The sequence below is a fragment of the Vanellus vanellus genome (assembly GCF_965231255.1).
Source record: "Vanellus vanellus genome assembly, chromosome: 1".
In the NCBI taxonomy this organism is placed as follows: domain Eukaryota; kingdom Metazoa; phylum Chordata; class Aves; order Charadriiformes; family Charadriidae; genus Vanellus; species Vanellus vanellus.
This window is the reverse complement of record NC_138905.1, coordinates 18869001-19013179: the sequence shown is the minus strand read 5'-3', so window position 1 is coordinate 19013179 and position 144179 is coordinate 18869001.

Here is a 144179-nt window from a genome sequence, read left to right as displayed (position 1 = left end):
CTGATGTTTATAATTTATACCAAGGAATGGTATGCAGAAAGGCTCTTGCTTATACTTATTGCTCTAACACCCGAGGGCAGCTAACTTTGTTATTTGCCCCGTTGGAGGCTCAGAAGCAGAAAAGCGTAGAGGGGTCCCGCTCATCCCCCACCTGTGGGGATGAGCGGACAGGACAGTTAACCCAAAACTGACCAACAGGGTATTCCATCCCACCTGCCTTATGCTCAGTATAAAAGCTGAGAGATCAAAGAGTCAGCTTCTTTCTTCAATGGCTGGTGTCCAAGGACTCTGTCTATTCATCTGCCTTTGGTCCTGATCTGTGTGTTCTTGAATCCAGTTCCTGAGTTCAGTTCCCATCTGTCACTAAGTCCAGTCTGGGAATTTCCTAGTGCCTGCTGGTGACATCACCATCATCCTGGGAGCTTGATAAAGTTTTGTATATATTGTATATATTTCATTATTTTCTTATTAATATTATTATATTTTCTTTTTATTATTATATGATTAATATTTCATTAAAGTAGTTGAGTTTCTTTTAAACTCATAACTCTCTCTTTTTCTCATTCTTTTCTCACTTGGGAGAGAAGTTAGAGAGCATCTGTCATTCATTTTAGTGGCCAGCCTAACCCAAACAAGGACAGACACTCAAAACTTGACACTGCTCAAGAAAAATTTCTTTTTTTTTCTTATGTCAGTAACACAATAACAGTAGCCACTGCTATGGTTGAAGGAGCTGCTCTAAACTCCTGAAATGAAGCCTGAGTGGGCGGGTGAGATAAAACTTTATTTCATTTATTTCATTTTTTACTTACAGCTTTGGTTTAGATTACTTCTGTGTTTTATTACTTAAGTTGCAATGCAAGTAATTTTGCATTTCACATAAGTCTTCATTAAATAAATAACAATTTACTTTTACTCCTACTTTGACTTCTATGGATCACAATCTACTGTATCTGTTAATGGCATTTGCCCATTCCACCATTTTCCAGCTTCTCATCCTTCTTCTTTTGATGTCCACTAAAGCAGTGCCTTTGGCCACATTCCATCTCCATTCTTCATGCATAACTAAACAAGATTTCTTTTTCTTACTACTGTTATGAATAGGTTTTTTTTTGTTCCATGTTTTCATTCAGCTCCTGACCACATTGTTAAAAGAATTGCAATAAATTCCTCTGTTTTCTAATTCAAAATATAATCTGTGATTATTTTGGTTTATAGATGCAATTCAACAGTGTTGAAAAGACCTTGAATAACCTCCTTTTGTTGCCGTTACCGTTGTTGCCAAAATAATCTTCTGAACTACCAAATAGTATTCAGGAAGTTTTCAATGTCCAAAGGAAGGTGAAAAAACTGCTATCACAGTTTCAATAGTTTTGCCTCAAAATGATGACTTTTTTTTTACAGAAAGTCATGCCAGTCTAGAGCACAGTGATAGTGATATGATCTGTCTTGGCATGGTGTTTAGAGATTGCTCATGCTAAAATGAAAAATCTCTTTTTGCTAGTTTATTTTGTCTCATCTTGATCTATATTATTGTCTGAATTTGCAAGTAAAAGAGGATTAAGTAGTCTTCTATCCTAGTTTCAGCTGGGATAGAGTTAATTTTCTCCCTAGCAGCAGGTATAGTGCTGTGTTTTGGATTTTGTATGAGAATAATGCTGATAACACACCTATGTTTTAGTAGTTGCTGAGCAGTACTTATACAAAGTCAAGGACTTTTCAGCTTTTCATGCCCTGCCAATGAGGAGGCTGGAGGTGCACAAGAAGCTGGGAAGGGACACAGCCAGGACAGCCGACCCAAACTGTCCAAAGCGATATTCCATACTGTATGATATCATGCTCAGTATATAAACTGGGGGGAGTTGGCCGGAGAGCAGCCCCTGCTCGGGGACTGGGTGAGCATCGGTCAGCAGGTGGTGAGCAATTACACTGTGCGTAATTTGTTTCGCAGTTGTGGTTTTGTTGATGATGATGATGATGATTATTATTAACCTGGACTTTAGCAAAGCCTATGACACTGTTTCCCACAGCATTCTTCTGGAGAAAATGGCTGCTCATGGCTTGGATGAGCATGTGCTTTGCTGGGTAAAAATCTGGCTGGAAGGCCAGGCCCAAAGAGTGGTGGTGAATGGAGTCCGATCCAGTTGGTGGCCAGTCACAAGTGGTGTTCCCCAGGGCTCAGTACTGGGGCCAGTTCTGTTTAATATCTTTATCAACAACCTGGATGAGGGTATCGAATGCACCCTTAGTAAGTTTGCAGACACCACCAAGCTGGACAGGAGTGTTGATCTGCTTGAGGGTAGGAAGGCTCTACAGAGGGAACTGGACAGGCTGGATTCATGGGCCGAGGCCAATGATATGAGATTCAACAAGGCCAAGTACCGGGTCCTGCACTTGGGTCACAACAACCCCATGCAGTGCTACAGGCTTGAGGCAGAGTGGCCAGAAAGCTGCCTGGTGGAAAAGGCCCTGGGGCTGTTGGTTGACAGCCCGATGAATATGAGCCAGCAGTGTGCCCAGGTGGCCAAGACGGCCAATAACATCCTGGCCTGTATCAGGAATAGTGTGGTGAGCAGGACGAGGGAAGTGATTGTCCCACTGTACTCAGCACGGGTGAGGCCCCACCTTGAGTATTGTGTTCTGTTTTGTGCCCCTCACTACAAAAAAGACATTGAGACATTGAGGTGCTGGAGCATGTCCAGAGAAGGGCACCGAAGGACAAGTCTTATGAGGAACAGCTGAGGGAACTGGGGTTGTTTAGCCTGGAGAAAAGGAGGCTGAGGGGTGACCTTATCACTCTCTACAGCTACCTGAAAGGAGGGTGTAGCCAGGTGGGGGTCAGTCTCTTCTCCCAAATAAAAAGTGATGGGACAAGAGGAAACAGCCTCAAGTTGTGCCAAGGGAGGTTTAGATCGGACATTAAGAAAAATTTTTCACCAAAAGGGTTATCAAGCATTGGAAGAGTCTGCCCAGGGAAGCGGCAGATTCACTGTCCCTGGAGGTATTTAAAAGATGTGTAGAAGTGGTGCTGAGGGACATGGTTTAAGTGGTGGTCTTGGCAGTGTTAGGTTAATGGTTGGGCTTGATGATCTTAAAGGTCCCTTCCAACCAAGATGATTCTATGATAATTATAGTCATCATTATCATTATTTTCCCTTCCTTTTCTGTCCCAATAAATTGTTTTTATCGCAGCCCACGAGTTTTACCTTTTTTTTTTTTTTCCAATTCTCTCCGCCATCGCACTTGGGGGGAGAATTGAGTGAGCGGCTTTATGGTATTTAGCTGCCTGACAGGTTAAACCACAGCACTTCCCATCAAACCCTGGGCTGCTGTACTGTGTGGCATTCATATTTCCAGGAAAGCCACTTCTGTTTTTAACTCATTACTGAAGCAGTTCAGCAACATGGTGATAAACTACTTTTCGTAGTGGAGTTCTTTTCTTACAGAAAAAGGATAAAGCCAGGCTTCAGATTACCCAAGAGCCCTGAGAGGTACATCAAAAAATATAGCCTCCATGAACCAAATGTTTTATCTGATGGGAATTTTTTAAAGTTTAGCGTAAGCAATTGTACACAATGCTAAAATTTACACTGACAGCATTCATTTGAATATGTAAATTTAGAGTTGATATAAGCTATATTTCAGGTGTAGTATGTCAGAAAAACAATAATTTCTGTAGAAACCAGACTGTAGATATAGAAAGTCACCAAACCCTGAGCTGCATATTTCTACAGCAAGCTTCTCAAGTCAGTGGAAATAACTGCCACTGTGGAGCTCTTGTTGACTTTATTGCTTCTATGTCCCAGTAAAGAGGTGATTGCCTTAATATAATTCAAATTAGCTAAAGGCAGTGTGTAATCTATTAAAACTACACCCTGCATTTAACCAACTGGCACTAGTCTAAATAAACACAAGCCTTAGCTTTCATTATATTACCCTATCCATTTTATTTCTAATCAAAAAGTATTGGCTTTCCTACTTTACTTTCCCTATAGCACTATGATTTCTAATTGGAAACTAACCATAGTACTTCAGGGTTTTTTCCCCTTTCTCTCTTTTCTTTTAAATGCCCGTTATGGGTCTAATTTCGGCTGAATATTTGACACTGCTTGCAGAAATGTGCTTACATATGACATTATCAACATGGGTGTCCTGCCATTGCATTTGTAGATATACTTTTTCTTCGCTACAGGTTTGACTGATCTTAACTGGATTGTTAACTCCAGATTTCAAGGAAGAAACTCCCTGAAACCTGACACAAACAGAAGGATGAAGTGCAGCTTTTTATTTCCATCTCAGCGAGTACTATCATTCTGTACAGACAATTCAATAACGATCCTCTGTTGTCCTAGCAAGAATTGTCCAGGGATAATTTTTTACTGTAAATTCTGTTGTGATCGTGTGTAAACATCAGGCTTCAAGCCCACCCCAAAATCTTTGCAAAGCTTGATTGATTATATTTCTTTTGTGGTTTGTTTTTTTTTTTTTTTTCCTCTTTTAGCTTTTTATTATTTGTATTATTTACTTTTTATTACTGAAAACTTTATGTCCTTGATAGAGCTTCTTTGAAAATTGCTGTTCTTATAAAATGTTTCCTGACAAACAATTTCTGACTCATAATTCTATGGAGGCCTAAGAATAAGATCTTGGAGTCTCTAGAAGAACCAAACGAACAAGAAATATGTGTAAACTTCTTCAATAGAAGTCTAAAACTGGAAGATGAATACCCAGGATGGCACCTGGCCCTAAGAGCACAGAAGTATTTCTCTTATCGGGTATTTAACTATAAACTAAGTGGAAAAGCCACAGATGCTAAGGGCAGTTTCATGCATTGTCAATTCCTACTTTGAAACCAAACACACTTTCTAAATGATAAACACACAGATCATAGAGTATATTTCAAAACTAATCCTTATGTAATCATGAGCTTAAACCCTTGAGGGAAGGGTCAAATAGACCAAAGATTAGACAGGTAAAAAAGCCCTCTTCATTCAATTTCTAAAACTGATTCTGGAAGAATAAACCAGAATAAAGTGAAAAGTAAAAACGCTTTTTTTCATCACTGATACATAATATAGGTAATAGAATTGCCTGTACGTTGGTTTGTACATTGGTTTTAAATTACTTAACATCCTTACAATATAACCTGGTAGGAGGACTGTAAAGGAAACAGATCTCTGAGACAGCATGAAGCCCATTCTCACAGTATCTCAAGAGCTGGAGTCCACACGGGCTGTAGAGGCAACATAAAGTCCTTGGGGGCATTGGTAGAGGACATTTTATCTTCTGGCTTCCACTCAGTCTCATGTTCAAGCTACGCTATAATGTCAAGACATTGACAGTTATATTTCTATTGATTTTTGAGTGACTGTTTTTTGGGTTATTTTTCTACCAAGGTCTACCCCTCCCATCAATATAAATCCTTCATTTCTTCAGCCACAACCAGATATTCTGTAAGAATTGTCACTCACGTTTCCTGACTCCAGGCAGTATGGCAATTAGCAAAATGGAGTAAAATTGCATATTACCAGCCAAACTGCAGCCAAGAGCTGTAATAACTGTCCAGGTTCTAAAATCTGAATTTGACTAACTTCCTTCTTATATAATTGCATTGTTACACATTGCTCAATTTGCTAATTGACTACATAATTTGTCTGACATACATATACACATTAATCAGTAGTCTTGCTATGCTTTTGTCGTGGGCATACCTGCAATATTTGGTAACATCCTGACTTGAAAGGATATTTTGAACTGCAATTGTGTGTATGTATTTGAGTGTGTGTGTATATATATATGTATGGTTTTCATCAAGTACAGGTAATTTCTTTGAACTGCAGGCCTTTTGTTTTCACTAACTTGTTAGTGTTAGCATGACCCAACATTATTCAGCACGCCTCAACACAGAAAAAATGCCAGCAATTTCCCTGCTTGTTCTCATATATCATTTTTATGATCGTCTGGACCCACATCTACAGCACAAGATATGGCCCAGAAAAACAGGAAAGTAAAATAATAAAAGCCCTTTGCATTTTAGCTTTCTCCAGGTGCAGACTGACAGCTTTCAGAATTTGAATCAGGCACTTAAATTCCATCTAAACCCCATTTTCGTACATATTTCTTTTACTGGCTCAAGCTCATAGTAAGTTTGGCCTGAGATCTGGTCAGTGAATTAGAATATTAATAAATATTCCTAAAAGGATTGTTGAGGGCAAGAAAGGAAGCAGAGAAGGAAAAAGCAGAAGACAAGAGATATGATTAAAAGCAAGGAATTTGGTATGCTGAGATTACATGACAAATAGTCCACAGGGAATGGGTGAGCACGGAGACAAAGGGTGAAGGGAGGCAAGACCGGAAAGGAGACACGACAGAAGAGTGGCAAGTGGAGAGGGGAGACTGTTGCCTATACAGACTCATGCTTCATTTGTTCCAACAGCTGAAATACATGAAGGTTAATGTTACATTTACAGGAGCCGAATGGTTGTTTGGAAACCAGAGTCTGTCTATGCCTCTGCCATTGAGTTTCACTGTATTTGATATATCACTTCAACTATACTTTCTAAAGGTGCGTATTCATAATAGTCTGAATATGTTGCACCTCACTTACAGCAATATTGACTGTTCACAGATGTAATTAAACTTGATTTGCTGTGCTGTGAATATATGAAGATCCATTAATGCTAATACTATGAAAAATGAGGTCATAGGTATTCCAACCAGAGATTTTTTTATCTCAGTCCCTTGGTGTCTCAGTTCCCTCATCTCTAAAATGATGAAAGTACCTATATGTGAAATTGAATTTATTAATGTTTATGAAGCAGTAACACACTCTAGTCATAAGTGTTGTAGAAACGCTTATGGGGAAATGAAGAATTCCTTCTCCAGACAAGGCTTTCAATTTTACGGAGAAAGTAAGGGAGAGGGCCGGGGGGTGGGGTGGGGGCAGGCAGTGGACAATGAGGAGAATGCAAAATATTGAAAAGATGTGTGAAATACACAGTGATCTTTTGGAGACAGGGATCCTAAGGAGAATAGAGGTAGTTGGATAATACATCACAAGGCATACATACAACAGGACTGAATTAAGATTACAGTGGATACATTTATTCTAGTCAAAATTTTTCCAGTTGGAAAGGAATTTATCACTATGGAACAGAATGGAACGGAACAGAACAGAATAGAACAGAATAAAATAGAGTAGAATAGAATAGTTCCAGTTGGAAGGGACCTACAGTGATCATTTAGTCCAACTGCCTGACCACTTCAGGGCTGATGAAAAGTTAAAGCTTATTACTAAGGGCATTGTCCAAATACCTCTTAAATACTGACAGGCTTAGGGCATCAACCACCTCTCTAGGAAGCCTGTTCTGATGTTTGATTACCCTCTTGGTAAAGAAATGCTTCCTAATGTCCACTCTAAACCCTTCATGGCACAGCTTTGAACCATTCCCATGAGTCTTACTGCTGGATACCAGGAGGAAGAGATCAGCACATCCCTCTCCACTTCGCCTCCTCAGGAAGCTGTGGAGAGCAATGGGCTTCAGCCTCCTCAGCCTCCTTTTGTCCAAACTAGACAAACCCAAAGTCCTCAGCTGCGCCTCATAGGACATTCCTTCCAGCCCTTTCACCAGCTTTGTTGCCCTCCTCTGGACTCATTCAAGGACTTTCACATCCTTCTTAAATTGTGGGGCCCAGAACTGCACATGGTACTCAAGATGAGACCGCAGCTATGCTAAAGGCAGAGGGATACCCCATCCCAGGTGGAGAATCCAGCACTTGCTCTTGTTACTTTTCAGATGGTTGGTGATTGCCCAGGTCTCCAGTCTATCCAGATCTCTCTGTAAGGCCTCTGTACCCTCAAGGGTGTCCACAGCTCCTCCTAGTTCAGTATCATCGGCAATCTTACTTAATGTACGTTTGATCCCTGTGTCCAAATCATTTATAAAAACAAAGACCACTGGCCCTAACATTGAGCCCTGGGGAACCCCACTAGTCACTGTCCACCAGCCTGTTGTAATCCCATTTACTATAATTCTTTGAGCCCTACCTGTGAGCTGATTGTTCACCCAATGTATTATGGACTTATCTAGCTCTCTGTTGGACAGTTTATCCAGAAGGACACTGTGAGAGACAGTGTCAAAAGCTTTGCTAAAATCCAAACCCACCTCATCTACTGGTCAACGAGATGGGTGACCATGTCATAAAAGGAAATTAAGTTGGTTAAGCAGGACTTTCCCCTCACAAACCCATGCTGGCTATGACCAATGACTGTATTGTTTCTCAAGTTTTTTCCAATAACTCCCAGAACCTTCTCCATAATTTTACCAGGCACTGAAGTGAGATTGACAGGCCTGTAATTACCAGGGTCTTCCTTCTTATCCTTCTTGAAAACTGGGACATTTGCCAGCTTCCAGTCGACTGGGACCTCTCCAGACTCACAAGGGTCTTGAAAAATAATGGAGAGAGGTCCGATGATGACATTGGCTGCCTCTTTCAGTACCCTGGGATGAACCCCATAAGGCCCTATAGATTTTTATGCATCCAGCTGGAGCAGCACATCTCAAACTAGTTCAGGATCGGCTGGGGGTTTCTCATGCCCCCAGTCATGGTCTTCCAATACAGGGCTCCAGGGGTCCCAGGGGCCATCATCGGTGTTGAAGACAGAGGCAAAGAAGGCATTAAATGTCTCCGCTTTGTCTATGTCCCTATTTGTGAGTTGACTGACCTCGTTAAGCAACAGGTGTGAGTTGACTGACCTTGTTAAGCAACAGGCCAATGTTATCTTTTGTCCTCCTTTTGTTGTTAACATATTTTAAAAAGCCCTTTTTTTTTTTTCCTTCACAGTGTTGTCCAGCTTGAACTCTAATTGAGCTTTGGCCATGTGAATTTTCTCCCTACAGTGGTGAACAGCATGCCTGTGGTCTTCCCATGTCACTTGTCCTTGCTTCCAATGTCCTTACACTTTCCTTTTCTGCTTAGGTTCTAGAAGAAGATCCCTGCTCAGCCAAGCTGGCCTTCTGCCCCACTTGCTTGACTTCCAGCACTTTGGAATTGCCTGCTTCTGCACTCTTAAGTCATGGTTCTCCAACTCAGAGGTTTGGACAGCCCAAGGTCTATCATTAATATTAAAGATTGAGGCAAAAAAGCACATTAAATGCCTCCACCTTTTCTTCATCCCTATTTGTCAGGTGACCATCTTCATCAAGTATCAGTCCAATATTTTTCTTAGACCTCCTCTTGCTATTAGCATACTTTAGAAAGCCTCTCGTTGTCTGACATGACACTGGCCAGTTTCAACTCTACTTGAGCTTTTTCAATATTACTAATTTAGCATAAATGTCTCAGTTAAAAAAAAAATAAAATAAATCCTTCTTCTCTTTCCTGTGTAGTCTGTATTCAGGACAATATCAGATATGTGGGGAGTTGGGGACACATGGACTTTGATTATGTTTACTAACATAATGATAGCTGAAACAAGTGGTTAAGTTGATGAGCTGATAAGTGGTAACATTTATATTTATATTCTGTTACTAGTTTCATTGCTGGGTAACTGATTTTTAGTAAATCTCTGGTGATCATTTTGCCTCAATTGTCCTGTCTGATAGTTGGATAAATATCATGACTTTCTTTGTAAAATATTATGAGAAAAACTACACGAGAGCAGACTGTTAACTAGTATCTTATTAAATACAGTTTGTTTCCTCAAGTCATACTGGAATTAAATGTTCATTCGCTTATACTTTTATGAAAAGCATGAAAAGCTTTAAGTACCTCATCTCCTAGTTTCAGCTTCCTTTGTTCTTGCCACAGGTTACACTCAGGCCCACACTGCTCCTTTGGGGAGATGATGGGTAGCACAGAAAATTGGGATCAGTGTCTCTCTGCTCCCGGCTTCTTGTTCTCCTTTGTTACAGCATGCGTTGCCCATGGCTGCAGAACCTCAGGCCTGTCTCTGCCCTAGAGTGGGTCACCCATAGACCCTCAGGATTGTCCCTGATGTGGCATGAAGTGCCTCCTTCCAAGAGTGTGTCCCTATCCATGTCCTCAGTGATGTCTCCTTCCGCCTATCTCCTCCATGTCTCTTTCATGTCTCCTCTGTTTCATTTATCCTCCCAGCAACTGCCACTCTTAATATGTTTGGGAGATGATGGGTTGTTTAGGTCCATTTCAGATCAGCTCCTGGTGCTTTCCACATGGGTGACTCTCCAGCACCCTGCCACCAAGACCCTGCCAGGTATGACCACAAGACGGGCACTCATATAAATGTGTCAGTTTTGAACAATACAGCTACAGAACTTAAAACCAAAGGAGATTGTGGGAATAGTTTTCCTCACCTCACTGGCCCACTTTGTGATGCCTTTTTTGAGGAATTGGATTATTTCTATTTGACCACAGTCTGACAGGTTGGACAGCTTGTCCACACCTTCATAAAGTACGATTATTAGATGTCTGAATGAATTGTCTCTTTGTGCCAAGTTTCATCTCGCTTCTTGCTAACATTGCTGTGTTTTTCTCACTTACGATTATTGGAAATGAAATTGAAAATATAAGGTTGAAAGGGGAAATAGTAAATTGCACATACAATAAACATCAGGGAAGTGAGCAGAGGCAATAAATTAAATATAAACACATGATACGAGTAATCTGGTGGATTAATATGTACAACTGTGCTTCTCTAAAGATGTCCAATATATTCTGGAATGGAAAATCAATCATCTATAAAAATAATACAGTATAAAATGTCTACAATTATGATGACTACTAGACCATTTTTTTTTTCCTGAAAATTGGTGCAGAATTAAAAAAATATCATTTGTACAAATTCCAGATGGATGTGTGTTATTGGCCAGGAAATGAAAACCAATTCATTAGGGAATAAGAAGGACAATCAAGAAGCAATTCCTTGTTCTCACAAATGGAGCCACTTTGCCCACGGTAGGGAAACACTTGTTTTGTTGTTTTCACAAGACAAAACCGTGAAGCACTTTACCGATGTGCCACAAGAACTACCTTGTTAGGACTCTGTAGCAATGTTTTGGTCTTCTGTTATCAAATGTGTACTTCACAGAAATCTTTCCCAAAGCTTCAGCCCCTAGCAAACTAGAGTTTCCCGATGGCCTCGCAGTGCCCTGTTAGATTTAGGGCTCAAACATGACTACTTCTATCATAAAGCCTGGTCTCTGTGCCTCACTCACATCGATCTCATCCGACTTTAACCCCTATGACCAAACTACTTGATGAAGTTTTTATTCAAATGATAATGAAGAGCAATTATGATCCTAATGTTGGAGCGTGAGTTCGGTACCTAAAACTTACACAGAATTAATCCAGGCCTTTCCTTTACAGTCATGTGACATCCTCCCAACCAGACTTGTTGATGGCATAGTGGCATAACAGGCTGCAACAATTCTCTCCGAGTGTTTTTCAGCTTTAAATAAATTCCTAAATATTTCTTTTAAGAGAGAAATCTTACTTGTGCTAGCATTTTCTAGTAAGTAAAGCACAATTTCAAGCTGATAGCTACAGACTATTTTCTGATAATATTTATTCATAGTTTAATAATTTGATATAAAAATCCATAATCTGTTGATTTTATCACATTAACAGATTTTAAAAGAATATCAGTGCTCCAAAAGATGATGTCAAATTAATATGTATGTGATGTGAGATCATTAGCAGAAGAATCAGTCTGAGTGATGAATTATTGATTTGGACATGTAATTAAGAAATAAATGAAGTTATTTACTGTAATTTGTTTTTTAAGGTTTCCATATTCAAAAGGAAAATCTGTAATACAAATTACCAGGTTTTAAACCTGAAATATTCTTACATGCATGGTTTGCCTGTATGCTGGCATTCTGTATTTCCTGAAATATCTGGGTAACTTGGCTATTATTCAGATAAGTAAGTATTTGTACAAACCAAATAAAAATCTATAAAAATATTTGCAGGAAGACAGAAGTGATAAAAATGTATTATTTTTTCTGTGCTATTATGCTTTAAAATTGATAAAACTAGATACGGGTGGCAAAAAAGATGAAGAAAATATGTTTTTTGAAACATAAATTTTAAAGTCATATAATAGTATAATTAATATTCATGGAGGGACAATAGAAGATTGTTAGCCAGGTTCTGCAATTTCTCTTAGATTGAGCATTCAGACATCGTCCCAGTCATTCTGTCTGCTTTCCGTGTACAAAATTAATTTTTCAGAAATTTTGTAACTGGTGATTAATCCTGATGTAATTAATAAATGTTGAATCATTCATAAATAATGAGCAAATTAGATCAAGCTCTCCCACTGACTGTTACTTAATTCCCTCATTTTAGTGCATTTCGATCTCCTTACAACCGAGTGTCTAGGGGAATTTCAAGTTATGATCGTCTGTGTTTCTGCAAAGACTGACGGTCTCAGTCATGTCTGTGTTATATGCCATGACATCAGAAGGTGCAAATTAAAGTAGGATAAAGTTAACCATCCTGATTTTCAGTTTCAATCTTTTAAGTCATCAAATTGACCATCATGTTGAGAATGAGATGAAAAGCAGTTTTTCTGCCAAGACAGTTCGAGTAACAGCTATGTTCAGCTAAACTGACATTACATGAAGGAAAAAGTAATAACAAGAAGAAACTAAAAGCACATGTCACAACAGTACTTAAACATTATTGGATTTTATTTTTTTTTAAAGAACAACAAGCACTGGGAGCACAGATCAGAGCCCATGTCTCTTCTTTCCACAGCAAGGGCTATAACTAGTGGGCTATAGAGTAAAACTCTCTTTTTCAAGTCCAATAAATCTTAAATTGTTTTCTGCAAAGAAACTGCCTTCAGCAGACTAGCTTGATAATGCCACAATAACAAAGCAACTCAAGATAACATTTTTAGGAGTTGGGAGGTGTGGATGTTGATCCTTACAAAGAAGAAAACGGTACCTTGGAATCTGTAGTGCTAGACTGGTATGTTATCAGGAAACGATCCTGCTTCTCCTTTTGTTTTGAATATTTATGTAGTTGTTACTGCTCCTAAAGGTCTAAGTGGCTCATGCAAAACTCTGATATCCTGGCAACTTGGTATTCTGTCTTATAGCTGCTGTCATGTCAGTTCATGGATTCAGTTCAGTTTCTGTGGAAGCGTATGATGCACTGCCTGATGTATATCACGTTATAGAATGCACATATATAGAATCCATAGATTTGATGATTCCTTGTGTGGAGTAGTTGAGTAACTTCATATAGAGTAAAAATGAAAACGTCTTGTACAAAAGATTTACAAATCCATACAGCATGAGGTTTTAAAAATACTACATGTCAGCATCCTGCCCTTCAAAACAGAACTCTAATGTATTGGGTTGAATGGAGTATCTGCAATTTTTTCTACTGCAATCACTAGAACGAATATGTGAATGCAACCGGTTAAGTACTGTGAAACTTGCAAGCAATTAACAAATTGACAAATGAACAAATTAAGAAACAAAACCTGACAAATAAACCAATTGGTAAACTGGAAAACTGACAAATTGGCAAATAGCTTGGTAAGAAGGGAGACATGCTTGAAGTTTATTAGAAAGGGCAGCTTAAGTACCATATGTTGGGAAAATTGATTCAAGATCCTTTCCAGCTCTGGGTAGTAGTCTTTCACTGAGATGTTGTGAATGAGAAAATGACTAACATGCAAAACTAGGAATAGGGGCTTGGACGTTCTATAATCAAATTATGTGAGAATTAAATATTAGCCAAGAACTTGGTAATCTTCAGAGCAAAAGCTACTACTTTACTGCACATATCATTTTGATAAAGATAAATAACTATTGCATGCTGCATTATGTGATAGCTAAATAATAAACTGTATATCATGAGTAGCTCCTATGTGAAGTATGCAATGGTGTTTAGTAAAAGACTGCTTTACAACAAAAGCTTGCCCACTACCAGCAACCCTTGGGCACACATGACAGTTTGGAGATAGTGTGATCCACATCACCTTTTATTTTAGGTTGCAAGTTTTAAATTGTTTGATTATTTGCCCATGTAGTGCATTGACCTTGACTGGCTGCCAGACACCAGCCAGCTGCTCTCTGACTCCCCCTCCTCAACAGGACGAGGAGAGAAAATAAGATGGACAAGCTCATAGATTGAGATAACGACAGGGAGACCACTTACCTATTACATTCACTGGCAAAACAGACTTGACTTGGGGAAAATTAATTTAATTTGTTAAAAAAATAAGAAGAGTAGGATGACGCGAAATAAAGACAAAACAAAAGCCACCTTCCTTCTACCCACCCCTTTTCCCAGGCTCAACTTCACTCATTAATTACTGACTCCTCCACCTCTCCTGCCCCTGCCCCAAACAGCACAGTGGGGATGGGGAATGGAGGTTGCCATCAGATGATAGCAGTTCCTCTCTGCTGCTCCTTCCTTCCTCCCTCCATATACTTCCTCTGCTCCAGCATGGACTCCTTCCCATGCGATACAGTCCTCAAACTTCTCCAAAATGGGCCCTTGCCATGGGCTGCAGTCCTTCAAGAAGTGCTCCAGCGTGGGTCCTTTTCGTATGGTATGGTCGCTCAGGAACAGACTGCTCCAGTGTGGGTCCCCTACAGGCCACATTTCCTGTCAGAAACTCTGCTTCTACATGGGCTCCTCTCAAGGGCCACAACTCCTGCTAGGAGTCTGCTCCAGCGTGGGCTGTCCATGGGCTGCGGCTTCCTTCAGGGCATCGCCACCTGCTGTGGCATGGGGTTCTCCACAGACTGCAGTGTGAATTAGCCTGCTTCAGTCTAATTCTCCACGGGCTGCAAGGGGCCAACCTGTGTCATCACTGTCTTTTCCAAAGGCTGCAGGGGAATCTCTACTCTGGTGCATGGAGCATGTTCTTCTCCTTCTTCACTGAACTTGGTGTCTGCAGGATTGTTTCTCTCATATTCTTCTTGCTTCCCTCTCTCACAGCTGCTGCACATATTGTTTTTTTTACCCTTTATTAAATATGCTGTCACAGAGACACCACCAGCATTGCTGATAAGCTCAGCCTTGGCCAGTGGCAGGTCCATTTTGGAGCTGGCTGGAACTGGCACTGTCTGTCACGGGGGCAGCCCCTGGCCTCTTCTCACAGAAGCCATCCCTGCAGCTTCTCCACTACCAAAATCTTGCCATGAAAACCCAATACAGCCTAAAGTCACCCAACAAACCCTCCATAGATGGGAAAACACCGCATGACTCTCAAGGCAGGTGTTTGCTCCAGGTACTATATCACAACATGGGATCTGGGCTTTAACAGCAGTACTTATCCTGGCTTGATTGACTTCAAAAACCGTATAACACCATAAACAAAGTGAGAAATGTGTCTTGAAAAAAAGATATACTCCCTAAGGGAAAGGTAAGATTTGCAGTTAGTGCAGATGACCGGGTTCAGTTTAGTAAGAGAGTGAGATTGTTTATATAATGGAATGGGCATTATCTAAAAAAGGCCAAAATTATCTACAATCATCAACCCATATATTTTTTTTCCTTTTTAAAAAATTAATTTCTATTATGCCCTGTCAGAAAAAAAGTAATCATCAAGTTTAAAAAGGAAAATTAAAATGTAAAATGTGTAGTGAAAAAAAAAGTCACGAGAAGGTATTTGATAAAAAAGGAATGATAGGTATTTAGAGGAAGAAACTACATCTAAAACTTTTCCTTTCTCTGCCACAACCTTCTTAGAACAGTAAACTAGAAAAAAAAAGAAACATCAGAAGGATATACCTCATTTCTTTGGAAAGAAAAATTTTCCTTTGTTCATGAAATAAGGTAAGAGACTCCTGTTATCACCTTCTGCTGGTGGCACAGTGGCACAAAAGCAAGCAAAAGTAAGAACTGTGTAATCCAACATTAGCTGACCTGCAGGGCAGTACCAGCCTCACACTTACTAATGTCTGAGCTATGTTTGGGTGATTGTGGTAGTTCTTGAGAAGAACACAAATATTCAGTAAAAAATCATGTGGCAAAACACAGAAATATTATAAAATAGCAAATACACTGAGAAATAAAAGACATTGATATAAAAAAAATGTCTGAAAAACACTACTTCCAGTTTCATGGCTCTTTCATGTCTTGATGATAATTACCTAAATTAGATGGAAATGGAGATACCCACAGTCATACACAGTGATACAATACCTTACTTTCAGGGGCCGAACTCCTATTCTCTAGCCCTTCTAGCACTGGGAGAATAAGATGCTTCCAAAAGCAGAAGCAAAAAGGCTAAATGGGGAGAAGTTTTAGCTCGCCAGTAAGAAAAGCTGAACATGAAGGATAATCTAGTTGACTCGGCAAGGCAAGCTCTGTGAATGCTCTTCCTTCATTGTCTCTGTGAGGGAACTTGTATCAAGGTCCTGAGGGCACTCATGGGCTTTAATGGTCCTGAGCAGCCTCAACTTAGAACCCCCACACTCACATCCATGGATCTGGGAGCCCCATTTCAGCTCAGCCTGGGTCCATTGGTCCCTGTTGGAGGTAGGCTGTAGATTTACCAGCCTTCAGCTCCAGGTGCGTTGAAGCCATCCCTGGGCCTGGCCGTGGGCACTGCTGATCCCGACCCCAACTCATGAGCAGATTTCTGAGCCTGGCTGTCTCAGGACTATGTCTGACACTGAGTACCCTCACCGGGCTGGATCCTAACTCCCACTCGTGGGATAATATATCCCAGCTTGGCCTCTGCACATCCCTGTGCCCAGGGAGGTGCCTGATACCCGGGGCTGGGGCTGCCCTGCTCCTGGCTGGGGGCTGGGACAGACCCTGGTTGCCACCTGGCCGGTTGCCTTGTCTTCTCCACCTTGGCTGCTGTCTCCCTGCCCCAAGGGAGCAGCTGGCCTGTGCTATGTCCTGACAGTTTGACATGCTCAGATTCTAAATCCTGACTAAGCTGAGGTTTTCCCTAAGCTGTTTAGTCAGGGCAGAGCTGGGCATGCACAAAAGTAGGATTTCAGTAAACTGGACAATGTTAATTTTTTTTTTTTTTTTAAGGGTGTTTGTGGAGTCTAGTTACCCTCTGGGTTGGTAGCAAATAACCAAAGATAACTGGAAAATACTTTTAGATCATGTCCCTCAGTTTCTCTTGAACCTTTGTTTAGGTGGTTAAGTCCTTGACTGGGTCTAAGCACTATCATATTGCTATTTTTCAATTTTACTTTTTATGAAACTTAAAACCCTTGCGGGGGTTAAAGAAAAAAAGTCTGGTAAATAAGAAGACAAGAATCAGATGTGACAACTGGTTTCTTTTTTATCAAAAATCACACAAGTATCAGGACGTGTATGATATTTGAGAATTGAATCAACTGATTTCAAAGTTTTATGATTTTGACTTTACTGTTGCTCAGGACCAGGTGTTTAGAAGTGGGAGTTTGAACTGTTCTCTGTTGGGCCATGCTGCCATATAGATTATATGCTCTGAGTCTACCACGCTGTGTCTAAACTGTGAGAAACCTTTAAGTGCTTTACCGCTCTTAAGACTATGTGCATGACAAGCCTGCGACAAGTATGTATAGTGTCATGACCTGTGCATGCATCAGCCTTCTTATAGCATAGTTTTCATAGGACAAAAATGAGTGCAGAAGTCAAAAGGACATATGATGAACTTCAACTATTTTCCATTTTGGTACCTGTCTTTCAATAAATGCATAGTAACGCAGAGCCAGATTCCTGGCTTTTCTGGTCAACAAAATCGTAGCAGATATTAAATGATCAGGAAGCTCTATGCAGTGAAACACCAGGGATTAACTCTATTTAATAGTATATAGTTGCCTTCAACGCTGATAAAAGTTTCAGCAGCATTGCTACAACATATAACACTAGTGTGAGTTAAAGAAGAATCACACCTATAAAACAGTCTGGGATAAGACTGTTTCAAGTTTGCTTTAATGAGTTCTGTCTGTATCAATTCTGAGCTCTGATTTGGCATTGCTATCCAATATCTCTCCTCAAAAGCATACATATTTGAAATAAATTTAGACTAGAGTAGAATACACTGTGTTCCTGTCAAGCACTTTATCTCCCAATAAGAAAATAACCTAATCATGAAGTATAAATGTTCAGCTACTCAAAAAGTATGACAGTTGAGACAGGGAGGGAAACAATATGATTATTGTTTCATTAGTGCACAATAGAGTGATGAAAACTGGGATTTTGTCTCTATATGGGTGCCTGACTGGAATATTTAAATATTTTAGAATAATGTTTGTTGGCAACCTATCATCCTATATAAATGTCTATCCTGAGAGTCAGAACCTTTTTTCTATTGCTCCAGTAGGTACTTGAATTAATTATATTGAACTAAATGAAAGCATTTTAGTTATTCCTTGTCTAATTGAAGTAACAGTCTTCCCTAAGAAACAAGGCAAAAATGTGAAGAAATTCTATTATATGAAAAAGACAAACAAATCTAAGTTCCCCAAGGGTTTTAGTCTACAGTTGCCCTTCTATGATACTTTCTACTCCCACATAAGCCTCAAAAAAATTATAAAGGGCATTTTATTATTAAAGACGTCTAGAGAAAAAGCTTTTAGTTTATGTGCATAAACGCTTATCATAGCACTGTCATAGCATTAACCGTGAGTATGAACTCTTCTCAGCTTGAGCAGGAGAGAAACCACAGCCAAATTGAAAAATTAAACACCAGCTTATACACTTATCTGAACAGAGATATCCTCCTTTCCTTTTTTTCAGTATCATATCACTCAGTGGGGAAAAAGCCATCCAATTTACTGAGATAGCAAAAGTGCAAACAAGAGCATGTTGACAGAATAGTAACCTGCATTTTGCCTTGGTAGAGAGTCTTTATACTTCTCTAACAAATCTTTAATGCAAATTACAAAAAAAACTATTACAGTAAAATTCTGGAATCTAACATTGTTTTCAGCTGCACAATAACCATTCTGCTTTTCAGAAACTCATAATCTTTGCTGAACTGTGACAGAGGTTCAACAAAGCTACTCTTCCTGCATATTTTAAGAGAAGTTCACCACTCTGAAACAACAGATTCCTTGCACTTATACTGAAAAAAGTATCAGAGGGACAGAGATGCACAACTCTACAGCCTTGTAGGATAATAACCAGGCCTAAGAAAAGGATGGCTCTTCAGAAACACTCTGAACTTCATATTTTCTACTGGTAAGTGGTTAACAATACACTGAAATTTACTGCATTAATCGCTGATGCTACGCGGTTCAGATTCCATAGTGTAGTACAGATGCCTAATACAGCATTCTGGGTTCTGTTCCAGGGTCCTGTTGTCTACAAGTTTCAGCATCTAACTGTTGGGTGAACAAGTTCCTTTTTGGATCTAAGTAATCTAGTATAGAAAGAATCTTTCTGTCTTTTTTTAAAAAAGGCATACCCTATTCTTCATACTTCACTCTTCATCAACTTTATCAACATGTCTGCAACAACTGAAGCCATCGGAATTTTTGCCTTCAACTTCAGTGGGAGAAGGAGGATGGTTTTGGTTGCAGTGATATCCAGAATTAAGTAGAACACTTTGTCTTTTGGCCAAATTGTTTCTCTGGGAGATGTCCCAAACAAAGAAATACTCCAATGAAGTGTGTCCCATTTAAATGGAGGTGGCAGTACTTCATCCTTCATACAGGGCAAGAGTAAAAAATGAAATACAGAAATAATGTCAAATAAACTGTTTAGTCTTCTACATGAGTACAATAGTTTTTTCCTCTTAGTCAATTATCTTGTATTAGGTTAACTGGTTCGGAGCTGAATATGCATTCCTGGTAGAAGCTTGCACATTTTCCAGTGTTTCCTTGACTGTAGGACCATGTTATTTGCCCTCCCTGCTACGTCTTTTGTGTTAACTGCCAAGCAGTTATTGATGACTTTTTTGAAGCTGCCATTGCAAGAACTGTAATGAATTGCTCTTTTGCAAGGTCGTATATCAACTCAAAGATCTCCAGTTATAAAGACAGTTTAAATCTATCATTAACATACTAGGTTGCCTAAGAGTCATGCCCTCTGTGCATTCTTACCCTCTGTCCTTTAACTTATGAGTTTTCGTTATTGTCAAAAACCATAGGAAAACACATTTTGAAAAATCAGCCTTGATAACTCCTGGTGATAAAAAAAGACGAACAGGTCACAGAAGAAAAGTATGTGGAAACCTCAATTTGCATTATCGACTGCCACTATCTCAGAAGACTCACTTTAAAGCAACCAACAGCTTTTTTCCTGGTGGCAGTGTGTAAATGCAGAGTGTATTGAGGTTATGCACTTGTTTCACCTCACACAAAGTCAAATGTCATTGTACTGGATGTCAGGAAGAGCAGACAGGTACAAGTTGTCCTTTTCACCTATGTACGGTACTTGAAGATTGTAATTAAACTGACTTTAGAGCTTGCCAATGGCTACTAGTGTATCCACAAGATTTTCCTTGTGATAGGCTTCATCAACAGGAAAAGTGCTAGATTTGATTATTACTTTCTTCCAGGGCTTCTCTGATTTACTAAATAAAAATGAAAACCAAAACCAAAAAAGACCTCCCAAAATTTTATCTATCATAAAAGGCAAATGAAAACTCTTTAAGAAATTGCCAATATTCTTGCTTCAGCAGTGACTTAAGGAACAAACTATAGAATAATCTTGGTAGTATAAAGCCTTTCTATTTTCCCACATTACTGTTGACTACTCTGGAAGACAAAAGGAATGTCAAGATGAAAGAGGCTGTGGGAGGGAAACGAACAGAATAAGCAGGATCTTTTTAAGGACGAGGGGAAGGAAGACTGAACTGTTAGATTTCTGTTTTGAACGAACAGCAAACTGTCATTCATATTGGCAGAAGCTGGTTATTATAATGTTGATCCCATCCCTGGTGGCCTATGGACAGTAGCCTCTCCTTTGTTACTCAAAAATTTTGTTTTCTTTTTGCTCTCATAAAATAATATTATTCACATGTCTGTGAATGATGGATGAAAGAAGAGGGAAGAATGGTGGGAATATAACAGGAGAAAAGGTGTTTTGTATAGCTACAAATGTCCTGGCTCTTGAGACACTGTAGGACCAGATATTCTAACTGGGCACACTGTCTAGCCACAGGCACACCGTTAGAAAATACCATTTCCATACATTAGCAGTTAAATCATACATGTTTCTGGCCCTTATAATTAATCCTGTCCATTCAGACCTGACATACCTCAATCCCAGTTTGCCAGAACCTGTTCTAGAAGCCAAGGTCTTCATGCCAGCCAAATATCCCCAAAGAACATTTTTCTTCAAAGATTTGTCAACAGATTAAGAACATTCAGGCACTAATTTACACTATGACTATACTACTTTAAGATGAATAGCTCTTGCAGTCTACTTTTTTCCCTACCACTCAACTTTGACTAACAGCGAGTATGTGCTCAATTGATGCACCATAATGGCAGCTGACTTCTTTTCCTTTCTGACCATGGTACACACATATTTGAAGGCCAGTTTGTGGATTAACTTTTTATTCCTGTGCACAAAGTGACTATATTTGCAGAGGACCAACCTCTGATAAAGGTGGGCACTCTTGGCCAATGTAATTGCTTAGACTGGAGTGAAAATATCTGCCCAGAAGAAAAGCAACAGGGTGATCTAATAGCGGCCTGAAACTACTTGAAGGGCAGTTACATGGATGGTTCACCCAAGCCCTTTCTAGCAGAAGCAGGCAATATAATAAGGAGCAATGGGCAGAAGCTGCAGCTTAGGAAGCTCATCTTGGTCACTGGGGAAAACTTTTTCACTAGGAGCAAAGTGCGGTGTTAGAACAGGTTGCCCAGAACATTGCCCAGAGACGTTTTGTAGTCTCTACTGTTGAAGATTTTCAAGGACACTGCTGGACAAATCTGTGGCTGACCTGACATAGTGTTGGTGACAGTCCTGCTTCTACTAGGGGGCTGGACTAGATATCTTCCAGAGGTCCCTTCAGTGAATACTTCTATGATTTAGCAAGTGTTGTTAAGGCACAGTTTGGAAAACAACTCACATCAGGCAATATTCTTAATTGACAGTTCCGCTGCAGCCACTCTCTTTGGTGGCCTGTTTTGTCTGTATTTTCTTTTCATTTATGACTTGTTTTTTTTGAGACAAAGAGAGTTTGTGCATGTGTATATGAGTCAGGTCACGCCTTTAGGGTAGGGTTATACCATATGACTTTAGAAACAGAGGACTTTTCCTGTCATATTTGTTTTATTTGCTAATAAATGTGTAACCTGTTGAGGTCTTCATCTTTTGCCTACCTTAACAGAAGCTTTCTAATGAAGATATATCACTATAGCTGTTAAGGAAGGGCAAAGAAAGTCCTTTATAAAGTAGTTCATGCAAAAAGTGTTCTGAGGGAGGTACAGCAAATGCTGTTACGATAAATGTTTTCATTAATGTGCACTACATGGATCTGTGGTGCTCTAGAGATATCCTAGAACGTGAAACGGAGAGGGATATAAGCATTCCAGCCAAAGGCAGTGTTCAGGTGCCATAAAGTATGTTCAGTGTAAATTATAAGATCAAGATTTCTTCTCTTCCATTGCAGTATCTTAACAGTGAAAAAACCCCAAACAAACTGAATTCCTTGTCCAGTTAATGTCAAGAACAGATATGAATTTTTGGGTTTTAAGTAGCCAAAATAAAATAGCAGGGTTCTCTTTATGTAAATAAAATTTATTAATTGTAATTTATTCTACATACTTTCTATAAGTAGAAAGTAAATACTAAGTTAACATGTAATTGTAAATGTGGTCTCTTGAAGTCTCATAAAAAGCTAAACAAGCATGGGCTAATTTTAACACCTAGGTAGGGAAGCTTCAGAAAATTTATAGGTGTCACAGCAAATGAAGTTGGCCATTTAGTGTGATTTCTCTCCAGTGTATACTCTCCAGTGAGCTGGATGGCACAGAGAGATAACATTATTTCTGATTTAAAAAAAAAAATTGTCTAAACATTTTCAGATTACTAAAGCTCCCAAGACTCATTTCATAAAACTATTAACTATTAACTTGCATACATTGGCTAAAATCCAATATAACTAATTATAGCTTTTTTATATAAATACTTCCCATAATTTCACTGGATGAGGTATACCTCATTATCTGCTCTGGAATTCCAGACAATGTTGACATACCCTGTTTTAGAATTCTTCTAAGGACAAGAAAACATTGATTTTCTGAGGCAGAATTAAACTTTCTGGTAGCTGAGATTAAGTATTGTATTTTAGAATTATGCCACAGACTGAAGTGCTAATCTATTTTGGTCCTATTTTCAAAAAATATACATCAAAGAACTATAAAAATGTCAAACAATGTTAAAAAAACACATACAAGCAGAAAATGCTTCTGAACTTTTGTATTTGGAGTGCTGAAGAAGTTGTATAACTGAGATGATATCCAATTTTTAAATTTTTTTTAAAGCAAGATAACCATCCTGACAACAATTATGTGAAAAACAATGGATTGGCTGACATGAGATTATTTTCATTAAGAACTAAGGAACAGTACAAGTAATTTGTCAACAATGTTTTTTAAAAAACAGATTTTGTCATATTAACCTGAAGAGATAAAAATCTTGGTTAAAATGTTACAATGTCATGGGTTAATCATTTTATATCGGTTGGAGATCTGAACTAGTTTAACACTGAAAGTAATTTGAATTTTGTAATATAGCTAATTAAATGCATTATGCTATTTTTTCTATTATTATAGAAGGGCAAATAACTTTTGCCTGAAATTTGTCATACACATTTAGGATAAGAATATATAATAACAAGAACAAAGGTTTATTTCAAAGGTATTTGAGTGAGAAAAAGTAGTGACAATGGAAATGAATACTTTTCTGTAGTAATTTAAAATTCAAAGTGAATTAATGGTACAAATAAGAACACTAAGATCTCCATCACTACAGGACTTGCATTTTCCTGTTCCTTACCATTCACGAGATCTTGAACGGATTAGATACCTCAAAGCTTATGTTTACAGAGGGGCAGAGAATCAGGTTTCTCCTGTCCTGTAAGCCTGTGGGACATGAACCATCTCCAGCTCTGAATCTTTATGGCCATGTTGTCATACCACTTGTCTCACTTGAGGAGCAGGACTAGCTGTTGCAAACAGTAAGCCCTGTAAGGTTATATTTACATTAAAAAGTAGTACAGAACCGTAGGAGCATTTTTGTAGAGTAAAACAGCATTATGGACCCAATGTCCATTCTATCTGGCTTTTGGTGAGTTTTACTTCAGCTCTAGTTTTGTCCTATGGATTTAGTGTCCACAGGAGTTGGAGTGCACTAGTTGCACTCCAGTAGTCCATCTTCTAGTTCTGTTTACTCTGAAAAAAACCCTGCTTGTATCCTTTGAAGTTGTTTCTTGTTGCAAAAGTGGTAAATGGTGGTGAACAGGAAATTCACTTCAAAAATGCACCTAAACCATTAAACGCTAACAAATTAAACACTAATGAATGAAAACAGAAGTTATAGTTAGTATTTTAAGTTATACAGCTTTAAGACAAGTACTTGCCAGACTGGAAAATTGAACAGCTGCAGAACTGTCTGCATCTCATCATGTAGGTCTGCAGTGAGTAGGGGTAGGATTTATTCTAGCTGAGCTGCCCATACTAAAAACAGATCCTCTGGGTATTTGAATCTTGTTTGAACTGCCTTCTTGTCCTCCACTGGATAATGCTTATCAAGAGAGCTGTCTTTATACCTAACAGTTGATACAGCCAGATCCCCAACTGCAAAATGATGTGAAACAAATACGGCTTCCTGAGACACCCAAACAGGTACCTGATTGCACACATCTCATGTGAACCTCCAACAACATTTGATTTAAATTCATGTTTTTTTCTGAACAGATGCTGTGTCTTATTCTCTCCAAAGTATCCTGCGTTATCACATGGAGCACCAGCTGAATTTACAGAAGAAAAGTAGTCTATTCCAGTACAGGGTTATTTTTTTACTACAAAATCAGAATTCCTCTTGCCATAAGGAATAATGAAGCCCTACAGTTCCTCTTTACTTGGTCCAATGACTTAACTATCTTTGAGGGGAATTGCTCTTTTCTGTCCCAGTAAGACTAGCTCACCAATGGGGGCTTGCCTTTCCAAGGGCAAATCTTCCCTTCCTCTGTGTTTAAGATAGCTTCACAGAATCTTTTGCTTACCTGCTTTTATTTTTAACCCAATTAATTCCATTAAAATGTAAAAGATAGGGCATTTTGTCTCCTAGAGGGCTTCTTTCACACATGATCCTGTTATTTATGTGTTTAGTTTAGTACATTCTTCTGAGCCTAAATGGCCTTCTTGCCAGTCACAATTTCAAGAGTGTCACAGCGTTTTATAAATTGAATATCATAGAGAAAGTATTTATTGTGCATACATCTGATAAAGCTAGCAGGCTGTGGCGTGACATGACACTTTTTGGCAGCAGGACAGTCTTTCCATTCGCCCCTTCCCTCACCACTGCCCTTATCGGTTCATTAGTTTTTCTATTGTGTTTGCTGTAAAGTAAAAGAAAATGAACCCCCCCAAAACCAACAACAACCTAAAACCACACAATATCCGTGTATCAAACTATGACAAAGTGATTTTTCTGTTCATCTAAATTTTCCACAGACCGCTATGTCTACCCCTTTTCTGAACAACAATTTTAAAAAATATTTTTCTGCATTTTTTCCTACCCCCTCTCCAAATCAAGAGAGTTGTCAGGTCTACTGTGATTTGTGCACTGTGACTCAGCTCTGCAAAAAACAAACTCTGTAAAAAAAATTAAAAACATTATCAATATAAAGTACATTGAATAAAAATATGATTTTTCAATTAATCAATAAAAAAGGAGTTAAATTATATAGAAACTAAGTGTGGAAATAGAGGCTTCAAGTGCCCTGTATAGGGTCCATAAAGATTCATTAGTTTAAAGATAATATATGAATAACTGATGTATTCTGTCACTTCATTAAAATCTGGTGATGTACTTAAATGAAAACACCCCCTATACTCATGAGTATATGAATAAATATATACTTAGTTTTCTTCTCATTCCAAAACACTCATATTTCTATTAAGCAGAGTAGAAATAACTGCTGACTGTACGAGATGTAGCAAGTTCTCCAGTTGTTAAACTTTTAATGAAACCAAACCATGATCATTCCTTGAGATTTCCTGTAGTCACTTATCTTTTGAGTGAATAAAGTGCTATTAATTGCATTTATATGCTTTAAATGAAGTACATCTGGTGCTTTTTACTGATGGTTTGCCAGCCAATTTGCATTATAATGAATAAAATCCCAAGGATCTTACATATGGTGAATTAATGTGGTCAATATGCAAATATACATATGAAGTTCTTGCATCTGAGATATTGCATAATTACAGTTTAAAACACAGACGATGAAGAAAACTGTAGAACTTAATTAAAATTAGCATTTTATTAACCTGAATTCTAGTAAATTTAATGTCAATCAGTGTATTCCACACAACAGAAGGTTTACTTGTATTTGGCTTTATTTGACCATTTGAACCGGGGGATCACCAAATAAGCAAATTGAAATCACTTTGAAAAACGGGCAAAAATTTTCAGACAGTTACATTTTGCCATAGCATAACTTGGTCCTTGTTATAAAATTTTGTTACATAACTTGTAACACAGGTTTTGTGACAAACTTAACATCTAAGTCGACTCAACTGTATGCTACGGTACCCAAAATGGTGCAGCTTCAAGGCTGTTATATAAATGCTGCTACATTCAAAATGGATGGTATTGTAAACTGTCGGACGTCTTAGATAATATTTGCTATGTAAAGGAAAACGTTGTTTAAACACCACTTCCCTGTGAAGAAAAGCAATGCTGTGTTGCAAAATGTCTGAATTCCATGTTTGCTATGAACAGATGTTAACAGGAACAGTCATTATATAAAGCTGCATTAATTAAATATTGACAGAACAACCTTAGTAGATGAATTTATTAAAACAGCGTGGGGTCTGATTAGCAATTAGTAGATTGATGTATTCATGATTATTTGCATGTGACAGCAAACAATCAGACTGTAGAGAGAATATTTCCCACATTATAATTCATGTTATCCTTTCTTACCATTTGAACCAGGAAATTTCCCACTGGATTAGCAAACTGAGTTAATGACTGCCTTAAATTGTTCAAAAATTTGTGTTAATTCTTACAACATTCTGTTACCACTGATTCTGTTAACACCTTTCCTGACAAACAAAAAATCCCAACTTGTAATGCAATTAGAGGTAACAGCCCCAAAATGATACACTGGGAAGAACTGAAAACAACATTTTGGAGAGTGCTTTTCCCTCTACAAAGCAGCTAGATAAGTTAGTCAAAGCAAAATAAGATTCCTTTATTACAGGAAGACATTATTCTCTTACTGTAAGAAAATTAGCACATCCATGCAGTTCTCTTTCTTTTTAATAACTTTAACCTTTCACAAGAAGGTTGTGAGATTTCTGAATGGTGCTAGCTGTGATTCTAATCAAAATAATTGGATACTAGCTGTTTCATTGATTTAAAGAAAGTAGGTAGTCTTAACATTGTTTTTTTGAAATAAAATGTTTCTTACATTTAGAATGTCTCTGGGAGGTGAATAATTATCTACCGTTAGTTTAAATTTTCACGACTTCTAAATGTAATAGATTGAATTATTACAATTAGGTCATAGAAAAGTATGGTATAAGGCTGTGATTATATTGTTAAGCAAAACTTTTGAGTACCCTTCTTTATTGCTGCATTCATGCATATGAGGAGTTACGCTCACGTCTTTGTTATCTTCCACAAGCGCCTGTTCAATGGAAGTAAAGCAGGCAACACCTACTGGCAACGTGCACCCAAATTGCCAATCCACAATCTAGTGCTGTCTACTACAGACGTTCGTATCGTGGCTGATAAAGTCAAAAGAAAAGTTGACATGATACAGAGTCTTAGTCTATGGCTGATTGCGTCTGAAGAACAAAGTGTGAAGAGTAGAGCTGATAGAGATAAAGCACATCCATCTTCACAGTGCACTGTTCCCAGTTCCCAAACCCAGTATTTGTTTAACCAAAGACCCTGGTCTATGATGATATTTTTGTAGGACTTCAAATCCAAGAATTTAAATGGCTATAAGTTTGTTTCTAGGACAAGGCAGAGAATCAATACTTTAAAACAGTTGGTGCTGAAGCCCCTGCAGATACACTATATGAATTTCAAGGGTTTACTTCAGATCAATCTGAGTTTATTCTGGTCCCCTATACTGAGTGTCCCCACGGTGCACATGGCTCAAATATAACCAAAGGACCAATGGATGCCTGTTCCCTATGTTCCCTTTAGATGCTAAAGAGCATTTGGTGTTAACCCAGAGAAAAAGTTGTGGTTGAGACTTAGAGAAATTTAGCTTGAGTACACCAAAACTTCTACTGAACTGAAATGCTATGTAAGTGGGGACAGCCAGGGGACTTGCTAAAAACTTGGGCCATTGCTCCAAACTGAATTGTTAATGTAGTTGTAGTATTATTACCACAAACGAGCTACTCTGGAGAAGCTCCTTTCCCATACTCTATTAATCACTATTCAAAACAGCTACTTAAGGAGGATTTATGAGAGTCAGGAATAATCAAACGTTTCCCTGTACACTATGCAGTAGTGCAGTGGGATAAGAGTGGAAGTGGGACATAATTATTCTATCACAAGGCCTTGGAGAGACCCTTTTTAATTTGAATAGTTTTTCTGATTATTTTTTTTTCTAGTTTTCCTGCTGCTTAAATGTGATGAGAATTGTCATGGCTTTGATTCATCTTTGCTGAGGTGCCCTTTGGAGAAAACATTCTGAAACTTGTTCTATGAAACCAAACAAGTGAAAAGGTTAGCCATGAATAGGTCTTTAAACATCATCTTTAAAGCGTGTGTGTCTTCATTGAATCATAGAATAGTTTGGGTTGGAAGGGACCTTTAAAGGTCATCTAGTCAAACCCCTCCGCAATGTGCAGGGACATCTTCAACTAGATCAGGTTGCTCAGGACCCTGTCCAACCTGACCTTCAATGTTTCCAGGGATGGGGGCATCTACCACCTCACGGGGTAACCCTCCAGGGTTTCATCACCATATTTTTAAAAAAATTTCTTCCTTATATCTAGTCTGAATATACCCTCTTTTAGCTTAAAACCATTACCCCTTGTCCAAGAGGCCCTGCTAAAATGTTTGTTCCCATCTTACTAATAAGCCCCCTTTAAATGCTGAAAGGCCACAATAAGGTCTCCCTGGAGCCTTCTCTTCTCCAGGCTGAACAACCCCAACTCTCTCAGCCTGTCCTCATAGGAGAGGTGCTCCAGCCCTCGGATCATTTTTGTAGCCCTCCTCTTGACCTGCTCCAACAAGTCCATGTCTTTCCTGTGCTGACAGTTCCAGAGCTGGACACAGCACTCCAGGTGGGGTCTCACCAGAGCACTTCCCTCAACTTGCTGGCCACACTTCTTTTGATGCAGCCCAGGATACATCTGGAAGTGATGACTTCATAATTTAATAGTTATACTAGAAGATCCTAAGATTTAGACGATGACCACTGATTGGAATCTAAACATCTTTTTAAAATGTCATCAGCAACAAGGACTTCCATGTCTCCTTTGAGACATATGAATTCTTAAGAGTTGGTACCTAAAGCTGGCACACCAGATTTAGCCAGAATCGAAACACTGAAGGTAAAAACAATCTCTAATATACTCCCAGGGGTCTTCTTCAGGCTGCTGCAGGGCATCTCCATCTATTTGGGATCTACAACCTAGGCAGCTTTCAAGGACTGGAGAAGAATTCAATGTTTTCTGGTAGAATAAAGTAAAAGGAGGAGGCTTTCTGCTTGTATAATGTCATCTTTTTTTGTATACACACATTGAGACAGAAGTAATTTCATTTCAGGTGGTTCATTGCTGAAGTAAATTCAAATCCACTTCTCAAACCCCAGCAGTGCCTGCCTGCCTGCATGGGCAGTAGGATGCTCTCCATTTCTCATATTTATGCCCTGCCCAGTTAGACAAGAATTCAAGACATACTGGTTTTGAAAGCTATTTCAAGGCTGAACATGCCTCTGTCACCAGAACGGCCACCTGCTTGCTTTGAGAAGACAGAGACCTGGCACCTGTGCTCCAGTGTCTTAATATTAATCAGTCATCGGGAGAACTTGATTACATCTAAATTATACTGCAATCACAAAACAGATACACTTTATTTAAGTGAACATTAGCAATACACGTTGCTTAGCTCTTTGAATGGCAGAGCTATACTGATACTTGGCTAAAGATGAACGTCATATGTCATATTTTTTCTGTAAATCTTTGCGGCAAAGTCTTTGTTCTGTTACATCAGAACCAGCATCTCTATTCCATCTCTGTCTGAAATGATGTTCTGAAAGTCTTTACTCCATCCCTGGGAAACTGATGGAACAGCTTATCCTTGGTGCCCTCTCACGGCATATCAAGGATATCAAGGATAAGAGGGTTATTAGGGGCAGTCAGCATGGCTTTTCCAAGGGGAAGTCATGCTTGACCAACCTCATAGCCTTTTATGAGGAAATAACGAGGTGGATGGATGATGGCAGAGCGGTAGATGTGGTCTACCTTGACTTCAGTAAAGCATTTGACACGGTCTCCCACAGCATCCTCATGGCTAAACTGAGGAAGTGTGGACCGGATGATCGGATAATTAGGTGGACTGCGAACTGGCTGAAGGAGAGAAGCCAGAGAGTCGTAGTCAATGGGGCAGAGTTCAGTTGGAGGCCGGTAACCAGTGGAGTGCCTCAAGGGTCGGTACTGGGGCCCATATTATTCAATATATTCATCAATGATTTAGATGAGGGAATTGAGTGTACTATCAGCAAGTTTGCTGATGACACTAAGCTAGGAGGAGTGGCTGACACGCCAGAGGGCTGTGCTGCCATCCAGAGAGACTTGGACAGGTTGGAGATTTGGGCAGGGAATAACTTAATGAAATACAACAAGGGAAAGTGTAGGGTCCTACATCTGGGCAGAAACAACCCCAGGTTCCAGTATAGGATGGGGAGCTACCTGTTAGAGAGCAGTGTAGAGGAAAGGGACCTGGGGGTCCTGGTGGACAGCAGGATGACCATGAGCCAGCACTGTGCCCTTGTGGCCAAGAAGGCCAATGGCATCCTGGGCTGTATTAGAAGGGGGGTGGTTAGCAGATCGAGAGAGGTCCTCCTTCCCCTCTACTCTGCCCTGGTGAGACCGCATCTGGAATATTGTGTCCAGTTCTGGGCCCCTCAGTTCAAGAGGGACAGAGAGCTGCTGGAGAGAGTCCAGCGTAGGGCAACTAAGATGATTAAGGGAGTGGAGCATCTCCCTTATGAGGAAAGACTGAGGGAGCTGGGTCTCTTTAGTTTGGAGAAGAGGAGACTGAGGGGTGATCTTATTAGCGTTTATAAATATATAAAGGGGGAATGTCATGAGGATGGAGCCAGGCTCTTCTCAGTAGCAACCAATGATAGGACAAGGGGTAATGGATTCAAGCTGGAACACAAGAGGTTCCACTTAAATTTGAGAAGAAACTTCTTCTCAGTGAGGGTGACAGAGCACTGGAACAGGCTGCCCAGGGAGGTTGTGGAGTCTCCTTCTCTGGAGACATTCAAAACTTGCCTGGACACCTTCCTGTGCATCCTCATCTATGTGTTCCTGCTCCAACAGGGGGATTGGACTAGATGATCTTTTGAGGTCCCTTCCAATCCCTAGCATACTGTGATACTGTGATACTGTGATACTTGATCTGTGAGATTATATTATACTTTTAACTAATGACAAAAGAACTATGAAAGCCATAGGCATATTCATAAGTCAGCAAAATTTCAAGGGGTGGAGCTCTTGGTCAGTGTCAAAATCTGTATCTATAGAAACCATACCATCATCTTTTGGAAACTATATATTCTATTTGTACTCATAGGTTAAAGTACCATTAAAATGCAAAATTCTGCAGAAATTAGTCTAAAAATCCTTCCAAGATTAGAAAAAAAAAAAAATTCCTTTTAAACTATCCCTTACAACTTGACTAAGGAGTCTATTTTTCATACATAAGTGTGGAAAATGATGGAAGAAAACGACTATGAATTTCTACTACTTTCTGCAAGTGTTTTCTGTAAGGTAAAAATATCACCCATCCCATAAAGTCAGTTTTCAGAAGCACACACCAAAACCCAACCTGAACAAGCATGAATAAGCATTGCTGGAATTGTTTAATGTGCACTTACTTGTAACAGAGTGAAGGCACATTATGCCATTCCAAAACAGGAATGGAAACGATGAGAATTTAATAAGGTATGGGTTTTTTTCAAAACCTTTTTTTTACCATATCAGTAGAAAATAGTTTACGCATGAAATGTATTTTTACATTACTGAAGCAGTTATGCAGTTGGGTCTGAGGTGCAACTCATAGGAGCAGTTTAGAGAAAGCATAACTAAAAAGAGAAAGCTTTCTGGCAAATTAGTTTGCTAAAGGTGAAAGCATCAATATTACATACTTTTATAAACTGCTTAGGAACACTGTCAGATGTGGTCTGCTACATCACAGACTCAAGTTCTTTGCTTTAACTGGCACACTACTTATAATTTTCGCACTGATAAAACTATATCTTAAGTATAGTTAGGGGATTTTTTTGTGTCTTAATACTCTATTTGGTGAACTATTTCAGAATTCATCTTGTGTTAGAAATCTGTTTCTACTTTCTGTCCCAGCTTAATCAACTGTTTATATCAATTTTTTTCTAGCGCTGTATTATTCTTTGGAGTCATCAGTTTTTCCTCTCTGTTTATCACCTGCTATATTTAAAGGGTGAAATCAAAGGTGAAGGCAAAAGCCTTCTCTCGTTTTATGGAGCTAATCTGAGTACTTGAGCTCTCAAATTTCTTCATATGTATATGCTTATGGTTTCATTCATGCTAGTGGTTTTCCACTGAAGCTGTTCCAGTTTGAACTCATTTTCATTGCAGAACAGCAGCCAGAATTGTCCAAACACTTTCCAAGTGACTTCTACAATGACACTAAGACTTTTACAGTTCCACCAGACTTGATGTGGCTTGATTGTTTCTTTAAAACAAAGAACAATAGAAAGTCAGCATGATACTATTCAACTGGACTAATAAATGGTCAAGTGACTGGAGTCTAAGTATGACCCTTAATGGAATCCTTGACAGACAAATATATTTTCAACATTGATTGCAAGAGATCAATTATAAACTATATACTATTTAGTATGTATCATTGACATGCACAAATTTTAGACAAGACAGAGTAGAAAATGCCATCATAATGAAACAACAGGGAAAAGATACAGAATGATATGATTTATTTAATGTCGGACTCCAAGCAAAACAGAATATTTAGCAATGGCCAGGTAAAACTGGATATCCAGGACCAAATAGGTTCAGCCATACATTCAGAATGGTAATGTTATTCTAAGAAATAATGAATCTTACATGTCTAATCGTTGTATAATACCTCAAATGACAATCCAGTGAGAGGCAGAGGTTCAAAGGGTTGATAAATGTTGCAGGTGCATCAGCCACCTGTGATGAGCTCATCCCATTCAAGAGCAATAGTCATTACTAAGTTCCACAGCCTGTGAAATCTGTAATATAAGAGAGCCACTACTGCTGGGGTAGCTTCTAGGAATTTGGCAACTGATATGTTAAATATTCTGTTGGAATAAATTTAAAACTAGTTCAGGAAAAATGTTTTAAAAAAGAAAGCCAGGATTTAAAAAAAAGTAGAAAGCTGAAGTTGATATAGTAATATCTAGCTAGAAGTGCTTTTCAGCAGGTAAAAATAGCTACTGGCACTTACACGGTATATCACTACACTCGCACAGCTGTGCATTGCAGTCTGGCATTTTATGACATCAAAATTCATTATGTGAAGAATTTCCACTACTGTAATAATTAACTACCATATTGAAAGCATCTTAGAAGTAATGAAGTCTTACAAGAACTTTGTGTTTTTATTATTTCTGCTGGTAAAATAGTGGCCATCTGAAATGAGACTACAAATTAGCAGTAGGACAGCTCGAACATAAAAGCTGACCACCTATTTTTGTAAATAAAATGTAGCAGAGACCTGCACATGTTAGGTAATGTGTCAAAATCTGCAAAGGTCAGATGCCGCACAGTGTAAACTCAGTATCTTTTGAAGTTATAATTAACTTCAGTGTATGCAATCAGATGAAAACTGCAAGTTACTCTTGGAGTAAATTCACCAGAAGAATGCATGTAGGTCAGGAAACACTCAAGCTGCCAAGAAAAACTTCCCCCCAGAATTAAATGGAACAGGCAAATATAACTATTCATATTTGAACAACAGCATTATATGTGCATTTTTAGTCTGAAATTACTGATTGTCCAGTATTTAATTTTGAACATAGAGACTGCAAAGCTATTTATGCATTTTTGCATAAATATTATTGAATAATATATTTTAAAGATATAAAAGAATGTCTGCATTCTTGCTCATTCACTGAACAATGATTCTGGTGGAAATTGTTGTTTGTAATTATCTTAGTGCTCCACCTTGTCTTTAAATCATTGCTCCCAGTGCAGCAATCATGTCTCAGCTAATGACTGATTTCAGGTCTACTTAAGTACAAACTGAAGGATTTAAGCAAAATCTGTGGAGACTACTGACTGTAATTTTACTTTTTTTTTAAATACGCAGATTTTTCACTTTATCAAGTAAAGGTGTTTCAAACTCAGAGTTTCTTTCACTTGTTTGTGAAATCTATACAACATTATCTGAAGTTCTTTATAAGTTTGAAAATTCATCATTGATTGTCCAGACATCAGCCAATTACTTTAAAACTCTTACATCAAACTTATCCAGATTTATTGTTTGAAAGATGTCCAGCTTCAATAGTTGCTGTTTACTTTAGTTACTGCCCTGATGCAAAGTAATCCAAAATCCTTATAATATATATGTACATATATGTGTATAATCTGTCTTTTCCTCAGCTACAAAGCAAAAATACTTATTGAATAATATTACTATAATTTTTTCTATTTCTATCTGGCAATTAGCCATCGTTAATGATTTATTAAAATTTCTAACTTTTCTCTCTAGCTCTACTGGCCATACGTTTGTCTATGTTTTTCATTATGAGCTTTCTTCAAATTTTAGCTTAAAGTTTATGCTAAGTATTATCCTCTTTCTCTTTATTGATTTTTTTATTGTTGCTTTCTCTTTGCCTTTTAGGCAAAGCTGTTTTTTAACAAAGACTGAGGCTTTTGGGGAATCTAGTAAAATCTTTTTAAGCAGCTCCCAAATATTGATTGTATTGTGGTGTTTATCTTCTCCCTCAGTGCAACCAGCTTATATTTTTTTTCCACTTTGTGAAATTGGCACCTCTAGAGTATAAACCAGGCATACATTACTGCTTGGGATTTCAGTCTTTTTGCAAAGGTAGACAAGTTACAACCACTTGGAACGAATCAGTGACTAACTTTCAGTTCTGTGATCTGCTCCCCTCTATTTCTTGGAATGAAGTTTGTGGTAAAATTCAAGTCACAGAGTATGTGGATTCTTGATAGTCTTTAGATGTGACAATTGCTTGATGTAAGTGTTTACAAATTGCAAAAAACAGCTTTGTACCAGTAATCCCAGGCTTTTAGCACAAACTGAAGTTCCTCATGGCTTTTTTATGTATGTTATTGAAAGTACTTAATGAGCACACCTCTTTCCTAATGGGGTGTTGTGGTGTTTAGCACACACCTTCTTTAATACAGATTGACTTTTATCCATTAGGATACCAGTTGTAAGTATCCAAGCATATTTGGAACTTAGTTTTCAATGAGGTGGAGATAAGGCTTTCCGCTTCTTTTGTTTCTTATTTTGCCTGTATAAGCTTTCCTAACCAGACTGTAATTTGTGATTTTGACATTCTAATCAAGTGATTCTACCTACTAGGTTTCAGTGATACTAACAAGATTGAACTTATGCTCATAAATGAAAAATTTATGAGACAAAATTCTCCCTGTTTAGAAGCCAGTCTCTGGGCAGACATATAGGAAATTAAATACTGTATTGTTTTCACGTATAATAGTGACTTAGTGAATTTTCTTCTTAACATCTTGATTTGCTACTAAATGAGTGATTATTTTTTCTTTCTCCTTTTTTTGCTTGTTTAATGCCATCTTGACGCAATCAACTAAGTGGTCAGCTGGAATTTTTTTCCCCCTTTCACTGCAATAAAACCTATTCAGAATTATATGCCACTCTCTTAAAATAAAACATGGCCAATTTACCAAAGATTTCTATCTTATTCTATTCATTGATAGATATTTGCTATCAGAATCTTCACTTTCAGGAGTGAAGATTCCAGGACACTATGTTTCCAAGTGAAGAGGAAAACTCATTAGTTTATTTCAAATAAATCTCCATTTCTTGTGCTTGCATCTGTAGAGAAGAGAAGTCCTCACTGCATCTTCACATGTTCCTTTATGGTATTATAAAGAGCTAAAGATAGGATGGAGCTTGCAAAAGCAGAACATTTTGAAGGTTTTCATGCTCAGCTCCAGATTTTAAATAACAGAAATGTAAGATTAATTTATGCTCTGCTTCCTTGATCAGAGTTTTAGTTTAGAGTGGAGTTGCCAGCAAAGATGGAGACATTTATTATCTATTCTGGGATTGCTTACATTGTGCAGAAGCAATCTCAGTGATATTCATTACTTAGTCTGTAACTACCATGAACTTTGTTGTTTACACGTACAGTTTGGATGTGAATCAATATAATCACCCTAGTTATTACTGAAATCTAGGGTACATTCTTCTCAAGCCATTGCTTTTTACATTTGGACCAATATCAAGTTCTATAAGACTAAATCCAGGAGGCTGCATGACCCCCCATACTAATCTGTGGGAGCTAGACTGTGAGTCTGACCAGACATACTTCTGAGAAGACCTTTCTGTGTGATATGCAGCTTTGAACAAGTATGATGCATCAGTGAAACACTTCCACTTAAGAGGAAGAGATTAGTTGTCCCTTCCTGTTCTGTTTATGATGTATTTCTAATATCTCAAAACTGAGTGAAACGGAGATTTAGTGTTGTAGCTGTATGGTTTTATTTTCACTTGGTTTTTCCTTTGTTTTTTCCCCTGGGTTTTACTCTCACGTCGCTTGAGAAGTTAGAAAACTGAAATAGAATCATAGAGTGGTTTAGGTTGGAAAGGACCTTGAAGACCATCAAGTTCCAACCCCCCTGCCATAGACAGGGACACCTCCCACTAGACCAGGTTGCCCAAGGCCACGTCCAGCCTGGCCTTGAACACCTCCACGGATGGGGCCTCAACAATCTCTCTGGGCAACCTGTTCCAGTGCCTTACCTCCCTCAGAGTGAAAAACTTCTTCCTAATGTTCAATCTGAATGTGCCCTCTTCCAGTTTAAAGCCATTCCCCCTCGTCCTGTCGCTACATGCCCTAGTAAAAAGTCCTTCCCCAGCTCTCCTGTAGACCCCCTTTAGGTACTGGAAGGCCCCAATAAGATCTCCCCGGAGCCTTCTCTTCTCCAGGCTGAACAGCCCCAACTCTTTCAGCCTCTCATCATAGGAGAGGTGCTCCAGCCCTCGGATCATCCTTGTGGCTCTCCTCTGGACACACTCCAGCAGGTCTGTGTCCTTATGCTGGGGACTCCAGAGCTGGATGCAGTACTCCAGGTGGGGTCTCACGAGAGTGGAGTAGATGGGCAGAATCATCTCCTTTGGCCTGCTGGCCACACTTCTTCTGATGCAGCCCAGGATACGGTTGGCCTTCTGGGTTGCGATCACACACTGCTGGCTCATGTTGAGCTTCTCCGTCGATCAGCACCCCCAGGTCCTTCTCCTCAGGGCTCCTCAGGGCTCAGCCATTCCCTGCTGAGCCTGTATTTGTGCTTGGGATTGCTCTGACCCGGATGTAGGACCTTGCACTTGGCCTTGCTGAACTGCATGAGGTTAGCTTGGGCCCACCTCTCCAGCCTGTCCAGGTCCCTCTGGATGGCATCCCTCCCCTCCAGCATCTCTACCTTGCCAAAGAGCTTGGTATCATTGGCAAACCTGCTGAGGGTGCACTCGACCACACTGTCCATGTCGCCGACAAAGATGTTGAACAGTACAGGTCCCAGTACCAACCCCTGAGGAACGTCACTCATCGCTGCTCTCCACTTGGACATCAAGCCTCCTTGTAGGTAAAGCTCCTTTATTAACTTCAATATCAAAAAATAAAATCTTTGGTCCAAACCATAAATGAACTTGGACAACTTGTTTCAAACTGGTATCTGAAAATTCTATTCTAGATTCTAAGGCAGAATGTCACTAAAATTTTGTAGGCATTGCTCAGTTTTTACTTTATGTTTCTGTAAGCGTACAAAGTCACAACTTTCTCACATCCAGAAGTAACCTAATCTTGAGTATCCTGAAGAGTCCTACACTCAGTTCATGCCCAAGAAACATAAAAAATTCTTCCTCAGTCCCTAAAAGGACTTGTTACACATAGGATACTGTGTGAACACCTAAAACGCCTGTGCGCGTTGGTAGTGGACTCAAAATGCGGTGGGAGATCCTCCCTTGAAAAACATAACTATACATATTGTTTTATTATAGGTAACACCCCGTTTTATGGAAAGGTCTATTTGTCAGAACATTCATGGGTGTGAGACCCAGAGTCAGTTGCTTCCTTTTCTTGACGGAGACTTATTTCCCACTGACCAGGAAGGAGTTCTTTCCAGAAAACAAACTTACAAGCTTTTCCTGGAAAGGGGAATCTCAAGTCTCTACCATCAAACAGGAGAAAAAGAAATTATTGGCAAAAACACCAATTCAAGAAGTGCTTTAGGGTGCTGTGATAGTCAGGTGGCTGAAGATGTGGGTAATCCACTTTAGAGAACAAATTTAAGAATTTCCATTCCTAATTATATCTGTCTAGTTACCTTTATTTAGCAGCATCTTGAATATGCTGATTTCAGATGTCTCTCAACTTAGGCTGTTGTTCTCTTGTTAACTTTCCTTGCCAACTATGGGGAAACTAAGGAAATAACATAATGTTTTGGGACTTATTAAGGTGTTACATTGCCTAAACCTTATATTAAATCTGACACTTAGAAGTCAGCAGTGTTATTAATTGTGTTTTGAAGGCCTTTCAGATTGTAAAAAGACTAAATGTATGGCAAGTTGAAAGAGGGGGTCTTAGGTTTGAAGAAAACTCAAATGAGAATAGAATTATATTTTTCTGAAAGAGCTAGGTTTAAGTTGCGTTATTTTCTCTACTTTATTTCTGTTGTACCACTTAAGCTGTTTAAGCCAACACATTACTTATTTACAATGCATCACTACAATATTTATCGTCCTAATCAAATCTGCAGCTGGTTTTCTTAACTGGAGATTCAGTACTGGTTCCTTCATAAACAGCGCTGAATCTTCTTAAATTTAAATATAGTGCTCAAGACAATATGCTCATCAAAAAAAAAAAAAAAAAGCCCATTCTGTTTCCATTTTAAGGGATGTGTTTGCTGCATGTTAATGTTGAGTTCTGTAATGTTTTCCCTTGAAATATCATATAGACTGTATTTTGCTAGAAAATATGTCATAATGTTTTCTGATATTTTTAGATGAGCTAAAGCATATATCTGTTCTTAATCTATTCTCTCTGCTGAGGCAATGTACATCCTCAGCAGCATATTTAACCAAATGGATTTTTTTCCTTAGCAGATCAAACTGAGTTCTGCTGCAGGCACAGAACTTCCTATTTAAATGACAAATGTCTCTGCTTGCAGATTTGAAAACTCACTTATTGACTCTTTCATCTTGTGTAAACAAATAAACAGCCCATCACCACTATGGTGGGGAAAGTGGAAGAATAAAAGGGAAAAGGAATTTTTGGGAATACCGCCAAATGTTGCATTACTTGGAATGAAAAACGACTTGTTTGCTGTTAATGTTGCCATTATACACAGATAATAGACAGCAATGCTAAAAAAGAACAAAGAAAAATCTACAAAGCCTCTGTAATACCAAATATTTCTTCACACTTAGAAGGCAGTGAGTTTTTCTTTGTTTTTCTCCAAATGACAGCAGAGAAGTCCTGATTTTTAACAATGTATTTCAAGTTGCTTTCACAATTAAATTCTGAGAGTTGTTTATTTAAGAAATTTTCAATTTGATCTTCAAGTGTCCAGAGAGTTTAAAAATAATATAATTTAGTTATCCTATGAAAGGTCTAAAATTAACCTGTTTCTAAATGTTTTTTTTTGTTTTGTTTTTTTTTTTTTTTTTAGATAAAGCATATATATATATATAGGCAATGGATGTGAGACATTCTATATGTTTTGTTGCTCCTGTTGTTTTGCGTGCTTTTGTAGTGAAATGTTATGAGGAAAATGAAAAATCAATGGGATCTAAAGAAAACGATGCCTGAGTGGCCTTTTATCATATAACGGGGCTTTGAAAATGTGTTATTGCTGAACAACCTTTACAGGGTAAATGAAAGCAGTGGAATTGCTCAAGGAATAAGGTGCTAATAAGTATATGTGAAAGTAATCTTGGGGTGAGGTATGTCTATAAGGAAGAAAACACATACTGCAGGTTTTAGGCCTAATCTTCAGCTGCTATCATTACAAAAATTGCCTGTCTATGCTGAAGAAAACACATTTCTATGTTAGATCTGTGGAACTGCATTGGTAAATGTCGGTTTGGGATCTGGGCAAGTAAGATGCTCCTCCTAAAAGTAAGTTTTGTTCTTTTTTTAAGAAATGTTTTGTGGCTCCTCTAAATTAAAAAAAGACACTTCATGAAAACAGATGGAAGTTACATGTTACACCAAAGTCTCTGAGATCCAGATTCAGTGAAATTGCCGTGTTCTACATTCAGCTGTAGTCAGAGTTGCTCAAAGCAGGAGAGCCCCACAGATTTGCAATTACAGATGAACTTTGCTCCCATCTAAGATTAAAATCTGTATTTTTTAGAATTAAAGTTTACATCTACAAATGTAAAGTTTTACAAAGGTAAGTCTTCTTTCACAACTAGACTGTATTGCAATGGAGAGATGTAGGGTAATAGAATGGATGTTTGCCATAAAATAACTAAATTTTAGTGAATAGAAGTCATAGCTATGAAGTAGCAATTTATTTACAATGTGCAGGAAAACAAACCTGACGAAAGTAAACAATATCTTTGCTCTAAATCTTATAGTAAATAAGAAGTTTACAAGCTAAGAGGCAGCAATTTGTTAATCTTAGATTATTGGTCTATCTGTATTTGAGATTAATTTTTCATTTCTATGTATGAATCACTTAGGCTAAGTCACCTGCATTTTTAAACATTATACATACATCCAAACTCATACTGAAGGAAAGTAATATCAAGCAGATTGTTAACTCACGCTGCAAAAACTGCACATTCAACATGAAAAATTAACATTTCTGAATCCATATGAAGGATGAAAATGTATGTACATACAAGACCTGCAAGCACGTATCTAGAGAGTGGTTAAATGAGTGCTGTCAGAATACTCTGTGTTACTCTTTTTGAATATCTTCATCTAAATGCAGATTTTCACGGAATCACAGAATTCTCAGAGTTGGAAGGGACCTCTAGAGATCATCTAGCCCAACTCCCCTGCTAAAGCAGGATTGCCCAGAGCACATTACTCAGGACTGCATCCAGGCGGGTCTTGAAATCTCCAGAGAAGGGGACTCCACAACCTCCCTGGGCAGCCTGTGCCAGTGCTCTGTCACCCTCACCGTAAAGAACTGTTTCTGTGTATTTGAACGGAACTTCCTGTGTTCTAACTTGTGCCCGTTACCCCTCGTCCTGTCACTGGGAACCACTGAAAAGAGCCTGGCTCCATCCTCCTTCAACCCACCCTTTAGATACTTGTACGCCATAATAAGGTCTCCCCTCAGCCTTCTCTTCTCCGGGCTAAAGAGTCCCAGCTCTCTCAGCCTTTCCTCATAAGGCAGATGCTCCAAGCCCTTAATCATCTTACTTGCTCTTCGCTGGACTCGCTCCAGCAGTTCCCTGTCCCTCTTGAACTGGGGAGCCCAAAACTGGACACAGTATTCCAGTTGCGGCCTCACCAGTGCAGAGTAGAGGAGGAGAATGACCTCCTTCGACCTACTGGCCACACTCTTCCCTATGCAGCCCAGGATTCCATTGGCCTTTTTGGCAACCAGGTCACATTGCTGGGCCGTGGATAATTTACTGTCTACCACAACCCCCAGATCCTTCTCCTCCAAGCTACTTCCCAGCAGGTCTGCCCCTAACCTATACTGGTGCCTAGCATTCTTCCTCCCCAGGTGCAGGACCTTGCACTTGCTTTTGTTGAACCTCATTAGGTTCTTCTCTGCCCATCTCTCCAGCCTGTCCAGGTCACGTTGGATGGCAGCGCAGCCCTCTGGGGTGTCAGCCACCCCACCCAGTTTGGTATCATCAGCAAACTTGCTGAGGATACACTCTGTCCCCTCATCCAGGTCATTAATGAATATATTAAACAAAATTGGTCCGAGTATTGACCCCTGGGGGACACCACTGGTTACAAGCTGAGCTTTGAGTTTGACTTCATCACTAGACAAGTATACTAATTACAGTAAGTGTTAGAATAATCTTAAACAGACATTTCTGACAGGGACATTTTCTAGTTGAAAAAAGGCTTCACCTATTCCCCCCCTTTAACTTTTCTGTTCATTAAAGAAACCTCTTAAATCCTCAACATTAATTGTCTTTTGCATTTTCTTTCCTAAGTCCACTAGTGATTTTTCTGCCTATTAAAAAATCTATTAGTATTCCTACTGGAATTTTGTGTGGACTGATACGGTGACTAAGAGAAGAAGAAAAATTGGGAAAAGTTATTTATTTACTTATTGTAATTAGAAAGAAGTGTAAGGTCATAACAAATGAAATTCACTGAATAAAGTCATGTTTCTTTAAAAGGTATCAAATAATGTTATACTTGTGTCTTCAGAATCAACAGGGATTTTTTTTCCTCTTTCAATGAGAAAGGAGTAAGTTAATTCAAAGGAAAAAACAAATAAAATAAATGATAAATTAATGATAAAATTTAAACCAGAGGGCAACTTTTTCTGTCAGATGTACTGATATAAAATCAATGTCATCTCATTAGCTTCTTTCTTTACGCTGTATTTATCTTGGAATAGTTAGAGTAATATTTAGCCCATAAGACCTGCTACAGCAATATAGCTCAATTGATTGAAATGGGAATGATCTATCACGCTAACAAAAGTTAGATCTGGAATATAGTCTTTGTTTTCAGTCTTCTGTAGATATTTCTTACAAGGCTAAAGAGGCTAGAAAGAAAGCTATTTTGGTGTGTTTTGTAGTCTCTGCAGAAAGCCAGTTCAACTAACCAAAAGAGTTTTACACGCAGTCATCCACAGCAATTATTACCATATCAGGGAGACACCGCCTCAGTTTAAAATTCATTCATTATTTATAAAACTGTTAACGTGCTTTCTCGTGTTTGCTGAGTGAAGCCAATAAAAATCTCACAGCTTTTGCTGTCACTCAAGGACTCCTGGATTGAAAGTAATCTGTAGTTTGGGAATGCTGGAATCCAAAAGTTGGATGGTTTACGTAATGATTCACAGCTCAGGCATCTTATTTCACTAAGGCTGGAACCTATCTCCCTCTGCTATAGCCAAATCACATGGGAGATTATCTATCGTGAACCAAATCTTCAGCTTATTCAGGCAACCACCCCACTACTGTGGAAGTTCAAAAAAGCAAAAGCATGAGCTAGTATCAAGAAGCATTTTGCTTCAAGATGACCTTCAACACCATGTGCCTCTAATGGCTGTGAATACACTTCAATCAGGAAAGCTTTCCCAATAAATCTCAGTTAGACAGCTGGTATGACTGAGGACTACTCATGCAAGTAGCTACAAGACTCCAAAGCATGGGGTGGAATTTGAAGTGCAGAATAAATAAATATATCTTCTTAACTAAATGTCCAGTATTAGTATTCTAACTGTTTGTGCTTGATCTTGGTTTTAAATAAATAAAATTTAAACTTGGAGAAGGAACTTTAATTTTCAATCCTGGACTAGTCAGTCATCAGTCACTAGGTACAATTTGCATATTATATGCCTGCTTGAATAAGCTGTGTATTAGTCATGCTAATTTTCCATAGGCATTTTGGTCATCGGAAAGAATGGCAAGCTACAGTGAAAACAAAAAGGAAAAGAGAGCTGAAAGTGAAGGTTTTTGTTTACCATTTCCTTGACTGCAGAAGTGAAAGTGTCGTGTATGAATAAAAAATACCCAATACACTGAGATGCCAAAAGCATGTATGGTAATCCATGGAATAGAAAGAAAATTTTGTGTGGGATCTTAAAACCAGTTAAAGTTTAAAAGTATCCCAAAATGACTGAAATTCAGGAAGAATGATGTGCCTAACTGCCCTACACTACTTTGCAAATAATTTGCCTTGGGATAGATAATTAGCTTGAAATCATATTGAGGAGTTAAGTTTACAGCTTCCTCAGCAGCAATCTGCAATGCAAAAGGTAGACTGAGAGGGCTGCACGAGATGTATATGGATCAAAATGTTACTGATACCAATACTATATATTTTCAGTTCAGAGAAATTACTTCATATCATGCTGTTAAATATTTTTGGCCATTAGTTATTATTCCAACATGCTGGCAGTAGTATTAATGTTACTGTAATATTAGTATAACACCTCTTAATGGATCTTCTGTCTTGATAAGCTAGATATGTCTAGGTATACAATCAAATTGAAATGTAGAAATTTAGTAATTCATACAGTATGCTGTGGTCACAGAATGTTACGGAGGGTATTGTTGCACTTTGGTGATAGAAAAGAAATAATGGAAAACCTCTGAATGATAGCTCTGTAGTCATAATATATAACTGAATATTTAAACTGAAATTCAGGCCAAAATAGGGTGGTTGCTCTACATAAATTACCCAATCCCAAAGAGACAAGAAAAGAACAACTAGTCCATCTTTCTGAAAACACCACCAAGACAGAACCTTCAAGAAAGGTTTCCCTCTAAGAACGCCAAGGATCTGTAAGCAGAAGCATAGCTCTTTGGTAGATACTGCTGAGTATTAGAAACATCCAACTCTGTTGCTAACAATTCTAAAGATGAGTTTATCTATAGTCAAAAGCCACATCACTGTTGCAGTTTTCTCTGAAGGATCTTTTAGTATTAGTTAGTACTCTATGTTTTGACTAAAATGGTTACTGCTCCTTTATTTGATTATTTGTATATTTATTTATTATCGTCCTTGAGTGTCTTTTCTCTCAGTAAACATATATTTAATGGCATAGTTTTTGAATGCAGAACTGTACATATCATGAGGAACCTGCAAGCTGAGTCTGATCATTTCCAAGGGAATCCTTTAAGTATATAATTATCACCTGTTGCTGTGAACTGACCAGGTACATTTAAATTTTCTTAAAAATATACGTGGTAAGTGAGGCACTGGCATGTCTTTTGTTAGCCGAGTATTTGGTTTTCTGCTGTCAGTTCTATCAATGGTCATCATATCAGTATGTCTGGCAGCATTGCAGTTAGAGACAGTTTTCTCCTGAGTGCTCACATTGTGCTTCCTGAGTCACAATGTCTTCCACGCAGACATATGTTATTTATGCTACCTGGTATCCCGTTCTTTCCATTTTGTTTTCTTTCTGCCTCTTTGACTGTCTTTCTTTGGAGTTGTTTCTACATGTTCATGATGTTCATGACCTTTACTAACATTAATGAATTTTTGTTTACTGAAAGACTTTGCTGAGCATAGTGAGTCACGTAATGTCATATTGGTAAGGGGAGAAGGAGGAAAAGCGGTTATGTATATCCTGAAGATGACCGACTGAAGCAGGGACAGATTGAATTCTGGTATAACGAATGTTCCTTATGTTTCTGTATGCTTGGAGTTCACGTCTATGTGTTGAATAGCTGGGGGGTTTCAAAAACCTCAGTTTTTTTGACAGACCCTGTTTTGGTTGCATTTGTTTGTTTGTTTGTTTTCCAGGAGTGTATTACAGTTTCCCTTTTCCTTATTTTTAACCAGAAATGTCTTACACTAATCATTTTGCAACACACACAGTTTACTGTGATGGGTAGTAGTTCTCACAGCTCTGTGTAAGACCTGTGAGATTCAGAACAGCTGTTTTCTTTACACACCTTTCCTTTTATTACTGACGATTTTTCCAACAAAAATATGAACTTCTTTCAAAATAAAACTCTCCTATTTTATTTTCTGGCTGCAAAAGACAGCTTTAAAGACATACCCTGAAAACAAAGATGTAGAATTGTTTGAAATGTCAGACTTATAGGGTGCATATAAGAAAGTTTGTTTTGTTTGGGTTTTTTTGTGCTTTTAAGTCTCAGATGGGAGTAAAGCAACCCAAATCTTCTGGAGGAGGACTGAAGGCAACACACAGAGAAAAAGTGCAGATTATATTGCAGTGTTATTGTTTCCTACCCTTCTGTGATTGCTCTGAGGGAGCTAGAGGCTTGAATTTTGAAGTCTTAGGTAAATCTCATATTATGTTCTCAGCATAATATTAGCTCTCTTGTCAGTGACTAATATTCATCCAGAAAGGGTTAGCAGTACACATAGGTTGTGAGAACAGATTAGGAGTAATAAGAGTTACCATTATTTGTGAGCCAGTGGAATATAATTTTTCTGTATGCATTTTATGAGCCTTCTTTGTGTTTAATTATTTTCTATACAGTTATGTGCTTAAATTTTAAGATTGCCACTTGTGGTAATAGACTTAACCAAAGAAACTTGAATAACAAAGAATGGCATCCTTTAGGATGCCCTGACATATTAGAATAATTTTGCTGCTTGTAAAATCATAGAATAGTTTGGTTTGGAAGGGACCTTCAAAGTTCATATAGTCCAACCTCCCCTACAATGAGCAGGGACACCTTTGACTAGATCAGGTTACTCAGAGCCCCATCCAACCTGACCTTGAAATAGTCTGATGTCCAGAAGCCAATTTCTTCAGAGTATCACATTTTGTTGTAGAAGTTAATTATTGCCATTTGTTTACTTATTGGCAAATTAATTTTAGGGAGCAAATGTTGCATAACAGGAAATTAAAACAGTGCATATCCTAAAACACTAACACTTAATTGAATAAGGGGTTTGTATAACTTCGAGAAACAATTTCAACATCTAATCTGGGTTAGTAATTGTTGTGTTTTTAGAGAAATGGAAGATATGGTCAAGCTACCAGCAGATTTCACATGTTATTAGGGGAGATGATCAGGTACTTTTTCTCTAATCCCTCTTTGTGTTGGTTTTGGAAGTAAACATTCTTTTTTTGACCTGTCAGATGCAACTGATATAGCTTCAACTGATATAGCACTCTCACCTGTCTGTTTTGAACTTACATGGAAACACTGTGCAGCAATATCCATCATAAGAGCAGAAACAGAGATCAGTGATAGAAAGAAAGTGTTTCACTGTACCCAATTCCCAGGATTCAGAATGTTCAAAAATCACAATCCCTGCCCACCTGAAATTCAGTGGGATATTGGATTCATAGGAAATTCAGGAGGAAGAGGACAAAGAGAGACAATAAATAAGCCTAACAAAATCCCCGCTAAGTGGTACTGCTTGGGAAAATTTTTATGTATGTTCTGTGTGTTGTGTTGTCCACACTGGTGCAAAATTGCCTGTGCGACTATTCTCCAGTGGAAGTTGCTATTCCAAAGTGCACAGAAATAGGTAAATGTAGCCCAGAAAGTTACAAAGTCCTTGACCAGGTAATGGCCAGTTTTCTGTTTTCCAATAAGCAACACGTGCATATTTTTCTCCTGTTAGTGCTATTTTGACAATGAATGACCCATATTGTTCCTATTTTGTATGATATTGTTCACTTAAACATCACTGCATTATGCTGCCCTTTCATGTCACTACAAAAACAGGACAGGGATTTTAGTGGGACTTATAAAATTCGAGTGGGAGTGTCCCCTCATTCTTCCTAGGGTAAGAGATTCTCCTGGATTTGTCTTAAACACACACATCAAGATAGCTCTGTTCACGGGTGGGAGAAGCAGAGTGAAGAACACTATTTTGGCAGAAGTATTTGCACTGTACCAAAAAGAGACAGCCAGCGGCCAGCTGAGTTCAGGCTTAGGGACTTGCTCATCCAGCAAGAATGATGCAATGGTTTGGCTTTGATACAGCACTAAGATCAGCAGCTACTTAAGTGGAAGAGAGTGTAGAACATCTCCAGTCAGCAAGCAAGTATTCAGAATTAATACCTTTAACTTCAATGCACTATAAAATTACCAGGTGTGTTTTCCCTTCACTTTTCTTCAGTATCCTCTTTCAATGATGATAGGTTCATTTTTTGGAATTCATATAATAGGTTTCTTTGTTACCTACCTATAGTTTGAATATCCTTTCTTCATTATTAGCAGCGTTATAGGAAAAGCTCTTAAATGGGTATGCACTGTATTTATAAAAATATGTAAAGTCATGAGTTTAGGCATGCTCAAATATACATTTGAAAGATTACTTCTTTCATACAACAATAATGACTTTGCTGCAATACTGATGTGCTCTGCATTTTAAATGTTGTGATCCTAGCTTCAGGGATATGCTGCATATCTTAAAAAAAAAAAAAAAAAAAAAAGAATCCACAAATTCCTGAGATGCCTGCCAAAAATCAATTTGGTAAGAGAAAAGAAGGAAACTTTCCAACAGGTTTCTACAAAAATTCCTTATATGCTTAGTTGATATGATCTCTGAAGGAGTAAAGGGATGAGAAAGATCCACACTAGTAGTTGGGGTAACTTAGGGTTATTGTTTGAGCAATATCTTACTCCCTGTTAGAATGTGACGATACAGATAATGCTCTGTATCTTATCTCTTAAACTGCTGTTGTGGCATCAACAGCAAAGACTAAATTGTTATTTGGTGAAATTGAACGTTACAGGAATTCTATGTGCACAAACATTACAGATATTCTTTCTTCCAGGATGTACTGAAGGAATCTGAAATCCCAGAATTTCCAAGGATAAAAGTCCTCTTTCTTATCCTTTAAAAATCCCCAATCTCATAGTTTTTGAAATATGCAGCATTTTAAGTAGAACAACTAATAGACCACTGGATACAAATGTTACACTACTAAGAACAGTAAAATGAATATTAATTCAATATTCAGTGACGTTAGTGAAATGGAAAAGTACATCATCACTTTTCATATCCATGGGAAATGATCTACTAATAAGCCACAGGTTAGCCCTGAGAAATCTATTAGTCATTAACAAAGATCAAATATTTAAACAGTTGTTTGTTTGTTTGTTTGTTTGTTTTTTTCCCGGAGAACTAATTTTTCATTAATTATTCTTTTTTAAAAAATACTCTTTTTTAAAAATATAAATATTTTGGTATTTTAATATATTCTAGTAATGAATTATATGAGTACTCACAAGTCAATTATTTTCTAGAAAACTGTTTTCTGAGAACTCTATAAGTTTATCTGATAAGTGAAAGAAAACTACAATCAGTTTTTTAAAAAAATAGAAGTATCCTGTTCTTTAGGACATGAAATTAAAATATGCTGCTTAAAGATAGGCCTATACTATATTTTTCCATGGAGAAAAACATATGCACTAATGAAAGGTATTAAGGAACCTGCTCAAAGTTTTCTGTGATGAAGACTATGTTTTAAAAGTCATTGTCTCTAATATAATTCATCCACTTCCTTCTTCCAATAAGATGTACTGCCATGTTTTGTATTTCTGGATGAATAAAATAGCCATGAAACCCGTTGGAAGAAAAAAAAAAAAATCTTTAAAAAGAAACTCTTTTAATATAACCAAGAAGAAAATGGAAATCCAACAATCATTATGATATACTCTCAGTAGATCATTAGCCACATTTTGAGAAATAATGATATAGTGAAGAATAAACTATGGTTAATATTTCAGAAAATATTTGCTTCTATTAAACCTGAAAATATTTAATAGCTATGCTGCGTCTTCCACCTATATCTTCCAACTAAAACAAAAAGCAGCATGCAACTGCACAGTTGCGTGTGAAAAAGGAAAATAACTTTTTTAGTATTTTGTGAGCAGACCGTATATTTACAATAATTTGTGAACACTGTGGCTTATAACTACTGCTTAATCTCCCTCACTCTGTCATTGAAAGGTGGGAATAAAATTCTCCTTAAAACTTCTTTGTTTAACTGAACCTTAATTATGTAAATGTTAATATAAAACTTATAGATCAAGACTGAGAAAGCCCAGAGGTGATATGAATGGGTAGATACAGGGTAGATACACTACTTACATTCCTTTGGTATCACAGAATCACAGAATCACAGAATTTTCAGAGTTGGAAGGGACCTCTAGAGATCATCTATCCCAACTCCCCTGCTAAAACAGGAGTGCCCAGAGCACATTACTCAGGACTGCATCCAGGCGGGTCTTGAAAACCTCCAGAGAAGGGGACTCCACAACCTCCCTGGGCAGCCTGTGCCAGTGCTCTGTCACCCTCACCGTAAAGAAGTGTTTCCGTGTATTTGAACGGAACTTCCTGTGTTCTAACTTGTGCCCGTTACCCCTCATCCTGTCACTGGGAACCATTGAAAACTTCAACCTACCCTTTAGATACTTGTACGCCATAATAAGGTCTCCCCTCAGCCTTCTCTTCTCCAGGCTAAAGAGTCCCAGCTCTCTCAGCTATGTATAGAATTTTCTACCTACCTTTTTTTAAAAAAAGGAGCTACAACATTATTCTGCACAGCAGAAATAAACATTTCAGCTCAAGATGAGAGACATGCAGAACCTGGCAGTTTATGTTCACTGACGCTTCACATGACTTTTATTACTTTTACCTGCATGGACTCCATTTGTACCTCTTTCCTCATATTTCACTTTGTATTTAGGTCATAATCAAAGAAAAATACAGTGGAACCCATAGAGGTGGTTTCTCCACCCTGATGAGTTGAATTTATGCTAGTGTAATTTTATAGACTTTGTTATGGCAGCACAGGGAGTCAGGTTCACTGAGTTCTGTTTGGTTTCCATTAGAAACCATAAATCTTTCTCCAGCGCTAGAAAATCAGCCCAGGTATCTCCACATTCAGTTCCAATTCACTATCACATTTGCAAGTCAGAAAAGCTCTCTGAAATGAATGAATCATTTTCTGTCAATCACATGATAAGCTAGCTGTGAAAGCCCAATGTGTATGTATTTATATCTCAGACCTTCACAGCTAACTGCCATAAAATGCAAGAGAAATAAAGAAACCACAGATAGTTGATAATGTATGTGATGACCAAAGGAGGGAAATCATTATAAAATGTTTTTATTTTAAAAAATCCAGCTATTTAAGAGGGTAATCATAGTCCTAGCTTCAATACTGCAGAAGCCTTTTGCAATAGAACCCCAGTGATTTCACAGCAGAGTGGGGACAGTCGTGGGAACAGAGCACTGCTCCCACATGTAACCTTCCTCTCAGGAGTTCAGCTCTCTGTGCTCCAAAACCGATTTTGTTAAAGCAGGGTCCCTGGCTCAGTTTAATTGGGAAAATTATTTATTGGGAAAATTGTTTATTGGGAGAAAAAAGATACAAGAGAGTACATAAGCTAAGCCATGCGATATAAGAAAAGTAAAAACACAGAAGTGCAATTGCTAAGTTGGGAATTGTTAGCAGATGAAGGATTCACAAAGAAAATACTGAAATGAGAAGATGCAAATCCCTAAGAAGAAAAACCGTGAATCAGAAAAGAGTGAGTCGGTAACATGAAGGATCGACCCACTCCAAGAAGCAAAGGAAACAAACCCTTCCTATCCTGACGGACCACAGCCTGCCCAGCTCAGCCTCATCGCCTATCTCGCTGGGTAAGGTGAGCTCTTTAATGCCTACGAGCATGCTTAAGTCCCAGCTAGCTACTGTGTTAACCAACAAATAACTGCTGGGTACTCATGATCTGTTTAGATCCTGCTTGCAGAATCTCTTTGCAAATGGCAGAAGATCCAGTAACTAAAATGACCAGTAAGGGTGGGCCACGAGGGGCTAAGAATTCCCCTGAGTACGTGTTCCCTAGGGGAAAGAGTGAATAAGGGAGGATGTGGGCAAATTTATTACATGCTTTGAAGCCTGGCTTGGGAAGCTGACATAAATAAACCTCTAGAAGCTGACTGTAAAATGTCCTGCTGCCACATATTTTGGGTCTTCCCGCAGCTTCCCCTTCTGTATTGACTGGATGGATAGCAAAAGAATACACTGCTTTAAATATCTCTTGTTATCTTTTGATACCTCATCAGTTCAATTTTTTATCTAAGTCTTTTTGCTGATCTTTTCCTCCAGGCATTTTTCATTTTTGTGCCTTTGTTCGTGAATAGCTTTTTACTTTCTCTGAACATGGTAAGTATTCGATGCTTGCTGGACCCTTTACAGCTATTCAGCAACCACATGTTTCATAGCCTTACCATGAAAGCTGGAAAAACATGATCTCCAGCTTTCCGTCTCACTCCTCTCCCTTCTGTCATGTAATCAAACATTCTTTGAATGGCTTTGTTCATGGCAGGTTTTCACAGAATGATTCAAAGCTGATGATAGTTTTTAGGATGCTTGAATACACTCTACATTTAGTTTCCTTTGTCTGTTTGATGCCTTGCACAAGTATTATCACTTCCTTTTATCACTTCATCAGAAATATATTCAGTGTAATGTAAAATGTTCTCCATTAAGAATACCACATGATTTTTTTTGCTTTATTTCATTCTTGGAGATTATAGTTTACATCATCCGGATTCTTTTTGGTTGAATATTTCAAATACTTTCTTTTTAATTTGTCTTATTTTTTTTCAAGCAAAAATATTAATTTCCTTAGATTTCTTGATTTACTCTACAGTTAACACTAGCACCGCAATTACCTTTTTAATTTCAGTAGGTGTCATGCAGTGCTAATAAAGAAACAGAAAGCCACACACTTCTGAAATGTCACAGGTTTTTTTTTACAAACAAAAGGCATAGTCATTGAATCACATCCAGCAGCAATTCATTTTTTTTTTCCTAATCCCTAATCAGATGAATCTACAATCTACCACTTGTAAAATTTTACATTTTTTCTTTCTATAAAGGTTTGAAAACTAATACATTATTCTGTCAAATGGCTTTTCTAATCTATTCCTTCAGATTTTATCACCTCAGATATTTTATACCTGACTCTTTGGTTCTCTGTCTAAGAGTTAACATCTATAAACAATCAATTTTATGATTTATTTTGAAATTTCAATATGAAATTCAAACTTACATTCTTACACCTAACCATATTCACTTAGCTTCTGTCTTAAATTTTACATCATTCAACTAGCATAAGAAAAATTTACAGGAAATTTCACTCATGATCCTGCTGCCTGTCATTTGATAAAATCTAGATTCTGTGAAGTAGACCTGCAAATTCAATGCGCTTGAACAGTGAAAATCAAGGCTAAGTTTTAAGTGTATGCATTTCCTTTGTAAATTTTATGTCATGCACCTTTAAGAGCATGCTCAGTCCAGATAACTTGAAAGAACTTTGATATCTTCTGCTTAGCAGGAGGGGGTTTTAAAGTAAAAAAAAAAAAAAATCTATAAAAACAGAGCCTATGATTTACCCACATCACAAATGTCTCACGTTTATAATCTTCCCAGTCATAGCTGTGAGAAAAGGACCCAACACGCCATTTTTCATGGTATGAGAAAGTATCTTTTTTGGGGGGTGGTTCACAGCTTATTGCATAGGTGTACCATTTTTCTAGCACAGATGTGCTTGGAGAGTGCAATGGGAAAGCAGCACAATGGCGACCACAGCCCAGCCAACATGGAGCCCCAAATCCCCTGGAACGGTATGCTTTTTTTAAAAGAACTATGCTTCCTCTGTATAGGGGTCATTTTCCTGCAGCTTTAGAGATTGGAAATGCTTTGGCAGTGTTTTTTTTAGTATGTCTACTGTAAGGATACGATAGGATTGTTCCCCTTCAAAACTATGACCTGTTTTCCATCCAATCCCTAAATACAAGTGATAGTGTATTTCATATAACTGTGCCTCTTGAAGTAAATTGTGTATTCATTGCTCACGTCTGTAGATCCATTATTAGTTACAAGTTTTGATGGGATTTTTTTTTTCTCAAAATGCTTTAATAATTATATTGTCAAATTACAGAGAAATGCTACTGCAACTTGAAATCTATCACCTGAGAAGTGGGAATTTGGGCACACCAACATTTTAGAAAAAGTAATAACTTTTTTATAGCTTAAGTGTTGACAGAAATCAAATGCCAGAGAGGCCCAACCATGGATTAAAAGAACTTGTTAAAAATAAACGTAATTATTATTTTCATTAGGTAACTATTATAAAAGTTCACAAGAAAAAAAAGAGCAATTTACCTGAATTGTTGTTATTTTAGGTGGAGTAGTGAACACAGCAGACTAGAAATAACTTTACAAAGAATATATACAAAGCCATAACTAGTCAAACCCACAAATTATGTTCTCGATGACCCTCAAGAGGGATGTCTACACTTTTTCTAGTTTGGAGTAAGATCTTATTTTCCACATATATGTCGATACTTACATATCCACAGTTCACTTTGCTTTGGTTTGTAGAACAAACTCAAAGGGTGAAAACTAGGTTAAGTCTGAATAGAACTAAACTATGGTCCACTAGTGCTCCATAATGAAACTCAACTGAATAGCTGAAAAAAAGCCAATTATCACTAATATATTTCAGATCACAGTAATAAAGCCAGTGTTTGCTTGTCTCTTATCTTTTCTTCCCATCCCCCTGATGGGAAATGCCACTAGGAGGAAAAATGAAAGGTGCTCTGAAACTCGTCATTGCCACTCTGCCTTTCAGAGAAATTTGTTAAGGCATATATTATAGCCATCCCAAAAATATTTTTTAGCCAGCTATTAAAAGTATTTGTTTCTACTTTCCCTATGGCTGCCTATAAGTATATTTTGTTATCTTGACCTAGGAAACAAGTAAAAGTGAACTTGGTAACGGCTGATTCATTTCTTCTCTTCCCTTTTTTCTTCTTTATTTTTATTTTTTCTGGTGAGAGACAATATATGTTGAGGAGTTTAAAAATTTTTCTTTACAACTATTTAAAATAGCATCTGCTATTATAACAAAATAAATAAAAAGAACCCAAAACAAACAAAGAAAACCCTTACGTTTTTACTGATCTCAACTTTCGGTGTCATTCTTTTCAGTGCTTACAGGTAATATGGAAAATTTTTGCTGTTGGATAATACTCATTTAATGGGTTATACACTTAAGTAAAGGTTAACATGCAAAGCATTTTGAAGCCTGAAGGTTGTGCAAATGAGTAAATGATGACCTGTCAAGTTGCTCAGGAGCTAACTGTCTTTGCCCATACCGTATTCCTCCAGCCTGTCTGCTTCTGCTGTATGATTTAATTGATCTTGCCTACAAACCCTTTTGCAGCCCTGTAAATATTGATTTTTTTTAAAATAGTAATTCACAGATAAGGCTCAACAGCAACATACCTGTTGGATGCAAACAAGAAACAAAACTCGGTGATTTTTGATATTATCTAGAATCTTAAGGAAAACTAATATCTGCATTGATTACAAACAGTAAAACCTCATTGCTCCGTTATGACAATAAGCTTCTCAAAAATTCCCATAAAGAAACTGCATAAAAAAATAAGGAAACAAGAAACAAAACAACAACAAAAAAGAAGGCTAATTAACCAAATTGCATCTTTTAGGAAACAATGGGGAAGTCATGAGTTATAAGCTAGGTTGTAATTACTAGGAGTGTGTATTTTTTACTCATAGAACAATTCTGTGGCCTTCCAAATGGCATCATGTAAATCCTCCTCAATTACCAAGTAGATGATGATTTGACCCTATTAATACAGAAGTGTTTCATATTTTATTAAGCAGAAACAAAGAAAAGACAGCGTTATACAAAAATTTTAAAATGTTTGGCCTTCTTTCTAATATACTATTTCAGACTCAAAGCCATAATCTTATGCTTCAAGGTAGATGCATCCATATTAGAAATTCATAGATTTCAAATTCATAGATTTTATTATTTGATGAGCAGTACAAGTGTTGTTGAAGGGTAAAAAAGAGGTAGGTCCCTTAAGTACCTGTCAAATTGGTACAATCCAAGCGGGGCTGACATTGTCTTATTTCAATGTGACAGCCAAGTAATTCATGGTCCCTTTTATGATGTATTTTGACTGCTAGTTGTAAGATAAAGCATCTACAAATTGCAGCCACATGGAGCGTAGGAAAAAAATATGTTCCTATCCTATGTGACTTACCAAATTCAGAAGTTTTCCTGTTGCAGAGGGGAACAAAGCTGAAGATTTTGAAAGTTGGAGGGTTTTTTAATTTGATTTTATAAAAACAAATGCAAGACAGAGCACACATCACTTGACAACTGCTAGCTGCCAGGTAACTCTTCAATTCAGTTACAATACAGGAGGGCAGTAGAAAAATAAGTATTATGAATGTGTTGGTGCAAGCTTCAAATATCTGGCAAAATTGTAGCGAACAGATGGGGACACTAAAACCCAAGTGAGTTGTCTTCATTATTTTTATATTTTCTGTGATTTCTATGAAAAGACACAAATATATTTATATGGAATTTTCATTATTATCAAAATTAAGTGTTTATGAAGCTACGAGAACACTCACAATCATTTGATAAGAGACTGACATCACGAGAAAGAATCCAAATCACAGAATAGTAAGTGTTGGAAGGGACTTTTGGAGATCATCTAGCCCACCCCCCCCTGCCAAAGCAGGTTTACCTAGAGCAGGTTGGACAGGAATGCACCCAGAGGGGTTTTGAATATCTCCAGAGAAGCAGACTCCACAACCTCTCTGGGCAGCCTTTTCCAGTGCTCTGGCACCCTCAAAGTTTTTCCTCATGTTGAGATGGAATTTCCCGTGTTCCAATTTGTGCCCGTTGCCGCTTGTCCTGTCACTAGGCAGCACTGAAAAGAGTTTGGCCCCATCCTCTTGACACCCACACTTAAGATATTTATAAGAATTGATGAGATCCCCTCTCAGTCTTCTTTTCTCCAGGCTAAACAGACCCAGGTCTCTCAGCCTTTCCTCATAACAGAGGTGCTCCCTTCCCTTGATCATCTTTTGCTGGCTACCTTGCTGCTGGCACGGGGATGGGGCTGGGCTAAGAGCTGCCTCTGAGGTCTGTGAGGAGGCTGTGATGAATTCTCATCTTATTTTAAAGCACTGTATCCTATTACTGCATGTTGAGTTCCGGTCTGCTGTACTCTCTTCAGCAGTTCCTTGTCTTGAACTGGGGAGCCCAGAATTGGACACAGTACTCCAGATGTGGCCTCACCAGGGCAGAGTAGAGGGGGAGGATGACCTCCCTCACCCTGCTGGCCACACTCTTTTTAATGCGCCCCAGGAGACCATTGGCCTTCTTGGCCACAATGACACATTGCTGGCTCACGGTCAACTTGTTGTCCACCAGGACTACCAGGTGCAGAGCTGCTTTACAAGAGGTCAACCCCTAACTTGTACCGGTGTATGGGATTATTTCTCCCTAGGTGCAGGACCCTACACTTGCCCTTGTTGAACTTCATTCAGTTCTTCTCTGCCCAACACTCTGTCCTATCCAGGTCTTTCTGTATGGTGGCACAGCCTTCTGGTGTGTCAGCCACTCCTTCCAGTTTTGTGTCATCAACAAACTTGCTGAGGGTACACTGTCTCCTCATTCGGGTCATTGATGAATATGTTGAACAAGACCGGACCCAGTAGTGACCCCTGGGGAATGCCATTAGTTACAGGCCTCCAACTAGATTCTGTGCCACTGATCACAACCCTCTGAGCTCTGCCATTCAGCCAGTTCTCAATCCACCTCACTGTCTGCTCTTCTAACCCACACTTCCTAAGCGTATTTATGAGGATGTTATGGGAGACAGTGTCAAAAGCCTTGCTGAAGTCAAAGTAGACAACGTCCACTGCTCTCCCCTCATCCACTCAGCCAGTCATGCCATCATAGAAGGTTTTCAAGGCAGTCAAGTATGATTTCCCCTTGGTGAATCCATGCTGACCTCTCCCAATAACCTTCTTTTCCTCTACATGCTTAGAGATGAGATCCAGGATGAACTGTTCCATCACCTTTCCGGGATGGAAGTGAGGCTGACTGGCCTGTAGTTTCTTGGGTCCTCCTTCTTGCCCTTTTTGAAGACTGAAGTGACACTAGCTTTCCTCCAGTCCTCAGGAACCTCTCTTGTCCTCCATGACCTTTCAAAGATGATGGAGAGTGGCTTAGCAATAACATTTGCCAGCTTCCTCAGCACTCGTGGATGTTTCCCATTGGGGCCCATGGTTTGCTGGGTGTCAAGTTTGCCTAAATGATTTCTAACTCAATTGTCCATGACCAAGGGAAAGTCTTCCTTTCTTCAGACTCTCTTACCTCCAGGGCCTGGGATTCCTGAGGGCCGGGCTTAGTCGTCAAGACCCAAGCAAAGAAGGCATTCAGTAACTCTGCCTTCTCTGTATCTTCTGTCCCCAGGGCACCCACCTCATTCAGCAGCAGGCCTACATTTTCCCTAGTATTCCTTTTACTACTGATGCACTTGAAGAAACCCTTCTTATTGTCCTTAACATTCCTTGTCAGGTTAAATTCTAAGTGGGCTTTAGCCTTCCTCGTTGCATCCCTGCATACTCTGACAACGTTGCTGTACTCCTCCCAAGTGGGCAGTCCCTTTTTCCACATTCTGTAAACTTCCTTCTTCCATTTGAGTTTTTTCAGAAGCTCCTTGCTCATCCATGCAGGTGTCCTGCCTCCTTTGCTTTATTTTTTACTCATAGGTATGCACTGATCTCGAGCTTGGAGGAAGTGGTGCTTGAATATTAACCAGCCCTCTTGGACCTCCGTTTCCTTCTAGAGCTTTCTTTTTTTTTACATTCTTACAAAAATCCAGATGCAATCCAAATTGCATGCTGCTCCCCCTTCTAAATTTCTGAATAAGTAAAAGAAAGTGGTAGCCCCACAAACTTTGAAGATTTACTTGCACACAAGATACCCAAGCAAAGCGGTGACAAACCACTTCCTTTTAGCTTTTAGAGCTGCAGAACACTCAGAGAAGATGGAAGTTAAGAGAAAGTCATTGGGTTTCTCAAAGAGATGTTCGGGAGAAGTCAGTGTGCAGAGCCCGCTAAATTGCAAACATGACTTTGGGGGCTGGTATCATCAAATGCCAGGTAAAAGGTAGAAGTCTCCCTGGGCTGGCAAAATTCATTGCATGAAAAGGTGTTATCAGGTTGGAAAATCACCTACTGTCATAAAATATTCTTTCTGCCACTGCCTGTTGTCTGGGCTCAATCACCAATTTTTCTTCACATCTCATTCATGGAAACTGTCATTATTTAGATTTCCCTATCTAATTATTTAGATTTAGGTTTGAGTATGGTGTTCTTTGCATACTCGTGTAGAATTAAAAACCTGTCATTACCCCAAGCAATCTGTAGGAAGGCTAAGCAACTAAAGCTAGGAGGTCTCAATTTCAGTATTTACAGAGGATAACAGAACTCAGTTTCCCACCAAAGGAAAAAATATCCCATCGAGAATCTCTGCAGTATTTGTTTGCTGTGGGCAGTTGTCCTATTGTAAAACTTATTTCCATAGGTTTTGCAGAGAACAAGGTGAGATAAAAAAAGAAATTTTGAAAAACACTGTGAAAGTCCATATCTATGACACATGGCTGAAGAAGTTTCTGAAGGCCAGGGGAGATACAGGAAGACATGACATACTCTTCTACTTTGTTTCTTTTGTGTTTCTTTAAGAACGTGGTTCAGAATGGATGGTCTTTTTTTTTTTTTTTTTCTTTACCTCGACTATTTTTATAACCTTAAATAAATCAGAACTTCCTACTGTTGCAGTTGAGTTACAATGACTCATGCCACCTCTGTTTAGACTGCAGAATCCGATATCAAACTGATCTTTATTGAAAGCAATAACTTAGAAAAGAGAATAATTTAAAAATGTACATCCTACTTCTGCAAGGAAGTTAATAGTAAAAAAAAATCCAATAAGTCATCGTAGAGAAGCAAGTTCATTTTCTGAGACACATAAAAGTCAGTTTTAGCAATGGCTTTCTAAGAATTTAATCACAATAATGGCATTAAGGGTCCCAGGACTTGCATGGTTCCACCAAGATAAGAATCACCTTTCTAAAGATCATTATTATTATACTTTATTTTTATATATTAACTGCCATAATAATACTATATATCCAGATGTCTTACGTGACAAACTGGATTTCTAGGAATACATAATTCACATTGTGCTACCACCTCAACTGGACCACTTTGACAATCCACCTTAACATGTCCTTTATTTCAGTCTTAACAAAATATTCCTTGTTCCCTTACTATAAAAAAATTGTGTATATCTGCAGGAGAAGACATTAGCATGCACCACCTTTCTCTCGTTTGATGCAACTGTGAGCAGATCTTTGAGGTTTATGGTTGAATCCACCTAACTGAAGTATTTGTAAGTGCAACTTCCATGCTCTTTTGTTTGTTTGTGTTTTTTGTTGTTGGTTTTTTTTTGGTTTTAGGAAGGGTGAAGGGCCAAGAATAACCACAAACACAGTTCAGCAGCTGGTAGAGTCAAGCTCATAACAACACTGAGACAGTAGATAGGTGGGTGTTAGCAAATGGATCACTACTTAGTGATATTTTGAATACATTCTGTTCCAAATACCAGAAACATACATTAAGGAGTGGAAACATAAGTTATGTGATCCTGAAATCTCTCCTTTTAAGCATTGGTATCGTAAGATCAAATGCATTTCTCTATGGAGATGCTTCTCCTCTGTGCGTTACATGAAGGAGCGTTTAGGAGAACATGGGTCTCTTCATATAAATAAAAATGGTGATGTTCAGTGTGATAAGCTAATGAAACATATACTTTTCAGCAGGTGAAAAGCAGAGGAGTATCAGAGTGCTTTTAATATTTAGAAATTATGATGCTGGAGACTTATATCAGGACCAATAGTATTTAAGAGTTAATTAGACAGAAACAGAACACACTTCTAAGTTGAGCTGTTTGGTACCAATACCAAATAGTCTTGGCAGAAATTTAAAATAAATTCAGAGAAAAATAATTATTCTCAAACAGCAAGTGTTTTGGTCCCACCATTCAGGCACCACTTTAAGGTGGTTCTCCTTTAGTAAGCTCCCTTGAGATGAGAACATTTTCCAACTCAAATCTTCCCCAAGTTTTCATTAGAGAATAGGTTAGAATAATGAGCCTTTTAAGAATAAAGACATAGTAAGATGAAACAAAACCAGAAAAGAGCTTGTAAACACATTTTTATTTCCTTATCCTTTATACCAAACTTAGCTGTAGTCAGCTTATTTCTCTCAAAATTTGGCACAATTTCATCCACCGCCAAGAAAATATCTCTGTTTACATGTCCCATCTGTGGTTTTTTTCCCTGCCCTTCTCAGTAGTCCCCTGCAAATCTCTTTCCTGTATTCTCTCCTCAGCTTCACCCTCCTGCCACATCATCTGGAAGTCTCTCCTTATTAGACATGCAAGTTCATCTGCTATCCTGGGATTGATGCTCTCCTTCACAGGTCTCCAGCTCACTGCCACGTCACTTTTAAGAGAACACTGCATATGGGATAAGGACAGCTGAATGCAGGCACGGAAGGATGACTAGGAAAACCAAGGCTCACCTAGAGATAACACGAGGGATATCAAGGGCAAAAAGAGGAGCTTCTGTTGCTACATTGATAGTAAAAGGCTGAACAAGGAAAATGTGAGCTCATTGCTGAGTGGGGTGAGGGACTTTGTGACAGCAGATACAGATAGGTCTGAGGTACTAATTGCATTGTTTGTGTCATCCTTCTTCATCAACAAGTTCTCCCATCTGTCCTTAAAGAAAGCGTTAAAGGAGGATGAGAACTGGTAGCAGCCAATGAGGGTCATGTCTGGGATTACTTGAGTGAAGTCAACCTGTATATATCCGTGAGACCCAACAGTCTGCCTCCAAGGGTGCTGAGAGAAGTGGATGCTGTCCTTGATAAAGAAGGAAGGTAAAGATGAATAATCCTCTTAAAAAGGTACCTTAACCTACGTAGGAGCAAAGATTGTTCTGTTTTCTTTCTGCAAAGCGTTTCACCGGAATCATAGGGCAGATTCTCTATTGTTAGTGCATTGCAGAAGAAACCATCATACTCAGATTCAGAACTCCATTAAAGATGAAAATAAGGTTGAATATTGGCAATTTTGAACAATCCTATCTGTTTCCGTGGAAGAACAAAATGAGATAGAGTTATTATTTGTTGCTGTTATCTTTCTGTTTACCTTAGGTATGTCTACTGGTAACGGAAATTACAAAGACAGATAAAGGTATCACTGGTCTCAGAAGATGCAGTGTGGGTGCAGTGTTATACAACACGAAGTGGGCTAATTAGGTAGCTCAGGAGAAACCTGGAGAAACTGGGAACTCCGAGAAAGCAAAATCCTAGCACAGCTGCTCTCCCTCTATTGCTGAGGACTGCCACCCAGAACTAGCTCAGGTATCCCTTTGTAGAGCACACAGAGATAAACACTACTCTCTCGTTGCACACCATTAGCTCTTTGTTCCCAATTCATCCAGATAATGTACAGGTAAGCTGACATACATTCACACATTCAACATAAACATAACATAATTTTCAAATATTTTAGTAATATGTTGACATTAGCATGCCTAATTCTCTACAAGCAGTGATTAGTGGTAACTAATGTTATTGGTTATTGAATCTGTTATTGATCATTGTGACAGTTATTTGAAAAATGTTAAACATGTTGTTCACTGCAATAGGACAAACTTATTACAAATAGAGGTCCACAAAGGAACAGATATACAGCAAAAAATGGATAGTCTGTCACCAAAATCTTAGCGTATATTTTACAACCTGAATGGAGACCATTTACTGCTTACAAAATCAAAACTCCTTTTGAAGAAATCAGGATGCCATAGGAGTCTAAATAGTTTTAGGGGGTGGAAAAAGGATCTTTAATAAATGAAATTCAATTGAACCACAGAGCAATAATGTATATTCTGTAAGCATTCAAAAATTAAACCGATAAATGTAACTTTTACTCAATCTTATATTCTCTAGATTTAATTAAAAGCTGTGTGAATTTTGGAGTACAAGTGAGTGAAAGAACCACAAAAATTGACTTTGAGAATATGATAAATGTGTGCTGTACAGCTACCTGTTAGTTCCGTAAATCTAATTATGGCAGGAGATGGTCTGAATTCTTTGAGAACACATCTTCACTTGATAGAGTGGCACTCTCTCCCTCTCTCTTTCCTCTACTTGCTTTCTACTCTGTCAGATAGTAGGGAAATAATTTCAAAACTGAAAAATTTACAGCACAGAACAATATTGATAGCACACAACTGCTGCATGAGTGTGTAGTTAACCTTTGATATGTAGTCATAAAACAGAAAGTTGATATTATAGAGGATTAAGTTTTGGGCTGATTAAAGTCAATGGCAAACATCCTATTGGTCTCGAAGAGTCAGGGTTTTGACTGTGCATTCTATTTGGCATTTTAAGACCAATAGATAGATTTATAATGTCAGAAACCTTGGCTTCATCCTGGAAAAAATACAAAATATTGGGCGTGTTAGGTATAAATGAGTCCATTTGCAAGTCCTTTGATATAAAACCATTTCAAACTCCAATGGTCATTGCAGCTGCAGAATGACAACACTGAACCATATATACTGGATGTCTCTTTTTCAGTTAAGAAATCACTAAAGGTAAAATTTCAATCCATTCTAAACATGGCGTGGTGTATGTCAACAAGCTGAGGCCAACTGTAAATTCTTGTAACTGAAAAGCAACGACAAAAACTTTGCTTTAGTAATCAGTGACTACTGTGGCAGGAAGACTGTTTGAACTTATATTTTTAATGTTCTTGGAATACTAATGGACTTCAAAAGCTATTGCATAATTTCATTATGAGTGCAGCCACTTATGTCCTCTTAGGTCTTCAGTCTTCCACTAGTAACACCAGCACCACGTGCTAGCAGCAAAGAAGGTATCTATTCCACCTTTCAGAGGAGGAATATGTAAAAGAAGTTTGCGAATGGCTAACTTCTTCCCACCTCCAACTGCAACACTGTTTTGGAAGGGGCGTAGGGGAACAACAACTTTCGTGCTCTGACTTCTGTCCAAAGGCTGATGACTTTTTTGATTTCAAACCTTATCTTCTCATTCGTTTGTTAGTTCTTGCAAAAGCTTCATTTTTGGAAAGTGGTTGGGAAGAAGAATAGGAGTTATAGTACATTTACAAGGAAGTGACTGGGGATCAGTGATCTCAACAGTGTTGTTACCCAAAAGCAATTGACTGAGACCAGACATGACTGCAGTCAAGATCACTTACTCTGCATATGATTAACGTGTTTTAGTATTGACGGCATGTATGGCTTTAATGCTTGGGCAGACAGAGAAAGAGAAACCTGATGAAAGATGCCTTCCATCGGTCAGGAATGGCAAACAGCCACCGAAGAAAAGGAAGAGCTTAACATCTTACTGAAATAAACAGCTATTTATTAGCAACTGCAGTGCAGATGTTGACTTCTGGTAGAACAAAGAATGCATCTATATTCATCTGTGGAAAGGAAAAGCCTCAGTCTTATACAAACAAAAACCCTCCTTTTGTCCAAAAAGCAGGATTGGTTTTTTTTTGGTTTTGTTAGGGGAAACTAGACCAGACCTGACAGTCTGAGAGAGGCAACGCTGCCACAGCTCCATGCCCCCATGTCCAATGGGTAGTGAGGCTGAGCACACGTTCCGAGTACGCACATGTAGAGATACATGGAGTAGCGGTGTACACCACGTATATACAGGTCTGGCCACACAGATCAACACAACAGACTCACAGAACACAGACAACATGAACGGCTTCATCCTTCTCCCCTCTCCAGTGGGCCAGGATGGAGGTCTGCTAGTGGGAATAAGCATATGTATAATGTGTGTGGCCCCACATCTGGGTTCAGACACCCAATCTGCCCAGGTGCTGGCACCTGGACATACAAGCCTCTGAGGCTACATGCCTGCACACACACAGAGCCAGCTGGATCTCCCCTGGTCCCCAATAACCACCCCCCACCCCACCTCTGTAGTCTCACTCTTAAAGACCCACTCACTCCCTGGCTCCCAGACCACCTCACCTACTCCCCAGCTCACCTGGTTTGGTCTTTGCTGTTGCTCACACACCCATTTGCACACCCACACTTATTCCAGTGGCTGGCACCACGGATCCATGGGTCCCTGCGACCCAAGATCCAACTCCAGTTGCTGGCATTGACATCCACTCACTGGGGTCTCTGAAGCTGGTGGCACCACAGACACGCAGACCATCCAATCCGTGTTCTGGCTGCAATCACACCCCCAGACTCACACATACATGAGAGTCCCTCACCCAAAGAAAGAGTAAAAAGGGATTTTAAAGGACTAAAAGGAATTTTTAAAACAGCACTTTAAGTGAGCAGTTTTGGTGCTTTCAAGATTACCAACCGCTATTCTCCAATTATCAAGTCTCAAAAAGAACACTCATATACTGGAAAATACCAAAATGAACTGGACAGAACCATAATAAAGCTCAGTTTAAGTAGTATTTCACTTGGAATATAGAAAATGCCAGCATTTAGGATCCAGTATTTTTCCTGTACATTCAGAATTCTTAGAAAAAAAAGAGATATTTTCTAAGGAAGTTAATTACTGTTTACAAAAAGTTTAAAAAGAGTTTTGAAACAAATTTAGTCCCCAGAAGCCTGTACTTCCTTTTACTCCTACCCATTTTCTGTAGAAGAAATACCTAGTATGTGCATGTTCTTAATTGGAGCCTATTTGTGAGTTTGAGGACCAAGTCTGACAAAACAAATTGTGTATTGGGTAAATAAGAAACAACAATTTAGTAAATAATTTTAAAAGCATTTTTAGAATTTATTACATGACACAGGACTTCTGAGATGTCAGTTTCCTTCTGGACCAACAACTGGAAGCCAGGTAGGATACCCCAGAGCATCTATACGTAGGATATTGAACCGAGCCTTTATCTTATCTGTGGAAACCTCATTTTAGGTGAACTCAATCTGTCAGGATTTAGGGGAGAAGAAACCGAGTAGAGCGGAGCCTTGGTTCAAAACCTGCCTCATCCAGAAGTTCCCTTGCCAGTTCTCTTCATTCACCCTGTGGTGGTTCAACTTTCATCTCCAAAATTAAGATGGTATTTCCCATCCTAATAGTTTTGCTGTGAGCTTAAAATCCATTAATGTTAAAATGGTAAAGGCAGTAGTGTTTACAAAGAGGAAAATATCAGTTGAAAAGTACAGTTGAACAGTGTAATGTGTTTATGCCAATAAAATAAGGATGATTATTAATGTTGGCCATGACTAAAGCAAAACCTATTAAAATGAGTTGACTATTTATGAAAATATTTTTAGGTTTTTATGCCCAACTCTAATACTAAGAACCTCATTAAGACATTTAAACTTGAAGGAAAATGCCAGAGTGGCTGGATAAAATCCAGTTTTGTTAAACCAGGATTTCTTTTAATAACTATAGTCAAATAAGCTATTTCCTTCATGCTTTCTCTTAAATTCTTGTATTTTAACAAACCTAATATGCTTATAGTTACTTTCCTACATTCTATCCCTATCCTAATTGCAACTACTAATTTTGCTTTTCTTCAGTCATTAAGTAGGAAACCTGTTGACAGATTTAATAAGAATCCATGCTACTGAACTCAGTTTTCATCTCCCAATTATTCAGTATATCTGATAAAGATTACCCAATCTTCCTGACTCCAACACAGCCACCTGAGTTTTATTTCACCATAACTATTGTAATTTGCATTTCTATATAGTCAATCCCATTAGCCATCGTGCCTTTGTCCCTGTGTTATAGAGTCCTCTTTATTGAAAACTGAGATGAAGTATTCATTTAATTTTTGAGCCAGACCCATATTATCTTTTAGACAATACCCATTTTTAACACATTGCAACTCCACTTTTCCCCTGTTTCCTGGAAAACCTTTTTCACTTCTTGTAAGACCTTGCAAAGGAAATATCTCTGCTTGACTTTCAACAATTCTGAATTTATGAATAAGAATTCGTTGAGGTCCACCCTGTGAATAGTCTTATCCACCCACTGAGATATAGCCCTGCCATTTATTTACCAACAGTACCTTTTCTGTTACAAATCTAGTTGACAATGACTCTTTTTATTCAGTAACCTTAATCTTCCATTGGCTCTTGTTTATTATCCTCTCAATGCCACATGCTCTCCATTACATCTCAAACAGCAGGAACTTACAAATCATCTTTATCAGAGGCCAACTGAAAATAGCACAGGAGTCCCTTGTACCTGACTATTGTGAACATCTTTGGAGAATCAGCACTGTTTTCCACGCAGACACGTTCTGCTGCAACCTTTCTCCACTCTCTGATTTTGAGTACACCTTCTATGTGCCTGTTCACTACTTATTTTCCTTTAGCAGAATAAGACTTAAAAAATATATATCTCTAATAGCAGCGCTGTCCTTGAAACAATTTATGCAGGATTTCTAAAATGGAGGTGTCAAGAAAATTGGCAAGATGTACCACTTGCTGTTGGATACCACTAGCTACAAAAAAAGTACTTGCTGGAGTTATACCTATCGCAGATATAGAAAAAGGAGGAAGGCGGGCCAAGATGGTCCTGATTCTCTGCAGTAGCTTGGGCCTGTGAGGGGCAGGGACAACCTATGATCTAAGTGCTTTCATTCCCTGGTTGTGTAAAATCGGAACAAAAGCAGATCGGGGTCTGAAAGCATCTCTTATGCTGCTGTACAACAGGAGTAATTTCAATACAGCCAGATCAGATAGAGAAGCACAAAGGTTTTGCCGGCTAAATCAAGGATGCAGTAGCGAGTGGTAGACACACGGTACAGCCTCCTTGGAGCGAAGCTCTAAGCTGAAAGTGGGAGCAGGGGACAGGAGCTCTCCTCCTGTATAGGTCTTCCTTTAGACCGCTCACTTGAGTGTTATGAAACTCCAAGGTGAACCCCAAGACTGGGCATACTCAATACATAAAGGCTGCTTCCTAACCCTAGCCAATGGCTAGAATGTGCTCTTACACAGGGGCATACTCTTATTTTCTTTACAGAAACATACAAATGCACATCTCAGTGCCGTTAATATTCTTTTCATCTATATAAATGGTATGCTCTTTAAAGTTATCTTAAGTAGACTATATGTACTCTGTATACTTATGTCCTATACATTGAAGAAAATGTATAAATTCTTTGATGTTTTGCTACTAAAAGGGAGAAAAGCGCCTCAGTAGAACTGCCGTTTCCCTAGTGGAAATGTCAGACAAATCCCCCTCTGTTTCTTTTTCTCCTTCACTTTCTAATAATACACTGAGGAACTTTTTAAAAGAGCTGCATATTCATCATCACAAATGAAACTTCACATTTTTCTGGCTGTGGAGATGGTAATTATAGGTTTGCACTTCTAATTGAAGCATTGATGAACATGCCCCACACTGCAGCAAATATAAAATAATTGTTAGGCAGACTATGCGGTGTTCTGGGGGAAAAAAACCTAAAGAGCAATTGAAAGCAGCAGCATGAATCCTGATAATGACTACCCCAATGGCTTATTTCCTAGTATCATTTACTGCCAGGAGAAATTAAACTGGTGGGGGCAGGATATGTTTGCAGAAAATGACAAGCTTCTGGTTCTTCCTTAAATAACAATGCGCCTGATGCCTGAAGGCCGGTTTCAACCACCCTATTTGTAAGGCAGCACAACCACTCCTGAAGGTAAATCAAAAGGGGCAGAAGCAAATTACTTTTTTTTTTTTTTTCCCCTCTCTGGCAAAAGAGTTCCCAAAGAACCAAACCAAAAAAAAAATCAACAGAAAACTCAAACAGAACAGATTAATAACTTCCTACATCTCTTAGAAGGACAAATCCAAGTTTGCCACTTACAGCACAGAATGGAAAAAAAAAAAAAACAACCTTCGGTTCATGGTTGATTGCTCCCTTTCTCCCCTCCTTGTTCACTAATACCTAGCTGCTTTGTACTTGTGCCTCAGTCTGAGGCATTTGTTAGTGGCGCACTTGAAGCTGACAACAACAGAGAGATGGCACAACAAAACAACTCCCCCGGGGTTGTCTCAAGAGCAGCACTAGATCCACAAGTCATCTCGACCGAACATCTGCTTTGCACAGTTTAAATAAGGGCAATAGAGTCCATCAGTCTCTGAAGCTACTAATATTGAGGGTCTTTCCATCTATATAACTTAACGAGATAATTTATAACTTATGCAAAACTATGGCAGTTTACATCAGCGGAAATAAAAACTCTAGGCCTGGATTTTGTTTATTAGAAAGAAAAAGCTAAAAAGTTAGGAATGGTATATAGCTTACCAAACTTTTGTTTGCATTTCATCCAAGTCGTTTGGGTTAAAGATTACCATCTGTGTTGTCACAATGACATTTCAACCAGTTAAAAATTTATTTAGTTATTTATTTAGTAGGAAAATAAATGATCTCCATATTTCTGACTATTGCTCAATTTTGCAGTTTGTTTAAAACAAATGCAAAACTGGAAGAGTAACAGCCAGAGGGTGTTCTGCTGTAAGCTAATAAGAGTCAGATCAGAAATAGTTGTTATTCCAGATATTCAGCTCATGGTTATTGCTAGGAAGAAAAAAAAAAAAAAAAACGGTTAAAACTAATTACAGAGGAAAAAAAATTAAATACTTTTCACAGTAAGAATAACTAAAAGCATTTCAAATTATGGAGGGAAAAGGTAGGTACTATTTTCTGAACTTCTCCTATTGCAAAATAGAAGTTTATTTTTTTAATACTCTTCATACAAATTTTCATAAAAAAGAAACCTGGTTTTTAAGTGCCTTGAACCTGACAAACAATGAAATGAAAAACAAACAAACAAACCAGCCCACCCCAAAAAATCATGCAACAAGAAAGCCTTCTTAATAAAGAGAAGGAACTGAGAGACATACCTGACACTAAGCACGCTTTAGAGGATTCTCATTAAAGGCTCCTGTCTCACTGAAGGAACAACATCACAAAGCTCCAGGTAGCACTTTAAACCACTTAGATTGAACCTCCTGTGCTCAGCTGCTTGGCATTTCTGAACTAGCTAATTAATGCCAATATTTAGCACAGGAACAGGTGGGAAAACTAATGACTAATTTCTTCTCTCTTCCAGCTCAACAACCACCACTGTCTTTTAAAAATACAATTCTTACCACTGCCTGCTGATTCCATTTCTTCTCAACCTCGTTGCTCCACCATGGGGCTGCAATAAACGAACAGCTGGATGCAGCATTCTACTGCAAGTGGAACAGCTTTCTGCAACAAGTGCCTCGTCTTAATGTGCTCACATAGCCTCCCTCGGATGGGTCAAAAAACGTGAACTCTTCTAACAGGAAAGCCAGCAGCATGTGTGCTGCAAGTGGTACTAGTTCAGTTTGACTGCTGAGTCAGTCAAGCTTACTTACTAAACTAAGTAAGCTCCATCAGAAGAGGAAGGGAAAAGGAAGGTACGCATTTTTTGAAACTATGTTTTTCAGGCACACGTGACAAAAATGAAGGAAGGCAGGACAGATCATAAAATCTAGGCTTTTTATTCAGCAAATCAGTAATACGGGTATTCACTTAAGATGTTGGTAAGTACATGCAAATGTCTCCTCTGAATCAGCTGCAAGAGGAGTTAGTTTAGCCGTGCATGAATTAAAGCTCAACCTTTTCAACTTTTTGTCACTCCAGCTTCTTCAATCTGTCTCTATTAAGTACATTGGTGGTATTTCGCAATAGCATAATTTCCTTTTTCTGGTTGCATGATCTTGTCAGTAGTCACAGAAGTTTTGATCAGGCGGCTCTAGGTCTACAGCTTCTTCATCTTTAGTTCTGACATGCTCCAAAGTTTATATAAATACTATCTGAGCTAAAGAAAATTATTAACACTCTTACAAGAAACATATGGTCCTAGACCTTTCTCCAGTGATCGCACATAGGAAATGTTCCTAGGGTACTACCAACCCCTACTAATAGAAGAGGTAAGTGAACTTGCTTTCACCATAGTTAAGGGAGTGAAATTCATGCTGGGTAACTGTGGAGGGGCATTAGCTGTGCTTTGGCCTTGGGCTGATCAAGGTCTGGGTATTTTTGCTGGGACTTCTTTGCTCTTGAGAGGAAAATGCCAAGGTATTTTTGAATTCTTTTTCTGTTAGACCTAAGGGAAGCCATTGAAAAATTTCAAAAATGTTTTAACGACAGCAAAAACTGCTCAGCAAAATTGCCATACATTTGCAAATTGTTTTAGCTGCTAAAAAACCAAAACTTCTTGCAGCCTAATACCCTCACGGTAAAGCTCTGTACCAGGCTTTTGAACTGCATACGTGATAAAGTTTGGTACAACATAAATACGAATTTTAGCACTATCTAAGGCTGCAGCCAGGAAATCCTGAAATGGTAAGTGAAGTCTAACAAAAAGAAATTGTTGATTGATATGTTTGTTGCATGAGTCAGCTATGTGTTCAGTTCACACTGTCTTTGAAAGGAGTTAGGTCTTTCCTTACTTATATCCTTTTGGAAAGCTGAGCTTAATAGTTTTACAGCAACAAGCAGTGAGAATCTGGAGGGAATTAGTAAGTAATAATTACAAAAAAAATTACAAGGATTTCACTTCTTCAGATACCAAGAATTTGTGTGTGTTCAGCTACTCCTGCATTTAAACATCATGTAAAACAGATCAATTTTGAAGTCCTTCATATGTTGGCTTTAAATTACTGCAGCTGGGTGGGGAAAATAGGTTGAAGAGCTAGGTCTGAAGTAAGCCTTTGTTTAAAAATATCAGTTTAGTAAAAGCAGACTCTTTAACAGAAAATAAAAAGCATGAATCTACAGGAGTTCAATATTATGCAGAACAGGCTATTTAGGCAGGAAACAAAAGGGCAAAGTAGTGAACTTAATTCTGCACACGACAATTCCAAATTCATCCTTTTCCTCAGTGACCATTGTGTCCACATGCATAGATTTCCAGGGGTAAACTTTAGTAAGTGTTATATGATTGGTTAATTGTTCTAACATCCACTAACAGAAGTCCCTGCTAAAATCTGGCATAGCTTTGGTCTTTAAAAGTTTAATACAAAGCACCACATTGCTGCTGCGTAGAGTTCTAGTTCTGAAAGCTTGGTATTTATTGCCACTATTTTTTATTTGTTAACCTCAAGTGAAAAATGTCAAGGCTCAGTTGATTCCTTAGCTGCCATTAACCAATGGAAATGAGATGTATCACAGAGCAGAAAGATAACTGTCGCCTGCATACTTAGGACAGTAAAGATTGTATTTTTTTTTACCAGTCACTTAAAAATAAGAACGTTTGGGGAAAAAAAAAAAAACTTGTAAGATTCTATGAATATGATATATATCCATAGTATAGTATATATGTGCCATACAGAATAAGAATGAAAAAATTGAGCCCATTAAGGGCAAGTGTGCTGGACTTTTCCATTGTCTGTCAAAATAGTATTAGTTTTATTCTGACTGTGAAGCTGCCTCTTTAGAGATAGAGAACTCAGTCCACTGCATTGTAATTTCGTGTCTAGTCATAATAATTCAATATTAAAATCTGAAATGTGGCACTGAAAATAATTAATGACAATTTTTGAGACGTTTCATAGCCCAACCTTACAGTCAATATTCAGTCCCACCCTCAGTCCATGAACTATTTCATTCTGATTGGCTTTGTCCTTGAATAATTTTTTCATCATGAATTCCCAAGTTTCTTGAACCTTGTTTGTTATTTCTTATACAACATGCAAATTATGTGCAGTCACAATGCCATATTTCTCCCATTTGATATTAATTCTTTAGCTACTGGACTTTGGAATTGCATATCTCTCAAAATCCCCCTAATTCATCTGTACCTGCAGGCAAATACTGAAGGAAGCCGTGATATGAGGTCCTTTCCAGAATTTCTGTGTTATTATTTTTCCATAGTGTCACTCATATTTGCTGCTCTGTTCTGCTCCACTGCAATAATTAAAACATTTTAAAATGAATGGCAAATTTTTAGCAGAAAATTTGCCAAATATTATACACCCACACAAAAAAAAGAAAAATAAAGAGAGAAAAACCTAAAAATTTACTTAAAAATTTATGATGATATCCAATGCTCCAATGCTTGGGTTTTGATAGGATTTTTAAACATGCAGCCATAAATGACTGCATTCCAGAACAATAATTTTTCTTATTTGTAGGTAGCTCAAGTCAGTCACCTAAAAGCAGTTAAAGCAATTTAACGGAAACAATGACTAACTGCTTCAGAAACATAACAGTGGTGTAAATGATGACACTTCCTATATGGTGATTTTAATGACTGTCCAATGAGTGGATATAGTAAGTGATTAGAAGGGACGGTAACAATGCTTTCTTCCTTCTTGTTTGTTAGCTACAGTAGTAGTAATCCGCAATGAAGGACAGTCTCATCTGTAAAATGGGAAAGCAATTTACTATGAAACAGCACCAGCGTACCTAGTATCTGTGTGACACATGCAAGCAAAAGACAAAAGTACTTATGATGGAACAGAACTTCAGGTAGAGTATCTAGATCTCATCAGAACATAAACTAATACATTTAACTTTGTAAAATAACAGGAAATTCAGAGACATCAGAGAAACAGGTTTCTCTATCTCCCACATATCCTTACAGAACTTTTTCTAGGGTTGCACTCAGGTGGCAAAAAGCTGCACAGACCCCTCTAGGACTTCCAGAAGTGTGTTTCTTTCCAGCACTTTGGAAGTGTGACTCCTTTTCCTCGCAGAGCTCCCCTCCACCCAAGGAGCTTTCTCTCCTACTTTGCCAGAAGGTGCACCCTCCATGCAGAGGTCCACTTACCAAGAAAGCGTTCAGGGTACATTTACCCTGAGCATTAATCCTATTTATCTTATTTAATATTCATCCCATTATATATATAAGTTATCCTATTTGTATATTGCATCCTATTGATCTTATTTATAAGCTCCAATTAAGAGATTAAACCCAACAAATTAAATACCACAGTTGAAAGGATAACACTTTATTACCTTTTCAACCTGACTAAGCCTCCTCCCGTTTATTCGGGTAAATCCAACTAGAAGTGGTAGCATGTTCCAACATGCCATGGTATCTACCAGTCAACAGAGTAATAAAGGATGGTGCCAAGTACAAAATTAAACTCTGATTATACTTTTATCAATATGCTTAGTTGGAAAGGATGCATTTTATTTTGTAGTTAAATAGCATTCTCTATAATAGGCGTATGTATAGTTTTATATTATGAACAGAATCTGGCTTATTAATCTTGAACTGTCACTTCCCATGTGACTGATAAGTTAAGGGTCTGAATTTATGTGGCTTATTATTGGGAGAACCAGCTTGGAAAAGTCTGCAGATGAAGATGGTCGTTCCATAGCAATTCTGTGATTATTATCTGCCAAACCATCCATCCTCTGCAAATAATGTTAACAGAGCATGCCAGATCAGAGCTCTACAGAAGCTGCCAGTTCTATTTTGTGGTAACATTTGAGACTTTGACATTTGTTTAGTTACAGACTAGAATTAAAAAAAAAAAAAAAAAAAAAGATTTAAAAAGTATTTAACCGAAAATTAAATCTCAATTTGTAGATTTCATCATGAGATTTTCCACTCGGTAAGAACATTTATATCTCCTTATGGTTAGAGCACAGGCTTCAGACAGATTCATAGTCATGACATTTGGGTGCTGATTCAGGGGCAATTTTCCACATCTCAATTTATGCTGACAAGAGTGGTAATGTAAGTCAAGATCTCCCATGTTGCACAACACAACCTTTTCCATGAAGTTGCAGAGCACTTAAGCGTGTTGTGTTGTTTCAGCAAAGTCAGACTTCTCAGCAAAAGCAAAAAATCACTGAAGCTAGAACCCTTAGACAATGATCTCACTGCACATTTAGATGACATTTTAACCAGAAGCGCTTAACAGTTCTCTCATACTATTTCAGCTGTGTGGAGATATACTTATTATTCACTTGAAATTTAGCTCAAACGCTAGAACTTAATAAATAATGTTACATTTTCCTTCTCTTCCTGTACAACCATTTTTATTGCCTCCAGTACAGGAACAAAAACAGCACAGCCCTTGAGTTGATGACTCCTGATATGTAGATGATTTCTTCAGAGTAACAGGCATCAATTAGAGCATCATTCCAGTTGATCCAACTTGCAGTAGAAATTTGAGATGACACGGATCAGCCCTACTATTCATGGAGCAACATTACTGTTAATTTCTTGCAGAGTGGGAGTAGATGAGTCAAAAGCATTTTGAGTGCAGATGACTGCATATTGAGCTGTAAACATAGCTTAATTTTACCTTTAGCAGTCATTTTCCCCCATTTGCTTTGTTAGACTTAAAGTTGCCAAAGATCAGAGCTTATGGAACAACAATACACGCTTCGATAAAACCTTTCTTTAAGGGACAGCTTCTTTTATATTAGACTAATCAGATTCTTAAGATAAGACAATCCCTAGATGGAGCAGAAGGCAGTGATGGTAAGATCACAGAAGAGTTTGGGTTGTGGAGGAGTCTGCTGTCAATGGGGAAACAGGCAACTTAATTACTTGTTAGTGATCTAAAGGAAAAAATTATGCTAAACAAATTACATAAATAAACAAAACAAATTGAAAAGCCTTCACTAACTATTAAGGAAAGATAAAACGTATTTCAGCTGAGCATTCAACCACAGAGTAGCAAGAACAGCTTTGATTATGATAATAGCAGAAACAAATTCATGAGCAAGACCTATCAATGTAGCTGCTAAAAGCTACTGTATGCTTTGCCAAATTAAAAAAGTACAAGTTTTTTTTTATGAATATCCTACTGCAACAAATTCTTTTAAAATTCCCTTTTAAATATGTTGTCTTTCGTTTTGCAAGCTATAGATGAATCATAGGTTTATGAAGTTAGCAGGAAAGTTTTCTTTTTGTTAGGTTATTTTAAAACTGAATATTATGGAGTTCCATGGAATTTCTTCTACTTTGTTTAAAACAGCCACTGACACAAACAATTGACCATACAATTATATCTCATGTAACAATTACCATATTACTAACTATTAATAACTTTTTCTTGGAAGCTGAAGAATGTGAAAGAAAGGTAGGATTTTCTGTCTCTGATTAGAGAGCAGAACTGTCAGAGCAGTTATTTTGCTTCTCAAGTTACATGATTTAATAAGCTTTACAGGAAAAGAAGTCCCCTTAACATGCACAGAGTGAATTATTGGCTAGTATTTATGTTGGTAGGTGAAAAAGTTCTGACCCATGCAATAATCAGGTGGCAATTTAGAGCTGAGATAATTCTGTCATTGGAAAGTCTTGCTATTGACCAAAAGATCATCTATTCTAAAAAGTACAAGAAAGAGACGAAACCATTGTAAATACACATCAGTGTGAATCTTGTTTTAAGAATACCAGGTCTTCTGGATGTGTTGTTTATTTGCTAAACATTCTTCATTCATCATTCACAACATGCTATTAGGCTTAATGCATAGTTTACCGACTCAAATTATCTTTAAATATAAGAAAGTAACGTTTCTGAGATTTCTTGTGGTGCTTAAAGTTTTTGCAGTGTTGATCCAGACTGAAATCTGCAGGGCCAGTGTTTCTAACTGAACCACCTCACTACTAACAGATAAGTACTGATGTCTTGGAGCATTAAATAGAGTCATCATGTGATGGTATGACAGTGTGAATTGCAATAAGAAAAAAGTCACAAAAGGGTACAAATATTTACTATGAATAAGATTTTTATTTAGTCTTAGGGTCCTTCTGCTATCATGGTGAGAGTCTGAAAGAAGTTTGACAAATTCTGAGTTCCCAGAACCTCTCAACATATCTATATTTTGAGATTTGTTAACATTTATTCAGATAAGACCTTCAGAGATCCCTTTTGTCTTGAAGTCTCTACCTCAGTAGTGCATGGGCTGACCAGGATTTCCTTCCCTGCTATATTTCCCATGATCCAAATATTACAACTGAAGTGATGTTGGTGTTGCTACCAGAAAACTGCTTTAGCCTTGTGCACAGCCTGCTACGCTCAAATAGAGTTAAAGAGAGTGTGACCGGAATACAGGCAGGTGAGGACTCATAAAAATGCAGGCTTCCACCCTGTGTGTTGTAACAAAGTATTGTAGAATAACTATCATGAACTTTGGCATCATGTATAATTTTACATCTCGACGACCTCGTTTTCCAGGAGGAAGGACCTCATATCATTATGCATAACTCATCAGTTTTGAAACCAGCTGTAGAAGAGAAACCTGGAGTAACGAGGGCAGGAAGGACTACAGGGATTCAAGAGTTAGTACATTGGTGAAAATGCAGCTAAATATGCCTGCAGGCAGTGGCAGCTCTAATGCTTTTGTGGGACTGAATTAAAACTCAGAAGCAAAGGATATAAAGTTCTGGTGGGGTTAATTCCCAAGTGAGACCTCCTCCTGCCTGCAGTGCATAAAGAGACAGAAAAGGTGGCCAAAACATTGTGAAAAGTAAATGTTCATCCTTTAGCTAATTTTTCATAGCAGGATGAAAGCATCAAGGTAACTAAACAGCGGTGTCAAAGGACACAAAGTATACGAGCCAGTCCTCAGATTCATAAATATGATTTCCCAAGTACTTCTTGACTTCTGCTCCTCTTCAAATCTGTGCAGTTATATCTCCCTTTGAAAAAAAACAAAGTATAATACCGTCCCAGCTGTTTAGAAGGAAATTCCATTTACCATATCCTTGTAGTTAGAAGACACAAGTCCTGTCCCTGACTTGCTTGCTTCCTGCTGTCTCACTTTGAGCCTCACATACTGCTCCGGAGTGAGGATAATGCATGTGACTGGGTAACACAAAGCAGTCTTCCTTGGTATGAACTTCTTTCAATTATTTTTCCAAAAAGAGCTGAGTCACCAAAGAAAAGACAAATGCCACACCAAGAATGTCTTTGAACTAGAGTCAAGTTAATAACTACTGGAAAAACACTTAGGTAAAGCAGACCTTTCTGTAATTTAGTAATTAATTATTATTTTGAATCCGACCGTTGTATTCAAACCATCAGTTTTGTGCATTAAGATAAAGGAGGGAGTAGAAGTGTATACCCAGGGTGAATCCAGTTGAGTGTTCCTAATACAGTCAGGAACTGTATTGTTTGGAATAAACTGGGTTAATATACTGTTCCATATTTCTGCTCCAGAAAAAATATTTTCATAGGCAATCTTGCCTTTGCAGCCAATACAGTCTTCCCACTGGCTGAGCCCAAATGATCTCTACTCTTGCCCTTTTAACTCCTCATTTTATGGCTAACACTGACAACAGGTCAGAGAGAACAAGGCTAAATACAGTAGTAGTAGCTTATGCCTTCCTGACAGCCACAAGGCCTGTGTACTTAACCAGAAGGACAAAAGAAATTGTAATTTATTTTTGTGCTAGCCGAATTCTGAGCAGTTGCAGTGTTGAAATTATTTAATGGCTTTGGATTAGCCACATCCCATCCCGTCTGAGCCTTGCTCCTTATCTCTAATGTCAAGGGCTGTGAGTGGGAACAGTGCTTGTACGAGAGGCCCAGTAGCAGACCTCTCTTGCGTATAACAAATATCAGCTTTGCAGCCTTTTTGTATGTTAGCAGTACTTTGAATGGGAATGCTAGTGCTAGGAAAATAATCAGCCCTTAAATATTTATTAAACCTTATTCAGATGCCTTCAATACATGTTGTATATTTTATTTAGATGTATTTTAGCACTGTAACCTCTCTCTGCAGCCTTAGCATTTCAATTCTTCATGTAATTCAATATCCAGTGAAGCCTCACCTTCTTGGTAGGTTGCCACAGGTTGCCAGGTTTGTTTGTAACATCTTAGACTATTCCAGAGGAATAGACACAGGTGGGATTAGGGAAAGGCTTTTTCTCCCTTTTCCCAAAATAAAAGTACATTTTGTTGATCGCATGCTGTAAGTAGGCACTTTAGGGCCAAGCAATGGTTTCAGTAGAAAAATAGACAGAAAGGCAGAAGATCAAGAGAAGCTCAATTAAAAATGAATACCTGTTCTTCTGTTAAGATCACTGTCACTGATATGACAATCAAAAAACACCCACGTTGTCAGTGGTGGATAAGAGCTGGAAAAAACTCATACAATCTGTTACTCATGGCACAATGTCCACTTTTCCTCCCACTTCATCTTTTTCATTAAACAAGTCACCAGAAGACCTAAACTCTAGATGTGAAGAAAGAGGTTTTTGAGGCCTTGAAAGTAGGGGATTGGTAGAGAATTGCAAATTCAGGATTTTTTTTCATCTGAAAAAGACCATTTTGCATATCCAACAGAAGAGTCACGGTTCCTATTTTTTTATTTTTATTTTAAATTTTTGGTTTGCTGAGAAAGAGCTCTTACAGTCTGATGTGCTAAAATTCAAGAACCACTAGAATCCGTTCCAGGAGCACGAATGATTATGGTTGTACTGCACTGAATCTTTTCTCAGACGCATAGACGATGCAGCTCGGTATCATGTGATAAGCATCAATTGTTCCGGGGAAGGACATTAGAGGAGAGATGGCAAATAAACCCTCTAACAGAGGGGATGGGGGAAGGAAGGGATTACCAAATATTCAGATCATGGCAGTATATAGTCTAGGAGTATGTAACCTTTGCTTATAATTCTGTCTTATTTCTTCTCTTTTCTATGTAATTATGGATACTCTGGCCATCTGTAGGAACAATTTCTGAGTTTTTTCAGTTTTGTCTTTGAAATTCTTGTGCAAGTGTGTTTTTCTGTCTAATGCTGAGCTGTATCAACACAAATGTCCTGTTAACATTTGAATCGATCACTTTTGTCAGCCATTCCCTGTTTGTCATGCTACGCACACCACTCGGAGGAAGTGCTCAGGGCCAGGTTAGACAACTGCCCATGCCTTTATATCTGCAGGTGTGCCTTCATAGCTAGTTTTGACTACTAATAGCTGCTGTTCCCAAGAAGTTTTTGAAATACCTTTGTCATCAGTCTGCTTAAAGCAATCTCTAATTCCCACTTGAAGATGCCTCGGTGACTTTCCTGCAATGGCTTTGATGTAGCCTGCTGCAAGGTCAGATGGGAAGTGCAGGCAGACTCAGGTGTAGGCTTAATTTACTCTGCCAAGAGCAGATATAGGTGTCACATTCTGGGCCATGTACTGTAGGCAGCTTGGGCTACAGAAGACTCCCCAAATCCAGCCAAGCAAAGCAGAACCACCTGCCCTTACTGTCTAGACCCTTCAATAGATCAATGGAGGGTATATTTTTGTCATTTTTCCTCTACTTCAGATTACTCATTGCCAGTCTAAGGAAACCAATGCCAATGATAAACTCTTCCTTTTCTGCATTAAAAAAGAAAAAAGAACAAGTTTTTGAAATTTTCTGTGTAGATAATATTAGTGATTTTCAGAAAACCTTTCCTTCATTGCTCCATCAATCTACATCAAAAGTTGCTGTGATTTATGGTCAGGAAGAACAGAATAGGGTTTGGCATAAGTCACTTAAGCTCAGGCTTTGAAAAATGAGATTTTGTAAATCCTAAACCTTTTCATTGTATTTTGTGTGAAACCAATAAAAATACTTCCTTTTTAATAATAAAATATATAAAATAACTTGTGAAAACTATATGCTATGAAAACAGCCATGCTTGAAAAGTGTAGTTAGTCGTGACAGAAACAAGATTTTAAAAAGCTCTTTCAATGCATGTACCTTTTTTCACTTTTCCAAACTACGTATTTATTATCAGTTTTACTGAGCCAGGAATAAAAAGAACAAAATATTATGACTGCATTTGGACAGAAAGTCTCATTATGCTGCTTACTAAAATGTTGGACTTGGACTCCACACCCAATTTGCTACATATGTTAAAAAATAACACTAAATGGGAGAGGTATTTTTTTCTCCCTTTCCATCTCCCTCCAAGTATGAAGTATTTTAATTTAAAGCTGACTCAGAACTTACATGCATTACAGCACTAACAAGACAAAATAATCATTTTCATAGCTACGGAAAAAAAAATCAAATGGGAAATGCTTTATGTATCTCTCTTCAAAGTGTGACTGCTAAGTACAAATCTAATTAGGTGAATGCTTTTAAGACCCCTAGTAAAAAATGAGCCACCACCAGAGAAAAATCCCTAAGAAAATCATAAACAGGGAGGAGGGATGATTTTGAAATAAAGAATCAACTGAAAATCTGTTTCTTGAGCAATGGAAAGCAAAACACAAAAACAAACAAAAAAATCTTCAGTAGCTGTTGTAACTGGAAGGAAACAAAATTTCATAAAGCTGAAGCGCTTCAGTGCCATCTAAAAAGGAGATCTGATATAATATAGCCTGAGATAAGCTCCCTAAAAGGGAATGAAACATTCTCTAAACAAAGAAGTAAGTAGTAGGTTAGTCTGAGTATATACAAATATTTGTGTATGAAACACTGACTTCTTACAAGTAATATCAATACTTTGCAAATTACAGAAGGTAGTTGGCCTGACAATCTTTCAGATTATTTTTAAAAGATGATCTTTAAAAGATATATGCGTCAGACCACAGAAGTCCTTTTCTTACCACAGACAAAGTTACAAGGGTATGTGTGGTTTTAATAGATACATCCGGTTTGTGTGGCTATCGAAGAGATATTCTTACAGCTGTCTGCCACTACGGTGAGGTCAGAAGGGTTAAACTTCTCGGGTAATTACTAATACTGGCAAGGAATTCATTTGCATGGAGAGAAGTGAGTATTGATGCCAAATGTTACGTAGTCCCAAGCAACCCAGACTGAGAAGAGCAGCCCCGTAGAAAGCGTTGGGAACACTCCTGGGAAAAGTCAGTAAAATGAAATGAATGTGTTTATAAAATGTGCCTCCCACAGATTTGTTTACCTTGCTCTACATTTACCATTTTTTTCACCTGTTGTGAAAGGGCAGCTATGTGAGATTATAGAAGTGGGTTGTGTAGCTGAAGAGTGCCTGAGTAGCTTTTACATTTCTGTATTTCTTGCCAGAAGGTCAGCTTTTGGAAAACCCTTTCAGAAACATCCAAAGAAATAAGAATATATTGAGACCATACTACATGTCCAAGTGGAAACAGAGATATGACTTCTGTTTTAGGCTGAAAGGATCAAGCAGAACTTGGAACAAAGATTCACCTCATGATTTAGCAGGTCTGGCACTTTTTTTTTTTCCACATCTACAAGTTCAAAACACAATGCCTGGGGAAATATTTTCTAAAGGATATTTTCTTTTCAAAATCAAATTGAAACAAGTCTGATCATTAGAATTAATCAGAAATCTCCCATCATTTTTTATAAAAACAAGAATTCTACTCTCTTGTAACACCATTGAATCCTGTAAATTTTCCTGTATTTCCCATTTGATAGGGTATTCTTCTTAACTTAACATGTGATATGTTATTAAGAATATGGTATGCCTCCTAAACCTTTCACCAGAAGGTGGTTATGTTTGATTAAATATTCTGTATGCGAGGTATGTATACCACTTTGGCATGGTCACTGAGCAAATGTGTTTGCTACGTTAATGTGATATTTAATATTGTTCTAAGTAATAGAAGTAGGCTTCAGGAAAAAAAAAAAAAAACCCCAAACCAAAACAGAAAAAAACCCCTTGATTTAAATAATGATTGATGGCAGCACATGACAATACAATAATTAATTTCCTGACTGGTGAAAACAAATCAATGTGTAATTTTAGATAATATTCTTCAAGAGCAGGAGATGTTTAAGGCTTGGTCTTAGTCACATAGTGCAGACAAAATTCCTTCTGACTTTACATAAAGTTTCTGTGAAAGGGCCACTGCACTGGCCCTAACTAGAAAGAAGGAATTGGAGAATTTTGTATCAGAAGGAATCCCCACCCCCAGTACTCAGTAACTACGTTTATCTGGATAATTAAGATACTTTCTGCAAATGACAAATAAATATGCTTGATTCAAGGACTCCCCTGGAACTTTTGTGGCATTTAAGAAAACACTGATGCTTTCCTCCTTTAGAGAATAACCAATTACCATAAGAGCCTCACCTGTCCTTGAGTGCATCTCCCTGCTTGTGGAGGCAGGATAAATGTGTTTTCCATCTTGTGGTATTAAGTCTTCCTATTTCTGACAGTGCACATTTCAGTTCATCCTCAAATATCTGGGAAGTTGCCGCATCGCACAGACTAATCTTACCTCCTCAGTCACGTAATTAATTTGTGGGGCAAGAGGCTGGGTGGTACAATTTACTTGGGGTGGGCCAGGATAAGGTTGGGATTAGAAGTGACTCCAGGATTGTCGTTTAATGCCTTACCACAATCCTAAGTCTCTCAGCCTTGACTAGAAGACCAATCTGAAAAGGCAAATTTATTGTTGTCCTTTTTTTCTGTGGGTTTTTTTGAGTTTTTTTTTAGATTTTTTTTTTTTAATTGGGGGTGATTAATAACAGGCCTCAAAGCAAATGCGAACACTGTATTCCAGTCTCTGGGAGAATTAAACACATTTTATTTCTCTTCCAGACTAAGTTACTAGTAAGTCAGTCATTCTTTGAACTGAGAGAGTGGAATTTGGCCCCTCTTCTGCGCAGAAGGTTTGCTTCACTGCAGAGCTGTTTGTGTCTCAGCCCTGGGAAAGTGAATCATAAAACCAGCTTTTTAATTAGCTGTAGGATAAATCTCCAAGAGAACTCTAGGATCTGTGACTATTAAAATCTCTGAGCAAACAACCTGGATTAACTAAAGTTGAAAATCCAGTCTGTTGCTTAAAAACTAATACAAAATGACTGGCTGATTAACTGGCAAAGCAGATGTCTCAGGTGAATAATGGAACAAACCATCTACCAGCTGACAAACAAGATGACTGTGCTTTGTGGATAAATTGACACATATACAGAGTACTAATCCATGTCAGCTGGTTTAATTGACTAACGATAAAGTCTAACTCCAAATGTAAATAGCGCAAAGTTAAATCTAATCTGAGATACCAGCAGTCGGGAAGACAGTGCTTCAGCTCCCCTAAAAGTTTGTGCCAGGCAGAATGCAACTCCTGCAGCGAATATGCAGATTAGGGAAGGCTTGAAAGGCAATCAGCTCACTGGTGCTAACAAGTTAAAAATCATCACCCCTACTAACTTTCAGCACAGGTTGCCACTGGCAAACAGAAGGGATACCTGTGGCCAAGAGTAGAAAGGAACAGGTTCCTAACTAGGCTGCAGCAGAGTGCTGTTTCCATAGCTTGGTATTTACCTTGATAATGCAGTAACGCTTATTCTACTTCAAATTAAATTTTTTATAGGTATATGACAAATCATTACCAGTAACAATTGAAAATTTCATATACAGCTTCCAAATAGCATCTCTGTTTCAATGGGAAGTCATTCTTTCCATTCAGTTATTAATGTCTGGCTGTTTGTCATTACATAAACAGGAGGAGTTGATGAATATGCAAGGAGAGAGACTGAAGCTGCCCATTTCTCCTCAATATGGCCTCCTGCTGCCCCGTCCACCTGCTTTGAATTTACTTCCAGAATGCAGCATTTTTCACCATTTGCTCAAGTGCTTTCTAAGGGGAGACTCCATCCCGAATACAATTTGTTTTTCAGAGAATTCAGAATATGGATTCCCCAAGCGCACCATGCTGTGCTGTATTACTATAATTGTTATTAATATAAAGTATTCCCCAACTGCACAGAGTAGCGTGAAGTCGAACCGCACTAATAAATACCGTCAGTTGAAGTGTCAATATAGAAAAAACTAAATGCAAGCAGCTTTGCCTAAGGACTAGAGTGTGTAACCCTTTTGCTGTCAAATTCTTTACTAGTCGAGTAGGTCCTTTCAAATCAAGGAAGGTTCATGGATGAGTGAAATAGGACTATGCTTCTGAATTAATGTTGAATCAACCTGAAGGTTGTACAATGTAGCCCAAAAATAGCATGACAGAAAGGGAGTTAAATTAGATAGAGGCATTATGTGCAGCTAAAACGACCCAATTTAAATTTATATCATTGGACCAAATAGTATTTGGATTTCCACAGTTACTGACTTCTTAAATTAGAACGTTTAACCTGCAGTCTTGCAAATCATTATGATTTAGCATGGCAGAGATGGAATGACGTATCTGTATGTTTCAAATTGTTACCTGACATGTAGCTACAATACCTGTGGTACAGTTCAGGCTGACACAATGTCTGTCACACCAGAAGATTTTGAATTTATGGAATCATATAGTAATTTAGGTTCAAAGGGGACTTCAGAGGTCTTTTTGTGTAACTCACTGATCAAAGTAAGCCTACATAGATCAGGCTATTCAAAGACATCTCTAGTTGAGTCTTGAACACCTCCAGTGGTGGGTATTCTGGAACATCCCAAAGAATGGATGTTATATAAAGCCAACATTTTAATAGGAACACAAAGTATAAAGACTGAGTTAGATTGAGGAAGTAGAAATTAATACAGGAGGAATAAAAAGAGATCAAATAAAAAATTTCTACCTGAGAGAATATCTCACTGGGGTTTTTTGATTAGTTTTTGTACCATATTGTAAGTGACTTCCCACCTGGAATGTGTCCATGACCTCATTCCTCATTGTTGTGTATTGCACCACTGTCCATTGTTGACTTCACCTCAGCAGAGATGAAGACCCTTAGAGGACGTTTGAACACGTCAAAAATGCCAGAACAACCAATGCAATACATCCATGCTGTCACTATGTCTATAACAAGTTTCCAGAAGTCATGACAATCTTGACGGATACGGGCCAAGTGAAGACTAGAGACAGGATGTTAAATTTTAGAACAAATTTTCAATTGTTGAATGAAGAAGGAGCTCCTGGGCATGACCAAAAGGAAAAAAGAGGCCTATAGGGAGTGGAAACAGGGGCGGGTAGCCTGGGAGGTATACAGAGGAATCGTTCAAGCAGCCAGGGATCAGGTTAGACAAGCTAAAGGCCAGACAGAACTAAATCTGGCCAGGGACATTAAGACAAACAACAAATCCTTCTTTAAGTATGTCAGCGAGAAAAGAAAGACTAGGGAAAATGCGGGGCCTCTCCGGAAAGAAATGCAAGAACTGGTTACCCGGGACAGAGACAGAGCTGAGGTACTCAATGACTTTTTTGCCTCAGTCTTCACTGGCAAGGACTGCAGCCACACTACCCTTGATGCAGAGTGCAAAGATGAGGATTGGAAAAATGGAGAACCGCCCACTGTAGGTGAAGATCAAGTACGAGACCACCTGAGGAATCTGAAGGTGCACAAGTGCATAGGACCTGATGAGATACATCCACAGGTCCTGAGGGAGCTAGCAGATGAGGTCGCTAAGCCACAAGCCATCATATTTGAGAAGTCGTGGCAGTCTGGCAAGGTTCCTGCTGACTGGAAAAGGGGAAACATAACCCCTATTTTCAAAAAGGGAAATAAGGAAGACCCAGGGAACTACAGGCCAGTCAGTCTCACGTCTGTGCCTGGCAAGATCATGTAGCGGATCGTTCCAGAAATTCTGCTGAGGCACATAGAAAACAGGGAGGTGATTGATGACAGCCAGCATGGCTTCACCAAGGGCAAGTCATGCCTGACAAATCTGGTGGCCTTCTGCGAAGGGGTTACTGTGGCAGTGGACAAGGGAAGACCAACTGATGTCATCTACTTGCATTTGTGCAAAGCATTTGACACTGTCCCACACGATATCCTGGTGTCTAAATTGAATAGACATGAATTCAACAAATGGACCACTCGGTGTATAAAGAACTGGCTGGACGGTCACACTCAAAGAGTTGCGGTCAACGGCTTGATGTCCAAGTGGAGAGCAGTGTGTTCCTCAGGGGTTGGTACTGGGGCCTGTACTGTTCAACAACTTTGTTGGCGACACGGATAGTGGGGTTAAGAGTACCCTCAGCAAGCTGGCTGATGATACCAAGCTGTTTGGCGAGGTAGACACACTGGAGGGGAAGGATGCCATACAGAGGGACCTGGACAGGCTGGAGAGGTGGGCCCAAGCCAATTTCATACAGTTCAACAAGGCCAAGTGCAAGGTCCTACATCTGGGTCGGGGCAATCTCAAGCACAAATACAGGCTCGGCGAGGAATGGCTGAGACCTGAAGAGCCAGCAATGTGAGATCACAGCCCAGAAGGCCAACCGTATCCTGGGCTGCATCAAAAGAAGCGTGGCCAGCAGGTCAAAGGAGGTGATTCTGCCCATCTACTCCACTCTCATGAGACCCCACCTGGAGTACTGCATCCAGCTCTGGAGTGCCCGACATAAGAAGGACATGGACCTGCTGAAGCATGTCCAGAGGAGAGCCACAAGGATGATCTGAGGGCTGGAGCACCTCTCCTATGATGAGAGGCTGAAAGAGTTGGAGTTGTTCAGCCTGGAGAAGAGATGGCTCTGGGGAGATCTTATTGTGGCCTTCCAGTACCTAAAGGGGGCCTACAGGAGAGTTGGGGAAGGACTTTTTACTAGGGCATATAGTGACAGGATGAGGGGGAATGGCTTTAAACTGGAAGCGGGCAGGTTCAGATTGAACATTAGGAAGAAGTTTTTCACTTTGAGGGTGGTAAGGCACTGGAACAGGTTGCCCAGAGAGATTGTTGAGGCGCCATTCGTGGAGGTGTTCAAGGCCAGGCTGGACATGGTCTTGGGCAACCTGGTCTAGTGAGAGGTGTCCTTGCTTATGGCAGGGGGGTTGGAACTCTATGATCTTCAAGGTCCTTTCCAACCTAAACCATTCTATGATTCTGTGAAGTAATCAACGGACAGGATCCCCTTGAAAACTGGCCTTAGGGACTAAGTTTCTGAACAGAGCTGGCATCCGTTTAAAGACATTTTTCTTAGAACGCAAGAGCTCTTGATTCCCATGTGTAAGAAATTAGACAAGGAAGGAGATCAGCATAACTTAGTAAGGACCTCCTGGTCAAACTAAAGTGTAAGAAGGAAACACACAGTCAGTGGAACCAGGAATGCGTATCCTGGGAAGAATGTAGGGACACTACCTAGAGGGGTAGGGACGAGATCAGGAAAGCTCAGGCGCAGTTGGAGCTGAATTTGGTAATAGATGCAAAGACTAACAAGAAGGGCTTTTACAGGTACGTTGACCAGAAAAGGAAGATTAAAGAAAATGTATGGCTCCTGATAAATAAGACAGGAGAAACAGTAACAATCAACATGGAGAAGGATGAGGTACTCAACAATCCTTTTGCCTCAGTTACCACTGGCAATCGCTTTTCCCACATCACTCAAGCCCCTGAACCCTCAAGGAAGGGGAGTGAAGTTCCTCCCATAGTAGGAAAAGATCTGGTTCAGGATGACCTGAGGAACCTGAACATACATAAGTGCATGGGACCTAATGAGATGCATCCCAGGGACCTGAGGGAACTGGCTGATTTAGTTGCCAAGCCACTCTCAGTCATATTTCAAAAGTTATGGCAGTCAGGCAAAGTCTCCAATAACTGGAAAAAGGGAAACAGAATGCCCATTTTTAAAAAGGAGGACTCTGGGAACTACTGACCAGTTAACCTCACTTTCGTGTATGGAAGATCATGGAGCACATCCTCCTGTAAGAGGATGGGAATGCTACATTTGTACAAGTAATATGGTGTAAAAAAATCAGATTTTCTAAAGCTGTTTAGGTTTATGTTGGAAGTTTTTCCTAGGTGTATGAACATATTGTATATTGGATTAAAATGAGGCTAATTTTGGGAACAGGACCTAGGATCATGGAGATCCACAACCAAATGCTGTAACATTTAGATCACAGTTACACTCCTCTTACCTTTTCCTTTCTTGATGGATTTTGTATTCCTGGCTGCCCAGTGTCCTAGCTTTAACAGCAGACATGGACCACATTTTTAGCTAAAAAATTAATCTATACGATGGTTAGGGAACTCTCATTATGGTTACTGACTCCAAGAGGTTATGAATGATCTGGAACCAATTTCCTACTTACAATATTAAACAAAGCTTGGGATGCTAGCCAGTACTTGCTGAAATCAAAGTGCTTTGGTAGTTACTGGATAAACATATTTTGAAAATTTCTTCTTTGTATTTTGTAGCTTGATGCTTAGGTCCTGACTAGACCTGGGTCTGTTTCCATGAAATAAAGCAGGAAAATTCTGGGGAGAAGAATGCACTTTTGCAAAATGTAGCCAAGAAATCTAATTTGAGGATAGATAGTCTACAAATACAATTCTAATTTTTTGGTTTGGTGTTCCAAAAATGTTGTCACACCAATGTGCTGCACATTTAGGTCAGAAATTTTCCATGTTTAAGTGTTTGAATTTGGTGCAGAATGAGATAGTCGACCTTGTTGGAGAGGAGGACAGGAAGGTCAGAACTGGCAGTGATGTATGGAAGTGAGAAGTAGAGGGAAAGAATGCAAAACTTGAGGGAGAGTTTCTGTGCTGAAAGACAAAAGTCTAAGTTTATACAGTGGACCAACAAATCTATTAGAATTACAAGTGAGGAAATAAAGCTACAAAGAAGTCTGCTAAAGTGTGGTGTCATCCTTATTGAAATAATTGTCATGAACTATGGGAAATGAGATTCAAAGCACCCTATGATACAATTTTTTGAGACTGTGGAAACTGGGGATGATGCAACTCAGTACTAAATCAAAGTTGTAATGGTTTTCTGAGTTTGTTAAAGAAATATAAGAGAAATATTTTTAAGCTTATGAATTTTTTTTTTTGAATACTCTATTCTCTTAAGGGAGTTGGTAGCTTGATTATCTGTCTCAATTCAGGATGAAAATAAATTTGAAAAAGAGTAAAATATTTCCCACAGGTTCTGTAACTTTAAATCCAGATCTTTAGTTATGGTCTTCATTAGACTTGGAAAGGGTAGAAAGCCTGATGATGAGCAAAAGTGTCATTTCTAGAGGATGCATGGGTCACCTTTAGAGAACATGTAATGGTAAAGGGAAGATGGCAGGTTACTTTGGGTTCGGCAACATGGAAGCAAAACCTTACTGGGCTTATGGAAAATAGTAATGAAATGTAACCAGCTTTTAGGTCCTTTGTAGAAACTCTATGTCTAGGGGTTGGATGTCTCTGCACAAGTGTTAGGAATGTTTAGATTTGTACTCAAACTTTGCCACTGCTCCCAGTCTCTATTTAGAGCTGTATGTAGTTCTGCCACCTGCAGTTGTGACATTCCAACTTGTGTTGTAATCTTCAGAGCTAAAACTACACAAGGGAGAAAAAAGTAGCAGATGGAGTCACGTCATTTACACTGAATACTGCAGGAAAGGCAGCCAGATCGCAGCAGATCAGGGGGAAAAATCCATTTTTGTCACTAAGCAGCAGAAGAAAAAATAAATCACCGATAGAAAGGGATTAATTTCTAAGGGACCAGCTATTAAATGTAGCATGGAAATTGGACTCTATCAGAAGTTTGCAGAATTTAACTTGACAAACTATATGCAACAGTGAATTATTACTTTAAACTCATAACCCAAGGCTGTAATGCAGAGGTAGAGAAGGTAGAAATTAATTAATCAGCAATCTAAGCTGAGAGCAATATTCACTTTTAGATGCCTGGCAAACAGAAGTAAGGACACCAAAAGGACTTACATAAATTATAGGTCACTGGAGATAACAGCACTCAAATCTGTGAAGGTCTCAATGTTAAATGCAGAAGTGGTGTAACAAGATAAATAACAAGTGTTTAATGCTAGCAGAAAAACAATAATAACCTGCAATCAGATGGATAATAAATTATGGACAGATGGTAGCTGGAATCTGCAAATATTTCACTGTCCCATCTGCCTTCATCCATTGGTATCATTTAAAATCAGATTCCAAAAAAAGATGCTTTTATCCCCCCCTTATATTTTTCAAAATTAATTATTAGCATCATGTTGTGTGAATCTGTTTCATGGTTTGTTATGATACATCACCAACAGGCCTTTGCATTGTGAATTTGCAGCGCTGGAAAAAAGCCAGGGTAAGTTTGTGTTTGCACATTTTTGTCTTAAAAATTTCGTAAAATGAAACCTCCTCTGTAAAGAGCATTTTTATTGCAGAAAACATATTGCAAGTTTCACCTCAGTCAAGCAATGTTATGACTTTGAAAGTAAAGTAGATTTTCCTGTCCAAATAAATATATTGTACAAACATCGTAGGTACCTTGACAAACAAATAGCATTCAAGGACAGTGTGTACATTCACATTCATTTAGTGATGTTTTTAAAATTACCAGTAGATATTTAACTTCATGGGTACTGAGTGGAGAATAGGAATTTTTCTGACTCATGGTTAAAGCACAATTTCTCTCTCCAAAGATCAACACGAAACTTGGTCTTTTTTTAACATCCTCTTTTTTATGTTTTCATATACATTGTTGTTCTCAGCTTGAGGATGCTGAAAAATCTCTCTTAACCTGAATCTTATTTAAAAATAAAAGGGACTCCCACACACACACTTTCTGAGAGTTTGTACAAGGGGATAAAACAGTAGGACAGGACACTTCCTTTATAATACCGTCTCCCTAACAGGCAGGAAGAGAAGGAAACAAAGTGAGAACTTCAACTTGTTTGAAGCAGGCTGTCCATCAAACACACCTGCAGTTCCTCAGACGCAACCATTCATCACCACCATCCTACTTAGAGGAGAAAAGGGGTTTTATAAGCAACTTAATGAGGTTAATTCCCAAATCTGACAGACCTTAGCCCCAGGTAGCTGAGCTGTGAAATGGTGATCTTACATTTAACAGCTTTATGAAACTCTGTCTTTTTGTAAAGTGTGGGTGGGGGTTGGGAAAGGGAATTGTGAGGGCGTCTATTTTGTTCCTGTAGTATTCAAGGATAGTAGTTAAGGGTCAGTTTTCTTTGTTTTATACACTCATGCCAAACTAATATGCTAATATCTTATTTAAAGCCAGGCATATGATTTTGCATACTGTAGTGTTCTATATCCCATTGAGTCTTCATTGCCTCAATGTTCTGTGTTCTCCTTATGCTTCAGTTTCAAGGGCTTTCTAACCTCTGGAAGAATTTATTATGTGCCCTCCAGATGGAAATGGGGAAAAAAAAACAAACCAGCCAGTTTATTATAACACATCTAAAAGAATTACTAACCTTTCACATATGAGACACAAAACAAAATCTATCGTAGCCATATGCCAAAGAAATCTGGGTAGATGATCTAATTTTTGAATTGAGAGATTTTATTGTATGCTAATGGATTTCTAATAATTTTACACAAAGACACTAAACAGTACAGAATAAACAGGAAGCAGAAGACATCTGTGGGTTGTTTCTTTCCCCACTGGTTTGCTTTTTTTTTGAGAAAATAATGTGTTTAGGACTTTAAACAATTAATAGCAGATAGGAATGAATGGTAGTAAACAGTACTCCAAAGTGATTCCATTTGTAAGATTGCTGCAGAAGTCTCTCTATTTGGTGAAAGTAGTATTGTACCTGTGCCCCAGAGCATTCAGGACAGTGACACTTTTGCATGTCAGGTCTGAGGAGCAGTCACCCCACAGAATAAGGAAACAGGTAATTAAGGAAAGTCATTGAGAAAGACCAAAAAAGCTCCAAACCAAACAAAAACTCGCCTGCTCAGTTAGGGGTAGTTTAAAAGAAATCCAGTTATCTTTCCATATATTTCTATCCGTAATTCACAAGATACAACTCTATAAAATCAAACCTTCAGGAAAACAGTAGCCTGTTTGCAAAGAAGAGTTGCCAGAACCATAAAAGAAACTATATCCCAGAAGGTAAGATGACTTGGGAAGAATTACAAACCACTGAAAACTCAAATGGAGAACTAAGGATGTTGAGACTGTGATAGATTGAAAAGACTTATGAAACCCAGCACAGAGATGGCAGGAAGACCTGTTTTGGAGGACATTTAATGACCTTGATAATGAAGGATGTGAGTCAATTTTGAAGGCAATAGTTGAATTCTTATACGCAGTTCTGAATAATGAAAGATAGAAAGTTTATTTGGGGTTGGTCCAGAGATGGATCGGAAGAGGCCATTACAATAAGTTTGGTGTAAGATGGTGAATCAGTGTCTTTTCTGATGACATGTTGTGTGATCTTCTGCAGCCCTCAAGTTTCAAAATCTGTTGAGTTGAATTGTGTAATCTTGTTGAGCATTAATGTCGTGATTATTTTTAAGATGTAAGTATAAATATATAGATACTTATTTTTCAGAGATTCCAAATATTGGTGGCTTCCTCTGAGAATATAATACATGCCTCCGCCCCTTCAAAATATGCATACAGAAGATTATTTTCTAAATACTTCAGTTAATATTTTTGCATTATTTATAGGCAATTAGCTATAACAGTGAGTAGAGGTGGCAAATGTCCACTGTAGTTTCTATTCTGTCCTCCTGCCAGCACTTTATTCTATCAAAGCTACAATACAGTTCTAAGATCCAGCCTACATTTTCTTAGAGCGTCTCCCATCCTCCTAGGAACAAATATGGTCATATCCTGATGCCATAATGCTGAAACAGATCACAGATCTTTTACACATTTTTGACACATGCTACAGTGCCTTTCCGATAAGATTGTGCAGCTTGCGTTACTTCCAATTTTGCATGTTTCAAACACAAGTGCTGACTTAAGGCTCTGGATGTTTTGGTTCATGTCTCTGCACTTTAATTTCATTATTCTCTCTGTTTTCTTGCCATAAAAGGCATCTGACTTGTGTGCACGCTAGTTCATCATATTCATTTAATAACACTAATTTGATTTATTTCACCATAACTATGCTATTTTGGTACAGTGCTCCATTTCTCACCTTTCTTTCTCTGCGATACGAGCCTGCTTTCTGTCTCATTGTTTTTCAGTATATGAAAGATTAGTTAGGATTTAACAGAAGATGTCAGTCTTTCTCCTTACCACCTTGTTTAATGTCCAGCTATTAAATCTTAATAATGCTGATCTTACTCTTACGAAGAACAATTCCTCAAAATATTTTCCCGTTTTTACCATAGTTCTAATTTTTGGTGATGACAAACCTTCATTCACTACTTCATTACCAACACTTCCCTTTTGTCTCTGGCTCTTCTGCCATGGGAAGACCTATGATCATTCTTTTCAACTGAGAGAAACATTTTGAATGATATTTTGAAATATCTTTTTCTGGTTTAAATTCTAAGTTAGACTCCTTCTGTGTATAGGTGAACTTCACACAAGTCTTGTTTAAAGTTCATATTTTATGTCAAGTGCAGGGTTAGGTTTTTTGGGGGGGTTGGATTTTTTTAAATGTCTTTACCCTCAATGATTTAGATGCAGTTCTATTCTTCTGATATAAGGCTGCCAGGCAGTAATAATGATTGCACACATGATATTCTGACATTTTTTGTAGTTCTTCTTTTCAGATAAACTGATGAACCAGTTGTTTGAATTCTGTAAGTACAGCAATTAATCTTTTCTCATTTCACCGGCTGCAAAATTGCAACAAGATTTGTTTGCTTTTGAGACTGTGGGAACAGGCAGAGACAGAATGGCATTTTAGTAGCATCTATGCACTTTCCACTCCCTTCATTCCGTTAGCTGAACAAGTATGAGAAATCAGTTCATTGACTAATACTGTGCATTTATATTGTTAGTTTGTTTTATGTTTAAAAAGAGTCAGATACATAATACTTTTGTTCCAGCCCTTGAAATGATTTTTTTTTTCATTTTAGTCTTCTAGGCTTTAATTTATGTTCAAAATAGCAATCAATCCTTCTTTATATAAAAATATATAAATTAAATTTCCTCTTTTAACATATTATACAGTGTGAAATTATTTCCTACTGATATTTTAAAGAGTAGTTTCCTCATCCTTTACAGACTTTGGAGGACAATGAGGGGCATAGTTTTTTAGGAGCCAAATGTGGGCTGCAGTGCATTGCTCTATGCATGATATTTCTGAACTATACCATGGCATCTCTTTCTTGTATCGAAAAAAAAAGCTTTCAAATACAATCCAAAAGTAAATAGGTATAAAGATTTCCATATAATGGGGTCCTCATCAAATAAAAATTCAATTTCCCTTCCAATGTATAAAAGAAGAAGCAGTCAAGATAACCAACTTGTGTAAATCAAGATATTTTTTGTGCAATGCATAGCTAAGCTTCCAGATTCCTGGTCACAGAATATGATGGACAGCAAATACATAAACAGGTGTACTAAGAGCTGAAATTAAGATGTAATCTTTGGGTAGGGTTATAAATGGAAAAGAGGGCCTATTGGAGGAGGAATCTTGACCTGTTCTTAAACTTTTTCTCTATTTGGTGTCAGTGGTCACTGCCAGATGGGAGACTCGACTAAATGGATACCTGGGCAGACATGGAGGACTGTTCTTCTCTCCATTAATTTTTACCTTGGGAGTTCATTTAAGGTAAAAGCCAAAGCAATGAGTAGCCACTAATGCCATGAGATTTGGAATGAACACTGACACAATGGATGCTCAACTGTCTCTCAGGGTGTTCCCTTGGTGGCCAGGGAAACCTCTTCCCTACTCCCAACCCCATTCTTTTGATAGCAGGAGCAGGTTTCACTCATGTGATATGGTTGTAATGACTGGTCTAGTTTATTGTCCTGCCCAGCTGTGGTGATCAAGCATAGGGCTGCTCCATAGGTACCCCCAAACTGCACCAATCACCTGCTTACATGCTCTGTTGTCCTTTTTCCCTATCTCTTGACTCCCCTTTTCACTGTTCTACCTCTCTTTCTCTGCCCTTGTCTCCTCCCAAATAAGCGTCTAGCTCTAATTACTTTTTCCTAGTTTGTCCCAGCTGTGCTACAACAGTTCCCAAATTTGGCATTTCTGACAAAATTACCTACGTAATCTCACCCTTATATGGTGTTGGTAGTACAGTTACCTAGCCATAGTTGGTCTTGCAACACTATTCTCCAAAAGGTCCCTAATCCTTCCCTCCAAGTACCTGTGCAGTTTCATTGTCTCTCTCATTGACCTGTGAAATCCAGCCAACTCTTGTGGCACGAACTGTAACTTGTGTCAGCATGTTGCTGGGTTATTTGTTACATCCAGCAGTTTCACATCTAGTAATTCTCCATGCTCAGGCCAGTTAACTCAGCCTCAGGCTGGGGAAAAGTGGGTGCCCAAGTCATTTGCCTGCAATCCTAACAAAGCTCATTGCCATTTTTTCCCTAAATCAGTTTATCAAAATGCTGCTTAAGACACTAAGTAGGTGATACTATTTTTTATGTGTAATTATTAATTTCAGTGATCCCACCACCTTTCCAATTTAATTCTAATTATTAAAGTGGTAAGAACAGCATTTTATTCTGTGAAAGGTGTCTTACTGAAGGTCAGATTACAAATTTCTGTTTCATACTGGAAGGGCCATGTTTAATTCCAGGCAGTGGAATTATATGTTCACCGGTAGAAGCAGCTCAGGATTGAACACCCATGCACGTCTGCTTTCTGCGTGAGTTTACCAATGTTGACTTGTTGGATGTCAGTGGAGAAAATGTTAATGGCAAACAAATGTGAAAATCACAGAAATTAATATTCATGTAAGCTTTGTTTTATATTTGCATATGTGAATATGCATTCTGTGACCATTTCCCCTTAGTTTCTCCCCTCAAACCAAGCAAGAAGAACTGATATAAAAATAGGATAGGAGATAAATGATGAAAATATTCTACTATATACTGCATTTTAGCTCTTTGCCAGAAGTTCTTAAGCATGTTAAAAATTTACATACGTTGAAAGGGAAGCAGTAAAAGAGGAAGGTTACTAATTACCCGGAAAAAACTTCTGGCTCAATAGGAGCAAAGGGCAGAAGACTAGAACAGCTGAGCGAGAATATAAGTGTCACATGTGCCCTGTTCCCTTCTCCCAGGGATCTCCTACCGTCCATAGTTAGAAACTGGGTGCTGCCCCAGGCTGATCTTTGGTCTAAGACAGTGTCCTACTTGCAATATTCATACGGTTTAGAAACAGTCTTCCTCCCTGAATATAAGCTTCTTTTTGTTGTCATTTAATAGTCTTTGAAATTCCCATTTAGGATGGTGTCTAGAGAAAGGATGTCAAGCCAGACAAACTGTCAGGCGTTTGGTTTTTTTCCCCCTCTACATTAATAACTGTGATCATTCAAATATGGGACAGGAAATGCAGCATGCAACTTACCTTGGCAATCACCACACACAAGAGAGCTTGATTTCCGGAAAAGTTATATTCCATACAAAAAAAACCCAAACCTTAGGTTTTTGAAGACACTGAGAAAAAATTTGAAAAACAAACAAGCAGAGAAAATTGTGATCTGATTTTTGACAGGGGAAAAAGAAGGAAAAATTGTCAGATAGCTTGTTTGGAAAATACTTATCAATCAACAATCAAAATTAAATGACATGGACAAAATGAAAGATGTAACAATCTGAACTCTATTGTTGAAAGCCTTACAATACCTTTCAGTCCTCTAAATATCTGTAAAGTTCTCATTCATCAGTGTAACTTCTCTTCTCAGATTCTATTCATTTTTAATTATATTATATTTGAAACCCAAAAGCAACTGTAGCTTACCTTATTTCTGATTAAGAGTATAACTTGTGTCACAATTTAATTCTACCATTTTAAACTAATCTTATTAATACTCTCAATATGCTTTTGCTCACAAGATATACTCTTATTTTGAGCAGCCCGTCTGCCAATGCAATTCAGTGGGTCAACTTCAGAAGCACATTGGCATCAAAATAAGCAAGCTGAGATCTGTCCATGTTTGTATCTATGCAGATGGCATCTGCGAGATAAGGATTTTTTTTTGTGAGCAAATAGATAGTTAGCCCTGTTTAAACCTTGCTCTCACGGCAGTGTTACAAGACTAGCAAATTTTGCCTCTGTTCCTCAGAGACCAAGCCACCAAGTGAGAGCTGAATTCCATGAAGAAAGTCTGCTGAGCTGGCCTGTCATTGCTTCATCAAGAAACGTCCAGCACTTGAAATATCTTATCTGTATTGGATGTTTTTAGATACTCCATTTTAATGAAGTTGTGGACTAGACACTGGTATTATATTGGCTAGATCTGTCTTACGTTCTGCATTAGTTCAGATTAGATGCTTTTAATGCTCTCTGAATGTATTAAAACCTAGTACAGATCTTTCATTTAATTAATAATTAAGCCTTGCAGAAGTAATGACTAGCACTCCCTCTGACTGCAGCCAATAATGAAGGTCTAGCAAGACATGGATCTGTTGGAGTGGATCCAGAGGAGGGCCACAAAGATGATCAGAGGGATGGAAGACTGCCTCCTGTTAAGAAAGGCTGAGAGAGTTAGGGCTGTTCGGCCTGGAGAAGCGAAGGCTCTGGGAGACCTTATTGCAGCCATTCAGAACTTAAAGGGGGTTTGTAAGAAAAATGGGGACAAGCAGGGCCTGTTGTGACAGAGCAAGAGGTAATGCTTTTAAACTAAAAGAGGGAAGATTCAGACTACAACTAAAGAAGATGTTCACCATGAGGGTGGTGAAACACAGGAGCAGGTTGCCCAGAGGGCTAGTAGATACCCCATCCCTAGAAACATTGAAGGTCGGGTTGTAGGGGGCTCTGAGCAATATGATTTAGTTGAGGATGTCCCCGCTTATTGCAGAGAGGGTTGGACTAGATGACCTTTACAGGTGCCTTCCAAGATAGACCATTCTATGATTGTATGAATATAGGAACACAAACATTTATGGGTATTTTCTGAGGCTGTAATATTTTGTGGTTCAAATTTACGCATACTGAGGATAATGTCTTTGGGTTTGATAATCCAGAATTATCTTTCTTCTAACAATTTATCTAATTCCTTTCTGAAGCCATGTAATCTTTCAGTAATCAAGCATCATGTGGAAAAGAATTCCATTACTTAATCATCATCCTACGAAGAAGTGTCTCCTCTTGTTTATTTTGAAACTGCCACTTAGCTTAATTTGTTCGCTTTCTCAAGTAGGAACTTCATACTCTGTTCACCTATTGAGTTCTATTCATGATTGTGTAGACTTCTATCACACCTGTTTTTCATGCTAAAGAGTCCTAGACTATCTAGCTTTTCCTTCAGTGGAGGTTATCTCTGGAATTAATCTTTCCACGTCAGTGGAATGCTAATACCCATATGGTAGTTTCTGGAAGTGTAATTTCCAGGCACTTCCAGTTCTTCTTGTGAATCATGTTCTTTCTTCCCTGTTCCCTATGTAATGACATTTCTATGTTCTTGTCCTGGCCTGCTGCTTCTGCCTCGTATGCAGCCTCTCACGCTCTAAAATTCTGAGTTTTGAGGATCGTATAAACTAATTTATTCTGGCTAACAGTCTACCATCAACAGGATTTTATAGATTAAGATTTCCAGCGGCAGTCTCAGGACTAATAAAAGTCTTACATTTGTGTATTAAACAGGGTTTTTAAGGATCCTTAAACAGTTTCATCTTTTGCTTCTCTTTAAAGAAAGCAGTCATTGGAAGTAGCAAGCCCAAAGGAACAATATGGGGCTTGGAGTACACAATTCTGCATCCTTTCAGACGTATTTTCACTGTGCAGAAATGAAACCAGTCTCTTCCTCTTATTTTTTAACACAGATCACTTGAAAACAAATCCCATTGATTAATCTGCCATGGCTTGACTTATAAAGTTGCATCTATACTAGCTTGCCTGAAAACTGGCCCTCTGCTTCATCCTGAAAGAATACCTCTCACTGTCTCAGACTTCTTTTAAAACTGTGTGGGTCTGTCAAACAGGAGGGAAAAAAAGAAGGCTAAGTCCCTGCTGGGGAGTCCATCTGTCAGGTGGTGATGCTAAATTAACTTTCTATATAAAAGTAGAGCTTTTCTTCCCCAGTAAAGAGTAGTTGTTCTGAATTTTCAGACAAAATATAAAATTTATTTTCCTTTCTATCTAATGCTGGGACTAGCAGCTTTGTTATATTGTTATCTTCTGTTTTGGTTTAGATTATTCTTTTTTTATTTTTATTTTTAAGGTGTCTGTGTCGTTTTCAAAACCTGTGGGCAGACATACGATGCTTCAGAAGTCAGGCACCCAGTTCTGGGTAGTGTGCTAAACTAGGCATCGATGCTCTAGATACATTGTATGCGGGACAGTAAAGCTTTGACATGCAGCTCCTCTGAATTTACAAGGAGCATCTGAGACTCTCTTTCCAGCAGAGCTTAGGTATCTCCCTAGAGCAGAGGTTACATTCCTCTAGGACCAAGGTTCAGTCCAGCAGAGTCCTGGCATCACTTCCAGCCCCGAAGTACCAAGCATCTCCCTTGAATGGGTTTCTGGCAGTTCTTACCCTTGCTCTCGTAGTTGATTGGTCTTTAATTCAGTGATATTTCCATTTTAAAATAGGTGAAAGGTCCTGGGAGTTGATATTGACAAATAATTGCCTCATTTACTGAGCATTTCAAGATCTTAAGGATGTGAGGCTTACTTTTCCTGAATTTGTTTCCTCAACTTAGTTTTCTAAGTTTCACCTTCAGTGCCACTGGTTGTCCAAAGGTTTTGCTGCACACCTGCCCAGCTGTTCTGAGAAATGTAGATGAATAGTAGGCAATCTTTACCTGTGACTTTAGGCATCCACATAACTAAAAAATTACTTTTAGTGTTTCACTTGTGTATAATATGGATATCTATTTCAAAGCATTTCCTCTCCCTACTTTTATGACAGTTGGTCTTTTTATTATCTGAATTGTTATGTTACAGAGGTGTTAATCTTTTTGCTACATCTTAAGAAAAACAGAAAAATTACATCTGAGTTGCATTTATTCCCATCAACATAGCTGCTTTCTTTTTCTAGAGGGAAAAATTGAACTTCCAGAGATCTTGCTAGCCATAAAACTGCTGAAGCAAGGTCAGGCATTTCAATACGGAGATAAAATGTTAATAAATGGGGGCCATTGTCCCACACTTGAAAATTTATGCACTACATCAATATGGGATCATTCTCTTCTTGGTTAAATTCATCTAGTAATTTCTGACTGTATTCATTGCCTAAGGATATATTTCTTTACAGTTAAATATCACTAGCTGTGCATTTTGATAGAAGAAATGCAGACTATAATTTATAACCTACACAATAATAAGTGAATAGAAAGTTGCCCCTTGGAAGAAATGCTACAGAGTATATAAAAATACAACATTCTGTTCCAACTACTTATGCTGAATAGTATTGGAAGAAACCCCAATTGGAATCCTAATGCCATTTCTAAGCTTCTTCATTCTTGCTGTTCTAAGAACATAAACCCAATGATGTATCAACAGTCAAGGCAATGCAAGACAAACAATGCTGCAAAAACCTTGAGATTATCAAAGCAAATTTTGACAGCACACACTTCTCTATTTTGCACATTTCTGGACACACTGTTGTAACAAATATCTTTCCGGTGGCACCAGTAACTAAAGGAACACACAAGTAAAATGACCATTCCCCCTCTCCCCCTTTTTACTATTTAAATAGAAATCTCTCCAGGGCCGTTGGAACTTGGTATCCCCAACAATACTCTCTCCAAGAACTCTATGTGGTAAAAGAATGAAAGACACAAAAAAATTGATTTTCTTCCAAATGTATATGTAGAAGTTGTATTTTTAGAAAATAAAGTTTCACTAAAAATAGAATTAAAGTACTTTTTCATGGGTATTATATTTCATACAAGACGTAAAATAATTCTGGAATGTCTAGGAAAAAAACTAAGAAATTGTAGTGCAAGAATTGATTTGGGGAAGCTGTAGTGGGCAAACAATTTGGCAAGAATTCCTAAAGACATGCTCAGAAAGAACTACAAATAGCAAAAAAGAGCTATATAATGATCCTTGGCTACATGTCAGGAAAATAACAAGAGGAAGATGTTTTCACCTCTTCCTACAGGAATAGAAACAGACCTATTGGGGAATACTACAATGGAATGAAATGTTGGAAAACTGTGGAATATCAGAAACCTACAGAGACACAAAAAATACTTAATGTTAACTGAGAGCCTTTAAGAGATCAATGTATTTATCTCAACAAAAAGAGGGCTGAGAGGTTATTTTATCATAGTTTCTAACTACCTTCACAGGGAGAAAGTACAGGATATTAAAAAACTGTTTAATCTAGCAACAAACAACACAATGGGAACAAAAGATGTAAGCATTCAGGCAGACAAAATGAAATTACTTATCAGACACTTTTTTTTTTGCATGCAGGGTGACTATCCACTAAAGCAAAGCTTGAAGGAGAGGGTAGGTTCCCCGTATCTCCATGTCAAGAAAGCCAGACTGAACGCTTCTGTGGAAAATCCTGGTCAATGGGTCAAAGTTGTGGCCTTGAAATCAAAATTACCCTACATGATCTGCCCTAACCATTTGTGTCCTTAAAAACAATCCTTCTCTCTCGTTTGCAGTTCTACCTTGCCTTATATAATACTATTTTTTTCCTTTACTTTTAATTAATTTCTTTTAAATACTGCTGCTATTTAAATCATTGAATGTACAGTGTAGATGCACAAACAAGGATGGAAAATATTTCCTATGTATCCTCTAATCTGGATAAGTAGATATATGGATAAATGTAGACACTTAAAAACTGAAATAGACTAAGGAATTTTAACCAAAAACATTTGAGGACTTAATTGGCAGAATCTGGTGGACTACATAGAACAATAAAGGTTAACACCAAAAAAAAAAAAAAAGCTATTCTGATCATTGGATCTCACTATTTTCTGTAGAGAGTACTCAAGTCCAGGTGATGACATCCTGTAGCTGTTGCAGTTGACCTTCTATCAGGTCAATACATATTTGTAACCTCATGTGTTTGCATGAGGCGAGCCTATTGATGAAGCCTTCTTACTCCAGCTACAGGAGGCATTGTGCTCACAGGCTCTTGTCCTGCTGGGGGACTTCGAGCAGCCTGACAGCTGCTGGAGAAATAGCACTGTGAGCTGTAGGCTATCCAGAAGACTGTTGGAACATGCTTTAACTTTTGGTGAGCCCTGAAGTGTTCAGGCAATTGGACTAGATGATCATTGTAGGTCCCTTCCAACTTAAATATTCTATTCTATTCTATTCTATTCTATTCTATTCTATTCTATTCTATTCTATTCTATGGACTTAATGAATCCATCCTTAGCTCACTGAGGCAATCTGCATTCCTAACAGGAATGGACGTGAAAAGCCCCATGAAATACTGTCATCTGAGCTGATTTCCCACAACTCGGTCTCCAAGGAAAACCTGTGCACTAGTTCTGCATTGACATCATATATGAATTTCAGAGCAAGCCCATCACCTGAAGGTTACTTTCAACTTCCAAATACAGATGTCACAAGTAACTTTCTTCCCATACGTGTATGCCAAGTCAGTCAGTCTAAGAAATCAGACCTTCTTGCAGAACCACTTGATGTCTCAAACACTGAGCTTTCTACATTTGCACGAATCACTTGAACTCTTCTTGTGAACATGCAATGATACCCTCATACAGGCTTAAATATCTGCTTTTACAGGATCTTGATCTCAAAATATGGCTGACTGACACAGAGCACTTAGTGCTTAAAATGGTAGCAAACTTGTGCTAGCCTTCCAGTGCTCGTGATGTTCAAAGGTAGACCCATCCTAAACAATTCCTTTCATCCTTAACTCTTGCCCACCTGCTTCCTCAGCATCTCTCTACCTAACTGCCTACAGAGACCCTATTTTAAAATTCAAATGATTATGTCACTGGAAACACCTTTACTTCTCTGATACCTCTAAATATTTTTCTTTATTTTTTGCCGCAGACCCTGGAACACCATCCCATTCCTGCCCTTGCTCCCATCCTCTTCCCTGCTCCCCACCCTGGCTCTTTTTTTTAATGTTATCTTCTGTTCTTTTCTTTCCCCACCTCCACAGATGCCTCTAAAGGTGTCTCCATTACTTTTGCTTGGCTGGGGAAAGTTTGTATTTCCAGTTGCTTACAAAGTATTTGAAAATATATTTTTGTTTTCATTAATTAAAGGCCCTAAAATATCCCAAATTATGACTTAGAGAATATGGCATCAAAGAACATTTTCTAAAGTACTGGACTTTTGTCACCGATGGAATCACAGCTCTGTGTCTTGTCAATTAGATGATGCTACTACTATCAAATAAGCTAATAAACTCCTTCAGGAAGGAATGAATGCTTTTTTTTTTTTTTTTTTTTTTTTTTTGTAATTATGGTATCTGCACATTTTGGTATCTCTCTATGGCAGCAGTTTCCACGCTTGCCAGCAGCTACACAGAAAAAGAGAGACTGTGTCTGCTTCTAAATGTCATACCTTCACTGTGTGAGCAACCCATAATGACACCAAGGCTATTTAAATTTAGACCAGAGCTGCCTATTAGATGGCAGACAGTAATACCTTTTAACAGTACCGCAGTGCAGAAAACTCAGTCAGCACCTAAATCATGTGAGACATTTCTCCCAACAGTAGTATTCTGGTGATTACACATAGCTATTTTTAAAGAAAATGTAGGACATTGTACTGCTTCTCAATATCTTCACCATCTAACCTGAGGCATGAGGAGTTTATTATATCAACTAAGACAAAATTATGATTGATAGTTCTTTGTGTCAGTCAAAGGGAGGTAACACAACCAAAAAGCTCCAGATGTCCAGCAGCTCTTCATATTAGACTAGCAAACACACCTAACTCTTGATTTTCCTCAGCTGCTGTTAATATTCCATAGTAATACCTGATCATCTCATTCCTCAGACACAAGCACTTCTGGTTTATTTCTTACTGTCCTCATTTGTCCCAGTCTCAGCTGCCAATTTATAGATGTGTACCTTTCACCTCTCGGCTGTGACGTTCAGTCCCATCAGTTATGTGTATTGTTTCCACATGTATTTAATCTTCAGGATGGAAGAGACTGTGGCTTTGCTGTCTGGTCACATTATCATTGCAGTCTTTACTGTAAGTGCTTTAACCCATCATAAGCCCTTTGGAGTCAGTGGGTCATAGGAGTAACAGGACGAAAGCCTTGTTCAACCTCCTGTCAACCAGTGACGGTGCAGGACAGTGTTTCCTACCTGTCCTATATTATTTCTCAGCTTTAAAAGAGCCAGGAAACTTCTGCTGTCTGATGCAGCCATATTGCAAATCGTAGGTTGTACCATCTGAACAGTCTTTCAGTCATTTAGTTAGGCTGGGAGTATCCATGACTGATTTTCTTGTTCTAAAATAATTCAACGTCAAGCATTTGTCTGCTTGCAGAAGGAGATCACTCAATACCTATTTTGGGATGCCATGTGTTGAAGACAGAACACTCCATTTAGCAATGGCAGAATGGACTGACGTGTCAGGGAGAGACTAAAGTTTTGGAAACTAGAAAAAAAATCCTTAAAGGGTGTTTATGTGCCAAAATAAAACCAAAACCAAAACCAACCAACCAAAGAAACCCAACCAAACAGACAAAAAAAACCCCTACAACTATCTGTGTAATTGGACAGATAAGGACCTTCTGAGTCCATAAAATTGTTCTGTATGCTGTGTCACACTAGGCCAGTACATCTGTCTATCTCAAGATTTCTTTTTCTGATAGTTTTATGTGATTTCTGTGAAAACTATTTATTGCCAGCAACAAATGATCAGACTTCAACAAATTTTATTATAAAGTCATAGTAGGTTTCATAGCCAAATAAGGTTGATGTCAGGGTTTCTCAACATGACCATCTTGCAACTTTATTTGTAGAATAGATCTGAAATAAATACAGGGATTGACTCAATGACATAGATTACTTTTTCTGAAGGAATTTTATTGTTGGATTCCTGTATTACTCTGGATGATTTTATTTGCAATTAAAGTTTCTGGATTATGTGAAATTTCAAATTGATTTCTGCAAATGAAATATCTAAAATAGCAGTTAGATGTTCTTCCAAGATTTTTTAAGATTACCATCTTCATTGTGCATGGTCTAACACATGGGCATATTTATGAAATAACTTTGTGGCAAACACAAGTGCTGGTAGACTCTTCTCAATTTGCGCATCAGTTTCTTTTCTCTCTGTCAGAGCCCAAAAGATGTATGAATCAAAGCTTCCACTTGGAGACAGGCTCTTAAATCATATTTGAACTTGTTTGCTTGAGTGGTGACTGGCTTAGTATGAACATTAAATATGAGTACTGGGGCATGTCAGAGTGTTGTCTTTATTTTCTGCAATACTTTGTTGTTGTTTTTTTTTTTCATGACTGTTGCAAAGTTGTGATCTCATGAAACAATTATTTCAGACGAGCAGTTAGAACTGTTTTGCCTGTGCAGTACTGTACAGCAAGTTCTCAAGGACCTTTTACACATTTCTGGGAGGGTTTTCATGTCAGCTACCGCTTCAATATGTTCTTAAATGGCTTGATGAATAAATGTGTCCTGTGTATCTGAATGCTTTTGTCATGGATGGGATCTTTTGAGAATGAACTTGGTATATCATCCTGGTGGCCTTGTCACCATTTTCCTCAGTGTCTGTGTTCATCTGGGGCTGACACAGCCATTATCATGTCACCATGCGGCTGTTCGATATATCTGCGAGTATTTCTTTGCTCTTTTATTAAAACGTTCCCTATATCAGTTTATTGCAAGATGTAAATGGATAATCTTATAGTGCCTGTATGGTGTTTGGAACTGCTCAGTTCAGCTGATTGATTATGTAATCTGGTTTGCCAGGACCTGTCCTTGTTCTCAGTAAAAATGTTTTTATCAGCTTGTTGGTGCTGTGAAGATAGGATGATGCTACCTCAGGATAAACCTGATATTCTCTTGTCAATGCTTGTTAGTATGGAATTTCTTATCTGCCATTTCTCTTCCTAATTTTGATGAAACTGTTAACCCATGTGTTTGCAGCTTTTGTAACACCCTTTTTGGGAATTCTAATCGGAGTTCCTCCACTATTTTCTTCTTAGGCTGCTTTCAGCAGGAGCACTAAACATGACCACACCATTCTTGGTATTTCCAAACTCGGCACTTTTTTCCCCACTTCAGCCTTGTTACACATTTTATCTGCTCTTCTTCTAGGTCTAGATGAGAAAAGGACCTGATTTTGATCAAACACAATACTTTCCTTGCATTACAGTGGTCCCTAAGTATTAGGATTTCATTCTAAGTGGGATATTTTCAGTTGGTTTCTAATAAAATGAGTTAATACTTCCAGGACTCCCTTCCCAACTGTGTACAATAAAAGATACTTGTAGGTCCTCTTCTCTGTTATCTTCCCCCAAGGCATTCACACAGATGTGGAAACCTTGTTTCTATTATTTCCAATCCTCAGCAAGTTCACTGAGATAAAGATAAGAATGTTTTCCAGGTACTCTTCATTTTTCTTTTGACTTTCATATACTGACAGGGTTTCAAATAACACAGCAAATCCTTGCTTTGTGTGGGCTGTGGTCGCTTCTGACAACATGTTGTGCTGTCCTTTTTATACATCGGGACGCCAGATTGTGACCAAGGATATAAAATTTAAAGTAGAGCTCTGTCTATTAGGCAGAAAGCACAATAGCTTCATAAGACACACCTAGTCCAAGATCCCTCTGGTAATTAGTTACAATTAATTTTAAACATAATTTGAAGAGATGTAACATCTGTAATTCTGAGTTTTCCCTTGAATTCAAGCCTAGGAGGCCTATGTCTAAAGAGGCCTTTGGTGAGTATGAGGTTTGTGACCTTTTATATAGAATATAGTCAGAATATTTTTGTTCACTATCAGGATAATATTCTAAAGATCTCTGTGCATGTGTTTAGTGATAAACCCTACAACATGTGAAGCTTTGTGACTTTGAAAAGTACAGCTTGTTTTTAAAGAACATATTTTGCCAGTGGGAAGCTATTCTACAAAAAACTACCAACATACTAGATAGGTTTAGTTATTTTTGCTCATATTTATACAGGTTTAAAATCCTCTAAAAAGAAAACCAACAGGCAAATGAAAGCCAAGAAACCATCTCTGAAATCTGGAAAAGGAAACAGCCTGTGAATCTGCTTTTAAGGGTGGTATTTAGGATACCATTTTATTCCATTTATTTCTTTCTTCTTTTTTCCACCAGTCACACAAAAGAGCAATGTCAAGAGAAAATCCCCACACAATTTAAGGTGTAAAAGTACCAAATTATTTAACAAAAGCTATACCTCTATTGTTGCTTTGATATGGATCTATACTATCTTCTGATATTTCTTCCTACATTAGCCTTTGGTCTCCGCTGCATTTTAGAGTATAAAATTTTTACTGTAAATTTTGCTAGACATGGTGGACAAAAGTATTAGGTACTTCAGCCTTTACTTGGTCTTCTGCACAGTAACCTCTCTGAGGAGAATCTTACTGTTTATTTCCAGTAAATCATTACTCTTGTTGATGTGATGTCATTTTACTGGAAGGGCTGATTTTGGGGGGATTTCTTTAAGACACAATTTTTTTAAGGATGATCCACAACCATTTAAAATAAAGGATCATTAACTTAAGACTTTTTTGGCCTGCTGCAGAAAAGAGGTCTTGTCTTCTATCAGTATGAGCCTTTTTAAAACATCAAACCCTTCCCTTAAGCTCTCAGATCTGCTCTTACATGTTTTCTTAATAAAAGTTAATGAAAATTATTTCTTTTGCATGTTACAACCTAAAATAGAAGCAGGTCTTCTGAGCACAGAGAGTCACTAGTAGAGAAAACATGTGAGGGATCACTTTCCTAAATGCGCTATATAGAGTAACACATGATTTTGTTGTACAGTGGTGCTATTAAATGAGTTATATAATCAAGTTAACATGAATATAAGAGTGGCATGCTGGTTCAGACCAAAGATCTAGTGGAGATAGGTAAGTCTCCAGGAAGTGGACACCTAAGGAAGAATAAGAGGACAAACATATAGGGTAATAGTCCCTAAAACACTCCAACTATTCTCAGCTGCAGAGGATTCCTGAGTCTCTTGCAGTTTCTCTTGGTGGCCTCCCATGAATGTCTCTTCTAAGAAATTGTCTAGTCATCCTTTTAACTCAGAGAAATTATTTGCATCCACAAAATCCTTTGGCAAGGAGCACATTGGTTTTACCTGCTGCATGAAGAACTACCTTCATCATGGAGAGCCACGAGGATGATCCGAGGGCTGGAGCACCTCTCCTATGAGGAGAGGCTGAAAGAGTTGGGGTTGTTCAGCCCGGAGAAGAGAAGGCTCCGGGGAGATCTTATTGCGGCCTTCCAGTACCTAAAGGGGGCCTACAGGAGAGCTGGGGAAGGACTTTTTACTAGGGCATGTAGTGATAGGATGAGGGGCTTTAAACTGGAAGAGGGCAGGTTCAGATTGAACATTGTGAAGAAGTTTTTCACTTTAAGGGTGATAAGGCACTGGCACAGGTTGCCCAGAGAGGTTGTTGAGGCCCCATCCCTGGAGGTGTTCAAGGTCAGGCTGGACATGGCCTTGGGCAACCTGGTCTAGTGGGAGGTGTCCCTGCCTATGGCAGGGGGGTTGGAACTTGATGATCTTCAAGGTCCTTTCCAACCCAAACCATTCTATGATTCTATGATTCTTTCCTAGCAGAGAACATTTGGGATAACAAGAATATTGCATATTGAACTAATTTTTATTTTTTTTATTTAGTGCTATCCAGCACTTAGCTGATGCTTTCACAGAATGGTTTATAATAACTGCAAAGTCTTGATTCTGAGTGCTCTTGGTCATCTGAGAACCTCTCATTTTGCATGTGAATCTAGGATTGCTTTTCCCTATGTGTATCAATTTACACCTACCTGCACTGAATGTCGTCTGCCACTGTATATCCTGTTACTCAGTTTGTAAGATACTTCACAATATGTCATCATCCTTAGTATCTTGAATTACTTTGCATCATCAGAAGCACAGTCACTTCTTCAGTGTCCTTACTGGGCTATTTATGAAGGTGTTGAATAGCACAGCACTCAGCTACTGATATCTCTGCATCACAGGAATTAACATTTCACTCCTGCTTTCCATTCCTGATCTCTTAACTATTTATTCATTGCATTTGTCCGTGTAAGGATCCCCTGCACTGATGTGATGGCTGCTGGTTTTCCTTAGGAGTCTGCAGCAAAGATCATTGTGAAAAGTCTTTTGGAAATCCAGACAGGCCTTATTAACTTAATCACCGTTACCTCTGTGAACAGAGACATTCAGTAGTTCATGCTTTCTTATGCTCTTTACTGATTTGCTTGGTATGGAAGATTTTCAGTGGCGTTTTGGGGGGTTTTTTTTGAAGATCACTGTGATGACTGCTACCCTTTAGCTTTCATGTATTGAGCTTTAAATGAGAGGTTACATGTTATATTTAGTAATTAATCTATTTTATCATTGAGTTCATTTGAACTCTTAGGTGAATGCCACCTAGGTCTGGTGAGTTTCTGACATTCATTGTGTCTCTTTGCGTATAACCACATTAGTTCAACCACAGGTATAACCTGTCCTGAGTGCCTCCATCCCCAAACTTGTCAAGGGATTCCAGATGGGAACCTCCTCTGGTCTTTTTACAGTGAACATCAGCTAAAATTATATATTCAGCGTCTGCAAAATTATTTTGTCCTGAGTGTTCCTTTATATCTCAACGAGCTGTATATGTCAGTACAGAATCCCTATTTCACCCTTTGTTCCCAAAGGATTGGAAGAAGAGTATGAAAGAATATTGATTAATTTTGCTAGCTGACTTCAGAACATTTTTTTTTGGTCTGCCTAAGTGTTACAATAATTATAAGAGTTTATAATCTGTAAGCTGTTAATGTGTACTTGGTTGATTTTTTTTTGTCTTGGCTTTTCTTCATAATCATATGACAACTTATTTTTAGCAAATGCTGAGGTTCCAGGGGATCAGATGATTCCAGATTTTAACTATAGCAAATATTATGAAATATTATAAATTCACATGAACAAACAAAAAGGATAAAGTGATTCTTCCACACATTTATGTTGTTTCATATTTCAGTGTACCTCAAAATCTTTTTAATGTCTCTAACTAAGGTTATATTATACTGTTTTCAGATTAATCAACCTGACGTATTCCAACCTACCTTAAGAAACTACTAAGAATTTCTGAGAAAGATAGCCGATATCACATTCATTATTTATCTTGATCCTCAAATGCACATAGCTACGGTTTTTGTCTGTAAAGATTTATACGTATATCCCATTTTCAAACCGTTATACTGAGTCTCCCACCTTTTATCTCTTCCTCCTTGACTACTTGTCATTAGCTTTCTGCTGGACATGACTGACCACAGCAGGGTTTATGGAAGATATCATGTGTGTATCCCTCATTATTTTAGTGCAAAATCTGCCACATTAGTTGACACTGCCATTGCAGATGGCATGAGCTAGCAAGAGTGAGTTTGCCTTGAAAGAGAATAGGAGTTCCACACGTACATTCTTCCTCACAGTCTGCAGAGGAGCAGCTGGGATAATAGTGTTTTCAAACATTTTCTCTACAGACATCTGTCAGCAACATAATAAAGTTACTGAGAAGTTTCTGTGTGACTCAGACTTAGTCTATCATTCATTTTCAGACCTCGAAGCCTTACTGACCTTAGCTCAGTGTTACCTACTGCTGAGAAGACAAGAAGTTTCGACTATGAATGTTTGCAATCGTCTTCTTGCTTATCAATTCCGATGCAATATGTTTATGGACTGTCTGTCATCATCTCAGAGTAATCAACCTACTTAAATATCCTGTCTTGGCTTAGGTCTTTGTTGCCTTTGATTTTATACACAGTACTAAGGTAATCATATTCAACAGCATAATGCTAACTTCCATTCTGACTATATGTTAATAATATAGCATTTTATATTTCACTAAAATTAGTTTTTCTAAATCACGTTCATGATATCTAAGTGTTCATAGCTATAAAGAAAGGTGAAGTCTAGCTTCTCTTCCAAATCATGTTTATAAAATGGCTTACGTAAATGGAAAGTTCAAGGTCAACTGCTAATCACTGCTGATGGCCCAAAGTTTGGATATAATTCCCTGCTATTTCGAGACCATATCCCTTTCAGAGCTTGAAAGGAGAGGGCCTGCTCTTGGATAACTGGCAGGGCAGAGCACATTATTCTGATTTTGGCCATTTGTCACTGAGTGCCATCACTACCTTTCAAATTTCCATTCCTTCCAAGCTGTCTCATGTATCATTCACATTCCACTGATGGGTGTTATTTTATTCTTCTCTGTCTTAAGGTTGGGTTTGGGTTTTTTTTGTTTGTGTGTGACAGCTGCAATGGGAACTATCCTAAGTACAAAGCAGAGCATTTCTTCACCAGCCATCTGGTAAGTTTTTTCCTCCCCATTGCTTGTGTCGTCTCCATTGTATCACTGTATTACACATCAAATTTCCATGTCTAATTTTCTTCTTTATGACCAAATTCTGATTCTGTTCCTGGCATTTATTTTGTGATTGGGTGATTGGGATTTAAGTTGGTGGAAGAGGCAATCACAGGTTCAATTGACATTGCTTTACGTCAGCCTTGATCCTCCCTCTCAAATCAGCAAGGTAATTTTATCACAGTAGTGATTTCTGAATATCCAGGCTAATATAACTTCTCTGAAAGCAAACTATGTTCGTTCTAAAACATAATTCAGAGTGCAGTTTTAACTGGCTGGTCTCCAATCACTGTTAAGGAATAAAGTAAACAAAAAGGTGGTTTTAAAATAAAGTAGGAAGACATCATATAGTCAGTTCATATATTCACCCTTAAATGGTGTCAGGCTGACCCTCAGATGGCGCATGAGGGTATAGTTGTAAAGAAGGCGACAAAGCAGTATACATAGCCCCTGCTTTAGATCTGGCTACTGTGTTTTACTTCCCGAAACTTTCAAAGAACAAAGGGGAGGACATACAGTACAAATATTTACAGAATAGTCATAGCTAAAGCAGAAAATATCTCACAGATTTCTCCTGAATTTGTACCACATTGTGTCATGTTACTATGGCAGGGGACAATGCCGATATTATTCTTAGTGGGAGCAACTCATCAGGTTTCCCTGAAAGCTGTATATAATAAAAATACAGGAAAATGATTTTGAAAGCCACATATATTTATTTTGAGCATCTCTTTTTTGAATCAAGCCATGGCTCAGAAATAAAATCTCAGATCTATCCAAGAACCTAGCTCTTAACATTTCTTCATGTTTACTTGAATGGTGCATAAATAAAAAGTCCATCTTTTGAAATGATTGTGATATTATCAGAGACCTTTGCATTCTACCTGTTAGAGTGTATGTAGAATTATCTTCAGACTGACAGCATTCCAGTTACCTAAATGCAATTTGTGCACATGCATACATTAGAGAAAATTAAATACCATATGGTGCTGAGCCAGTCACAATTTGTACTGCTTGAAAATAGCACACTTTTGAAGCCTGATGACAAATTTTATGGGTTTTCTCTCTCACTAATTTATGGAAAAATAGCTCTTAACCATTTATCCACAGAAGCACTGCCTAAGCTGTGGATGTAAAAATTCACTGCAGGAACTATTTCTAAGTAAATGACTGTCTATAAAACATAGAAGACCTATGAAAAAAGATTTTTCCTCTTAAAATACATACGACATTTTTTTCATTTCCCCGTCTCTCTGGGTGACGCTGTGTTTTTACTGCTCACAAACATCCCAAGCAAAGCAGGTAAATTGAGCTGTTCTTGCTGCCTCTCAGCCACACTAATGTCACTGTGCATCAGAGGGATTTACAGTGAAGTGACTAACTCATTTTCTGGCACAATTTCAGGGTGGTCTTTATGCCTTCAGCCGACGCAGCTGGGTGGTGTTAGCCAGAGGTTTTCTGTCAGTTGATGGTAAAATATCAGGCAACATTGAAACAGGGTTGCTCGGTAAAACAATAAAGTGTCCTTGGCCATTTGTATACAATTTTAGAGTAAACTTTAATGCTTAGCATGAACAATGACTTTTTGTTTGCTGTGTGTGAAAGCTGTAAACTACTGAAGCAGCAAATAGAGCGTTTAATCTTTGCATTTTCGTAGCACACCCATGCCCCATCTGAGACTGGAGGTTCCTCACGTGAGATACTGGCACGCTTGATAAGAAAACCTGGAGAGATATTCTGTACCTCCTGAGACAAGCACAAAGCTCTTACAGCTTAGTGGCATTTCTCCCTGATCCGAGTCAGCTGTTGCAAGTCCTTGTGTAGGTAAGGGAGGAAGAAAGCAAGTGTTACTCTCCTTAATTAATACATAGGGAAAGTAGTGCACTGATTAATTGGTTGTCTTGTCCATGGGCACACAGGAGCCCTCTCAAGGCTGCTAACTGAGCCTCAGGTTTCTCAAGCCACAACTTGCTACCAGCAGGACCATCCATTTAAAAATGCAAATGGGCCAAAGATTCAGGAACTGCTTCAGAAGGTGGAGAAAATGGATTTTGATACCCTTATAAATATGGTGGGTTTTTTTCCCCTCTCCTTGTCTCTAAAGTTGATTAGAACTTCTCTCATTTCTCAGTCTTATACCACTGTTCATCAATGCAAGATAGTCTGTGCTTTGTGTTATAAATGCTATTCGTTGTTTCCTTCCTCATCTTTGTATAAGAAGAATATGGACTATATTGAAAAGCCTGTTCTAAAAATGAGTTGCAAATGTTTTGATATTTCTCAGGTCTAAAAGTGTGTATGTATGTCTGTCTAATTAGAAACTTTACTTTTGCTCTTTCATGGACTCTGTTTGACTTTGCCTCATTTTCATAGGAAAAAAAAAAAGATAATTTGGTGATGGTAGAAGTATTGTATTTTGGAGCCTTAAATCAGAAGTATTCCATATTTCTTTTTTTTGATCATTCTAATTAAAATCATTGTATAAAGTAATTAAAAATAAAAGCTGTGATCAACAAATTTGGGAACTTCTATTGTAAGCAAAACACATATATTTATTTTATGAGACTTTTTATTTAAGTAAAAAAAAATTTGCTTACAAAAATTTTGTTTATCAGTTTGATGGAATAATTCACACAGAGCAACATTTAAGAGAACATTAGGGAGGCTGTATTACACAGGATCCATGTCTTCTGAGTAATAAAGTATATTAAAATACATTCCTTGAACCTACAGAGTTGTGCAGTTGGATGTTATTGCTCTTATGTGTATCTTGCTGCCTTTTGGGTCTAGAAAATGTTCCCTTGCTACGTGTTTTAAGGGTCAGATTGAGGCTCTACTTTTCATATAGCTTTTATCTGGACTCCCTCGAATCCCTTTAAAGCATGTAGTGCCTTGGGGTGTTTGTACGACAAAGGTGCTTTGGAAATGGGGCGGTCTGAGGTTCTCGTTGCAAGCCTGCCAGGGCCACGTTTAACCAAAAGCTTCGACACCTCTCAGGACACATGGATGATGTCAACGATAAAAAAAATTCTTAGCTTTGTAAAAAATGTCTGACCAAAGTTCAGGTCATCTGAAAACACTTTTTTTCCCCATGAGGATCCAAACCTAGAGCTGGAATCACTGAGGAATAAACTGCCTGTCTGCACCAGCAGGAGCCTGTACCTGCCTATGAGTTTCTTGTAGTTCTCGGCTACAGTGGAGCCTGAATTCTCCAGGCACCCCTCGTTCCACTGTTATAGATTTCTATGTACATAAAGACCTGCATATATCTGCTCTTAGGATATTCTACAGCTTAACAAAGTTGTTCAGTATAGTATTTAGCTCAGAAGTGAGGTTCATTAGCCTTTTTGGTCAGGGACAAGATGTTTTTCCACTTAACTCCTCTGAGGAGCCGGATACAAAGTTTGAGCATGTGTTCTTTCTCCCCAGACCTGCATAAAGTCTAAACAAACAAAGGAGAGAATGCGGATACATGTTCATAAACTGTATATGGGGTATAAAGTACAGCAAGACTGGGGACCAGGTCTTCTTTATTCCCCTTTATTTTCCCCTTTGCTGGCGTATTTCTTAGTGAATTACTCACCAGATCATTCTCATAAACTTTCTTTCCTTACTGTTTCAGTTTCTAAAGCATGGGCTGGGAGTTGTACCTGGTAGAAAATCTTTTATTTTCTTTCTTGCTGGACATTGCCCCAAGAGCTGGAAGACAGGGAATGGCAAACGAGGGATTGAGCCCTCTGTAACTTCCTGACATTGCTACTCTGCAAGCTACTACAAAAATTAACTCTCCTGTTAATAGATGGCTGACTTGGGAGTTCAAGGGCATCAAGTTAAATCTAAAAGAACCAGGATCCTGTGCGTTACTCACAGCTGTGTTTCTGATGGCTAATGCCCTCTCGTATGGCATGGATCTGGGCAGGGCAATCCAGACATTTCTCTCTAGAGACTCTTCAAAGGCACATTTCCCATATCTTTTTTCCTACCCAAATACAGCAAGATTAACAATCAACAAATGGTATTAACATAAGAGGGAACTGCAATTATTTATGTTCAGCTATTAAGTAAACAAAATAATAAACCATTGTGCATTTGATCCGAAGCAGTAAATCTGCTGGCCTTGGATCATATTTCTGTCATCTGTGTGACATCTACAAACTCTTATCTCTGGATTTTGTTCCACTGCACTTGTGTTCTGTGTGTATGCCATGATATGGTGTACCATAACCACCATTTTTAATTGAATTTAAATTTAATTTAACCTTTTATTTAATCTTCTAGCCGTTCTTTTGCAAAGTAGTGGCATTCTTTTCTAGTAGTGGCAATAAATACTGTGTGGGCATTTTTCTGATAATGCTATCTATATAGATATTTAAAAAAAGATCTAGTGCTAGAACTTTATTCTCTGTTTGAAGTACATACTAAAATACTAATACTTACACCTTGTTAGTACCTATTATACGTAAACCACTCTGAGTTTTGAACAAGCTGCTGTTATAAGAACAGTTATAACACTTTGCAGTTTTGCTGAGTCTTGTATACTGTGTTATCTAACATAAAAAATGTCATCTGCACAATGCACAAAAATATTTGGTATTGGCTGTCTTTCCAAGAATTTCTCCTACTGTGGTAGTGGAAAATTATTTCTTCTTACATATGTATATACATTTTTTGAGTCAATTAATAACTGAAGATATCCATGTTTTTCCCTTACAGTGACAAACAAGAGTACACAGTTTTATTTCTTTTAGTCATTCTATAATTTCCTGCTAACAATGAGCTTTTCCTGCTTCTCTTTCATCTTAGAGAAAGAGGAACTTACTAATGGATGTAAATTTCAATGCATTTGGTCTCTTTCATCTCTATTCTGGGCGCTTTTTTTGCACTCCAAGTCCCAGTATCAGTTGAGGAATAATTCACTGTATCTATTCAGCTAAGGATTTATTGTTAGTCCAATTAATGTTTTAACACTCTAATAGTCCAAATTCTCTAACACAGAAAAGTCTTACCAGTTTAAATTGTTATACCAAAAAAAAAATCCCAACCCCCAAAATCTTTCCTAGCATCTACCTTTTTCCCTGGTGCTGTGCTTGCCCTTTTGGTGTCCCTTTAGGTCTTAAAGCTGAGACTTACAGCTTTTCTCAAGAAGAATTGCAGGTGATGTTGATTTTTTAATGAGCTGTCGATGTCTGGAGGTCTTTAGTAAGAGAAGGGTGACAATAATGGTGGAGGTGTCTTCCTCCTTAGTCCTGAGACCTGTTTGTGTGTATTTTCATGCTTCCTTGCCCCAGGCTGCTGCCTTCTGGCTGCTCCCAGCTGAGTGTGAACGCGGTCCTGCAGCCTCCCCAGGCTCAGCCCCACCAGAGTTCTTGTTTGTTGGGCAGTGACCCCCTGGGTTTGTCAGACCCTTCCCATGGAGGCACTGGCAGAGCTCAAGCTCAGGCAGGGGGGGCAACAGGCACTTGGCCCCAAGGCAGGAGCTGCAACCAGCTCAGCCCAGCTCTGGCCAAGGCGAGCCCAGCCCAGTCCTGAGACCTGTCCTCTCAGCTCTGGGCAGAGCCAGTGGCACTTTACCTGGAATGGTAAAAGTCTTATTTACCCAGCAATACTCTGAGCTTCAACCCCAGGAACTATTTTTAGATTTTTCCTCTGTTGTGTTTCTCTTCTGCTCCTCCATGTCTTCATTCCCTTGAAGTGATCAAGGGCTCAAAAAAAAAAAAAAAGATAATACAGTGTGTAGAATCGTAGAATCATAGAATTAGTGAGGTTGGAAGGGACCTTTAAGATCATCAAGTCCAACCATTAACCTACCCTGATAAAAAACACCACCATTTCTAAACCATGTCCCTAAGCACCTCATCTACCCTTTTCTTAAACACCTCCAGGGATGGTGAATCCACCTCCTCTCTGGGCAGCCTATTCCAATGTTTAATAACCCTTTCAGTGAAAAAATGCTTCCTAACATCCAATCTAAACCTGCCCTGACATAACTTGAACCCATTTCCTCTTGTCCTATCACTTGTCACCAGGGAGAAGAGGTCAGCTCCCATCTCTCTAAAACCTCCTTTCAGGTAGTTGTAGAGGGTGATAAGGTCTCCCCTCAGCCTCCTCTTCTCCAGGCTAAACAACCCCAGATCCCTCAGTCGTTCCTCATAAGGTTTGTCCTCCAGACCCTTCACCAGCTTTGTAGCCCTTCTCTGGACACGCTCCAACACCTCAATGTCCTTCTTGTAGTGAGGGGCCCAAAACTGAACACAGTACTCGAGGTGAGGCCTCACCAGTGCCGAGTACAGTGGGATGATTACTTCCCTAGTCTGGCTCACCACACTATTCCTGATGCAGGCCAGGATGGTGTTGGCCTTCTTGGCTGCCTGGGCACACTGCTGGCTCATACTCAGCCGGCTGTCCACCAACACCCCCAGGTCCTTTTCTGCCAGGCAGCTTTCGAGCCACTCCGCCCCCAGTCTGTAGCGCTGCATGGGGTTGTTGCGACCCAAGTGCAGGACCCGACACTTGGCCTTGTTGAACCTCATACCATTGGCCTCAGCCCATCTGTCCAGCCTGTCCAGGATGTGTAATAGGATGAGGAAATATTTTCTTCAATATTTAATTTATAAATCTTGTTTGTCTACATACCAATCTCACATAAAGGCAAAAACGTTACTGGAGTGAGCTATTAGCTTTGCCTAGTTATGCTGTTCATCAGTTACTTCCTGAATGCTAACAGAAATGTTTTAAGAAGTTCTGGCTGGATTCTTGTTCAAATCAGATGGTGTCCTAAATATTTTTCTGTTGGTATTTCATTCAGTTCTGTTTCAGCTCTCTGCCCTGATCTTGTAAAGAACAGTGCCTGTGGACCTGATTTGTCTCTGCTGTGCTCTGGTACCAACTCCGACCAAGCCCTGCAAGGTGACGTAGCCCGCTCTGGTTTTTATATCTTCTGCCATTTTTTTTTGGCCAGTGTATTTTGCCACTGTGTCTGTGGCTTCATTTGTACTTGGTTGCGTTTCTGCTTTGCCAGACGTTGGTTTTCCAGTTGTCTCCCTGACTTTTTGGTCTCAAATGAAAATTACAGCTTAGTATTTTATTGCATGTATTCAACAAATTCCTATCCACAAACCTTTCCTCACATAACCAAACCTGCAAGACTGGCTCCTTAGCGTCTTGTTAGTCACTATTTTTGTTGTTGTTGTTGTTGTTTTAACCATTCTGTATATTCTGGTTGAAACAAACAAACAAACAAACAAACTCACAGCTTTTTACCTAGCCTTATTGCTGTGCTTGCATCTCCAGATGTCTAGTCAAAACCAATAGCTATAATTACTATTGTTCGCCCTCCTTTGGCTTGTGTGTTTAATTTTGGAGTGAGAGTTTGGAGGACAGCAACGTCCTTTTTCCCGAGGCGCTGCCTCCATCTAGAAGGGTTGCTGAGACAGTAAGTAAAAGATGCCACCTGACTGGCAGTGTTAATCCTGGGAGTGAAAGGCAGATACACAGTTCTTCAGTCTCCGAGGTTTTATACTGGTGTAAGTGCATTTACCACAGGCAGCTATAGTTGCAGTAGCGAGCTGCAGATCTCTGTAGTCTACAGTGGAGAAATGTCAAGATGTCAGGAGGGGGAATGGAAGATGACAAGCAGGCTAGGGAAAGAAGCTACAGCCAAACTGGAAGCATGATATCCTTTTAAAGTGTAAAACAATTACCGAAATGCCAGTTAAATAATGTGCCACAGTTATCAAAAGGGTTAACAATAAACCATACATTCAGCATATGTCTCGGTGGCTGTGAACATCGTTGGCAGCATGTATTGACAGGAGAAGTCAAAGCTTTCCATTGAAGTGAGGAGACAGAGAAAACAAAGCGATTTCTAATCCCCATATAGCTTTTATGATTTGGATGAACTTGATTTTTTTTTTTTTCCCTCCACTAAGCTTTTATTTTCTGAATAAGAATGTGAGGTTGCTTACTCAGCCTTTGTTTCAAAGTCTGGTGCCTGGGTCTCCTGAGGTGTGTTGTCATGGAGGTGTACTTGCAGCAGATTAAGCCACACAGATCTGAATTTCATGATCTTTTACTGTCTGTCATCTTCAACATTCCTCATTCAGAAACGGTAATGTTTCCTATGCATTCATCCCCTGGTGTAAAGATTGTCCCCTTGGTAATCTATGTAGCAGTGCACAAGCAGTAGGCTGAGTTGACAGCACAGTTTGTATCCCCGTTAAGAAATACAGTTCTCGATCGTGGCTCAAGGTCAGCATAGTCCTTCTGAAAGATTTTACAGAGGGAACAAGTGTCACCTGACAGAGAATACAAAGACAGGTCATTTGCTGGAATACACATTTTTAGAAGCTTGGGTATGAAAGTCTTAACCTCATTCCATAAATTACAATGCAGTATGTCCTCTGTGTTCTAAAATTACACCTTTTATGTGAGGTCAATATTTCTACAAGGTTTTATAGTGAAACAAGTCTTTGAAGCACGACTTTATTTTCATTTTTTTTATTTTAAAAAATAAAGGCATTCAGTAGTTAGCCTGATATTGGGAAATACTTAAGGACTGCAGGCTGGGGCAGTAGATGTTGTAGACATTTTAAAATTCTTGTAAAGTAATAGTTTGCACTGCACTTGGAGCTGTAATAATCACAAAAAGTAGCTATTATAGTAATGCTGGTAGAAAGGCAATCTTTTCAGCCTTAAACAAAAAAGAATCACTTCACTGTCATTATGAAGCTATTCACTTGAGTCATAGAGACTGAGGTGTTACAAAAAGGAATTATAAAAACTGTGTTAGTAGTAGTCATAGTACAGTCTTGTCTGAAATCAGTTCTGAAAAAGAAGGTTAAGAATTGATGAAAGAGTAGATTTATTTTAAAAGTAATAATTCATTGAAGCTCCTCTACGTAGTGGGAAAGAGTATATTTTGTTCTTATGAAAATGAAAGTTGTAGGTATTGTTACAGTTAGAGAAAAGTTGAGACAGTATAATTTTAGAGATCGGCCATTTTTAATATTTTTCAGCCCTGATTGCTTTTTGATATGTTATCTTGTCAACAGTAGCAAACAGTTTTAAATAACTCTTGAAGTTCTTAATGTGTTTGAGTATGAAACTTAAAGATGCTGTTTTTGAAATGAACTAATACCAAAGATTATGAGATTATATTTAGCAAAATAACTTGGGAAACTGCAGAAGGCACGGAATGGAGTTCTTCCTTAGGAAAAACTCTTCCATCTTATTATGACATTATTTTTATTCTTGTCATGAGCAGTCTAAAAGCAGAAGAGAATGATTTCACTTCTTTGCACACAACACTAGCCTGAAACCACAATGACTGGCTGCTATGGCAGAAACTCTTAAAAAATTAATCAAGCCCAATGATGAATTAGCAAAGACATATACCATCTAACCTGTAGGCACACAAAACTCAGGACAAACAGGTGTTTTGACATTTCTAGCTGGGAATCCTGCCCTCCACAAACATATTTGATGCTCAGACATGGTCTCTTGGCTGCTTGCAGTCGTTCCCATCTGTCAGGATGGCACTGTGCCCACACACAAGGTGGTATGTCAGCTTCGCTAGGGCATAGGTGCCAAGTAAATTCTGCTGTTTGCAGAGCTTTGCATGTGCTGGTTCTTCAGTAGGAAGCCTCTGCTCTGTCACAGCAAGGCTGCCTCTCAACATGACTTCCTACACTTGATTACACCTGTTGACACTTTGGTATCTAAGGAAGAATACTTAAATAGTACAAGCAAGAAACATTGATACGCAGGAATGGATTTAGGAATCTGTATTGCACATGCACTGAAAATCCATTGCTACCATTTTTTTTTTCTTTTTTCTTTTTTTTTTTTTTCTGATCCCACAAGAAAAGTCTAGTTTTCAATGCGAGGCAAAAATAAATGAGATGTTTGGAGACAGATCACCTCCTAGATCATTTTTCTATTCCGGAGAGAAGTATATTGGCATAATTTATGTCATCATTATTAACACCTTCAGTTCATTCTCTTTCTCCTTATTCTTCCCCTGACCCTTACCCTGAAATGAAAGAACCCTGGTTATCAGCATGAACTCTGTCAAAAAAGAAAATAAAACACAATGGGAAATGGTTGCTGAAGCAAGGAAAGAGAAGCCTGACTGTTCTGTCTTATTGATTTTGCAGTGGTGAAACTGTATTTACCACAGTGGAATAATCCTTGCTTTATCCCAGGGCATGAACTATGAGGGCAGAGAAAAGCCAGGCACTTGAATTGGGTATTGTGCTTGGGAACTCTGCGAGCAGTCGATGTATCTGGGAAAGCATAGGGATAGCTTCCGTAGCAATGAAGGACGTAACCACCTAAAAGATGATAAAATTGTGAGGCTGCAGAGACATTACTGCACCTTCTTCTTATAACAGTCCACATAGCTGGTCTAGGGAAGAAGGCTGCGCTGCCCGAGGGGAACTGAGTTGTTCTGGTTTCTATTTACTATTGAAATAATTTTCTTTGATGAAAAGCTGAATGGACTGAGTGAACTGAACTGAACTGTCCTTTCAAAGGACAACTCTGGCTTTCAAAAACACTTCCTCTCATTTGCACATAACTGGTTATTCATAGCAGTCAGAAACAGAAGTCTTCATCCTTCCTTTTATATCTTGTAGATTTTAAATTTCAGAGGGATGTTTCCTGTAACAACGATAAGACTTTTAGCAACCTTACCAGCTGCTCAAAATTCCTACTTGTCTTTTCTTTTCATCTCTTGTTGCCCCATAACTACTCTGGTTTATGTGTGACTCATCCCTCTGTGTTCCAATCTTTCCAATTTCTGCCTGTTGCATTGAAAAACGTATAACCTAAGTTTTCAGCTGTATTTACTCCTTTTTCTAATAAATAAAAAAAAAAATTCTAAATACATATTATATTTTGAACATCTCCAATGTCCTGATTAGTCATAAATGTCTTTAAAGAGGTCTTTTAAAAGCTAGAAATAATCCCATAATAAGTTTAAAACCTTCCAGAAACACATGTTTCTATTCTCATCTAATTTTATTTTGTCTATCCACTCACTGTAGTGAGACATGTAAATCGAGTAGCTCAGAAAGATTTAATCCAGCAGAATGTTACATAAAATCACTTCTTATTGTATTTATTACCTCCCTTGACATTAAGAGTACCCCTTACTTTGCTTTCTCAAATGCATCTTTTTAATAGGCATATCTTATTTTTCCCTCTATTTCTATAATCCCCATTATATTTATTCTTAGGCTTTATTTGTACTGTAGTAGAAGTATTCCAAGCACTCATATTTTCCTAAATAATTTTCAGTCCTCTAGTTCACAATAGTGTTTGCACATTTCTTTTTTCTTTTTTTTTTTCCTGCTAAGTTATTCTCCAACCCTCCAGCACTATATCATATTATTCTAACTACATAGTGTATCATTCTACCTCACCTGCCCTACCACTCTATCTCTTAGCATCTTTGACAAATTATCACCATTATTTCCCTTCTAACTGTTCTTGTGCCATTCATCACCCATGACATTAAATAACTGCTCTTCTATCAAAATAATATACCTACATCATCTAACCAAGTGAATATTCAACCATTTTCTATTAGAGATGGCCTGAGACTGACATATCTGTCCCACCTGGCTATTCACAGATAAATGGACTGAGCTGTTACCAAAAAAAAAAAAGAAAAGGTGTGATGAGGTTTGGGTTTCCAGTTAAAACGTCCATAAAATGATTTAATATTCCTTTAAATGACAGTCCATAGGTGTTTTAAAAGAGAAAGCTTCATCATGGACAATGGACATAAAGTATTAAGGGCATTTTAATTCAACACTTTTCCATGTGAAAGATTTAACTTTCACCTTTTTTTTTGTGTATGTGCATATTGCAGGAGTTTAATATTAGAAATGTTTGACCTATTGTAATCACACCAGTTTACAAAATTGACCCATCTCTTTTAAGGCAAATCCTTTCCCTGTATTTAAAAGAGAACTAGCTGAAAAGCAGTATTTCACTATCACTCATGTTCATATTACATTGTAACTGCAATGGGAGAAAATCCCTCCGAATTTCCCTAAGCTAGAAACGTTGACAGAAGCCACGTAGATCTGTTGAGCTGTAAAAATTATAATGTTTTATGTTTTTTATTATTTTATGATTTTAAATATTTTTATTACATTCAGTACATGTAATATATCACTTCGTTGATGAAAGAAACTTATTAATATAATCTGACATTCTAATTTTATAAATCAAAACATCTGGCATTTGCATTGAAATGATGATGTTAAACATTTAGGACTTTTAATAAGAGAATAAGTTGGGCTGTGAGTACTCAAAGAAGAAACAGCTTTCTGTATTAAGGAAAAGTATTTTAGGCTAACATTTTTAGAAAAGGTGTTGTACCAAGTGTAGAGACCAGGTGAAAAAGAAGGTTTTGTGACACTCAGCACTGAGGGACATGAAAATTAAACACTCTATTATGTTGCCCGTTAGTAACATGGCATTCAACAGGTTTGGTTGAAGGAGGGAAGTGGTGGTGGAACAACCACAAGCCTCACTTGTCCCAGATTAACAGACCCGACCCTTAGCCATTAGTAGAAATCAATGAATCTTGACTTCTGTTGGCTCAGGAGCACAACTTCAACAGAAATTTCGCTTCTCAAGACTAATGTACAGTGACAGGATTTGGACATTCTTGAGAATTCAACTCCATTCAGGCTGAGCTGAGTGCACCTTTATTAACTTTATTAAATGATAGAAAAGCTGGCTCAGTTCATGAGAGAAAGCTACCTCCAGAAGAAAATTTCCGATGTGGAACCCAAATTCCTATATCCTTTTCTGCATCCCTGATTGTGGATTTATGCCATGAGCGTGGTCTTTTTGTGGGTTTGTAAGGGAATGGTTGTCTGCCCAAAGTTATTTAAGGCAGAAAATTATTTATATTGGTTACATGATATTTACAGTATTTGTCTTATTTAGGCTTTTCATTCCAGTGTAGGGTGTCATAGAAATGGGATATTGTAACATTGACTTTCAGTTAGCTGAAGTTGTTTACTGACTGTATCTCTAACTTCTCACCCTTCTAAAATAAATATTTAACCTGTGCTGAGGCTTAATGACCATTGCCAAGAATGACGAATACTTTTCCTTTTCTCTTTCCTGATTTCAGTCTAGCCAGTTTTTCAATTTTACTGCATCTTAGTGGAATTCATGCAATTCAAATACAATCTTTAAGCACTCCTTTTGTGTGTCATTGTCCATATGCCCTCTTGTAAACAGAAATTCATTATTAATTACTTTATTCCCCTGAATTAATAAAGACCAAATCTCTCACCTGTTCACAATATAAAAAGAACACGTTTCACTACTCTTCTTTTTTTCTTTTTTCTTTTCTTTGATGATAAGGGAGAGGTCCTCTGGAAAATAAAATCTGAACAATGATTTTGTTTCTGCTAGGCATTATAATTGAAGACAATCATGATACCACACTGGGTTTTCATATTCCTCTGAACAGTCTTGCACCTGATGACATGGAGTTCTGCAGCTATTATCAAAGCCTGTGTCCTCTCCTTGGCCACTGTTAATAGAGACATGCCAATCTCTGGAAGCAGTATGGGTTATCTATGATTACAGTAATTTTTCTCCTAACAGATGTAAATGGAATGGCGTTACTCCAAAAAATAGAGCTGATTGCCTCTTGCTGTTTGCCATGATTTATCTCTAGAAGCAAAAGATGAGTTTTCTTTCCCATCTTCATATGTGTGAAATGAGATTCCAATTAGTGGTGCATCACTGGGTGCACAGTGAGGAAGCTCTGTTTGCAGATGCACATGTATTGTGTGTGAGAAAGAGGGGGAAAAGGCTGAGGTACAGTTTCAGGCTGTAGCCAGGCCTTCTGGCAATCAATGGGTCACCTGTGCCTACCTAACCAACTAACTGTGCTACAGTTAACAGTAAAAGATAACTTTAGCTACAAAGGAGTAACGTGTCTGCCCCCTCATTCAGAATCTGTGAATATCTAAAAAATAAAAAATAAAAAAAAATTTCCTCTAATATTGGAAGAATTCTGAAAGATAACTCAAGTAATAGGCACTAGGTTTTGAGGAGAGACGGTTTACAGTTGCATATTCAATGGGTATTTTATTTGTGGGGAGGTATCCCTTTTAACTCTGTGTTGTGCCTCAACTAAGAAACTAGATTTGGGAAACAAAACAAAACAAAACAACCCAACCCATGTTTTCCTCCTTCTTTTCCAACATGCAAAACCCACCCTTTCCAAAGCATCTGGCACATCTACACCGACAGATGCAGACAGACCCAAATTCATTCTGCCCACCATGCAAGCTGTCTGGCCTGACTCCAGCTCCCGTCCAAAAGCCATGTGGCTGTGATAGAGCATCACTGAGCCTGGACTAATAAACCTGACCTCTCAGGAGCTAAACACAACACCGTGCAGCTAATGCAGCTCTGCAGCTTCTGGCCAGGATGAGGCTGGCTGCTGGCTTGCTTGGAGCACGAACAGAATAGATTCAGGTCTGCCTGCACTTGTGCTTAGAGATTTCTTTCATGTTTCTCTGTTAAGTTCCTTTTCTACCAATATCCTACCCAAATAAAAAAAAAATAATTTATTCTTTAACCCTTGGCACACCTTCGTTCACATAGTCTGGTGATTATTTTTACCCTTACACTGTGGTTTACAGTCCTAGCAAGAAAACATCTAAAGCTGATTCTTATTCCAATTGCATCTTCAAATCATTACTACGCAAATAACATACATGATGACAAATTTGTCTGTACAAATAAAACAGCATAAAAAGTTGGAATGAGGAGGGAGAAAATAAGCCATTTTGTTATTTATTTCTACTCTTTGTAAGCTTTTAATTCTTGGATCCCAATCTGTTAGTCTTGCACGTCTTCCAAAAATTCTCCCGTGATCCCTATTTCCATACTGTGGGGCCAGAAAAACAGCAGAATAATGGAGGAGGCAGGGAATTAAGAGATTTTAGTGACTGATGGATTTTCTCTGTAGATCAATAAGTCTGAAAACCCATAGCTGGGACAGGGTGTGAGAAGTTCTTAGAGTTATTATTCTGCTTTTGTTTTGGACAGGTGAGCTTTTATAGATGCTACTATTCATGATAAATATGTGTTGAGTCTCTCAAAGTAGATATGGGTTCATTTCCAGACAGGATCTTTTGGAGTTATATTCCCTGCATATTTTAACATCTTCACCTATCTGGGGAATCACATCAGCAATGTCAGTAAATTTTGCTGTTCGCTCCAAGCATGACAATTTTTTCTAATGGATTTAAGAGCTCTGTATGCTCTTAAGACACAGCCCTTGTCTGATGGCATGACTTCCAAAATAATTCTTTCTTATATGAACGGTGCTTAAAATACTATCTTAAGTCAGGATGTAAAATTAACCAAAGTTTATTTCCACAGTATTCCAGGATTTATTTTCTCTTTCATCTATTACCTATTTATGTAATGCTACGGAAAAAAAATAAGGTTAGATCTTGCTTGTTAATTTTCTTCCTGAACAGAATAAATGTAAAGACTTAATGTCAAAGAAGAAAAAATAAGAAAAGGGGATTGAGACAGACCTATCTGCAAGTAGGAATCTTTACATATCTAGTAAGTAATACAACTTGATGTGGTTTGCTGCTTTGTGTAGTTTGCGTAACTGTGAGTAGTGAGGTTAAATATGCCAAATATGTAAAAGGTCTTTCACTAGTACCGAGGCCCTCCGCCAAATCTCTTCAAGCTGACAGAACTGGGAAAATCTTTCATGTATTGCTGAAAAGTCAGAGGATTGGAACCAAATTCTTCTGTCGTCCCAGTGTGTGCTTGGCAAAGGTCAGCAGACTGTCTGAGTACCAGGTCAGTGTTGGTATACTTCAGACAGACTGAAAGCTGCTCTAACATCATCCTGCATGCTGAGACACAGTTGGACTGTGGAAGTACGCTGGACTTTCTGTCCTTCCACTGTACAATTATTTAAGAAGGTGAGCAGGTTTTACAGCAGCCACACTTCCTTAGCAGCCATTTGATTTTGGTCTTTAAAAGAACACATGCAGCAAAGACAGAAAGCTTTGGTTTGATAGAAATTTTTTTGTAAGTGCTTCTCCGAGCCTTGTAAGCTACTTTATTTATTTAGTATAGAAAATACAATTTTAGCTCTCACATTTTTCTAGCCAGTGCTGTGGAAATCCAGTAATTTCTCAGCACCATCTTTCATAGAAATCTCTTCACTTTTTTTGAGTCCCTTGCTTTTGCTCACAATCCCATATCTGTAACTGAGCCGTTATGTTTTTCCACACCTGAAGGGCACCTGTAGACAACACTGTCATTCTGTATGACTTTTATTATAGAGTTAGAGAAACAAGAAAACAAGAAATAAATCAAGCAAAGACTCCCTGAAGGAAAGAGTGTATGTTTCTTCACTTGTATACCACAGCAGACCTGTGAATACAGCTGATTGACAGAAATACAGTATGTGGAAAACAAATTCATTTATGTTTATCTAAAGCTGTTTTCTTCACAGATATTTGAATTGTCTGAGCGATACATGAGACGTGATGTACAATTGGCAGAACTTGTAATTTTCTTCAATTAATACAACCTCATGCCTAGCAGTAATGACAGAGAAACAGAAGGAAATCTTTGACCTCAAGTGTATCTTATTATATAGTTTTAAAGAGTAGTTCTACACATGAAGAAATTAAATGAACTCACCTTAGATTGTAACATACTATCGTTTGGTTAGATATGAATACATTAATGAAAATTTAGAAAGTTAAACATGGAAGCTAAGTGCTTGGTCTCTGATACATAATCACTGCAAGACCCAAAATGTTTACGCAGATTAGTAAAAAGGCTGAAGAAACACAGTGGAAGCTTAGAGACTAATGAATTTGTGGGTGTGCCTTAAGGAAAAAAGACCTTTTAAAATTTTTTTTTAGGTTCTAATCTCTATAAGAACAAAGCATCCTCAGGCCTGTAGGTTCACATTTCTACAACCTCATTAATGCAATGAGTTCTTTAATGCCAAATGAAAAGTACATCTGAAATAACCACATTTTTTCAACATCTGTTTAGTGCAAATAAGTCCAAAGATTTTGCAGTGCATGGAGAAAGGTAAACATTTAGGAAAAGCTATGTATTCAGCAGGAACATGTGTTGGTGTCGTGGTTTCAGACGAATTGACCACTGGGGATGTGAGACACCCACAATGGGACCAACAGATTCTCCCCTACACCCCTCTTCACAGAGGAGGGAAAAAGAGCTGTGTGAGTTTAGAAGGAACTAAACTACTTTAATGAAATATTAATAATAAAATAAATAGAAAATAATGAAATATATACAAAATTGTATCAAGCTCCCAGGATGACAATCACGTCTCTGGCTGGCACTGGGGAAGTCCCAGAGTGGACTCAGTGACAGACAGGAACTGGACTCCGGATCTGGATTCAGGGATGGGATCAAAGGCAGACAGACAGAGTCCTTCTCAGATATCAGCCATTAAAGAAAGCATGCTGGCCCTTTGATCCCTCAGCTTTTATACTGAGCATGGGGTCAGTTTTGGGTCACCTGTCCTGTCCGCTGCTCCCCACAGGTGGGACCCCACTGCGCTTTTTCACTTCTGACCCTCCAAACGGGGCAAATAACCAAGTTATCTGCCCTCGGGTGTTATAGCAATAAGGATAAGCAGGAGCCTCTCCGTACACCATGCCTGGGCATCAACTATAAACATAGGTCTTATCACTCTGAGAACGAACAGTGTCTGCACAATATGCTGTTAATTTCAGTCGTTAGAAGAGGCCCAGCTAAGAAGTGAAGTTACTGAATAAAAAATTGGTTCTGTTTTATCTCAAACCAGGACAGTTGGGCTTTGGACATTGTGGTTTATAGACAAAGCTGTTTGATATGTAGGAAGAAACTTAAAGTACACAATTAAATAAAATACTTCCTATTTGCCACACAGAAGATGAAAAAAATATAGAAGTGCTAAGCATGCACACATGTATCAGAATGGGCTAAAGGAAATTCTAAAAGCTTTCATTAATATCTCTAAAGCCTTTTTAAACTGAAACATATACAAACAAGAGAGTAAGACAAACTATAAGAAAATGTGCAAAGGATACCTTGGATAGAAAACAATTTCAATGACGTTCTGAGCATATTTCTCTTCTTTCAACAGTAAAATTAGAGCATTGGTGGTTAAATCTAATGAAAAGAAAACTTTTTTTTTTTTAGGACTATTCAGGGAACAGGTATAAAACAAATATTGACGAATTTTAAAAAATGTTCAGTTAAAAGGAGTAATCCTTTAAATGACATGGAGGATTATAAAGCTTTACTGTATTTTCTTATACCCTGGACAGAGAGGCCCAGAAACAACTATTCAGAGCCTTTCAGTGTCAATGAAAGATCCCTATGAGATACCAAGAGTTCGCTGAAGAAGAGCGTGAAGGAATGAACCCAAGTTTCACTTTCAGTTGTCGTAAAATTCATAAAGAATATCGACTTTTTGGAGTTGGAGGTAATCGTGGATTTGGTTGACAGGTGGTTGATAGTGAGGACTTTTGAGGAAGAGAATCAGTCGTTTCCATGTAGAGACAAAGATGCTGCCACAGACATAAGCAATATAGCCTTGATGAAACATAGTAGTTTTCTTTTGTCAGAAATCCCTTCCAGTGTTCAGAGTGGGATGTGCTCAACAATCTCTCCTCTAGATACTGAATACTGCCTGTGACTTAGCTTGCTGTTGTATAGTGATGTAACCTGGACTATAAAATGCAAAAAGAATAAAAGCCTGGGTAGCACAAAAAATGAGAACTAGAAAAAGAGCAGAGACGTGCTATGAGGAGGATATCTAAATGAAGACAGGCAAATGGCTCAGCTGCAGTCAAGGAGTGCTCAGGGGATCCTTCTGACTGGCAACTATAAGGATTTGTGATGGAGAAGCAGCTGGAAGCCAGGCACGCTATCTTAGGGCACTTAAAATAAGTCTAGACACTTATATAGAGACAACTAAGTCACTGTTCCTTAGATCTTACCTGAAAATTCCAGAGAATATCAGACACCATTCCCTATTTTAACAAAGATGTGATACTCCAAATAAAATATTTTGGCAGATTCTGAGTAAAATGAAGAGATCTGAATAAATGTTAGGACTAGTTTTAATCTCCATTATATAATTAAAAGTGTACTAAATTATATGGTATTATGTGGTTACATAAAAGAAATTTCTCAACAAAAGAGAGCCTTTTAAATGGTGTTACCACTAAATGTGATTAAAGTGTGATTTCTTCCATCAGGGCAGATGAAGAGCAGCAAATTGCCCACAGTACTTGCAAATTGAACAGAGAAACCTGCTTATTGACCACCTAATGTGGTCACATATGTGAATAAATATCAAGAGAATAAGCCTCTTGTTTACTAGAACTCCCAAGTGGCTACTTCCTGGAATACAGAAAATAATCATAATATCAGTTCTCTACCCAACAGTACATAGATTAGATACAAGCATCTCTTTGAGAGCATAGCCAATAGCATGCAGCTTGTAAAGTGTAGTATAAAAGCAATTTCTAAAGTTAAGGTCAAACTCTTCCACAAGAGGCTGACTGAACATGAAAAACAAGCAACACTTTCAGGACGCGAGTTAGGTAAAATTACAAATTTATTTTTAAGAAATAAGGAAGCATTTTGACTTTTAATTTTCTGAAATCATGGGAAAGAAACAGCAACCTTGGTCTTCTTTTAAAAGAAGAATAAGAATAAGCTTGCCACGTTTCTGATTAGCACATTGGGAAACTAATGCTGCTTGTGTCATGACGTAATGGAAGGCATTCGTAGCACATAGAAACTCATTTTACCATCTGCTACAAAGCTTATCAAGTTCAGATTGGTATTGCATTATTAGCCAATCTGTTAAAGGAATCACCATTGTCCAACAAAGAGAAAAATGGTTAGTTTTTAAAGCTATATTTTGCCATTTAAACCAGAGCAGCAGTTGGATTTTGTCTGAAATTGCAACTTCACAGAATCACAGAATGGTCAGGGTTGGAAGGGACCTCTGGAGATCATCTAGTCCAACCCCCCTGCCAGAGCAGGGTCACCTACAACAAGTTGCACAGGACGGCATCCAGGCAGGTTTTGAACGTCTCCAGTGTGGGAGACTCCACCACCTCTCTGGACAGCCTGTGCCAGTGCTCTGCCACCCTTCAAAGTAAAGAAGTTCCTCCTCATGTTTAGATGGAACTTCCTATGTTCAAGTTTGTGTCTGTTACTTCTTGTCCTATCACTGGACATCACTGAAAAAAAGACTGTTCCCATCCCCCTGGCACCCTCCCTTTACGTATTTATAAGCATTGATAAGATCCCCTCTCAGTCTTCTTTTCTCTAGACTAAAAAGACCCAAGTAATAGTACAGAGGAAATGGGTTTAAGTTATGTCAGGGGAGGTTTAGATTGAATATTAGGAAACACTTTTTCACTGAAAGGGTTATTAAACATTGGAATAGGCTGCCCAGGGAGGTGGTGGATTCACCATCCCGGGAGGTATTTTAAAAAAAGGGTAGATGTGATACTTAGGGACATGGTTTAGAAGTGGTTTTTGTCAGGGTAGGTTAATAGTTGGACTTGATGATCTTGAAGGTCCCTTCCAACCTCAGCAATTCTGTGATTCTATGATTCTAAGTCCCTCAGCCTTTCCTCATAAGAAAGGTGGTCCTGTCCCCTAATCATCTTTGTAGCCCTTTGCTGGACCCTCTCCAGTAGTTCCCTGTCCTTCCTGAACTGGGGAGCCCAGAACTGGACACAGTACTCCAGATGCGGCCTCACCAGGGCAGAGTAGAGGGGGAAGATAACCTCCCTTGACCTGCCGGCCACAGTCTTCTTGATGCACCCCAGGATACCACTGGCATTCTTGGCCACCAGGGCACATTGCTGGCTCATGGTCATCTTCTTGTCCACCGGGACTCCCAGGTCCCTTTCCACAGAGCTGCTCTCCAGGAGGTCAGCCCCCAACCTGTACTGATGCATGGGGTTATTCCTGCCCAGGTGCAGTACCCTACACTTGCCCTTGTTGAACTTCATAAGATTTCTCTACACCCAATTCCATGTCCAGGTCATGCTGAAAGGAAGCACAGCTTTCCAGCATGTCAGCCACCCCTCACAGTTTTGTGTGCCTCCAGAGGGCCCCACACCAGAACAGGTGAATGCACCCAAAGCAGGTTGTGTCCCTGTGGGAAGCCTATGCTGGAGTAGGCTCCTGGCAGGACCTGTGGAGCTCTGGATAAAGGACCCCACACTGGAGCAGATTTGCTGGCAGGATTTGTGACCCTGTGGAAAGGACCCACACTGGAGCAGTCTGTTCCTGAAAGCCTGCACCCCATGGAACAACTCACGCTGGAGAAGTTCTTGCAGAACTATCTACCATGGGAGGGAGCCCATGCTGAAGCAGTGGAAGAGTGTGAGAAATCCTCCCCCTGAGGAAGAAGGAATGGCAGAAACAATGTGTGATGAACTGACCACAACCCCCATTCCCTGTTCCCCTGTGCCACTGAAGGAGAGGAGATAGAGAAAACGGGGAGTGAAATTGAGCCTGGGAAGAAGGGAGGGGTGGGGGTGTTTTAAGATTTGGGTTTATTTTCTTATTACTCTGACTTGATTGGTAATAAATTAAACTAATTTTCCCCACGTTGAGACTGTTTTGCCTATGATGGTAATTAGTGAATTACCTCTCCCTGTCCTTATCTTGACCCATAAGCCTTTTGTTATATTTTCTCTCCCATGTCCAGCTGAGGAGGAGTAGTGATAGAGTGGCTTGGTGGGCACCTGGTATCCAGCCAGGGTCAACCCACCACACAGTTATTAGGATTTCTAGTGTGTGCATTGCTTGTATTATCACTATCATCAGTCAAATAGTGGCCCAATAGGCCTGTACAAGACCTTTCCTAAGGAGTGAGTAATTCACAATATTCAACTATTTAAACTCTGGTTGTTTTTTCTGCGGACGCTGAGAAAGGTATTCCGACAGGTAGAAATTATTGGAGGGACAGATTTTTGTGAAGCAGTCATTTTAGATACATGACAATATATACAGACACAAAAACTCTTCAGATAGAAATGGTCTTTGGTCTTAATATCAAAAGAATTGCATTCTCCCTACTCCCCCCAAGTGTTAGAGAAACAATTTTATAATTTTTTTTTTTTTAGAAATGGTTCAGTTAAAAATGTTTGCTATTGTACTTTTGCAGCAGATAGAAACTTTTAGTTCATCATGTTCCTCCCTGGCCTTCCCTGGGGATATGAACAATCTTTTTGACAGAAGGTGATCAGGGATGGGATTCATCTGTCACAACTTCAGTCATCCAAAAGTAGGGCAACTAGTCTAAGCTAGCTGCCTAAGGTCCCTTTGTGAGACAGGAATAGAGAGCAACAGGGGCACAGCGTACCTTGTCCCATCTCTCGGATACTATTTTGGAACGGTGTAAACCATCCACCAGCAATGCACAGTTTCTTCAAGTGCACAGTTGAGGGAGCGTAGATTATTGGTTTAGACAGCTCAAGTTAGCTATCAAGTCTCCCTCAAAATGTATCAAATGGTGTAGAAGAAACAGGTCTAACTTGCTTTGTAGTCCTCACCTAAACACTAATAACCTTTAGCTATTTAGTTGAATACCTGAAGAACTCAGCAGATTTCAGTGACTATGGAACATATTTGGTGCTCGTTCCTCCAGTGACTTCAGAAGAAATTACCACAGACACTGTGTTATCATGGATTATCATAGATAGCATAGCTGCTGTGCTCTATTTCCTGACCATCCCCAAATTTGTTTTAGAAAACTGAAATGAGCTTCATAGGAAAAAGGTTCTTTGAAGACATATATGGCTGTCAGGTCAGGCAACCGTATTTTGTCATACACCATACCTTAATCTATAGCAAGTTGTAACAAAACAACTTGATGGGATGACTCACACAACTGGAATGCTACAATGGACGTCTATAAATTCTTAGAAAAGGAAGGAGAGGCGGTGGGGTGGCCCTGTATGTTAAGGAACGTTTTGATTGTCTAGAACTTAATGATGGTGACAATGGGGTTGAGTGTTTATGGGTAAGAATCAGGGGGAAGGTCAACAAGGCAGGTATCGTGGTAGGAATCTGTTACAGACCACCCAACGAGGATCAAGAGACAGAAGAAATATTCTATAGGCAGATGGGAAAAATCTCACAATCACTAGCCCTTGTTCTTGTGGGCAGCTTCAACTTACCAGATGTTTGCTGGAAATACCATGCAGTAGAGAGGAAACAGTCTAGGAGATTCCTGGATTATGTGGAAGACAACTTCCTGACATAGATGGTGAGGAAGCCAATTAGGGAATGTGACCTTCTGGACCAGTTGTGAACAGAGAAGAACTTGCAGGTGAGGTGACGGTTGGAGGCTATTTTAGGCATAACGACCACAAAATGATAGAATTTTCGATTCTTGGAGAAGTAAGGATGGGGATCAGCAGAACTGCCACCTTGGTCTTCCGGAGGGTACTTTGGCCTGTTTAGGAGCCTGGTTGACGGAGTCCCTTGGGAGGCAGTCCTGAAGGGCAAAGCAGTCCAGGAAGGCTGGACATTCTCCAAGAAGAAAATCTTAAAGGCACAGGAGCAGGCCATCCCCATGTGCCAAAAGACAAGCCAGTGGAGAAGATGATCATCCTGACTGAACAGTGAACTCTGTCTGAAACTCAGGGGAAAAAAAGAGATTTTATGATCTTTGGAAGAAGGGGCAGGCCAATCAGTAGGACTACAAGGAGGCTGTGAGGTTATGCAGGGAGAAAATTAGAAGGGCCAAATCCCAGATAGAACTTAATCTGGCTACTGCCATAAAAGACAATAAAAAATGTTTCTATAAGTACATGAACAACCAAAGGAGGGCTAAGGAGAATCTCCATTCTCTATTGGATATGAGGGGAAACATAAAGACAAAGGATGAGGAAAAGGCTGAGGTACTTAATTCTTTCTTTGCCTCAGTCTTTAATAGCAAGACCATTTGATCTCTGGGTAGACAGCCCCCTGAACTGGAAGACAGGGATGGGGAGCAGAATGAAGCCCCCATAATCCAAGGGGAAACAGTTAGTAATCTGCTACAGCACTTAGATACACACAAGTCTGTGGGGCCGGATGGGATCCACCCAAAGGTATGAGGGAGCTGGCAGAAGTGCTCACCAAGCCAGTTTCCATAATTTATCAACAGTTGTGGTTAACCAGGGAGGTACCAGTTGACTAGAGGTTAGCAAATGTGATGTCCATCTAGAATAAGGGCTAGACGGAGGATCTGGGGAACTACATGACTGTCAGTTTGACCTCGGTGCAGGGAACGGTTATGGAGCAGATCATCACGGCACATACACGACAACCAGGTGATCAGTCCCAGTCAGCATGAGTTTATGAAAGGTAGGACCTGCATGACTAACCTGATCTCCTTGTATGACGTGGTGACCTACTTAGTGGATGAAGGGAAGGCTGTGGATGCTGTTTACCTGGACTTTAGTAAAGCCTTTGACACCATTTCACACAGCATTCTCCTGGAGAAACTAGCTAATTATGGCTTGGACAGACATACTCTTTGCTAGGTAAAAAACTGGCTGGGAAGCCGGGCCCAAAGAGTGGTGGTGAACGGACTTAAATCCAGTTGGCAGCCAGTCACAAGTGGTGTTCCCCAGGGCTCAGTACTGGGGCCAGTTCTGTTTAATATCTTTATCAATGGTCTGAATGAGAGGATTGAGTGCACCCTCAGTAAATTTGCAGATTACACCAAGTTGGGCCAGAGTGTTGATCTGCTTGAGGGTGGGAAGGCTCTACAGAGGGATCTGGACAGGCTGGATTGATGGGCCAAGGGTAATTGTGTGAGATTCAACAAGGCCAAGTGCCGGGTCCTGCACTTGGGTCACAACAACCCCATGCAGTGCTACAGGCTTGGGGAAGAGTGGCTGGAAAGCTGCCTGGTGGAAAAGGACCTGGCGGTATTGGTCGATAGCCAGCTGAATATGAGCCAGCAGTGTGTCCAGGTGACCAAGATGGCCAATAGCATCCTGGCTTGTGTCAGAAATAATGTGGCCAGCAGGACTAAGGAAGTGACTGTCCCACTGTACTCGGCACTGGTGAGGCTGCACCTTGAACACTGTTCAGTTTTGGGCCACTCACTACATGAAAGATATTGAGGTGCTGGAGTGTGTCTGGAGAAGAGCAATGAAGCTGGTGAAGGGTCTAGAGAACAAGTTTTACTGGTGTAAACTGGGGTTGTTTATCCTGGAGTAAAGAAGGCTGAGGGGAGACCTTATTGCTCTCTACAGCTACCTGAAAGGAGGTTGTAGCAAGGTGGGGGTTGGTCTCTTTTCCCAAGTAACAAGCAATATGACAAGCGGAAATAGCCTCAAGTTGTGCTGGGGAGGTTTAGACTGGATATTAAGAAAAGTTGCTTCACTGAAAGGGTTATCAAGCATTGGAAGAGGCTACCCAGGGAAGTGGTTGAGTCACCATCCCTGGAGATATTTAGAAGATGTGTAGATGTGGTACTTAGGGACATGTTTTAGTGGTGGTCTTGGCAGTGCTAGGTTAACAGTTGGACTTGATGATCTTGAAGGCCTTTTCCAACCTAAGGAATTTTATGTTTTGAAAAGATAGAATTCAAAAAACAGGGAAGGAACTTGAAAAAGACCCTATTTACTTTCATGTCTCATTCCAATCCTGACATTAGCTTTTATGTGGGAGTATATGGACAGTATTTATTAAGAGAAGCCACTATTTCAGATGTCAGATGAAGGTGTAGGGTTACTTCTGTAATACCCTTTTGTCAATGTAACTATTTCCAACACGGCTTATTCGGGAGAGTAGAGGAGAAATGACCATCTCTATTACTGAATGTCAACAAAACAGTACAGATGGAAACAATTGTCTCATCATCTAATACTGGCTCAAACTGCCCTTGACATTTCTATTTTGACTTTTTGAGTGCACAAGATGTACATTACTATAAGTTAACTCTTTTAGTTGCTGACACTTTATGGGTTTAGTGTATCATAGGTTACTAAGATACACCTTTGGAAGCAGAACGTGAAATAATTACACTTGCTGACAACGACATTGTGTCCTTCCCTGCAGAGCTGCAATAGTTGGGGAGGCAAAGAAGAACTGCAGATATCTTTATATTCAAGTGCTTAAGAACATTGCTTTGGCAAAGCCATTATTATTACTTTGAAGAATAAGTCCACAATTAATAGATGAAAGTCAGGACAATTTCACAAGAAAAACTTTACTCAACAGTACAGTAGTACTTTTGCTTGGTGTTCTTGCCAGAAATCAATTTTATGATGTTTAGCTGAAAACTGTAATAGATATTAACACATCATCAGAGTTCTTTATATTAAAATATTACCAATTGGGTTTTTTTACATTTCTGTTACAAAATACATTTTTGCCATATTTAGCACAGTGCAGTTATATCTCTTTTTTTTTTTATTTATTTAGAATGTGCTAACATATGTACTGCTTTGCAATAGCAATGAATTAACATGCATATTAACTCTTGTTCCTTAAATTTTCAGCTGCAGAAATGTTACAGATCATAAGTTCTTTCTGCCACTAATACCTAATCACCCAGGTAATAATTTATACCACAATATTGAGGTGAACACACCTTATCCAATACATCACTGCTGCAGACCTGTCTCATATTTCATACACTTGTTGAAGGTTCAGGTCCCTGCCTTGTGTTTTCAAGCTCACTGAGGCATTAGGATACTCTTTTCTCTTTTTTTTTGTCCTATAGAAGTCTTGACTACAGCAGAGGCAGAGCAAGCCACCTTTCCTGAGAATTTTCTGTAATAGCTTACTTTGAGCTATGGAAGACAAACACAAGTGATTGAGATAAAAGTACTCTTTCGTGGATGTTTAATAAAAAATTTCCTTGATTTCTATATAGTAAATTGTTTACTACTTTTATTAATAACTATTTGACTTAAATCTTGCTCCTTTGCATGTGGGAGTGAGGGTTTCTGTCTATATGTAAAACGAACTCCGTACATGCACATGCACCTACCCACTCTGTGGTAAAAGATAAATTGTGGGTTGAGATGGCTATAGGAGTTTCCTTAATATATGAATCTATAGCAAAAGTGATGCAAAAATTTCAGTATACATTTCTGGGATGTAAACACATCAGTTCTTAAGGTATCAAGTTGCTGTATAGAAGTGGCTCTATGTGATTGTCATATAAGTTTGAAAATAGTTTTTCATCTGCTTGCTTCTGAGTATGTCCATTATCACCTGACAATACCTAAAGGCTTTATCACATTAAAAAACCCAAAACTTATATTTTGACAAAAAAGGATTGTATGTCCTTAATTAAGGTCTGTGACAACACTTAGAGTATATGTGGAGAATAAATAGCAATTTGCTGGAATTAATTACTGTGCTGGTTTTGGCTAGGATAGAGTTGATTTTCTTCGTAGTAGCTCCTATGGGGCTATGTTTGGGATTTGTGCTGGAAAGAGTGTTGATAACACAGGGATGTTTTAGTTATTGCTGAGCAGTTCTTGAACAGAGTCAAGACCTTTTCTGCTCCTCACATCGCCCTGCCAGTGAGCAGACTGGGGGTGCTCAAAAAGTTGGGAGGGGACACTGCTGGGACAGCTGACCCCAATTGACCAAAGGGATATCCCATACCATATGACATCATGCTTACCATATAAAGCTGGGAAGTGATGGAGTTTTTCTTCCAGTTACACACGATGGAGCCCTGCTTTCCTGGAGGTGGCTAAACACCTGCCTGCTGATGGGAAGCAATGAACGAATTCCTTGTTTTGCTTCGCCTGTGTGCACAGGTTTTGCTTTACTTATTAAACCATCTTTATCTCAAACCATGAGGTTTTTTTCTCACTTTAACTCTCTCGATTCACTCCCCCATCCCACTAAGGGGGATCGAATGAGCAGCTGGCTGGGATTAAACCACAACAACTACCAGTTCCAAATTACAAGTGAATCTATTAGCTCTAAAACCAAGACTCGTTGCTCAGATTTCAAAGGTCTAATTCAGAAGCCATTTTTGGGCACCTCTTGACATTAGCATATCCCTTAACCATTATAACCAGTTGAATGAATTGTATATTCAAAAAAAAATCTTTTTTTTTTTTTTAATGTGAAATTATAGGTATATCACTCTCATTTGTCATCTTAAGTCCTTGTGTAACCATGACTTCAGAAAATAATTCTATATTTTAGTGGAGATATGCTTGTGTGTTTTTATTTAAAACTTTATCAACTGTAGAATTGATAGAGTAATTCCCAAAGTTTTTGTACTACTACAAACTTGTGTTTAATTTGTGTGTGTGGAAATGCCTTTTTCCAAGATTTTTGTTATATTTGTGTAACTACATCACAACACGATTCGCTTATTAAACAGAACATAGTGGCATTATTTCCCAGACGTAAGTCAGGTATTTTGTGGGGTTTTTTTGTTTGTTTTAAACAGATTTGTGTTGAGTAGCTTAAGAATGTGAACTTCCCATCAGTGTAATTGTAATGAGAAGCTTATAACAGCAGGTACTTTAACCATGTTACCGACAAATAAATTTTGGAAAAAATTATACAATTACACTGATGAAATATCTGAAAGAGATGCAACGGCTTCACAATTTTAATCTATCAAAATTATAGTGTTAAAATGAGCCAGGAAACCAGTTCTTCCCAGGCAACTGAAGTCAGAAGGATCAAGAAATGTGGGTTTAATGCGAGGAAAGTAATCTTGCCCTTTCCTGGAATTTTACTTAAAGTGTATTTTAGATTTTTATTAGCTTTGACTTTTAAATCAAATATGTGTCTTTCTCATAGTAATCTTGAAAACTGCAAGTTTGTCACAGAACCTTTTTCATTTTACAGTGTTCTCTAGTTCAGAAATATTTATGAATTCTTAATATTATAACCAGAATTCTTTCATTTCACACTATGAAGTTCTTTTTCTCATTGGGATAGGTGGATTTATTCTCCATGTGGAGCTTTGTGTCACAGAGAGAAGTTCTGAACTTCTGATTCTGAGCAATTGATGACAATGATTAAACTGGAAAGGAGAATTTTATCACAAAACTTAAATATCTTCAACCTGGTTCCATGCTCTGGGAAGAATATATGTTTTGTGGAATTTTTAGTTCCTTTCTCTCATCTTCTACAGCCTTTCAGATGTAAGAGAATCACAGTGAACATCTTAATTCAATAGAAAAGTATGAAATATGTAACTTACTGGTGTGGTTTCTGGTGGGGGTTACAGGTTATTGATCTCAGATCCCAGGTGTTTTTTTTTTTTCAATATGACTGAATATAGTTAATCAATGTAATTCAGAGCACATTCTCTTGCCACTTTATTGCAAAACAGGCAGTGCATCTTCACATCAAATGAAAATGCGCCAACATCATGATGCAGCTGGAGCTCTGGTGATACTAACTTTCTAAACCAATATAGCTGTACCATGGAAATTTATTTTCTCAGAAACAAGTACACCAAGTTCAAATAAGAATTTCCTGTCACTAAATTAAAAAAGGATATAGTTGTGAAATAAAATTACCTGATTTCCTATCTGGAAAATAATGTTATTAAAATAAACCGTGGAGTTGAACAAGTGAGAGACTAGAGGAACAATTGTTCTGTGTTCTAAAGTAGGTAAATCAAGATAGTTCATGCTATATCAGTCTTGGTTTGTAACACGTGCTGTCAATAAGAACTCTTTTTAAATTACATTGTCTAATGGGGAGGGCAGAAAATTTCAGTAGCCTTTCAAATAATTCAGTAACTCTTAGGAAATTTACCTGTGTAACTTCTTTGGATGTATAACTGTTCCTGGTTCCTTAATCCATTCAATGTTAGAAGAATTAAAAAGAAATTTCATCTGAATAGTTTCTATTGATCTACTTTTAATGAAGCATTCAACAGTTTCAAATAAATTGATACATTCTTTAGTGTCTTGGGAAGATGGAGACTGAATAAAAGCTCTTTACATTCTGATCAGTATAGTTGATCTAAAAATTTTATTTCCATCCCATAGGAAATTCTGACATTGTAAAATTTATTTTTATTATTTGGATTGAGAAATGAAAGTGTAGATGTTTCTTACTGTGGAGGAATTAGGAAAAAAATAGTTACTTAAACATTACTGAGTTTCATTTTCCTGAGTTTGCATTCCCATGTGATAAAAAGAGTATAACACAAAATATCAACTCTAATATTGAAGTGAAATTCAATAATAAAGTTCAAATGGAATATCTCTTTCTTACTGAAGTAAGTGTGCGTTGCTAACCTAAAACTAGAAGATAAAGCTGATTTATGCCATGCTTTTCCTTTAAGCATGTTGCTGATATATTGGTACTTCTCTATTTTCTGATGAAAAATAATTGTCCCAGATTTACATATAGCGACCTTAATAGAGTAATTCCCTGTTCCATAGGAGACAATGGAGATGTGTATGTATTTAGGGATGAAATCCTTCCACCTAGTATGAAAAAAAATTTCTTCTGATTTTTTCTTCTTTAAATATTGAATAATTTTTTTTGGCAATTTAGGGTGATTATAAAACCACAAGGAGCATTTTTCTTTGCTAATCAGTTAAAAATCTTTCAAGTCAGTCAGTGGAATCCATTGATGTCAATGGAAGTTTTGCGACGTGAATCTAACTCATTTTCAGCAGAACTAGAATTATTTTTTAAATTTTCTGTCAGTCCTGAAAATAATTGCTTTGAGTAGATCCAACATTTTTTTTAGCAAAGTTTTTTACTGGAAAATCATTTCAACAAAAATTCAACTCAAGAAAAATAATGACTTTTTATACATAAAGTTGAAAGAAATTTCAACATGAAATGCAAAAGGTTTTTATTTTAAAAAGAAAAATTTGACTTCCAGCTACCTAGTCGACCTGAAATCATTTCATAAAACATGCAGCTTTGCTCAGCCCGCATTTTCAGCTACATGGATATTTCAGCTGAAAATATTTGCCCTGCTCTATTTCTCAGTTATCTCCAAATACTCTTAGAATAAAGAAGCTTGGATTGCTTCCTTCTCGTCTCAGTTCCCCCCAACCTTGTTAATTTTTGGGTCAGAAAGTTTGCCTAAGGTTTTGCATAGGAACTGTGTCGCCAGTGTCTGTAGCCACAAATGCAAATACATGTGTTCCCATTATGCAGGCTGAAGAGCTGATAGAGCCCATAGACACTTGAACGTAGTTGATAAGCACATCTTATTTAGGAGGGAATTGATTGCAAAGTCCTTTGAGGCTAGTTCTCTTAGTTCTTTAGTCCATGTGATTATCACTCTGGCAAAGCAATTGGAGGCTGCTGAAGTGTAAAATGAGACTGATTCACCCCATAATTCTATTGCAGACTCTGCTTGTTTTTCCTGTCTGTCAAGTTATTGGGGAAGAATTAATTCCTCCTCAAGAATAATAACATTCTTCATGGTTACCAGAAGGCTGGGTTAACTATGTTGTTAGCTTTAGGTGCCACAGATGACTTGTCTTTTAGGAACTGATGTTTGGAACATGGCTTGTGGAAACCTTTGCTTTTAGGAAGCTGTTTTCTTTTTCATTGTTAACTGTAGTAAGATGGGTGTATTACTTTATTCCAGTTCTCCGTTTTCCCATAAGTTACCCTTTGTAGTGTCATTTTGAGTTTATGATGTAGCCTCAGATTCAGCATGAGCTCTTCTGGGCTTCATTCTCTAGTTCAGCACACTAAGAGGTCTAGTAGGAATTCTTTCTTCTCCACTTGTAGAGAAAAAGCAGAGAGAAAAGCAGTTTCCATGACCT